General features: G+C 52.3%; 3 protein-coding genes and 2 non-coding genes across 10 annotated transcripts in view; 3 read left to right on the top strand and 2 right to left on the bottom strand.

Moving 5' to 3' along the window:
• The window catches only part of RPS3 (ribosomal protein S3), a 6,285-nt gene extending 735 nt beyond the window's left edge, over positions 1–5,550 (top strand). Inside the window, exons 2-7 of the mRNA XM_030794707.1 lie at positions 489–619; positions 1,437–1,530; positions 2,142–2,236; positions 3,824–4,011; positions 4,475–4,671; positions 5,475–5,550. Coding sequence (XP_030650567.1) covers positions 489–619; positions 1,437–1,530; positions 2,142–2,236; positions 3,824–4,011; positions 4,475–4,668 — 702 coding nt within the window. The 3' untranslated portion in view covers positions 4,669–4,671; positions 5,475–5,550. The remainder of the gene's footprint in view (positions 1–488; positions 620–1,436; positions 1,531–2,141; positions 2,237–3,823; positions 4,012–4,474; positions 4,672–5,474) is intronic.
• Positions 186–333, top strand: LOC115830532. Its single transcript, XR_004026082.1, has one exon. It is a non-coding gene; the product is annotated as a small nucleolar RNA SNORD15 (small nucleolar RNA).
• Positions 4,224–4,369, top strand: LOC115830531. The gene has a single exon (XR_004026081.1). It is a non-coding gene; the product is annotated as a small nucleolar RNA SNORD15 (small nucleolar RNA).
• Positions 5,551–20,280: 14,730 nt separating the features above from the next.
• KLHL35 (kelch like family member 35) lies at positions 20,281–28,556 on the bottom strand. Its single transcript, XM_030794706.1, has 6 exons — positions 27,676–28,556; positions 26,369–26,553; positions 24,743–24,861; positions 23,306–23,494; positions 21,605–21,793; positions 20,281–20,655 (listed from the first exon to the last, which is right to left on the bottom strand). Exons 1-6 carry the CDS (start codon positions 28,554–28,556, stop codon positions 20,467–20,469), a joined length of 1,752 nt encoding a protein of 583 aa, XP_030650566.1. The 3' UTR covers positions 20,281–20,466.
• Positions 28,557–32,567: 4,011 nt separating this feature from the next.
• Positions 32,568–123,666, bottom strand: GDPD5 (glycerophosphodiester phosphodiesterase domain containing 5). Of its 6 annotated transcripts, none has more exons than XM_030829411.1 (18): positions 122,978–123,666; positions 87,864–87,947; positions 75,256–75,432; positions 60,971–61,074; positions 55,574–55,667; positions 54,643–54,702; positions 47,798–47,896; positions 47,415–47,508; positions 46,877–47,022; positions 42,327–42,409; positions 41,038–41,188; positions 40,265–40,483; positions 39,562–39,719; positions 39,093–39,240; positions 37,803–37,885; positions 37,263–37,277; positions 34,862–34,974; positions 32,568–33,588 (listed from the first exon to the last, which is right to left on the bottom strand). In XM_030829411.1, the coding sequence occupies exons 3-18, from the start codon at positions 75,370–75,372 to the stop codon at positions 33,449–33,451; spliced, it is 1,824 nt and encodes a 607-aa protein (XP_030685271.1). In that variant the 5' UTR covers positions 75,373–75,432; positions 87,864–87,947; positions 122,978–123,666; the 3' UTR covers positions 32,568–33,448. The 6 variants fall into 6 exon arrangements, with proteins under 6 accessions (XP_030685271.1, XP_030685272.1, XP_030685273.1 ...); XM_030829412.1 differs by having other exon boundaries at positions 32,568–33,585; XM_030829413.1 differs by lacking the exon at positions 37,263–37,277.
• Between the last annotated feature and the right edge of the window lie 17,113 nt (positions 123,667–140,779).

The following is a 140,779-nucleotide window of genomic DNA, read 5'->3' as shown; positions in this document are numbered from 1 at the left end:
AGGCCAGATAACATGGCTGGGATTCTTTAGACGGTGTGGGTTGTGTCTACAAGTGAGAGAGCTTATATGTTAAGTCTACTGTCTGTTCCTTAAAGTGACAAGTACAGTGTCTTTGCTGTGCTGAGTGAAGTGTAAATAGGCCATTAGAGCAGTTTCTTGTTTTGTATGTGGAACTGTTTTAGACCCTTCGATGAAGAGATGATGACGAGTCTGACTTGGGGGTGTTCTCTTTGCCCAGGTGGCCTACTCTGTGCTGCGTTCTGTGGCACGGTTTAAAGGGCCCTGGTTGAAGTAATTTCCTAAAGATGACTTAGAGGCATTTGTCTGAGAAGGGTTGCTGCACTCCTGTTGGAACAAGGGTTTGGAACCATTGGTTGGAGGTATTTAGTTTTGGTGAGGGATGCATTGACAAATAAGACTCGACTGGCTCAGGCGAAAGTGAGCCTACACCCATGTCCTAATTCTGAACTTTGCTTTGTTTGGATTAGTTTGTCGCTGATGGCATCTTCAAAGCTGAACTGAATGAGTTTCTTACTCGGGAGCTGGCTGAAGATGGCTACTCTGGAGTTGAGGTGCGAGTTACACCAACCAGGACAGAAATCATTATCTTAGCCACCAGGTAAAACTCTGGCCATCACCTATAATTGTTGTAAATGCCAAGTTGGTTTATTTATTTATTTATTTATTTTTGAGGCGGAGTCTTGCTCTGTCCCCAAAGCTGGAGTGCAGTGGCGCGATCTCGGCTCACTGCAAGCTCCGCCTCCCGGGTTCATGCCATTCTCTTGCCTCAGCATCCCGAGTAGCTGGTACTACAGGCGCCGGCCAACACACCTTGCTAATTTTTTGTATTTTTAGTAGAGACGGGGTTTCACCGTGTTAGCCAGGACGGTCTGGATCTCCTGACCTCGTGATCCGCCTGCCTCGGCCTCCCAAAGTGCTGGGATTACAGGCGTGAGCCACCGCGCCCAGCCGGTTTATCCTACATGAACTTAAGGGGACAGACGGACCAGTGAATCTGGGCTTAGTGAATGTAATTGCTTCTTAAAAGCTAGATTTTAAGGCCAGGCGTAGGATCACTTGAGCTCAGGAGTTCAAGATCAGCCGGGGCAACATGGGGAAACCCCCTCTCTACAAAAAATAAAAAAGGGTGTGGTGGTGCATGCTTGTGGTCCCAGCTATTCCAGAGGCTGAGGCAGGCGATGGCTTGAGCTCAAGAGGTTCAGGCTGCAGTGAGCCATTGGTGTGATCCAGCCTGGTTGACAGAGTGAGACCCTGTCTCAGAAAAAAAGCTGCATTTTAAAAATCTTAGTTTTTGTCAATGAAAAATACATGCTTTGTGGCAGAGATTTTGCTACCACACATCCACACGTATATGCAAGATTTAAAGTTACATCTAGCATTTGTGAGAATCATGAATTGTCACTTTTTCCCCCCAGAACACAGAATGTTCTTGGTGAGAAGGGCCGGCGGATTCGGGAACTGACTGCTGTAGTTCAGAAGAGGTTTGGCTTTCCAGAGGGCAGTGTAGAGGTGAGTGATTCTGGCATATGCCAGAGATAATGGCTCTTCAGAATGATACTTCTAAAAACTCTCAACTTGGAGACTTTAATTGTTCATTACAAATGGACTGGTATAACTGTTGAAATTCTCTTAATGAATAATGGGCTTAACTTTGTAAGCCTGTTCTGCTAATCGCTGATGGTTAAAGGATTTTACATTCAACTTGGGTATAGAAATGATGCATATGATGGATTGACTATCCCCATTGGTATACTTGGTATGGCCAAAGGAGCCAGGGTGGGAGGGCAAGGAACCTGCATTGTGTGTAGGTGGTAGAAATGCTTTAGGAATTGAGGAATACTGAAATTATATGCTGTATGTGATGGTGGTGTCCAATGTTTTTGGCCTCCATAGGCTACATTGGAAGAAGAAATGTCTTGGGCCACACTACTGGTAGCGCAAAAAATCACGATGTTGAATTTCTGTTGGGCCACAATCAAAGCCATCTCCTGGGCAGCATGCGGCCCGTGGATTGGGCAAGCTTGGTGTAGAAAGTGATACTTGTGTGGCAAATGCCAGATTTCAACTTTCAGTTGAAAATAATGGTGATGGTAACAGGATATCCCTTGCTTCCTTTAAAGCTTTATGCTGAAAAGGTGGCCACTAGAGGTCTGTGTGCCATTGCCCAGGCAGAGTCTCTGCGTTACAAACTCCTAGGAGGGCTTGCTGTGCGGAGGTAAGTGTCCTGAGACCTAATGGTCATGACCTTTTGTGTGTATCAAAATATGTCTGCCATTTGTTAATTTAGCATATGAACTGTTATAAAGTTACAGGATCATCTGCTAGTCTCCCAGGATTATAAGATACTAAGCCATGCCCTCACTGAACTGGTAGGCTAACAAGACTACTAAAGCAGCAAGAACCATAAAGGGTGGTCAGTCCTGTAATGGAGAAGTGTTCTGGGTGCTTTGGGAGTTAAACACAAATAGAACTGTCCAAGGAGGGGACCAACTCCTGTTGGTCTTCTCAAGAAGGCTTTACAAAGAGCCCTGTTGGGGGCGGGGGCAGGGTGGTGGGCAATGAGGAATAATTAGGCCTGTTACTGGGTCTGTGTTACATATCCCTAGGTAGAAGTGCCTTAGTACTTGTAGGATACCATGAAACTTTAGTAGCAATCATTCAAATCTGCTTAATGTGTTCACTCTTAAAATGGTATTGTGAAGAGATAAGATAGACCTGATGCAAAATAGCTTAAAATCTAGACACTTAACCTCTGAGTTGCATGCAGATGGTAGTAATGTGAGGGTCTACTGGTAAGATTTCAACAGGAAGTTATTTGTGCAGTTTGACTGTATGTCAAGGCATTGAAATGCCTTGCCTAGAGGAATGACAGGAAAGCTGTGCTGTAGGAAGGTTGATTGGTAGGGATGGGTAGTGTAGGCAAGGCTCTAGGTAGGGAGCTAGAAAAGACTGCTTACCTGGTTTGAGTGCCAGCTAGGCTGCTTAGAACAATGGTTCTCAGATTAGTGCCAGTCCCAGACCCACCAAATGGGAAACTGGATGTGTGGCTCAGCAATCTGTCTTAATAACCCCTCCACATGCTGTTTGCACACATTGAAGCAAGTTAATGAACTTCTCAGCCTGGGATCTCCTATCTTCTAAGGTGGACCATTATACCACCTCTCAGTTGTGGGATATTAAGTAAGTTAAATGTGAAAGGGCCCTGGAGGTGGCTAGCTCTCCAGTTAGTATCTCGCAGAGTGTAAACTAATTTGAATGAGTTGTGGGGGTGGGGGTAGGTCATATTTTAAAATGTTTTATCAGCATTCTAATAGCAAGGTAGCCAGGATCCTAGGTGGGTTAGCTTTCCTAGTGAATGTGACTTCGGAGCTTGCAGAGTATTTCAAGGGACCACAGAGTGGGTAATTGTGGAATTTAAATGTGGTTCTCAGTTTTGATTATACATGAGAATCACCTGGGGAGCATTTTTAAATACATATTCCTGGACTTTGCCCATTTAATTGGCCTAGAGTAGGGCCTAGATGTTAGGGTTTCTTTTGTTTTTTATTGTAGCCTTCTGAGGTGATGCCAGTCTGCAGCCAGGGTTGGAAAGTACATATTTAGGAGCTTGACATACTTGATGAATATTACCCTAAGGTTCGGAATGATAGGTGTGGAAGAGAATTGGTATTCTTGGGACCAGACTCTGGTCAAATTTATTCTCCATTAAAGGAACATTGAAAACCAAGTCTTTGTTTTGTTTTTCAAACTTGGTGGAGGTCCTTGACAATAACACAAGTGGCTCTCTTCTGTTCTTTTAAAGGGCCTGCTATGGTGTGCTGCGGTTCATCATGGAGAGTGGGGCCAAAGGCTGCGAGGTCGTGGTGTCTGGGAAACTCCGAGGACAGAGGGCTAAATCCATGAAGTTTGTGGATGGCCTGATGATCCACAGCGGAGACCCTGTTAACTACTACGTTGATACTGCTGTGCGCCACGTGTTGCTCAGACAGGGTGAGCAGCTGAGAGTGCTTGGCAAAGGGCATTTGTGGACAGATTTGGTTTTTCGTAGACATCTAAGTATTTGGGGGAGTTTATCATGGAAGTAGCTGGGCATGATCATATTCCTTGGTGTATCGATTGCCACGTTGATCTGTAAGAATCGAATTGCTGAGATCTGTCAGATCCAAGAGTTGGTTTGTCCTTGTTTTAGCCATCTGTGTACCCTTCAGTGATGACACGATGACGAGTCAGAAAGGTCACATCCTGCTGTTGGTCCTTGTCAGTGCCATGTTCTGTGGTGCTGTGCACGAGTTCCTTTTGCAGAAGTGTCCTATTTATTGATCGATTTAGAGGCATTTGTCTGAGAAGGGTCCAGACCCAGGGGTGCTTGAGTAAACTGCTTGCTCTCTTTGGTCTTGTGTGATGGGGGCCAGTGAGACCCCAGCTGTGTGCTAACAACTGTGGTGTCCTCTAGGTGTGCTGGGCATCAAGGTGAAGATCATGCTGCCCTGGGACCCGACTGGTAAGATTGGCCCTAAGAAGCCCCTGCCTGACCACGTGAGCATCGTGGAACCCAAAGATGAGATACTGCCCACCACCCCCATCTCAGAACAGAAGGGTGGGAAGCCAGAGCCACCAGCCATGCCCCAGCCAGTCCCCACAGCATAACAGGTATGTCTGCAGGGGCAGGGGTCTCTTGGGGCAGAATAGGGTCCTTCCAAGTCTTTCTGTTAATACTTGTATCCCACATTCTGGTAAGCATTTGGTGAATAAGAATTTCATTTATTTGCTTTATGTGGGAGAATACAAGTTGAAACCTGGGGTCTATTTAACCCTCGGTTCCATTGGGACAGGTGTTTGCCTTTATTCTTTTCAGAAAGAAGTTCCTGCTTTTACTCATGTATATGAAATAGTTTTCCCTTATCCTCCCTTATTTGCTCAAAAAAAAAATTTTTTTTTTTTGAGACACAGCCTTGTTCTGTCGCCCAGGCTAGAGTGCAGTGGCACAATATTGGCTCACTGCAACCTCTGCCTCCCGTGTTCAAGCAATTCTCCTGTCTCAGCCTCCCGAGTAGCTGGGATTATAGGCACCTGCCACCAAGCCCAGCTAATTTTTGTATTTTTAATAGAGACAGGGTTTCACCTTGTTGGCCAGGCTGGTCTCAGACTCCTGACCTCAGGTGATCCACTGTGTTTGGCTGCTCAAGATTTTCTAGGCACTTTTGCTATTCTGTCCTTTAGCAGCCCCTGTAAAACACTAACAAGCCTCCTATGGTCAACACTTGGGGTTTTTGTTTATAGGTGTTGTGTCTCTAGGTGCCTTGTATTTTTTTTTTATATGAAAAAGGACAAACCCTTATGTATGTATTTTATTAATGTTGCTGCAAACCCTAAGTGGGAGTGTGTATCCATTTGGTAAATGAGGAACTTAACTCGGCTAAAGTTTCTTACTTTTGTGCTTTATTTGGTTTCAGGGTCTCCTTGGCAGCTGTTTTCTGGAGTCTGGATGTTGCTCTGTAAAGACCTTTAATAAAATCTTGTACAAAGACACAAGGTCTGACTAGACTGTTCAGTATTCAGACTGAGGGGCATGTTGGCCTCCGGAGCATTACATACCTTCTTGGTTTTAACCATACTTGTGGTATTTGCAAGGGCCAGAACAGTAAGACCCAAGCAGAGCCAAGCAGAGAAATATCTTTGTGTGATAGCGAAGGCTGATAGCAAGCAAGGCAGCACCTTGATTCGTTGTCCTGTAGTTAGGATTGTAGGTTTAGAAGAGGGATATATTTGAGTTTTTCCTATGTATAAGGTGATCCATGTTGCACATAGAAAGTGAATATAAATGGCCATTATATTTTGTGTCATGCTGTGCTCTAAGTGTTCTTTACATATGTACTCGTTAATCAACCTCTTTAAAGTGTAAAGGAGATTTGCTCGCACCACTGAAGGCACTTAAGGCTCAAGTAAATTTGCCTAAGCAGTATAAAGCTATCATTAGAATCCACATTCCTAAGTTGTGTTCTCTTAGGGTATCATGGAACCAGTCATTGGTACTACAGGCCATTATGTTCTGGAGAACTGTAAAGAACATTTAAATTGTCTCTGATTTTATCTATCAAAGTTTTGAAGCATTTTCTACTAGTGTCTGTACTTTACAAGAAATTCGGCACTATTTTTTCAGGCAAAACTAGTGAGGGACAGGTTGGCTTGAAAATCATATGAGACCGATGATAAATCAGATTCTGGTTGATCACAGAGGGGACTTCCAGGGACAGCTGTTACGGGCCTGGAAGGCCTAATCAGGTGGCTGCTTCCTGGTGATGTAGCCTGGCTGATGAGATAACCCTGGCTCCATAGACCACTTAGCAGGTGCTGTGATGATTTGGTTGTCTTCTCAATTAGACTGAGCTGCACATGGTGTTTGTATTGCTTGGCACGTGGTAAGGGCTTAATATTTGAGGTAGTTATGTAGGGCGCACACTGACAAGTATCTGTCCCCCCTTCCTCTTTGACTCATAAATTGGTCATCTTAACCATTTAAGTGTACACTTTATAGTGATAGAGTCAGCCCTCTGTCCAAGGGATTTACATCTGTGGATTGAACCAACTTTGGATAAAAAATAATCAAAAAGGATGGTTGTGTGTGTACTGAACATGTAGACTTATTTTTCTTATTTTCAAAATACTATATTTGTCACTTATTTTCTTGTACACTGCAGTGTAACAGCTATGTAGCATGTACATTAGGTACTAAAAGTAATCCAGTGAAGATTGAAAGTCTAAGGATGTGCTTAGGTTATCTTAGGTATAAATACTCTACCATTTTGTATAAGGAATTTAAGCATCTGGGGATTTTGGTATTTGAAGGGGGTCATAGAACCAATCATTGGTACTGCAGGAAGACTGCTGTATATTCTCATTGTGCATCAATCTCTAGAACTTAATCTTGCAGATGTGCTGCCCCTCCTTCACTTTTTTGAAAGAGCCTTTGATGATTATATGGATTCCTGTCTTTTTTTTTTTTTTTTTTTTTTTTGAGGTGGAGTTTCGCTCTTGTGTACCAGGCTGGAATGCAATGGTGCTATATCGGCTTATTGCGACCTCCGCCTCCCGGGTTCAAGCCATTCTCCAGCCTCAGCCTCCTGCTAGCTGGGATTACAGGCACCCGCCACCATGCCCAGCTAATTTTTGTATTTTTAGTAGAGATGGGGTTTCCCCATGTTGGCCAGGCTGGTCTCAAACTCTTGACTTCAAGTGATCCCCCCCACCTCGACCTTCCAGAGTGCTGGAATTACAGGCGTGAGCCACCACATCCAGCCAGTTGAACTTACTTGAACATCTGCAAATTTTTTTTTATTTTTTGAGACGGAGTCTCGCTCTGTCACCCAGGCTGGAGCGCAGTGGCGCGATCTCTGCTCACTGGTTCACGCCATTCTTACCTCAGCCTCCTGAGTAGCTAGGACTACGGGTGCCTGCCACCAAGCCCGGCTATTTTTTTTGTATTTTTAGTAGAGACGGGGTTTCACCGTGTTATCCAGGATGGTCTCGATCTGACCTCGTGATCTGCCTGCCTCGGCCTCCCGAAGTGCTGGGATTACAGGCGTAAACCACTGTGCCCGGCCAAACATCTGCAAATTATGTGCTGGGAATAGGTTAAGACTATACTGCGCTGTGTATTACTAGATTAGATGATCTTTTAAATTCCTCATGAGTTTTCTTCAGTTCACTTGGAAGTTCAGCTGGTAGGAGAAGTTAGTGCTGTTAATTCCCACTAGGTGTTGCTGTAACAAAGGAAATGTGCAGTAAGAGTAATAGCTTAAGGAGAAAGAAAGAAACTTAATGAATTGTGACAGAAAAGTATGCAGATTATTAGCATAATAGATTACTGAATTATTGGGAGAAAGTGCTGTTAATTGCCACTAGGTGGTGCTGTGACAAAGGCAGTGTGCAGTAAGAGTAACAGCTTAGGGAGGAAGAAATAATTGTGACAGAAAAATAAAGATTATTAGTGTATAGATTACTGAATTATCAAAGTAAACACCCCTGTGTAACCATTTAAAAATGCCAAAATGTGTACAGCTATGGTGGCTCACACCTGTAATCCCAGCACTTTGGGAGGCCAAGGCAGGTGGATCACTTGAGCCCAGAAGTTCCAGGCCAGCCTGGACAACATGGTGAAACCCTGTCTCTATGAAGAGATTTTAAAAATTTGCCAGATGTGGAGACTGAGGTGGGAGGATGGCTTGATCCTGGGAGGTGGAGATTGCAGTGAGCCATAATTGTGCCACCACTCTCCAGCCCAACCTGGGTGACAGACCCTGTCTCAAAAAAAAAAAAAAAGACCCCCAGATTTGCCCCCTCCCTTGTATCTAAGAAGATATGGGAGGCCAGGTGCAGTGGCTCATGTCTGTAATCTTGAGGAGGCTGAAGTGGGATATTTTTTTTCTTTTTGAGACAGTCTTGCTTTGTCACCCAGGCTGGAGTGCAGTGGCACAATCTCAGCTCACTGCAACCTCAGCCTCCTGAGTAGCCGTGATTACAGAAGACCACTCCTGGCCAGTTTTTGTATTTTTAGTAGAGATAGGGTTTCACCATGTTGGCCAGGCTGGTCTTGAACTCCTGACCTCAAGTGATCTGCCTTCCAAAGTGCTGGGATTACAGGCGTGAGCTACTGTACGCAGCCTAGTCTTCTACAGAAAACTATATAAGACAAATGTAGAGCTCAGGTGAGCACTCGGTAACCAGAGTTTGAGAAGTGTAAATTATGCTGGGACTCCCTCTATATCCCACTCTAAACACAGCCCCACCCTCCCAAGTTACTTTGATTTTCTTTTTTGAAAAGAACACTAATCTATGTGTTTGTATTTTTATTTTATTTATTTTTTCTTTTTTGAGAAGGTCTGGCTCTATTGCCCAGGCTGGAGTGCACTGGTAGTGACACAATTTCACTGCAAACTCCACCTCCTGAGCTCAAGCCATCCTCCCACTTCCACCTCCCGGGTAGCTGGGACTACAGGCATGTGCCACCATCTAACTAATTTTTATTTTTATTTTATTATTTTTTGAGACAGTCTCGCTCTGTCACCCAGGCTGGAGTGCAGTGGTGATATCTCGGCTCGCTGCAAGCTCCACCCCCCAGGTTCATGGCATTCTTCTGCCTCAGCCTCCCGAGTAGCTGGCACTACAGGTGCCCACCACCACGCGTGGCTAGTTTTTTGTATTTTTCGTACAGACGGGGTTTCACCGTGTTAGCCAGGATGGTCTCGATCTCCTGACCTCGTGATCAGCCCACCTCAGCCTCCCAAAGTGCTGGGATTACAGGCGTGAGCCACCGCGCCCGGCCTAATTTTTATGTTTTTAGTAGAGATGGGGTTTCACCATGTTGCCCAGTCTGGTCTCGAACTCTTGACCTGAAATGATCCTCCTGCCTCGGCCTCCCAAAGTGCTGGGAATACAGATGTGAGCCACTGTGCTTGGCATTTACCTTGATTTTCAGAGTAATTGCCTCCCTAGACAGTATAATAAAAAGTACTAGCAAGTATTTTTATTTATTTATTTTCTTTTTTGAGACGGAGTCTCGCTCTGTTGCCCAGGCTGGAGTGCAGTGGCGCGATCTCGGCTCACTGCAGGCTTCGCCTCCTGGGTTCACGCCATTCTCCTGCCTCAGCCTCCCGAGTAGCTGAGACTACAGGCGCCCGCTACCATGCCTGGCTAATTTTTTTGTCTTTTTAGTAGAGGCGGGGTTTCACCATGTTAGCCAGGATGGTCTCGATCTCCTGACCTCGTGATCCACCCACCTCGGCCTCCCAAAGTGCTGGGATTACAGGCGTGAGCCACTGCGCCCAGCCCTTAATATGTCTTAAATGGGGAGGGAGAGTTGAAAATGCTTGTTGCTTGACCAGATGGCGTTACTCTTCCAGCCAGGGCTGTGCCATAGGAGTGCTATTCAGTAGAGGAATTAAGTGGTTCCCTGAATTTAGCTGCTGTTAGAGAAGGTGGGAAGACCTCTAAGGTAATTCTTAAAGGCCTTGTGGCTCTTGGTGAAGCAGTCTGACATTGTCAGTGTCCTTTAGGGACAATCATTCAGCCTTATATGTGGTGCTGGACACAATCAGAGATCTTAGCTTGTAATCTGTGCAAGTAGATGGAATCCTGCTGCAGTAGTGGTCGTGGCCCTACCCTCAGGACTGCAAAAGGCTTCCAGTTAAATACCCAGGTAAAGCCCATCTACAGCACCCTTGAAGGAAAGGCCAAACAAGGACTCACCTTTCCCTCTTTGTGCTTTTGTACCTGGCTGTTTACACTGCTTGCACCCTTGTGACTGACTCCAGTAGAACTTAGTTGAAACTTGCCTTTGTGAAGCCTTTCCTGATCTGGCTCTTGCTGTTATGGACTGATTTATGTCCCCCCAAATTCTTATGTTGAAGCCCTAACCTCCAGCACGACTGTATTTGGAGCCTTTAAGGAGGTACTGTGGCACTGGCTTGGCTCTTGTCATGGACTCTATTGGCTTTCCTGGCTGGACCTCTCTGCAGCTTCATCTTTCGTACTTCCACAGTGGGGGCTTGATGAATGAGGAGAGACTTGCTTACTTGTAGCTCTCCTGAATGTTCTTCAAGCCAAGGCTATCACTACCTCTCTCTGTTCCTTTCCAATTCAAAATAGGGTTTGGGAGAAGGGGGCAAGAAGAGGCATTGAATATGTAGATGGGGGTACATACTGCCCTCAGGGACTCCTGCCACCACCCCACCACACTGCCAGCTCTCCCATCCTCCACCCCACCAGTGATCCCAAAGTAATTGGATGTTCTCTGCAGTAGAGTAGGAGGCTCAGGCCAAAGGAGCCAAGGCTGAGGGCCAGGGGTCACAGGAAAGCTCGACAGTCATTTTCTTTCTGTCAGGGCTTCAGATATAAAATCTGGTTACCAGTAAAATAAAGATGATATTAATCTATGTGTTTGTATTTTTATTTTATTTTTTCGGACACAGAGTCTTGCTCTATTGCCCAGGCTGGAGTGCAGTGGCGTGATCTCAGCTTACTGCAACCTCTGCCTCCCAGGCAAGTGATTCTTGTGCCTCAGCCTCAAGAGGTGGGACTGCAGGCACACGCCACCATACCCAGTTAGTTTTGTAATTTTTCGTAGAGATGGGGTTTCACCATGTTGGCCAGGCTGGTCTTGAACTCCTGGCCTCAAGTGATCTGCTTCACGCCATTCTTCTGCCTCAGCCTTCCGAGCAGCTGGGACTACAGGCGTCCACCACCACGCCTGGCTAATTTTTTGTATTTTTAGTAGAGACGGGGTTTCACCATGTTAGCCAGGATGGTCTCTATCTCCTGACCTTGTGATCCACCCTCAGCCTCCCAAAGTGCTGGGATTACAGGCATGAGCCACCGCGCCCGGCCCTTCTTGGATATTCTTAAAGAGATACAGTCCATGTATACACAACTGAGTGTGTGTGTATTTTTATCTTTTCCCAGACGCTATTACCTTAAGTATGACAATACTGGCTGCTTAATGCACGATTTGTTCAGAAGCCATTTTAGAAAGAGCAGGCCTGCCCTCTCAGGGTAACCTCACCACAACAGGATTTTAGGGAAGACTCCCACATTAGAGGCAAGAACCCTCTGAGCTGGATGCCGTCCACAGCAAATTAGGTATTGTATCTGTAAGCAAAAGAAGAAACTGGCTAACATAAGCAGCCTAGAACTTTATTGGAAGGATCTCAGGTAACTCGGAATCTATGAGAAGCCTGGAAAACTCAGCTCTGAAATGAGATCTAGGGAGGCTGGCATCAGGGAACGCAGCCAAGGTCATGGCTGAAAAGCAAGTCTGGTCTAGGATGTCATCACCAGACTCTCCCAGTGAATGATTTTTCAGCTGTCCCTTTTTCTTTGTGTCACTCTGAGGTTTAAAGCTGTGGGTGTGAGCATCTGATTGGCCAAGCCTGGTGTCTGACCCAGCTGCTGAAAAAGATAGCTTTGGCTTCTACAGTGGAAATGAGGCCCAGCCCAGTCCCATATTCAATGCCCGTCTCCCCCAACTAGGCAAGATGTTGATGCTGGGTGGCCAAAACCATGTTGTGAAATTGTCCTTGGAACCCACTGGTAGAAATATAGCTATTGGCAACATGGAGACAAGGGCTGAAGCCTTTCATGGACTTCTCATCAAAGGTTACTGTTGGCTGGGCGCCGTGGCTCACACGTGTAATCCCAGCCCTTTGGGAGGCCGAGGTAGGTGGATCACGAGGTCAGGAGATCGAGACCTTCCTGGCTAACACGGTGAAACCCCGTTTCTACTAAAAATACAAAAAATTAGCCGGGCATGGTGGGGGACACCTGTAGTCCCAGCTACTAGGGAGGCTGAGGCAGGAGAATGGCGTGAAGCCAGGAGGCGGAGCTTGCAGTGAGCTGAGATTGCGCCACTGCACTCCAGCCTGGGCAACAGAGCGAGACTCTGTCTCAAAAATAAATAAATAAAAATAAAAAATAAAAATGGTTACTCTCAGGCTCTGAAGAGTTAGGTTCTAGTCATTAGGTTTCCTGGCAGCTGGTGACAGACTGGGAGCTGGGAGCTGCTTAACTGATCAGCTTGCCCATCAGGCAAGGAGAGAACACCTGCTAGTAATGTGCGCTCTTGAGGATAGACCCAGAGGGTGAGCCAGTCAGGGATGAAAACACCACCATTAGCGTAGAGAACCAGGAGAAGCACAATGTGTGCTGAGAGGACAGTGGATAAAGGGTTTTTTGGGGGATCCACTCCCAGACAGAAGCTGGGCTGGCAAGGCTGCTGAAGCTCACAGCATAACGTAATAATCTGGAGTCTGCCACCCGCATCTGTGACCTCACACCACCAAGGGGAGGTCCAAGAAATTTCAGCCACAGACCCCACCCAGCCCACCACCTCCAGTCAGCCATGCTCTGCACTCTTACCTGGGAAATTAAGCAAAGGCTATGAGTATCTCAGTGCTGCTGTGGTGGTGAGGTGAGTGGGAACACCTTCCTCTGCAGTGCTTTACTAAGGAGACGAGATGCGGGGAGAAACTGAGCAATGCAATCAGAGACCTGGGATCAAATTCTGGCACCAGCACTGATTGAGTGAGTGGGTGACCTTGTACCTTTCTGATCCTTAGTTATCTCACAGGGCTGTTGTGGGAGTTAAAGGAGATGTAACTATTAATACGTGTTTCTGTGTTTCTTCTCTAGTGTTTATCATCTAGTATATTCCCTGTGTTTGGAGACATTATAACAGTTAAGAGCCCAGCTCTGGCAGGGTGTGGTGGCTCACACCAGCATTTTGGGAGGCCTAGGCTGGCGGATCAGTAGAGGCCAGAAGTTTGAGAACAGCCTGGCCAACATGGTGAAACCCTGTCTCTACTAAAAATACAAAATTTAGCCGGGCACGGTGGCTCACACCTGTAATCCCAGCACGCTGGGGGGCCAAGGTGGGTGGATCACGGGGTCAGGAGTTTAAGACCAGCCTGGCCAAGATGGTGAAACCCCCCCGCATCTCTACTAAAAATACAAAAATTAGCTGAGCGTGGTGGTGGGTGCCTGTAATCCCAGCTACTCAGGAGGCTGAGGCAGGAAAATCTCTTGAACCTGGGAGGCGGAGGTTGTGGTGAGCCGATATTGTGCCACTGCACTCCAGCCTGGGCGGCAAAGCGAGACTCCATCTCAAAAAAAAAAAAAAATTTAACCAGGTGTGGTGTGGTGGCACATGCCTGTAATCCGAGCTACTCAGGAGGCTAAGACATGAGAATTGCTTGAACCCAGGAGGCGGAGGTTGCAGTGAGCCGCGATCATGCCACTGCACTCCAGCCTGGGTGAGAGAGCGAGATACTCTGTCAAAAAAAAAAAAAAGACATCAACACTCACCGTAGAAAACTTGGACAATAAAGGAAAACATGGCTAAGAGAAAAATAAAAAAGACCCCAGCTTTTCAAGCCCGACAGTTTGGATTCAGCACCAGCTATACAACCTAGCAGTATGAGCGCAAGCACATCAGTTACCTCCCTGTTCCTCCCTTTGGTCATCTTCATGTAGAGTGCTTAGCACAATGCCTGACCTATCACAGCAAGTGCCCAATTAGTGCTAGCTGTTACTATTACCACTACTTAAGCATATCCTCTTGGATTTTAATACCTAAATTCATGATATTGGATTCTCCCCATCCCAACTGTACGTGCACTGACTACAGGTGCCATGCTTTCTGCTTCTATTCAAAAGGTGGGCATAGCTGGGCAGATAATCAATATCCCCATTTTACAATGGTGAATTTGGCCTTTTACTGTGCCTTGTTCCATTTTCCATCTTGATTATTTCTAATTTTTTTTTTTTTTTTTTGAGACAAAGTCTCACTCACCTAGGCTGGAGTACAGTGGCATGATCTCTGCTCACTGCAACCTCTGCCTCCTGGGTTCAAGTGATTCTCATGCCTCAGCCTCCTGAGTAGCTGGGGTTACAGGCATGCACTAGCACACCTGGCTAATTTTTAATTTTTAGTAGAGACGGGGTTTCACCATGTTGGCCAGGCTGGTCTCGAACTCCCAACCTGTGGTGATCCGCCAGCCTCAGCCTCCCAAAGTGCTGGGATTATAGGCATCCATCTAGTGATTATTTCTGAGATCTGATGTTGCTATGTATAAATGCAGCTGTTGTATTTCAAAGTAGGGTCTGCCAACATCAGAGCTGGAAAACATTGAAGTATCATAGAGAGTGAATATTTTCAACCTCAGAGATTGTTTTTCTTACTATTCTCCCCCTCAGGGACATTAGATTTTGATATTATTTATCAACCAAACCATTCTCTTTTTTCCCTTGTAACACCCAGATTGGTATGACTTTCTGTTATTAGCCAAAGCTACATTTATAGCATAAGCATGACCATGGTGAGAAGATAATTGTTATATGCCCTGAGCTTGCTGTAAACATTTAATCTTCCTGACATCCCTTATAATGGACAGATTTCATTACTAACCTCATTTTACAAGTTTAATCCATGCAGTACATCTTAGGGGGAACTGGTGATTTTTCTTAGGCTTTAAGAAATTTTGGCAGGCTATGGTGGCTCACATCTGTTATCCCAGCACTTTGGGAGGCCGAAACGGGAGAATCCTTTGAGCTTAGGGGTTTGAGATCAACCTGGGCAACATAGCCAGACTCCATTTCTTAAAAAATTTAGGCCAGGCGTGGTGGCTCACGCCTGTAATCCCAGCACTTTGGGAGGCCGAGCTGGGCGGATCACAAGGTCAGGAGATCGAGGCCATCCTGGCTAACACGGTAAAACCCCGTCACTACTAAAAATACAAAAAAAATTAGCTGGGCGTGGTAGCAGGCGCCTGTAGTCCCAGCTTCTCGGGAGGCTGAGGCAGGAGAATGGCGTGAACCCGGGAGGCGGAGGCTACAGTGAGCCGAGATTGCGCCACTGCATTCCAGCCTGGGCGACACAGCGAGACTCCGTGTCACACACTCACACAAATTTAAAGATAGTCGGGCGTGGTGGCACATGCCTGTAGTCTCAGCTACTGGGAGGCTGAGGTGGAAGGATCACTTGAGCCTGGGAGGTGAGAAACATTGGTCTCCTGGCCCCTCCTGGGCCCCTGCTGAGCCCTCCTCACCCCTTCCCAGAGCCACAGCCCCAGGCCCTTGCTTTCTGAGGTGCTGCTTGTCCCAGGGGACTCAACTGCTGGTGGTGTACCCCAGGTGCAGGATATTGCCACTGGAAAGTACACCTGTAAGGGGATGCTGGGGTCTTGGGAAGGAAGGTGACTGTTAACCTATGGAGATCAGCTTACTGTGTGAGCGTTGGCCAAAATGACCAGGCTGTCCAGCCTTGGTCCAGATCAAGATCTAGAGGCCAGGAAGGAAGTGGGCCTACCTCCCCACCGTGCCACATAACCGGTCAGATAAGAGGTGCAGATACGGGCTCCACCCCTCCAGGACCACCAGCAACCAGGGTGTTTGCAGCCTCACAGCCTGGTTTTCCACAAGTCTGCCCCATCCCTAAGGCCACACAGCTGAAGCTTTGGCTCCGCTTTCATTCCAGGGATGGGCAGGCTGGCATTGGGCCACCTGCTGCCCCTGGCCCCAGACTCTCTGGGTGGGTGGCCATGTGATCCATCTGGCTGGGGCAATGCCAGGACCACCCCACCCATTTCAGTGTCCTAATTCCTACTTTGTTCTGCCATTGTGGCAGTCTGGTGGTAAATATAACCTTTTGACAGAGTTTTTGAACTGCCTGGAACCCAAGATCCTAAACATTTTTTAACCGTATTTGGGTTATCTTTTATTTTGGTTTTTATCCCCAATGGAGAAAAATTAATATGGAAAAATTATTTTAAAATACACGATGGGTGGCAGCAGTGGTGGTAGGGGAAAAAAAAGGTAAAAAGAATTTTTTTTTTTTAATAAAAAAGTACAGGATGAAGTGAATTGAAAGATTTGTTTGATGCACTTTTCTTCAAGGATAGTATTTCTGTGTTCGTAAAATTTGAGAATAAATTGGTCTCGAATTAAAAAAAAAAAATTTAGAATGTCAAGATCCTAACTTCCAATTTGAGAACACGTAACATGAGTCTCTGGATTGGGAATGACTTATGTGATCCCAAACCCACATTTTCACAAAGAAGATGGAGCCCTAGTAGCTCTGAAATTCAAATGAAGCCATGCCTCTGCTGCCTGGCCCAGTGCTGTGCTAACCCCTCAGCCTGCCCAGGTACAGCTGGGTCTTTGTCCACCAAGCAGGGAGTTCCACTGTGATGTATGCATCCCGCCCTCACTAGCAGGCCATTGACTACACCTGCAACCAGCCTGTTCTCACAGCCCTTTGTGTTGGTGAGCAGGAGAGCTGGACTCTGAGCCATCAGTTGCCTAGAGAGAGGGTAGAGCTGGCCTTTAATTAAGGACTTTTTTGCTTTTTAGAGTGAGCTTCCAGGGAAGCATAGCACAGCAATAGGGCCACTTTCCTGCCAGAGGGGGTGGGTGCCAAAGGAGGTGGATCTTTTGCTCACTGGTTTACCCTCAGCATACCAGGAAAAACAGTCATCCTGATTCACCGTTTGGTCCAGGTTTTTATCACACAGTATTGTGTGATGAAATCCTTCCTGTAGAATGATTTAACTGGATGAAAATAACCATGTTTCTTTTTTGTCTTCAGAAATGTTACTCTGGCTGGGTGTGGTGGCTCATGCCTGTAATCCCAGCACTTTGGGAGGCTGAGGCGGGTGGATCACCTGAGGTCAGGAGTTTGAGACTAGACTGACCAACATGGTGAAACCCCGTCTCTACTAAAAATACAAAAATTAGCTGGGCATGGTGGCGTGCACCTGTAATCCCAGCTACTAGGGAGGCCGAGGCAGAAGAATCTCTTGAACCCAGGAGGTGGAGGTTGCGGTGAGCTGAAATTGTGCCACTGCACTTCAGCCTGGGCAACAGAGTGAGACTCCTTCTCAAAAAAAAAGAAAGAAAATCTGATATATCCATATGGTAATGAATGTTTCATTTTATTTTGTTTTTATTTTTATTTTTTGAGATGGAGTCTCCCTCTCTAGCCCAGGTTGGAGTATAGTGACACAACCTAGGCTCACTGCAACCTCCACCTCCCAGGTTCAAGCAATTCTCCTGCCTCAGCCTCCCCAGTAGCTGGGACTACAGGCATACGCCACCATGCCCAGCTAATTTCTGTATTTTTAGTAGAGATGAGGTTTCGCCTTGTTAGCCAGGCTGGTCTTGAACCCCTAATCTCAGGTGATCCACTCACCCGGGCCTCCCTAAGTGCTGGGTTTACAGTCATTTTTTTTAAAAATAAATCTTGTTCTTTGGAAGACCATTAAGAATAGTCATAAAATATCAATCCTTACAAATAGAACTGCTCAAAAAAGAAACTCAAAAACTAAATTTGGGTTCAGTGGCTTCTGAAGGTATACCATGAGTGAAGTCTCTATGTTCTCAACAAGGGAGCGAAAGGCAAACCCACACACCTGAGGGCTCAGTGCTCTCAGGACTCATAGCCTGGCTCCCTGCTGAGTGGTAGCAGGTCCCTCTCTTTCATTTGGACTGAGTGTCCAAAGTGCAGTGTATTAGGAGCTGGGGAGATCCTCCATTTTTGATCTTTTGGTTTAACCAATAGTCCTAGGAGCTTAGCACACCTGGGGTGTCACCTTTTGCTTGTGTTTGTGAACCTCTCTTATCAGGAACAAGAACCATGTCGCCATCTAGCTGCAGGCCTCTAGGGTGGGGACAGTATCCCATCAGACAGGGATTCCCCATGGTGCAAATGATGGTCTCTCCTCCTTTGACACATCTGTGCTGCACTCAAGCCATTTGTCAGGTTAGCAGACCCTGGGGGAGGCAGTGTGGAGAGAGCTGGCTTCGGAGATAGCTGGGCCCAGGTCTGAATCCTGGCTCTGCTGCCACTCCCCAGCCCACTGACTTTAGTCACTTCACCTCACAAGGCTGAGTCTCTGTTTCCTCATTTATGAGGGGGCAGGCAGGCAGCAATAGTGCCTGCCTTACACTATTACAAGATTTAGTGTAGTCAGTGGGAAGCCTTGTTCCAGGCACTGGAGGACACAGGTGAAACTGACACCTTTCCTGCCTCAAGGGGCATCCTATGGGTGTGTCAGGGGAGACTAGAGAGGTTACATAAAAGAAAGACCTGGCCATGTGCCTGGTGATAGAGGCAGGCAGCGGATAAGGAAGGGGCACAAGGAGAAGAGGCAACTCTGGGGTTGCGGTTATAAGGTGGGCCTGGGCAGACAAAGCAGGAGAGGGCACATGCACGAAAGCACACTGGAGGCACGAACAGTCAGCACAGGGGAAATGAGGCGCCCTGCCTGGCATGCGGGAAGGGTGCAGCCAGCTAAGATGCCCACGTGTTTGGGAGGAGCGTGCCCTGGATCTGCCCCTGCCTTTTCCCTGGGTAAGCCAGTGATACGGTGCCTTCTTTGCTTTGTCCTGAGCGTTCCCCATAGGGTGGGCGCAGGCAGGCTAAGTGTCCCCACTCTCCTCCCCCACTGCCATTATCAGCTGTGTCCAGATGGTCACAGGCTCCCTAATCTGGGATAATCGGCGGGTCGGAGCTCAGCTGGGACTCGGGCCTTTATGCCTGCTGTGATGGGCCGGCCCCAGCCGGAGAGACCCTGTAGACAGGGCCCTGGGGCTTTGGAAGATGGGTGGGATGTGGGGCTGGCTCTGTGCTGAAGGAGATGCAAGGAGCAGATGATCGCTCTTCTTCCAAAGGCAATCTGAGTACAAATGATGGGGAGCCTGCAGCTGGGGCCTGGCCAGCTCCTCCAGGCCTCACAGCGATATGCACAGAGCCTCGCAGAATCTGTCTATGGTGTCTTTTGTTCCCTTTCTCTCCCTCTCTGAGCTCACCCCTCCCTACCCAGCAGTTGGTTGCTGCCCGTAGAGCCCCAGGCTTATAATGACATCAGGGGCTTGTGCCCGCATTGATGTTGGACACCTGACAGGTTCAGGTGCAGAGCCAGGGTGACTGGCTTCTCACAGGCCCATGGCTACGGTGCCTCCACCCTGGGGCCTGTAGTTTGCTGTGAGCCTCCACTCCGTAGTTGTTCAGGGATCCATAACTGTTTTTGTTTTGTTTCAGCCTCTTCCATGAGTGGGGGAGCCCCCTGCTTGTCTCCAGCTCCTAGCAGTGAGTCCTGATAATCTCAAATTTAAGGATGGTAACTTCATCTGGGATGAGTGTGGGAAAGGATGTGTTTGGGAACAGACGCGGGCCTACAGAGGTGTTTGTAACCATCTCTTTCTAAGTGGTGGGAAATAGACATTTTATGCTTTAACTGTTAATATATATAGTGTGTGTTTTTTATGCATGAAATATTTTATAGTTTTTTAAAATGCCCACACTACTATTTTGAAAGTAAATGAGGTAATGTGTGTGTCAGAACCCAATACCCAAAGCGATCGTAGTAAGAGGTGGGGCCTTTGGGAAGGCATTCAATTGCTTAGGGAATGAGGGTGGAACCCTCATGAATGGGATTAGAGCCTTATAAGAGAGGTTGGAGGGAGTTGCCCGGCCTCCCTCTCCCATGTGAAGACTGAGCAAGAAAACATTATTTAGGAAGCAGAGAGCCCTCACCAAACACCAGATCTGCTGGCCACCTGATCTTGCACTTTCCAGCCTTGAGAACTGTGAGAAATAAATTTCTGTTTATTTCTATAAATCACCCAGTCTAAGGTGTTTTGTGATAGTAGCCCAAACAGACTGCAATGGCATAAAAGTGCTTCATCAAGAGTAAACACAGGGAGCAAATATTAGACATTCCATCTCCAGGCAGGGCAGACTGCAGCTGGAACACAGACCCAACAAGGTTTTATTTATACAAGAAAAGGGACCATTAAATTAAGGGCTGTTTGCGTGGAGGTGCCATGAGGGAGCAGAGTGTGCACCTGAGCTCCGCCTGCCTCTCCGCCTCCTGGCTCAGGCTGTCCAAATCTGAGTCACCTGCCCAAGCTCTGGATGATGGTGACACAGCCGTGGGAGCTGGTGCGGCGCTGCAGGGATGGCTGGGCCTCCACCTGCCCACTGCTGGGGTCAAAGGTGAAGACCTTATCGGTGCTTTCTCCACGATCATCCCGCCCGCCAAGGATGTGGACCTTCCCATCACACACAGTGACTCCACAGCTTTCCTGGGTGGACAAACAGAAAGACAACTATCAGGTCCAGCCTGGGGCTTCCTCTGTCCCTGCCTGGCCAGGCCAGATAATAGACCCTTGACCCAGACTGTGAACAGGCAGTCTGGACTGTAGAGAGGCAGGAAACTGGATGGACCTGAGTTCCAGCTCTAGCTTGAACTATGGTTCTTGAACTAGAATAAGGGTATTCAGTGAATGGCCTTAGGCAAGTTACTTAACCTCTCTGGACCTCAGTTTCCTCATCTGCAAAGGGAGAAGAACTAAAGTGCCTTCTTCACAGGGTTCCCTTAACAGTTAATGGAAGTTAAGCATGTAAAGCATTTTACATAGAGCCTGGAATGTGGTAAGCACACCAATAACAATAATCTCGACTGCCGCCATCTTAGAATCTCAGACTCAAGAGAAGCCATAAATCTCACCTCTAAGGTCACCAAAGGTCAGAACTGGCAGAGACCACCAGTCCAACCATACCTGTGTAGTCTCTGGAGTTTCAGGGGATGGAGAAGAAGGTAGGGGAGGCAGGGAACTGCAGGGGCCAGAGCTTCCAGGACTTGGGCCTCCCTGCTCTGATATCACTAGAGCAGAACTTAAACTCCCTTCCCCACATCTTACCTCATGATTGGTTACCAGCAGTAGCCTTCGGGGCAGGAGAGACCACAGGGTCATTGGGACCAAATCCCCACTCAGAGCTACAGCACTTGGGACTGCAGGGTTCTAGGCTCTGCCTTAACAGGGCCTAGTTGTTGGCCTGGGCCAGGTGCTGAACCTCTCTAAGGCCAGTCTCCTCATCTGTGAAATGCATGGTTCACTATCACTGTGAGGACGAGCTAGAGAGTGATGTATAATAAAACCACCTAGGATGGAGTCACACAAGATTCATAAGCTCCAAGATCCAGAGCCTTAGAAGTGGGTTCTGCTCTCCTGCCTTGAAGCCTCCACTTACCACAGGGCTGGGGAGGACAGCTGCCTCCCCCCACACATCTGTGCCTGGATCATAGGTGAAGATTTTGCTCATGAGACCCCCCAGGACATAGATGGTGTCCTCAAGGGAGATGGCCTCGAGACACCGCTGTGAGAAGGGTGCTGGTGACCGCAGGCTCCACCGGTCCTCCTTGGGGTCAAAGCACTGCACCTGAGGGGCAAGAGGAGCAGCGGTGATGAAGACTCACCACCCCCCCACAAATGCCCCACTGCCCACATGCTGCCACCTCTCTCCCCGGGGACATTCATTCAAAAGGACATTTGCCAGTGTCCACCAGGCCCGAGCCAGCATCTGGGAGGGAGGGGGAGATCCACCGTCCCTGCCCTCAAGGGCTCTTCATCTAGTTCCATGTTCTGTCCTCTGCCTCTGGACTCCCTTTGTCGAAAGCCTCCTCATCTTTCAAAGTCCTGCTCAAATGCCACCCCATCCTTAAAGGTCTCCCTGGTGTTCCCCCCTACCCCCACCCCCCAACACACACACACAAGAATAGTCTCTCTGATGGAGAACACAGTCGCCTCATGTAAGATTAATCATAGAGCACATCATACTGAGCTGGGAGAGGTACTGTCTACTTTAGGGTTATAGAGGGTCCTCAGAGCAGACCCCCGATGGGGATGTGTTCCTAGTTGCATACACTGTCAACTCCCTTCTCTTTTCCTGGTGCTCTCAGGTCATAAGATTCCAGCTGAGGTGTCTTTCAGCCCTATTTCTACAGCTGTCCACATGCCCATGGGTGTTTCTGATGCCCTTAACAGTTTCTGTATTTAGCTGCCTGCTCACCTCACTCTGTTTCCTCAACCGTTTCCTTGGAGACCCCCCTCCCCCCACAGCAGCCTATAACAAATCAGTGCTGCACAGATGGTGTTAAATGGGGCCTCCCACCATGAATGCCCATCACTCAGCTCCAGGAGGGTTTGCTGGAAGAATGTGGTCAGGGAATAAGGAAGGGTGGGCACCCTAATTTGGGAAAGAGTCAAGTCCTAGGACCACAGGCTTATGAGGCCATCAGGGGAGGGAAGGAACTGCTATGATAAATATTTTTATTTGCAAAAAGCCTAATTGTCCAACAATAAAAGATGAGTAGACTCTAGTTCATCCACCATGTGGAATAGTACAGACATTGAAATGATGGCTGTAAAGTTGCTAATCACGTGGAAAGTGCTCATACCTAAATTAGAATAAAATGCAGAATGCAAAATTCTAACAGTGAGAAAACAAAACTGTAAGAAAAACAAAAATCAATTCAGTGGAAGCCTGTAAGGCAATGCACCAAAATACGAATAGCAGCTCTGCCTAGACGGTGGGATTATGGGTTATTTTTTTCTATTTTTCTGTGTTTTCTAAATTTTCAGTAATAAGTGTATTATTTTTGGAATGGAACAAAAGCATTTTAACTATCTTGCCCTCAATTTTTAAAATGTATGAAACTTATATGGCACCAGCCCAAACATCTGAGTCCCAGTGTGCTGCTGACCCACTATGTGACCTTGGGGTCATTTTTCTGCTCATTTCCTTCCCTGAAACATGGAGGTGACTGGTCTGGGCTGTTGATGGGATTAAGTGAATAAATAGACAAGGGCATGGAAACGCCCAATTCTGCGCCTGGCACACAGTGGGCACCCCAGCCTTCAACGCCCTCTCACGCCCGAGGCCCGCGCCCACCTTGTCCGTGTTGACGCCACCCTGCCTGGCGCCCCCGATCACGAAGAGCTGGCCCGCGCAGGACGCCACCGCCGCCGAGCTCACAGCCTCCGGGAGGGGCGCGGCGGCCGCCCAGGTGTTGGAGAAGGGGTCGTAGCGCTCCACGCTGTGCAGGCACCTCAGGCCGTCGAAGCCACCCACCGCGAACAGCTGCAAGTGAGGACATGGGCCGGGGAGCCGGGTGCCTTAGGCCCCTCGGCCTCATCGCTTCAGTCTTACAGTCTTTGAGCTGGAAACTATCCCTGTCCCCAACCCAGCTTCAGGACCAAACTGACCCCGGAGACCACCTGGGCGGCCTCCGCGCAGTTGCTGTACCTCCCTGAGCCAGTTTCGTCTCATTTAGCGGGGATGAGACCTGTCTTTAGGATGGGTACTGAATGCGGGTTACAGCTGTAAAATACCTGGCACCAAGCTGATGCTTAATAATAATAGCTAGTATTGAGACTTTACCACCCCACTTAATTGAGTCTAAGAAGCATCTTTGTTTCTGAATTCGGGGTGTAGCTTTCAAAGATAATTGACAGATTTTTTTTTTTTTGAGACAAAGTCTTGCTCTGTCACCCAGGCTGGAGTGCAGTGGTGCGATCTCGGCTCACTGCAAGCTCCGCCTCCCGGGTTCACGCCATTCTGCCTCAGCCTCCTGAGTAGCTGGGACTACAGGCACCTGCCACCACGCCTAGCTAATTTTTTGTATTTTTAGTAGAGACGGGGTTTCACCGTGTTAGCCAGGATGGTCTCGATTTCCTGACCTCATGATCCGCCCGCCTTGGCCTCCCAAAGTGCTGGGATTACAGGGGTGAGCCACTGTGCCTGGCCGACAGATTCTTTTATTCTTGAGTGGCACAGTCAAGATTCAAACCTAGACTGTATGGCCCCAGAGCCCACACCCTTGACCATCAGGCTGTTACTATTTTTTTTTTTTTTTTTTTTTTTGAGACGGAGTCTTGCTCTGTCACCCAGGCTGGAGTGCAGTGGCGCGATCTCGGCTCACTGCAAACTCCGCCTCCTGGATTCACGCCATTCTCCTGCCTCAGCCTCTCCGAGTAGCTGGGACTACAGGCGCCCGCCACCACGCCCGGCTAATTTTTTTGTATTTTTAGTAGAGACGGGGTTTCACCGTGCTCTCGATCTCCTGACCTCGTGATCCGCCCGCCTCGGCCTCCCAAAGTGCTGGGATTACAAGCGTGAGCCACCGTGCCTGGCCCAGGCTGTTACTATTACAGTAATTGCTATTATTATTAGCATCAGCCATTATTATGTGATCTTGGACAAGTCTCTTTCTTTTTCGGGGGGCTTCAGACCCCTTCTTACAAAGAGAGGGTTTTAGAGAACCTCCCTCCAGCACATCCACAGATCTGTTCCTTGGGTCCCAGGGCAGCCGCTGCAGCTCGTGCCTACCTGCCCCTGCACAACTGCCATCTTGTGCCTCCACCTGCCCTTGTGCAGAGAGGCTACCTTGATCCAGGTGTGCAGATGGGAGCTAAACATCCACACATCTTGACTGTTGATGTGGCCTCCTAGGGAGAGAGAAGCAGCTGTTGCCCACAGGCTCTCTTGCTATCCCAAGCACCCCCAAAGAGCTAGAAGCTAGGGCCCCCAGATCCAAAGGAAGGGTTAAGGGAAGGCAGCAGGAGGACTTCTTGAGCTGGTGTAAGACTTTGGACCTGTGACCCAGCGTGCTTTGAATAAGTGGTGGGAATGTCTAAGTTACAACTCTCGAGGGGAGAAGCCTGACAGATTCAGGAAGAAGGGGCTGGTTTTCACCGGGCGCCTTGTAGTGGTGGTGGTGGTGTGCCAGGCTATGTGCTCAGGAAAGCAAAGAGGGGGCCGCTGTACTAAAGGTAAGAGTACAAAGGGTACCTAAGGCAAGCATCTGGAATGTACTGGGGACCCAGGAAAAGCAGAGCCAGCTGCACTGGGAGCCAGGAGAGGTAGAGGGTGATCCAATAACCCTCCCTCCCGTCTGCCTTCACCTGCACAATTTCATTTCTCATCTCATCCCTCCATGAGGTGTTGGGAATATTACACCCAGTTTACATATAAGAAACTCAGATGAGGCTTAGAGACCAACAGTGACCTGCGGAAGACTACATGGCCTTTTGTCAGAGCCAGAACCAGAGCTTCTGGCTCCAGGCCCAGCATTGGTGCTGCTGGAGGACATGGCATGCCCTATGGGGCCAGGCACTGGGGATGCAGGATGTGGACTCTTCCTTCCCATGTCTGGCCGCCCTGGGGATCTTGGCCGGGGATTCACCTCTCAGTGGGAGCCTCCCTGGGGACAACCCTAACTGCACCCTTCAGCCTGAGCCTGTGACCAGAGCCACATCTCTTTGGTAGCCCTCATCTTTGTGTATTCCTAGTGGCACCCAACAGACGCCCCACATGTTGCTCAGAGCCATCAAGGGCCTTAGATAAATTGTCCAGTGGTAATCTGTCGCCTGGATGGTCTGTGAGGCCTCCCTGGCTTATTCTCCTGCTGCTTACCCTTTGCAGGCACCCACAGTTCTTTACAACATTAAGGTCAATCCACCTAGCCCCAGACTCAAAAGTCTCCCTGATCTGACTCCCGCCTCCCCTGTGATACTCAACCTGCACTTCAGAGCCCTGAGTCCCCAGAGCTCCTTTCTGCATGTGCCTTTGCCCTTGTGCCTTTGCCCATACTGTTTCCTCCAACTTTCAAGGTCCAGCTGAAAAGTCATCTCTTCTATGAACCCTGGCTAGATTCCCTGAGTGGCATTCCAGATCATCTGGGGACTCTGAGAATTCTGATCACATTCTGCCTGGCAGTAAAAGTGAAGTGTCTCTCCTCTCCAGGACACTCCAGGGGAGCAAGGACTGTGTTTTATGCTTCTCTGAGTCTTTAGGGCCTGAACCTCAGGGAGGACACAGTTTGTTGGTATCAAACTGTAGGTTATCAGAAAACATCCCGCCCCTCTCTACCGATTGGAGGGAAATGCAAAGGGGGTGGAGTGCGGAGGCTACCAGTCAATCCCGAGTGAGCTCCCGTTGTGGCTCCACCCTCACCGGAGACGTAGACGTCATTGCGGAGAGCACAGGCGGCGAATTCTGAGCGAGTGTAGCCAGGCAGGCTGGGCAGTGGGGTCCACCGCTGGCTCTCTGGGTGGTAGGCATCGGCGAAGGGCAGCTTCAGGAGACCTTTGCGGTCGCAACCGCCGATGACCACGATCACTTCAGCTAGGTCCATGAATCTGGCGTGTGGATAAGCCCAGTGCCTGTTGGGCCGCACCCAAGTTCGGCCCTCTCTTACCCTCTCGACCACACTGCACGGTCCCGCTGCCTTTTCATGCGCTTCTGCCCTCACCCCCGCCCACCCGATCCCCCGGCCCCAATCCCGCTAGGCTCTGCCACTTCCAACTTTCCCTGTGGGTACTGGGAAGAGAATCGCTAATTCTTACCACATTCTGCTGACCTCTAAACTACAGAAAAAAACAATCTTTACAGAACCCTTGCCCTCACCTAGAAAAATCACCTCGTTTAATCCGTATGGCAGTTCTATTAGTAGGATTACCCCTTCCTCAGGGGAGGAAACTGAGGCTCACATACTATGGCGTGCCCAAAGTCATGCAGCCATTAAGCGTCAGAGCTGGAATTCAAGCCCAGATTTGTCTGTCGCTAACTCATCTTCAACACCCTTTTCTCACCTCCAATCGTTGATTCTGCTGCCTCCCTCCTCTTATGACATCCCCTCATCCCTAATTCCATTAAGCCGGATAACTCACCCTTTCAGCAAATCATTCTTCCCTCTAATTGACCCCTCAGGCATCTGACCCCACCAGAATTTCCATACCCTTTAAGCCACTGGTTTTCTAATTCCTTTGGCACATATTTGAGGATCTCTGTCCCAGGCTCTGTGCTTAGAGACAGTGTCGTCTCTGGGGGCATGATTAAGGGCTACTCTGCCCAGAGCCTCACAGTCTGGCTTTCCAAAGGTGGGGCAGGCTGCTTTCACTCCTTCCCCATGCCTCTGCCGATTTCTATCCCTCATTAGACTGCAAGCTCCCAGAGGGCAGAGTGTTTTCAAATCACTTCCGCATCCCGGCACCCTGCACAGAACTTGCGTAGAGTAGTAAGTACTCGGAATTACGGTTGCATGGGCCAAAGAGAGTGTGCGCAGGTGTGGGGTCTCTGCATCTCCCTCACTGGCTTGTTAACTCTTCAAGGGCAGAATTATGGGCACCGAGCCTCTAAAATGTTGAACGAATGACTGAATATCATCAGGAAGCAGTACTAAAGGATGATGAAAGAATGAATGAGCGGTGGAAGCAGGCAGGAAGAACGGAGGGCGGGAGGCTAGGGGATGGCGGCCGTACCTCCGCGGCCGGGTCCGCAGCGCACCGGCCTCGCGGCCCAGGATGAAGCAGGCGCGAGCCTCGAGCAGCAGCGGGCGGCACTCGCCGCAGGCCTGCAGCAGCTCGTCCGCCTCCACCTTTTCCAGGAAGTAGGCGGGCGCCAGTAGCGGCAGGCGCACGTGCTCCAGCAGGCGTCGCAGCTGCCCGCGGCGGGCCGGCGCGTCGTGGCGCACCCAGCGCATGGCCGCCTCAAACACGGCTTCCTCGCGCGCCACGCCCAGCGCGGGGTCAGCCAGCAGCGCCGCCACCTCGTCAGGCGCCAGCTCCAGGAAGTCGGAGTGGCGCGCCACCTCGGCGAAGGCCTGGCGCAGGACGCGGCCGCAGCGCTCGGCCAGTGGGGCCAGCGAGAAGGCGGCGGCCACGCGGCGCAGCGCTAGGCTGTTGGCGGCACGCAGGCGGCCCTCGAGGAAGCGCACGCAGGCCTCGCGCAGGCCCGCCACGCCCAGCCGCTCCGCCAGCGCCAGCACGGCCGCCGCCTCGTCCTCCGCGCGCAGCCGCACGCCCGCTCCGTACACGTAGTCGAGCACCACGGCCAGTGCCGCCGCCGCCCCGGTAGGGCTCGTGCCTGGCGCCTCGGGAGCCACCGGCACCACTGGCACCACGGCCGGGCCGCGCTCGGGCCGCCCGGCCGCGAACAAGCTGCGGAAGTAGGCGCTGCCCGCGCTGAGCGCCGCGCGGTGGCACGGAAAGTCGCTGCCGCCGGCGCGCAGCACCACGTCGGTGAGGGTGCCGCTCCGCCGGTAGGCGTTCAGGGTCTGCAGCACGCGCTGCGCGTGGCACGGACCCGCGCACGGCGCCTCGCAGCCCGGCTCCGACTCCTCCGGCCCATGGCTTTGCGGCATCCTGCCGGGGAGAGAACACAAACAGCGTAGGGGAAGCCACCTGACTGCGCCCGGGAGAGGCGACAGCCCTCATCCATTTATTTCCTCCCTTGTCCATTTGTTCAGCGACTCTCCCCTCCGTTCACCATCCAGGTTCTTTATGGCTACAGTGCCCCAGCCCCGCCTCACCAGCGCGACATTCTGCCCTGCCTACCCACTGAGACACAGTGCCCTTTTCGGTTCTTCAAACTCGCTAAGCGTTTTCCTATTGATATCTGCAGGTGACAGATGGCACGCTCTCAAATAGGGTAATCGGAGGAGGGTCTAATAAAGGAATTATTTTCAACAGCGGAGTAGGCGTTAGGGACTCCAGTAGGAGTAGGGCTGTGCCCCAGGATACTAACAGCAGGGCTCCTTGGCCGCCCCTTGGTCTGAAGCGGGGAGAGCAGGGAAGTTACTGGAACCTGGAAATATATCTGTGTAAGGAGGGTCCCGTGACAGGAGCTGAAGCCCTGGGTCAAGGGACTCAGGCTGCCCCACAGAGACCCGGTGTGTGCATGTGCAGGGGAGAGAGGGTACAATAACTCGACTGCCCTCTGCTCAATCCAGCCTGTCTCCTGCCCATCTCCGGTAGGTGCTGGACACTGACCACACCCTGAGCACTCCCCTGACAGCATCATACACACAGCATTCGCGCGAACGAATTCGACAAGTATTTATTGGGAACCCTTTCTGTGCCAGGCAGTGAGCGAGACAACCATAGTTTCAGTGTGCCCGGAGCTCCCAGCCTAGCAGGGGTGCCATGGGGAGGCACCGGGTGTTAGGGGAGTTCATAGAAGGGGCACTGGACCCAGGTGGAGGGGAGTCAGGAGGGCGTCCCCGAGGGGAACTTTCCAGCTGAGAAGGATGGGCGAATTCTGAAAGGGTGAAAGGTTAGAGCCCAGGCTGAGGGAAGCTGGCCCTCTCTGTAGTAAGTTCTCTTGGTGTTCTCCAGGTGGCACCGTCAGGAAGTGGAAAGAACTCTAGGGACAAATGGGGATTCTAACCCAGACCCTGCCACTGGCTCACAGTGTGGCCGGGGCAAGTCACTCCTCTCACCTGCCCGCCCTAGCCTCGGTTATCTCATCTGAAATGGGATCATAATCCCTACCTCACAGGGCTGTGGCTTCATGACTGTTACATGGGCTGTATGAGAAGTGCTAGTACACAGTACGAGCTACGTGGGTGTTTCCCTATATTGCTTTTACCCAAGAGGAAGGGAGGACACTGTGTGTGCCATTTGCTTTTATAGACGTAATTTAATTTCATCCTCACAACCTGAGAAGTTTCTTTAGCCCACCCCTGCCCCTTTAGTTTGTCATAAGGGAAACAAGCACACACAGGACACCTGCCCTTCAGAGGTGGTTTGCGGCGAGGCTCAGCAGAGGGGTGTTTGTGAAGGCGCTCTGCAGACTGAGGGGCTGGGCCATGCTGGTTATGATTTGGCCATTATGAACACAAAGCCTCTGCTTGCACACCTCCAGGGACAGGCAGCTCCCTCCTTTCCATCAGTTTACTCTAGGGGGCTCAGGTCCACCCTCTGCGCCTTGCCTCTCCTTCCATCCTCCTGCTCCCCGCTGCTCTGCTGCCTCTGGAGGTCAGATCCTGCCTAGTGTCAGCCTGGCTTTCATGCCCTGGTCATCCAGGGCAGCGGATCCCCTGGTCAGCATCATGAGTAATGAGCTCTCTGGTGGGCAAGAAAGTTAACTACTTTTGCCCAAGTGGAGCGACTGGATCCTGAATCCACCTGGCACCAGGGTTTGCATGCCACACTTTCCGGGGCGGGGGGGGTGTCCCAAGGAGCAGCCAGGACTGGTGGAAGGAAGTGAGACCGGTCATCACAGCACGCTGCAACCAGTCTGTCCTCCACTGGCCCAGAAAGCAACCACGCTGTGAGTTGAGACCCAAGAGGGCAGGTCTCATCAGCATAAGGATGGACTTCTTGCAAAGGTGCCCCACAGCACAAGCAGCTCCTTGGAGGAGAACGAGTCCCCTTCTAGGAAGTGTGTCAGTACTTTTTCATTTTACTGTCTACTGCGCTGGGCACTCTGGACACACAGAGTGACATCCGATCCAGCATTCACTCTGGGGACCCAACGACACCCAGTTGGAACATAGAAGGTAAAAATTCCTAGGTAGGGCTGGGTATCCTCCCTTCTCGGCTGAGTCTAGGCACTTCAAGCCAGGGGTCATGATGCAGATCGAAGGGCCCAGCCTATAGAAGCTGACTCGAACATGCCACCATCACTCTTTTACACACCCACATCCACTTGAAGCCATTACCCAAGCACCTCCTCCGCATCCTCCCCATCTCAGACTTGCGGACACCACGCAGCCACAGACGGGGCAGCCCTGCAGCCTAAGCCTTGCCCCATGCACCTGGCGCTTACCTGGCCACGCCCTCTCCCAAGTGCTCCGCAGCTGCTGCTCTCACAGGTATCACTCCCGTTTGTGCCTGCCGCCCGCACCCCTGGCAGCCCAAGCTCCAATGTTCATGCTGCTCTGCCCAGACTCCCGTTTGCTGTTCGCTCGGGCTCAGCTGCGGGAGGACAAAGGCGCTGGACGCCAGGAGGGAGGGGAAGGGAGGGGAAGGGAGAAGCGAGCAGGGAGGGGGATGCTGGGCTTTTGTTCCACTCTTGGACTAGCCCTGGGAGGAAGGGAAAGAAAGAGGGGGCATAATAGTGGGATTGACTGTGTGTGGAACTCCAGGATTTGGTGTGCCTGGGTTTGGGGGTGACCTGGTGCTGGCCTTGTCCCGGAATGACAATGGGTTTGAAGGTGTATGGTGCTGGAGTTGGGGTGTGGGAGGGGTGTCATGCAGTTGTGGGCATGTAGGTTCCAGGGTGACTATGTATGACTGTGGAAGTACATGGAATGAAGTGACTGTGTAGCATTGGGCTGCGTGTGGACATGTGGCTCTGTGACCATGTAGATGCCAATGTGACTGAGCATGTGGGGCGGGGCGCACAGTGGTTCTGAGTCTCACTCCCTTGAGCTCAGGGAGAGGCGGGAGCTGACCTCTGCCCCAGGAAGTGGAGCACTTGCCAGACATTCAGTAGCGGGGGCAGGAGGGCCGGTCCTCGAGGTTACTGTGGGGGCCTAGTGGAGCTTCCAACATTTGCAGGGGGCTCTTTTCTTTTTTACCTATAAGGTGCCAGAATCTCCTAGACCCCAAGAATTCTATCCAGAAGATCCCTGTTTGGAAGAGACACATCCCTTGGCTCCCAGGAAGCATGGAGTTAATTTGGTGCAGGCTGGAGCTGGGGCTCAGCTTCCCCCTTTTCCCTCAGGTCACACCCATGACCAGGCAGACTCTCAGGACAAAGAGGGGAGTTACAGGCCTGCTCTGACGCCACCACTGACCCCTGCCCACAGACAGCAGAGGTCCCAAGGACTGGAAGGAAAGGACATCTGTGGTCCCAGGGCTATACTTTGGCTTCCAGCCCAGGTGCCCCCAGTCCTGGGCATGGGCATGGGCCCTCAGGCAGGTCCAAAGCTCGGAGAAGTCAAAGCCCAAGGCAAAGCCAAACTCCTGGCATGGGGAAGAGGCCTCCCTGTGCTGAGGGCTTGTCCCAACATAGCCGGGAGGCTCAGAATGCCTTCGTGTGGCTGTGAGGGCACCTGCCAGTCCCACTCCCAGCCCTACATTGGACCCAGGAGCACTCCCCCTCTGCGTGTCATTCCTAGCTTATGGGAGGCACACATATGCACTGGGGCCAGAGTCTGGATGGGATTCTGGCTTGGCCTGTTCTAAGCTGTGTGGCTTTTGGAGGTCACTTTACCTCTCCAAGACTGTCTCCCCATCCACCATATGAGGATACCGGCTCCCAGCCACTGGCACCATGGCGGACCCAGGGAAGGGGAGGCACCATCCTGCCACTTTCCCATTCATTCCTGAGAATGGTTCCTCCTCAGATCATAGGGTCAGAACTGAAACCTAGACCCAGCGCGCTTGTCCCCACCCTCCTGCTGGCAATTCAGAGACAACACACATCAAGATGGCAGCTTTAATCACATTGGCCAAGGCCCTTGGGTTCAGACCTCTGTGCAGGCCTACTTAGCCACACACCCACCCTGACCATGTCCAGAACACTTCTATCAGGTGGGCCCTGCCCTGTGGCCACTGATGTGGGAACCTGAGGTCACATCAGTCTGTGGACTCCTGGATTACGTGACCCTTCTGCCCTGAGGTCTGCTGGACACCTGGGCATGGGATCCAGTAGTCCTGAGCTCACTCTTCTGGCCATCTCCAGCTGCTCCTAGGGGACGTGGCTCAGGCCCGCTCCTGGGGCAGGGGGTTGGTGGTGGCATGAGGTGGGTTGGGGAGGAGGACGTGTCTCCACATTGCAGCTGGCTTCCTCCTGGGTTGAACCTCCTTGTGCTTTGAGACTGACAGAAAGAGCAGAGTTGCTTCAGGTAGAGGCTCAGTCCAGGCCCTTGGGGCAGGATAACAGCAGAGAACTCAGGTGCCTCGTGGTAGACAGGAGGACAGATGGCACAGGTGAGCATCCGCACCCTCCATTGCCACAGGGGGCATGGCATGGCCCATGACCCATCAAAGCTTCCAGGTCGGGATACAGGAAAGGGCCTCAGAAGAGGGAGACCAAGCCCTAGGCCCCATACTTCCCAGAAGGAGCCCCAGGCCTGCAGGGGCATCTGAAAGGATGGAGTCCTGGCCCAGCTGGGCCTCAGGGGACAGGGAGTCCCCCTCGAGAGGCTGCGGCTGACAAGGGGCTGGAGCCCACAAGGAGGCTGTGGAGCCTGTTCCCAGAGCACTCCTCCGAGTTCAGACATGCTTCCACCAGCTCTCCTAGGTTCCCCAGCTTCTGTGTCAGGTACAGGTGGGACAGACATGTCTTCAGCTAATGCCCACTTCACTCTATGAGGGTCTTGGCACAGCTGCCACCCCCTCGGGGGCCCACGGGGGTGGCAATGCTGTTGGCATATGTGTCGTAACTGTTGTCTGAACATACGGAGAGCACATCGGAGACCTCTACACCATCGCTGATCTCTGCAGGGCCAGAAGGAGACAGAATGTGAGTCGGGGAGGAGGCAGTCGTGAGGATGGGTGACAGATGGGGCGGGAAGGCTGCACCACCCAGTGGGGCACTTGGAGGCTGATGAAACCACTGGGCTCAGGTCGACATTGAGCCTGGCACTCAAGGCCCCTTTGGTGTCTGCTGAGCACTCTAGCTTCGCCTTCATCTGCTGTCCCCTGGGACTCCACTTTGCAGCCACAGAAAACCACCTGTGCCCCTGAGCTTGGCACCCATGTGTCCACTCTCCTCAGGGCCTTTGCATGTGTCGGCTCCTCTCTTAGGAGTGACTGCCCCAACAACACCTCCTTTTCCTACAGTCTGGCTCAAGTCTTCTCATCTGTCACTCAGCCTCCTGGGAGCCTCATCAGAGCCCTGGGCCAGGTTGGGGCCTCCTCATGGCAACTCCAGCCCCTGCTTCCTTCTGCCCTGGCCACATTCTGTATGGTTGCTGCCTGGGCCCCCAAAATACCTCAAGGACCGGGGTGGGTTCTGGGCATCTATGTCCCTAGGGCCTGGTAGAGTGCTGGGCACAGAGCAGAGGCTCAAGAAAGCTCTGCTCAGTGGAGTTCGGCCCTATAGAGGGACACTTCTTTCTTGGTGCCCAGGCAAGCGGTGCTCCCTTGCCACCTCTGAGCACATGCCGTGCCCACCTGGAATGCCCTTCCTTCCCTTAGCTCACTCAGCCCTCATCTTGAAACCATTACCCAAGCACCTCCTCTGCATCCTCCCCATCTCAGCGTATCAGGCGCCCAAAGCCTTCCTCACTGCCCAGGCAGCTCTGACCACGCCCTCCCCCCAGCACTCCCATTGCAGGAACTCAACTTTCCATGCCTCTGTTTATATAAGTAGCTGCTGCTTCCATCAGACTGGAATGTTGACAGGGACTGGCAAAGAGCAAGGGTGAGGCCAATATTGTAGGATCCAAGTACGAACCAGGCAAAGGGGGATGGGCCTTCAAAACAGGCTCCTCTCCCTACCCCACCCCTGCCCACCAACCATGGCACTGACACCGAGCCATGGTGGATGACAGGGTGGATGACTGTGTGTGGGGGGGTGTGTGTTTTCACATGTGTACTTATGCCTTTGTCTGTATGTGGGTATAATCCCGGTGGGTTTATGTACGTCTGTGCCCTTGTCCCTACCCTTATGTGCCGCATGTGAATGTGTGTGCATACACATCTGTTTGCATGTGGGGGTGCAGAAAGCTGGGCCCAGGGCCTGCCTCCACCTGGCTGCAGGGCTGTGTACCTGAGAAAATGAGCTTCTCCTTCATGATGCTGACATCCCGGCTGGTCCGGCGCACCGCAGCACTCAGCATGATCTGCTCAGGGTTGTAGCTCCGTATGCCACCCAGGCGCCACCTGCAGAGACAGCCCCGTGGGCATCAGGTCCCTCCTCACCCCTCCCTTGGAGCAGGGACCCTGCCTACTTCCAGAGCCTCTCTGGATGTGGCCCGAGAGACCAGCAGGACTCTTGTCCCACTATACAATGGGGAAATAGGCCCAGAGAGGGCAGAGTTGGGGCTTGAATCAGAGCCTACTGACTCTCAGCCAGGGCTCCCTGGCCTCCCTCTTACCTCCAGAGCCGTCAGTCAGCAGCCCTGGCCCAGGACTAGGGTTGGTTAGTTCTGTCTCAGGTGTCCCCAGTAATGCACCTGGCTCTCTTTGAATGGGACAGATTTGGGAGCAGGAGGAGCTTAGTAGCACGACTCTGTTGACCTAAGCTGGGGCACACACCAATCTCAGGGAGTCCCAGCTGATGTCTCTTACAGCTCCACCATCATGACCAGACTAAGTGAAGCCATTGGGGAGACCCCCTGAGAGGGACGGAAGGAAAGCAGGGGGGTGGGGCCAGGTGGTAGGGGGCTTTGCCTAGAGCTGGTCTGCACAGGTTCCCAAGGCAAGGAGGTTAGAGTGACTTGGAGTGGGGCCAATTGCTGCTCTGTCCTGGCAGTCCTAATGGGGAGGGAGGTCAGAGCATGAATCCCTCTAATGGCTGAGACAGGTGCAAGGTGGGGGAAAATTACTCAAGAGTAGGCTGGGAGGTGGAGCATGCACAGGGCATGCAGGGACCAGGCACTAAGTGGAAAGGACTCAGGTTTCTGTGCCCAGCCCAGGCCACTGTCTTCACTATTGTCATTCCTCTGAACTAGCCCCAGTCCCTGGCCTCTGAACTTAGACCTTTCCTGGGATCTAGGCAGAAGGATCACTGGACTCTCACCCCTGTCCCCACCAAGAGGAGTGGGTGATCAGCTTGGGAACAAGAACCCAACTGCCTCAGGGACTGAACCCTGCTTGGGGGTGGAGAGAGCCAAGACTCCACAAGAAACCAATTGTGAGTTACTAGATGGGGTCAGCGCAGCAGAAGTGGACAGACAGACGGACAGGCGGATGGATGGATGAACAGAGCAGGCAGACAAGGGGAAAGCAGGAGGCTGGGGGTGGCACGGACACCCTGGCGAGGCTGGCTGCCCTATGAATCGTTGAGTGCAGTGAGCAAATCTCTCTCTGTTCATCGCTGTGCCCCAGCACCATCAGTGCCTGCTGTGTCCCGGGAGCTGACCTGTACTTGTTGAGTGAATGAATGGAAGAATAAGGCCCGCAGGGAAATGGTATCCTCCCCCGGCCTTGTCCCCCAGGGTCCCTTCCTCCATCAGGCCTCTCCTGATCCCCAGGAGACAATGACACTGCCCTGGCTGTGTCTGAGCAGACCCAGCATGTCTGTGCCAGCCACTGAATCACCATGGGGCAGCCTCCCCAGCACACTGGGGCTCCACGTGAGAAGGCTCAACTCCTGCTGCAGACACAGCATCAGCAGCCCTCGTATGTGGATGCTGGTTAACTGGGTGGACAGAGGAATGACTCAAGGAATGTCCCATAGCCAGGGACAGCATCTCCTCCTAGAACCTGGTTGGTGAAGCTGCCTGACCCAGGAGGGGCCAAGGCACTAGACAGAGGGAGACGTGAGTCCCTAAGCTCTAGGTCCCATCGTGGAAATTCATGTTGAAGCCCAGAAGGACAGTGTCAGGCCAGGGTCTCTCGGCCAGGCACATCCAGAACAGGAAGCTCAGCCACTGTGGGGTCCTCTGAGGGGAATGAGGAAAAGGCTGTGTGTTGCGGGGAGCAAAGCAGGGATGGGTGCTAGAGATAGAATGTAAATAAGAGAGAGAAAGAGATGGGAGAGGCAGAGAAAGGTAAACAGGAAGAGTGAACAGTGGGAGAGGCAGAGCCAGGAAGGGAGAAGACGGGAAGAGAAAGGCAGAAACTTGGTAGGGTCTGCCCTGGGCAAGTGGTGAAGGCCTCTGTGAGTGCCAGAGGCAGGGGGATGGGGGTGCCCAGGCAGGGTCCTCTCCCCCAGGGAGACACTTTGGTGCAGAGAGGCCAGGTCAGGAAGCTGTCAAGGAAACACTGGTCCCCACCTGCAGAAATGGCTGTGGGAACAGGGAGCAGAGGAACACACACGGCAGTGGGACAGGAGGAGCAGAAAAGAGGATCGCAGGGGTAAGGGAGGCTTCAGGCAAGGGCGCTGTCTGCTAGGTGACCCAGGCACAGGGCTTGGTGCACGGTGGATTTTTAGACAGAACTGGAGAAGGGGATGGCAAGAGGGAGAAAGAGGAACAGAAGGAGGAGGAAGACCACACCAGAATTACCTGATCAAGTGATAGCTGTGAGATGCCAGAGTGCAGCAGAGAGAGGGGGAGGGGGAGAGAGGAGGGACATGCGCCGATCAGAGCAGAATGGGACAGAGAGAGAACGTCAGTCAAGAATAAAATCCCAGCCCCTTAGTTCCTGGCTGGGTGGGGGCCCCAGGCTGGCCCTAGACCCTCCCTGGGACCAACCGCACCTCCCCACTGCGAGCACACCCCAGCTATCTTGCTGGGGGCTGGTGGGAACCCATGCCCTGGCTAACAGATAAGCAGGCCAGCCCGGAGAGGAGCTGAAATTCACTTAAGCCCACACAGCCACTCAAGGCAGAGCTTGGCTCTGGGCTCCCAGCTGCATGTTCATTCCAGAAGCCACCCAGCCTCTGTCTGAGGGAGGATGGGGCCACCGGAGTCCTTCCTTCTTCCCTGGTCAGGGCTGCTCCTGGCTGAGGGCCCAGGGCTCAGGAGTGAGTTCAACTGGCTGGGGTGGGGGCTGGGCCTGCTGCAGGGTAGGGACAGCCACGGAAGTGGTCAGATCCTACTCACTTCTGGAGCACGAAGATGCCCACGATGAGGGTGAAGGAGACCAGGTCGGCAGTGACCCACATGAGACAGTACTCGTCCGGGGGCTGTGGACAGACGGCCCGAGGCCAACTTCCAGTCATGGCCAGTCCAGACTGAGGTTCCAGACTGAGGGTCCGTGGACCAGAGGACCCCACATGGCCACTGGGGAAGGGCAAGGTAGGACCCTGAGAGGGTCTGGGGGCTGAAGATGACATTTTGCAGGTGTGGGCTCCGGGCGCTGTGGACCTGGGGGTTGGGGCGTGTGTGTGCACACGTGTGTACTCTCAGGGTAGGAGGGGACTGTATGGTGCTCAGGGCAGAGGGGGTGTGTGCTAGGCCTGCAGGGTCTGTGTGTCCAGGGACCTCAAAGCAGGAGCCAGATACTGAAAGACAGTGGCTCTGCTGCCCCCCACCCCGCTGACTCTCATCCATCAGTCTCGCCCCTTTCCCCAGCCTGCCTTCCCTTCACCCTCCTCTCCCATAGAACCATCCACAGCTTAGGTCTGATTCATTGGCACTGCATTCTCTCAGCCATAAGGATACCCTCCACCCCCCTTCCGCATGCTCAGGGTGACAGTGGAGCCACCACCTATCTGCAGGTGCCCAGTCAACCAGCTAAAATATTGCTTTATTTGCTGTTCTCTAAGCAGATTTTAATGTTTCCTATTTATTTTTATTTTTATTTTTTGAGACAGGATCTCACTTTGTCACCCAGGCTGGAGTGATCACAGCTCACTGCAGCCCTGACCTGCTGGGCTCAAGCAATCCTCCCACTTCAGCCTACCGAGTAGCTAGGACTATAGGCGTGTGCCACCATGGCCAGCAAATTAATTAATTTTTTTTTTTTTTTTTGTAGAGACAGGGTTGCCCAGGCTAGTCTTGTACCCCTGGGCTCCAGTGATCATCCTGCCTCTGCTTCCCAAAATGCTGGGATTATAGGCGTGAGCCCCGCACCTGGTCAGTGCTTCCTATTCCTGTCCTTGTTGTTACCCTCCAAAGCAAAGAAACCCAAGCAGCTCTTTACTTCTCTAGAGCCCTTAGTGATGCTTTTCTCCCTGTGGATCAGGCCCAGGGTCCTCCCAGCACCTTAGTGCAGATCCCAGATGCCATGAAACCCTCATGCCTCAAGCCTGCACTCCCACCATGGACTCCCCACCATGCCAGAGAACTCCCAGGGACAGCCCCAAGCACAGAGCTTGCCAGGGGCTTGTCAGGGCAGGCCATAGGCAGCTCCAGCACTGCCCCCCAGGTGCTCTCTGCCCCCCAACTCACCATGATCCAGAGGGGGGAGGGCACCTGGGACAGGGTGTGGGAGTTGTCAGAGGTGACGGATGGGACCCCCGCACACCACAGCAGGGAGAAGAGCCATGGCGCGTTGACTGTGTAGAGGTTCACACTCAGGTTCCAGGACGCGTAGTCCCTGTGGGGCAGGGGAGAGGCAGGTCAGCATGTGGACCCTGGCAGCTCCGGGCCCAGTGTGGGGGCTGGTAAAGTATGTCCTCTTCATGACCTCACAGCCATGCCCGGGGGAAGGAACATCGGCTCCAGAGGGCCAAGCTCCGGGACAAGCCCGGGTCTGCCCGACACACTCACCCTCTCATCTTTGAACCATGTGTGCCTGACTCCTCTGTGTGCCCATCCCTCTGCCCGACTGTGTGTGAGTGCTGGGGGGTGGTGGTGGCAGGACTGGGAGAGACTCAGTCCCACCCTTTCCTGGAGGAGCCCTGGGCAGGGCAGGCACCTGAGCTCCTGGCGGGACACCTGAGTGTAGCGCAGGTTCAGCCGCTGGATGTGGCCTCTCCGCAGGCTGGCAACTGCCTCCTTGGAGCCTGATGTCTGTTGGAAGCCGGGAGCCACCTTCCGCACCAGGGGCCTCTGCCTGCTAGGCAGCCACATGACCTGCAGGCAGGAGAGAGGCAGCCTCAGACTTTTCTGCACAATAGGTAAGAGTACCTACTCCTCCTAGAGCATCTGTGGGGTTAAGAGACGGGACCTGGCAGGCGGTGAAAGCTTAGATGCAGTCATTAGCAGGGCAGGACTCAGTCCCAGCTAAGGCTGCAAAGCACACTGGCAGCAACTCAGGAAGCTTCCCATCTGGCCTGCTGTCAGTATGGGAGGGAAAACCCAAACAGCCACTACTCTGCACATGGCCACTAGCACCTAGTGTGCCGTCCTAAACTGACGTCAGATTTCTCCGGTCCCAAATTATTACACCACACGACAGGGCAACACTTCGCTGAAATAACTTGATGACCTGGACCTATATACATTTTAAAGTGTTTTCTTGTCCCATGATGACCCTGCCAGGGAAGTGAGGGGTGTGTGATCCCCATTTTACAAATGGGAAAGCTGAAGTCCGGAGTGCAACAGGGAAAGGCTATGCAGCAGCAGGGCTCTAGCCAGGCCAGGGCTCCCAGGGGCAGAGCTGTGCTGCACAGCCTCACCTGGTGCTGGGGGAAGCCGGAGTGCAGCACGGCCTCCAGAGTCACGTTGAGAAAACTGCTGCGGTAGGGGTGCTCCCGGGGCGGGTCGCGCAGGTTGAGCAGCAGTGTGGCATTGCCCTTCGCCAGCTCCAGGAGCTCTGCCAGGCTGCAGATGGACTGGTTCTGGGCCTCTCTGTGGTCGGAGGGTGACAGGGAGCTGGCCGTCCAGAAGGGGTCAGTCTGGCAGGGACAGGGACACACACATGGCTGCATCATCAGCCCTTTGGGGGCCCCCACATACCCTTCTGGCAACCAAGCGTGGAGACCCCTGGGCTGCCAGAGTCTGCTGGGGTCAGGCAGATTGATGGCTATGGCCATGTGGAGACTGTAGGAGGCCCCAGCCGTAACTTTTCTACCCCACACCCTGCTTACCAAGAGGACGGCGGACAGCTTGCTTGGAATCGCTCCCAGACCCACAGCATTTCTCCTTCTAGAGCATTTCAGGCCACAGAGCCAACCCCTCTCTAGAGTTTTACAGAGTTAACAATTCTATTCACTGCTCTCCTCCCTGTCAACCTTTTCTAGTGAGGGAAATGGACCCAGAACAAGCAGTGACAACCACGAGTCTGGCAGCAGTGGCAGGAGCCTAGGAGGCCACTAAGCAGCTTGGGTGGAGGTCGGGAAAGCTCTGAGAGTGGGGGTCTCGAAACTGATGGCCACCCTTGCACCTCTCACTCCTTGCAGTCCCTGCTGGTGTTTTCCATGCCTAAGATTGGGATCAGGTGCAGCCAGACCTTCAGGAACCACTGGCCAGCGTTGAGTCTCTGCAGGGTGGTCCAGTTGAGCATGGAGGCAGGTCTGCGGGCCAGCTCCGGGAACTCCTCCTCCACGTTGGTGGTGCGCCGCAGGGTGGCGTCATGCATGAGGAAGGGCACGCCGTCCAGGCTGCAGGGAGGGTGGGGCCACCGAGTCACTGACCCCCCCAGATCCCTTACCTGCCCACCAATGATCACCCCACACAGTCACCCCACATAGTCCTCCCCACCCAGCACAGGATCCCAGCTGGCTCTGCCCCTCTCTGGGCCTCAGTCTCCCCATCTGCACAGGGAAGACAGTGGGCTGGTGGCTGACCCTGAAGGGCCAATGCCTTCTGGCTCTCTGTGAGGGTCAGATGGGGGTGGGGACTGCCAAGGAGGGAGGGCTGGGAAAAAGCTGGACCTACTCTCTTAGCGACCTTGGAAGGTAGGTGCTGCCTCATTTGATAATGGAGAAGCTGAGGCTAAGAGAGGGAAGTATCTAGCTCAAGGTCCACAGCCTGTAAGTGGTGGAATCCAGTTTGGAACCAAATCCCTGTGATGTTATGATGAGAACAGTGCAAATGTAGACCTCTTTGGCAAATTCCACCCAACCCCAATCCTTGTCTACTCTACCAGGGTTGCAAATAGCTCATATGGTGCCTTAGTGTGAAACAGTAAAAGGTACCCATGCCCTCTGTTCCTCAAGGCATTTTACCATCGTCTGCTAGAAAGTTGTGATAAACACACAATTCTATGTCTATACTGGGAACAATGTCCTCATATATGTGATGCCCTTGTTCAGTATGCAACCTGTACAACTATATATGACAGTCCTGCCCTTCTTCCCTTCTCAGATAACCTCTGTTATGAGATTAGTATGGATTCTTCCTGCCATTTATACTAATATCTACTTATATATGTACATGGAGAAAGTGTATATGTCACTTTTTTGTGGTATTTTAAAATGTAACTGGAGTCACAGTGAATGTATCACTCTGCAACTTGCTTTATTTCCCTCATGAGAGTGTTGGAGCTCTATCATCTATTTTTCCCTTCAAGTGGCTCTGTGGCAGGGCTCCTGCTTGCACCAAGAGCATTTGTTCTTTCCTCTATTTTACATTCTGGAGTCTGCAGGAACAGGGTGCCTTCCCTGCTGTGGATAATCTAAGCCTCCCTCCTCCCATCTCAGAGGCTCTGAGACCAGAGGTTCCCCCAGCAGAGACCCAGGTGGATGCCGAAGCGTGTGGGAGGGGTTAGAGGAACTATCTCCCCTCCGCTACACCTACCTGATGGTAATGTCAGCCTGGAGCCCATACAGCTTCTGCTCGAGGGCCTTCCGGAAGGACATGAGTGTGTGCTCTGGAGCCAGCTGGGGAAGAAGGGGTGGTGAAGGGAGAGCCAAGATTCAGCTGATGTACCCTCCCCAGCCAGTGGAAAGTCTTCCATGTTGGGAGGCTGGGCTAGGCCTGGTTCTAATTCTGGCTCCTCCACAGAGTAGCTGTGTGACCCTGGGCACCCACTCAGCTTCTCTGAAGTTCAGCTTCCTCATCTGCTAAATCATGCCTACCTCATTGGTTTTACTGGGGGCGGGGGAGGCAGGGCTGGTTAGTGTGATGCATATAAATGCCTGACATGTAGCTAGCACTTGACACATGGTAGCTATGGTCACTATGTTATCATTGCTGTATCCCAGGCACTGAGCTAGACACTGGGGCTGGAGGGCTTTTTTACAGTCCTCTGTGGCTCTCTGGCAGTCTTGGGCTGGGGCGGAATGTGAAATTCCCTCTTGGTTATACCCTGAGACAAGTCCAGGGGGAGATCTGGAAGAAGAGAGTGTAGATGGGATGGTAGAGTTTCAGTGGGGGACCAGTTTCCTCATCTATATAAACATGACAGCACTATTTCCCTCCCTGGACTGTTATGTGAACTAAAAGCCTCTAGCACACTGCCTGATATATACAGTAAGTGCTTAATAAATAGCAACTGTTTTCCCCTTACATGATCCTGGTTCTAGCATTTTTTTAAGAGACAGGGTCTTGCTGTCATCCAGGCTGTAGTGCAGTGACACAATCACAGCTCACAACAGCCTCAAACTCCTGGGCTCAAGCAATCTTCCCGCTTCAACTTCCCAAATAGCTGGGACTACAGGTGCATGCCACTACACCCAGCTCTGGTTCTAGCCTTGACTCTGCCATTAACTATTGTTCTGACTTTGGGTATATTTCTCTGTGGGTCTCAGTTTCCCCATGTGCCCCTTAGAGATGTGTACTCATGAGGGTCTTCATGCTTAGGACAGTTGGGGTTCTAAGCCTCCCTAGTTGGGTCTCATCTGAGGACTGTCATACCCATTTCTGCCACTGGGGGTCAGCACCAAACCAAGGATTGGGCTAAGACCAGTTCCATGAGGGATGGTTGGAGGGAAGGAGGGAAGGAGGACACCCCCCGCCCCCCACTGCCCCGCCTCTGTCAGTGAAGGGGTGAGGTGGGAAGGATTCCCATGGCTTATCTCATTCATTCCCACTGAAGACAATCCTGTTCCCACCTTCTCTCCCTCTGGCCACGATGTTCCCCAGCCACTCCCCTCTTTTGTGACACAGCCTAGCACTGGGGAGCCAGGGAGTGGTGAGGGCTTTGGAACGGACTGAAAAGGTGCAATTTCACTTCCCAGACACAGAGCTGGGGCCTCAGTTTCTTTAGCTATAAAATGGGCTAACATTATCAACCTCATAGGTGAGATAACAAAAGTCACAGACCCTAGCCCAGGACCCGGCACACAGCAGGGTCTCTGTAATCAGTTTCTTTCTTCCCCTGTCCCTGGCATACAGCACTCTTGGAGGACATGTTATCTGTCTCCCAGTCCAGTGGGTTGTGTGAGGCACTTCCAGGGGGAGCAGCAGGACTACAAAGGCATGGAGAGAGAGGCATAGACTCAGTGGAATCCCACCCATCTCTAAATACCCTGTGGCCAGGCCTTCCATCAGTGGCCACTTGACAGAGGCCCATGCTCCCTGCTGCATGGGCTGGGGCTGCAGAAGGCAGAAGCTTGGAAGGGGTTACGAAGACCCTCAGGGCAGAGGAAGTGTTTGGGAAGGGGAAAGTCTTTTTTGGAAGCTTTTAGACACAGTTAAGTTCTCTCTGGCTTAGGTGCTGGCCTCCTGGAGAAAAAGATGTGGAAACCTGGCCCTCCCTGGCCAGACTCAGGACTCCAGGAAGGCCCCAGAAGCATACACGTTGCTGGGGTGAATTCTTAGTCCCCATCTCAGAGCTCGCACCTGCCTCAGGCCAGTCCAAGTGGGGTTCTGTTGTCAGGAGGGTGTGCATAGGGGGGTGGTGGTTACTCAGGTGGGCGGGACACTATGGTTAAGAGACCCGGATTTAGAAAACAGCAACTCAAAGTACTATTAAAAAAGAGTCCTAGCTTCAGAGTTAGTGCAAATATTAAAGTACACATACACATATGCACAGAGGGACAGGCCACATCTGCATAGGAACAACACATCCAGGGACACACAGACAGTCTCCAAGACAGAGATGTGCACTTTCCTCACCACACACAGACATGTGGACCCAGAGTCAGAGCCCCCCAAGGCAATGCACAGGGACACACAGAGGGGACCCTTGCCAGCCCCTCAAAAACTACCACCAGGGCATGATCAGCCAGATGCAGAATGTGAAAAATCCCACAGGACAAATGACTCAATTTCTCAGGACAAATAAACAGCCTAAGGGAAAAAAGGGAGGGGGAATTTTTCTTTTTTTTTTTGAGACAGAGTTTCCCTCTTGTTGCCCAGGCTGGAGGGCAATGGCGCAATCTCGGCTCACTGCAACCTCCACCTCCCGGATTCAAGCAATTCTCCTGTCTCAGCCTCCTGAGTAGCTGGGATTACAGGCATGTACCACCACACCCGGCTAATGTTGTATTTTTAGTAGAGGTGGGGTTTCTCCATGTTGGTCAGGCTGGTCTCGAACTCCTGACCTCAGGTGATCTGCCCGTCTTGGCCTCCCAAAGTGCTGGGATTACAGGCATGAGCCACTGAGCCTGGCCGTGGGGTTGTTACAGACCAAAAGGCACTCAGGAGACACGCGAACCAGATGCATGCTATGGACTGCATTTGGATCCTGATTTTTAACAACTAAACTGTAAAAAGACATTTTCAAGACAATAAAGGGAAATTGAACATGGATTCCATTTCAGATAATATTAAGGAATCATTATCCTTAATATTGGCTGGGTGTAATAACAGCATTATGGTTATGTATCTTTCTAAAGTCCTCATGTGTTACAGATACATCCTGAAGTGCCTATGGGTAAGATGATGCGATGCCTAAGATTTGCTTTACTACTCCAGAAAAACAAGTAGGGAACAGATGAAGCAAGAATGGCCAAGCGTTGATAAGTATGGGATTGGATTCATTACATCCTTCTTCATGATGTGAGTCATTATATGCTTTTCTCCACTTCTGCATATATTTGACCTTTTTCTACTAAAGAAAACCATCCTCGCTGGGGCCACCTTCCTGCTTCAGCATACCACTTGTGTCCCCTGGCCGCTGGAGGGAGCCCAGGAGATGGTAATCTGAGTCACGGAGACAGGAGGAGCCATCATTTTGAGCCCCTCAGAAGAGTTCCCCTGCCCCCACTGGGAAGGCTGGGCTCCAATTGGTCCTCACAATAACCAGCAGCATGGGCATCTGTACCTTTGAGGCACAGAGGGGACTGGTGACCCCTCCAAGATGCACAGGCAGCATGTGGCCAAACTGGACACCAGATCCAGATCCCCACTGGCTGCCTCTGGGAGGGGCTGGGGTCAGCACTGGAGTTTGGCTCAGGGGCTGGAGTCTTATCAAGAAAATAACACCCACCACATGCAGGGGGCCAGACTTCCAGAGTGAGTGGCAGCCCGGCAGACCCAGCACCTCCTTCCAAAGCAGTTATGTGAGACCCCCTAACTACCCTGAGGTCCCACAACAGCCTGGAACACCAGGAAGCCAAGCCCTCAGGAAGTGCTCACACACCCCCCCACTTGGCAGGGTGGGGGTGGTACTGCTGTTGCTGAGGGCCTGGGTTCAAGGCTTTCATGGAGCAGGAGACCCTGATCCAGAGAGATGGCCCTGCCCAAGGTAACAGCAGTGTCTACCTCTTACTTTCTGTGCACCATGTGCATATTTGGGCACTGCACACATGCTAACTCCTGCTCCTCATAGCCCCATGGCAGGTGCTCTCACTAGTCCCATGGTACAAGATGGGGGAACCAGGCAAAGAGATGGAAACTGTTGGGCCTCCCACAGCTGGTAAGGGCTGTGCTGGGATGCTAACTCAGGCAACATGGCTCTGGAGCCTGCCCTCTCACCGAAATTCTCCTGCAGGGCTGTGGGGTGCCCTGGTGGCAGGATGCGGCGCTGACTTTGATCCCTTCCTCTCTCTCCAACTCAAGCCGGTTCAGCCGTATTCACTGTCACAGTGGGCTCTGAGCTGCCTCCCAGCTCTCCTGGAGGGTTCTCCTGATGCCTGGTGGCAGCCCCCAGGCCCCACACTCAGCATCCGTCTCCTGGGCCTTCCTAACTGGTACCTGGGTCTAGCCTGGGCCTAAAACCCTCCTGCATCTTTGCAGGGCACTTAGGACAAAAGTGAAATCTTTTTAGCAAGACGCCCTCAGGACGCTTCAAGATGTGCTTCCATCCCAGCACTCCCGGCCTTTTTACCAATCCTTCCCATGTACCTCCCCTCAAAAAGCTACAAATGGTTGCTACCATTACATATATCCATTTCCCAAGAAGGTCCCCCCCATTGCACCCCACCCCAATGGGGCTGTTACGACCCTGAGGTGGCACTCACCATGGGGGCCCCGCGGTGGCCAATGAGAGCAGGCTTGGGGCCGAGGTCCTTCTTCTCCATGATGCAGGGAGAGGAGATGGTGAGAGGGGCCAGGTAGAGGGCAAACACCACGGTGAAGAAGGTACAGAGAATGGTCACCTGGGAGGCTGCAGATAAGGGGCCGTGAGTGCTGCCTGGTGAGCCCTGGGCAGGTTGGGGTGCAATGCTGGACCCCTATACCCCCGACCTGTCAGGATCCAGGTGCTCTAGGGGGCAGCCCTTATTCTTGCTGGGAAGGTGAACCCTGCCTCTAACTCACACAGACACAGGTGCATGCATGCAGAGAGAGACGTGGAGGAGGAATACAGTGCGAGGCTGACTGAAGCTGTGACCCTCTGTGGACTCTGTGGGCCACTCTGAGCCAGAATCCCCCTCACTGAGTGCAGGGGTCCCACCCCATCTCCAGGCCACCCCCAAGGAAAGCCCAGGTCAGGGCAGCGCCAGCTGGTCTTGGCACCTGCAGGGATTGGAGGGGCAGGCCCTTCACAGTTCTACTCACAGGTCCGCTCTGCACGGGCAAACTGTCCTGCCACGATCCAGGAGAGCATGGTGACTGCTGCCAGGGCCCCCACATGCAGGAATGGCGCTGTGCCCTGTTTGCAGGGAGAGGGAAGGGAGACCAGTAACGCCCAGCTCTGCCCAGACCTTGTGTCACCAGCCTCCAACTTCTACCTATGAGCCAGGCAGCCCTGTCTCCATCTGCCAACTGAGGACACTGGGAGCCTCAGGACCCTGGTGTCCTCCCTAGTTCTGACCTGCTCTGTGACCCTGGGCCCCTCCCTGCCCTTCTTTGGGCCTTGGTCTGGAGAAAGGGAAGTGACAGAAAGGCTCTTGTTGTGAGGGTCCTGGGGGAGCAGCTGCCCAGGCCCCCTCCTCACTCACCTGCAGGGAGATCAGCAGCACCTCCCACTCATCCTCCCACAGCTGGGCCACGGCTGACATGGCCACCACCGTGGAAGCCAGGATGACCACCAGCCCGATCTGGAGGGGGAAGAGTCACCAGACAGAGGCTCAGAGCAGGTGGGTGGGTTCCCAGTGTGTCTGAGAGAGGAGCCAGAGGGAGAGACGGAGAGAACAGGAGAGGCTGATGGAGCAGGGCAGAGGGGAGGGAGGAAGGAGACAGGCATGGGCTGCCAGGAAACCAGAGACCGGCAGATGGACACGGCAGGGAGAGACTGAGGTAGGAGGAGGCCGGCAGACCCAGAGAGGAAGGGACAGTGAGAAATAGAAAGGAGGATGGGGACAGGAGGAGGAGGGAGCTGTGAGGAGGGAGGACATTCAGTAAGGGGGACCTCCCTGGGCCTGGCAGGTTAGTCACATCCAAGGTCCCGCCCAGCCTCCCTGCCAACTCAGCGTGGCACAGCAGAGGAGGAAATCCACTTGTCCAGGCCATGCCCAGGCCTCAGGGGAAGGAGGCTGAGGACCTGGGTCCGCTGCAGGAGCCTGGAGTGCAGCCCAGCCTGGCACCCTGGGCTGGGCTCACAGTGGCACTTCAGGCAGGGATGGGTGGTGAAACACATCTCCACCTGCCCCACCTCCACGGCCTGCCCTCTCCCAGACTCCCAGCATCCAGGTCCACCATGATGGGGGCCACCCTCCTTGCAGCCTCCAGAAGAAAGCAAAACACAGCTCTCATGGAGGATGAGGTGGCACCTCCAAGGGACAGAGATCTCTGGTGACAGGTAAGACCTGAAATCTTCAACCACGCGAAGCTCGGCAGAGGTTTTCAGCTCCTCGGCCCCCAGCCCCTCGCCCCTGGCTGTGGATCCCACTCCACCCACCCCCCTCCACACCCCCAGGCGTGCCTCCCTAAAGCCCAGGTTGTGGCTCTCCTCCAAAGCCTCCTGCAGCTCCCAGTCTCTGGAAGGGTCAGTCAAAGCCGCTACCTCCGTCCCCCTAGTTTCTCCAGACTCGTCTCCCACCTCCCTCCAAAGGCCTGTCCTTCTCCCACAGCACTGCCGGCCGCCCTGCCTGCCTGGAGCCGTTCTCGCTGCTGGCAGGGCCCTCACCCCCTTTCTCCTGAGGCAACCTTTCCCAGAGGCAGCAGCGGCCAAGGGCCCTCCGACGCCGAGCAGGGACAGTGGCATTTCTAGATGATGAGGGTGGGACGGTGGCCAGCATCTCCGCTCCCTACTCAGGGACCTTCACTCGCTGGCGGGGAATGCTGAGTCTGGGATGAAGTTTCCCTTGGGAGGCTTTTCATTCCAGCCCATCAGCCTGGAAACAAATGTTCCCCCAAGAGACCCGAGGGAGGCAGGTGAGGAGCTGGAAGGGCTGTGACATGCGGGCTTGGGGCGGAAAGAGGCACGGGCGTGCCTGGGCCTGTGGGGGCGCTTCGCGTGGTCCACAGGTTGGTTCCGCGGAGGCATGAGCATCCTCATCTCACACACGGAAACCGAGGTTCGGGGAGCGGAACAGCTGGCTGGGTCACGGAGCTTTGAAGGGGCAGAACCAGAAAGGAACACCTTCTGCCCATCTCAGGGGGTGAGGAGGTGTGCGCTTTCTTGGACAGACAGCACGCTGGTGTCAGAGAGGCTGCGCAGTCTCTGGGAGGCCCAGCTGCGCCTCCGAACCCCTGAGAACCCCGCCCTCGGCACTCAGGCCCCTCTTCCCGGCTGCCCCCGGCGCGCAGCTCCCCCTTGTGGCCATCGTGGGAAGAGGCTCTGCACACAGCGAGTTAAGGATGGTTTCTGGGAGCATCTCATCACAATACCTGTTAATGGAAATGGCTTGCAATAAAACTGATTCCCTAAACCCTAATACAATTAAAAATGTTATTATCTCTGAGTTCCACAGTTGCTTTGGTGGTAATCATCACGCTCAGCAGCATCACTGCATGTTCAGCGTCTGTGGGACTTTCCCTACCTTGCATCATTAAGTTACAGCAATAGCACTGACACCCAACAACGCAACCACCATCGCTCCTGAAATCTGACTGAGAAGGATGAATCCCACCCTAGAGGCCCAGAGACAGACCACCGTCCTTCTCTGAGAAAGTGGCCTTGGGTTCTCTGTCCTCATGGGACTGTGGCTTGTGATAGCAATGGTGGGAACAGGGGATACAACAGAGTCTTTCATTCACTCGGTGAGTCTGGCCTAGGTGCTGGGATCCGAGAGGAGGTGGAACCCCGCCTTGCAGAGGTGCAACAGCTGGCCTCTTAGGGGTATCTGACCTCTGGGTTTTGCAGTCCAAATGGCAGACAGTTTGGCCCAGGGTTAAGAGCCTCACTTGAATCACGATCTTCAGTCAAATCCTGGCTCTGCTACCTATTGGGGATCTTTCCACATCCTCTCCAGGGACCTTTCCAGAGCTGTGAAATAGGGATAGCGAGTACCTACCTGGAAGGGGGTTGGGGAAGATCAATGAAGAAATGCAAGTGAAATGCTTAGTACAACGGCTGGCCAGAAGAAAATGCTTACTAAATCTCAGTGATATCATTTTAAAAAGTGAGCATGTTATCATGGGAACAGGATTATTGTGAGGAGTGAAATGATTGTGAAATTCTGAGTGAAAGGTGCCTGACACATGTGGTCAGCACCCGATAAAGGATGGTTACTGCTGTTATGGTGAATGCAGTGCCTGGCACACACAGGAGGTGCTCAGTGAATGTGCCTTCCTTAAGCTGCTGCTGGAGGGACAGAGGCTGGACACCAGGAAAAACCATAAAGCTGGGGCCAGTGCATGGAGAGAAGTCTGAATTCACCAGGAGAGGTGATGAAGTAGACATAGCAGATGGCAGGTAGAGGCTGATGGAGCCTTGGTAGGAGGCAGAAGCCCCAGCCCCAGCCCAGCCAGTAACTTGCCTTGGGGCCGTGTGGTACCCAGTGCTCCTCTCTGGGGCTCAGGTTGGGTTGCTGACAGACGCCTCCTCTGTGCAGGTCCTGGGCTGGGGGCTGCTGCCACTCAGGCAGGGGAGTCAGGCGAGGACACAAGAGCAGTGCAGTGTGCTCAGGGCAGCCTGGGGAGGTGTGAGCTGTGACCAAAACACCTCACAGAGGGTGGTGGGTGGGACAGGAAGGGGGGCATCTCAGGGAAAGGGCCTCCTGTTTACTGTAAAGCTCCCGAGAACCCTTCAGCCTGCTCCCTCACCTCCTGGGTACCTCAATTTCTCCTGAACACTCACCTGGGAGAGATTTCTGGGAAACAGGAGATTTTGGCAGACTGGGGAGGAGGAGGAAGGTCCCCACATGAGCACCAGATCTACTCAGCACCCGGCCTGTTGTGAATGGCTCCCTCTCACCCTGTCCTGAGCATTTCTGTCCTCCCCTCCTCAGGACCCAGGGGAACCAGAGACTCTCAAAGTTCATGAATAAAACATACTATAGGCCAGGCGCGGCGGCTCACGCCTGTAATCCCAGCACTTTGGGAGGTCAAGGTGGGTGGATCACGAGGTCAAGAGATCAAGACCATCCTGGCTAACACGGTGAAACCTCGTCTCTACTAAAAATACAAAAAAATTAGCCGGGCTGGTGGTGGGCGCCTGTAGTCCCAGCTACTCGGGAGGCTGAGGCAGGAGAATGGCGTGAATCCAGGAGGCAGATCTTGCAGTAAGCCGAGATTACGCCACTGCACTCTAGCCTGGGCGACACAGCAAGACTGTCTCTAAAAAAAACCAAAAAACAAAAAACAAACATACTATAAAACTGTGGTCTTTAGAGTTTAGAATGCTATGTTGCTGATATAAGACCAGATAGATAAATGAAAATAAGCAAAAAATTCAGAAATAGATCCAAATACATAAAGAAAATTTAGTATATGATAAAAATAGCATCTCAAATGAATAAAGGACAAATTCTCAGTAGAGAGAGTTGGGAACATTGGGAAGCCATCTAAAAAGAACAGAGTAAGATCACACTATACCCCAAAATAGCTTCCAAAAAGAGAAAAAATTAAATGTTGGAAATATATAATTACCAAGTGACACCATAGAAAAATTTTTATAATCTTGGAGTGGGAAAGACCTTTCTGAGTCTGACACAAAACCAAGGAGTCATCAAGAGATGACATATTCAAGTACGTAAGAATAAAAAAATATATATCCCCATGGTAAAAAAGCAATGAGCAAAGTCAAAGGATGAATGACAAACTAGGAAGAATTATTTGCAGTTTGTTAGCCTAATGGCTAATTTCCCACATCTATAAAGAGTTCCTGCAAATGAATAAGCAAAAAGCAATGGCAAAAATGGCAAAAGATATGAAGAGACAGTTTTATGGAAAAGAAAACACAAGTTACTCAAACGTGAAAAATGCTGAATCTAACTCACCCAAAGGGAAATGCAAATGAAAACTAAAGCAAGGTACCACTTTTCACCCATCAGGCTGACAAAAGCCAATAAATCAGCTGATGGTTTATGGGCAAGGGTATTTTTATAGAACAACTATCCATTGCTAAGAGAGCATGAATCGGAGGCACTTGGCAAAGAGGCCATTTGGCAAGATCAAAATGATGAAAGTACACATTCTTCACCCAGAAATTCCTCTCCCAGGTCACCGCCACATCATCCTGGCAAAAGACAGAAAGCAGCTGGGATGTCGATCCGGTCTATCAACAGGGAACTGGCTAGATGCCTAGGGAATCAGGGAATATCCAGAACAGGGAGCAGAAGCAAGGGATGGATACCAACAGGGATGCTTTAACGCAGCGAAGGAGCTCCAAGAATTCTGTTAAGGTGCAGAACAGAGGGTGGAGTAGGCGACTGTTTGTGTTTAAAGAAAAAAGAAAAAGGAAATGCATATGTACATGTGCATGTGCTAAAAATCTGTCTGGAAAGAGAGTGAGGAGGACTTTCTTTGTATACTTTTTTGTGCTTTTTGTATTTTGAATCATGTTGATGTATTACATGGTCAAAAATTAATTAAAGCAAACAAAAAAGAATAAAGAGTCCTTAGAATTTTAGAATCAAATGACAGAATCTTGGAAACAGAAGAGAATTTCCAGGCCCTGCTGGAACACTCTGAGCTCTGGGGAACTCCCTCCTGGTAGGGCGGGTCCAGCTCTGGGTCAGCTCCACCTGGAAGGACCCTGCTCATGCTGCTATCTCACAGAGGGGGCAGAGGGCAGAGGAAGGCACCCTGGGAGCTGGCACCAGCATGGACAATGGGATCTGCTTCCTTGCATTGATCTGCCAGCTCCAGCTGGCTCAGCAGCTCTGTAGGCCTCTCCACTAGAATCAAGCAGGTGTGACCTTACCTGCTGAGAGCGAGGCATGGCCCCAGAAGGTGACCACAGCATGTGCCAGCCCCACCCAGGGTGCCAGCTGGTGCAGTTCTTTCAAATGCCAGCTTTGCGGCCAGGAGAAGAAAGTCCCTCGCAGAGGGGATGGTGGAAGCCCAGAGGAGGCCTGTGAGTAGAGTGAGGGGCAGGAGGAAGGTGGGGGGACCAGGGGCTGCCCACGGCTCCTGTCTCTGGGGTCTGACTCCCAAGCTCCAGGTCTGTGTAATGAACCGGCCTCGGTACCTCCCTGGATGCTCACAGGCACCTCCCACTCCACACAGCCCAACCCAGGCTCATGCTGTCCCCTCTTCCTTTCCTGTTCCACATCCGTCTTCTAGCTAGAAGTGAGCCCCTCCCCTTGGAGTCATTCTGGCCCCATCTCATGCGCTCATGGTAGTTTCTGAACATTTCTGCCCTTTCCTAAATGGCAGGCCCACGGGGAGCCAGGCTCTGGGGAAAGGCAGATGATCCAGATGTTCCTGGGAGGGAGGGGCTCTGCCTTGGTCAGCTCGGTACCACTCTGTGCCCACCAGGGCCCCAAGAAGACCGGGCATCAGAAACACACTTCAGCACTATGCCTGCAACGGACGTAAGGCAGAGAGTTAAGGCTCCGGAATGGGTGAAGCCTGTCTGCTTTGGGCCCAGCCCTGAGGGGGTCACTGGGAACAGGGAGACAGAGGTTAACTCTGGCCTGCAAGGGGCACCTCAACTGGGTGGGTCGGGGTCAGGGAGCCAGACAAATACTGAAAACACAAAAACACAGCTGTTCAGACATGTAGCAGGGGAGGCTGCAGGAGCTGAGGAAGTCCCGGGAGAGAATCCTGTGTATGTAGGGGAGGTACTGAGGAAGGGGTCCGAGAGAAAAAGGGAGGGCAAGAGCAAAGTGCTAAATGGGGGAAGGAGGCAGACATGCTGGGAGAGCATGAGATGTCTCATGTAGCAGAAGCTGAGGGTGACTGTCCCATGACGGGTTGGGAGATCAGCAGGGGCCAGATTATGCCAGGTAGGGAAGTTTGGGTCATCCTGGGAGTGGTGGGAGTGGTGGAAAGGCTTTAAGTTGGGGAATGAAATGGCCAGATCAGGGTTCTCAAAAGAGCTCACCAAAGAAGGAAGAGGCAGGTGAGACCCGAGGCAGGGCCCCCAGAGGGTGGGTGCCACAGTATGAGCTGTGAGCTCTGCTGGTTAATAGCATGACTACGGGACCCTGGATCTTCCATGTTTAAACTGGGAGACCTTAGGCAAGTCACTTAACCTCTTTGTACTTCAGTTTCCCCAACCACAAAATGGAATGATAACAGTACCTACATGACAACGTTGCTGTAAGGGTTAAGTGAATGAAGACGGGCGAGGTTGTGAGACAAGTGCTTGGCGCATAGTGAGTGCTCAGCCTTAGCTATGAGAACAATTCTAGTGGCAATCCAGGGGAGGGACACGGTGGCCAGGCCCTTCTTCTGCTGCTGTTGCCTCCAGCTTCCCTTGCCCTCTCCCAGGCCCGGCCGAGGCGGCCCTTACCTTGTGCAGCCAGTGCAGGTTCATCTGCTGCCCCACGGCAATGTGACATAGTGCCAGGACCTGAGGAGGGACCCACAGGGTGATTGTCAGGCCCGTGTGGGCGGGAAGGCTTTGCCAGTTTCTCAGACACCCTGCTCCCCACTGCGGCTCTGGGCCTGACCCTGGGTAGAGGCAGCAAACCTCCTTCCAGGCGATGGGAATGCCCTGCCCTCCCCAGCCCAGCCCAGACTAGCCAGCCTGAGCCTGGCCTCCTTCCAGATGATTCCAGGCCTCTAGGCTCTTCCTCTGTGGGATTCCCCGTCAAGAGGTCACTGGGTGCTGCTGTACTTGGACTACCCAACTTCATTCATCAAACATTTGGGAGTTCCAATCCCCAGGATTCTGAAACAGACTTGGGCCTGTCCCCAAGGAGCCCCCAGTCCAACATGAGGGATCCACCTGCATCTCAGTGAGTGGAATATCGGGAGCAAGAGCCTTGAAGCAGAGGCTCCTGGAAGAGGAAGCCTGCAGTGGGCCCTCTCAGCCAGGACAGCTCTCACTGGGTCCGGAGCAAACATTCCAGGAAGGGGCAGCCTAGAGAGACGGGCAAAAGCAAGAGGACCTCCTGCTCTGGGGGACCCAGGCCTCAGGTGCAGCAGCCCGAGAGGCCCTGGGCAAAATCTTAATGTGCCATATGTAGCCAACTTTCTACTAGTGGCATGAAATAGCTTCTGATTAGTCGCTATTATAAATTAAGATAAAAATGAAAATGTTATACATATCTTTCTGTATTTTGATTACTTCCTTAGGATAGATTCCTACAAATACAGTATTCCTACAAATACAGCTTTCCCCTTTATACCAGGGTGGGACCCTCCATCAGCCCGGCACAGGGCCAGTCTCCCTTCCCCTGGGAGCAGGGCCACCTGCCCTCCGAAACAGCCCCATGTACCAGGAGGCCAGCGATGTATGCGAAGGCAGCAGCTGTGGTCACAAGGATGGGCACGGGCCAGTCACTCCAGTAGCCCATGCGGTTGTAGAGGTACCTGCCAGGAGGAGAGGGGGCAGGGGTCAGACCTCCACCAGGCCACTGCCTGGTCCAGGAATCAGGATGGTCTGAGCCTCCACACAGACCACAGGCTGGGCTCAGTGACCAGGCCCTGCTTACCCAGCAGTAAGGCTCAGCGTCTGCCTGATGCTCTACTATGCCTGCTCATGGCAGCCACCTGGGGACCAAGAAATGTAAAGGAGAAAATAATGCCCCATAATCTTATTGGCCAGAAGTAGTCATTACCAAGGCTGTGCTGGATCTTCCTCCTGTGGGTTCCCCCGCCCCCATGCCTATATGTTTGTATCAACAGCAAAGCCAGGACCCCGCTGCACAAAGCAACATGGTCAGGAGCACAGGCTTTGGAGTGAGGCACACAGGCTGGATTCAAATCCCCTCTCTTCTCTGCTTTTCACTGTCTTGTAGGACCTTGTGAAGGACAGGCTTCAATGATTCTAAGATGCCATCAATTGTGACTGTCATCTCAACTTCAATGTTAAAATGTGAAAATTGGGGGTCTTAGAATGGATCGAATATAATACTTGACTTCTCTGAGCCTTAGTTTCCTCACCTATAGGATGGGGATAAGAAAGTGCCTTTCGAGGCCGGGCGCAGTGGCTCATGCCTGTAATCCCAGCACTTTGGGAGGCCGAGGCGGGCAGATCACGAGGTCAGGAGATCGAGAACATCCTAGCTAACACGGTGAAACCCTGTCTCTACTAAAAATACAAAAAAATTTAGCTGGGCATGGTGGCGGGCACCTGTAGTCCTAGCTACTCTGGAGGCTGAGGCAGGAGAATGGCCTGAACCTGGGAGGTGGAGCTTGCAGTGAGCCGAGATCATGCCACTGCCCTCCAGCCTGGGGGACAGAGCGAGACTCCATCTCAAAAAACAAACAAACAGACAAACAAAGAAAAAAAAAACAAAAAACAAAAAAAAAGGAAGTGCCTTTCGGCCAGGCGCGGTGGCTTACGCCTGTAATCCCAGCACTTTGGGAGGCCAAGGTGGGCGGATCACGAGGTCAGGAGATCAAGACCATCCTGGCTAACTCGGTGAAACCCTATCTCTACTAAAGATACAAAAAATTAGCCGGGCATTGTGGCGGGCGTCTGTAGTCCCAGCTACTTGGGAGGCTGAGGCAGAACGGCGTGAACCTGGGAGGCAGAGCTTGCAGTGAGCGGAGATCGCGGTACTGCACTCCAGCCTGGGCGACAGTGCGAGACTGTCTCAAAAAAAAAAAAAAAAAAAAAAAGAAGTGCCTTTCATGGGGTCTCATGAGGATGAAGTGAGGTGAGATGCATGGTAAGTACTCAATAAACTCACTTTGTTTTTGTTTGTTTGTTTGAGACAGGGTCTCTGTCACCGAGGCTGGAGTGCAGGGATGCGAACATGGCTCACTGAAGCTTTGACCTCCTGGGCTCAAGCGATCCTCCTACCTCAGCTGGGACCATCGGCAGCCGCCACCATATTTGGCTAATTTTTTTTGTATTTTTTGTTGAGGCAGGATCTTGCCATGTTGCCTAGGCTGATCTCAAACTCCTGAGCTCAAGTGGTCCTCCTACCTCAGCCTCCCAAAGTGCTGGAATTATAGGCGTGAGCCACCACGCCTGGCCAACTGTCTTCTCAACACAAGCATTTACTTATGCCAGTAAAAATCCTGAGAAAATGTGATTTTTAAAACAGCCACATGGTTTTCCACTGAATTAATGTACCATATGTAGCCAGCTTCCTACTAGTGGCATGAAATAGTTTCTAATTCTTCACTATTATAAATTAACATAAAAATGAAATTTTTATACGTATCTTTCTGTATTTTTGATTACTTCCTTAGGATAGATTCCTACAGATACAATTATAGGGTCAAAGAGAATGAACTTTTTTTTAAGATAGGGTCTTGCTATGTTGCCCAGGGTGAACTTGAATTCCTGGGCTCAAGCAATCCTCCCGTCTCAGCCTCCCCAGTACCTGGGACTATAGGCACATACCACTGTACCTGGTGGGATTGAAATTTTTAAGGGGCCTGATAGATACTGCTTAGATGCTCTCCAGAAAGAATGAACTACCCACATCCGGCCGGGCGTGGTGGCTCACGCCTGTAATCCCAGCACTTTGGGAGGCTGAGGTGGGCAGATCACAAGGTCAGGAGATCGAGACCACGGTGAAACCCTCTCTACTAAAAATACAAAAAATTAGCCAGGCGCAGTGACGGGCGCCTGTAGTCCCAGCTACTGGGGAGGCTGAGGCAGGAGAATGGCATGAACCCGGGAGGTGGAGCTTGCAGTGAGCTGAGATCGCACCACTGCACTCCAGCCTGGGTGACAGAGCAAGACTCCGTCTCAAAAAAAAAAAAAAAAAAAAAAAAGAATGAACTACCCACATCCTCCTTGTACAAAGGGGGAAACTGAGGCTCAAAAGAGGCAGCAACTTGTTCAAGGTCATTAGAAAATCCGAGTCAGCGCCAGGCAGCTTCAGCCTGCTGTCATCTGGGACCTTGCCAGACAGCTGGGAAGGGACACCAGGAGGACCCCATGGGGCATCTGCCCCCCCTGGCCCTCATCCTCAGAGTCCAGGGGAAAATCTACTGCCTGGCAGATCACTGAATGCACTCACCTTACCATACAGTTGGGAAACTGAGGCCTGAAGAGGGGCAAGGCTTGCTCCTGATAACTATTCCTGAAAGATGTTCTGGTCCCATTTGTCTCTCAAGTGTGACCACTTTTGGCAGGGAGTCCTTGAGGACAGCAACAGCCGAGATGGCCCTCCCTGGCCCTCCTTGTCCAGTGCTGATCCCCGGCTGTCGCTCACATCCTCTTACTGTATGAATTGAATTATTCCCAGAGATTCTTTTTTTTTTTTTTTGAGACAGAGTCTCACTCTGTTGCCCAGCCTGGAGTGCAGTGGTCTCCCAGGAAGCAGTCCTCATGTTTAGGTAGAGCTTTGAGCCCTCTCATGTTCATCATCTCATTGCATCCTCAGAAAGACCTGATGAGGTCAGAGTTACCCCATTTTACAGAATGGGGTAAAATGTGATCTCGGCTCACTGCACTGCAACCTCCACCTCCCAGGCTCAAGCAATCTTCCCACCTAAGCCTCCCAAGTAGCTAGGACCACAGGCATATGCCACCACACCTAGCTAATCTTTTGTAGTTTTTGTAGAGATGGGGTTTTTTCATGTTGTCCAGGCTGGTCTTGAACACCTGGACTCACGTGATCTGCCTGCCTCGGCCTCCCAACGTGCTAAGATTACAGGCATGTGTCATTGTGCCCGGTCCCCAGAGGCTCTTGAGACCATCAGGACTGGGCCAGGGCATCCTGAACCCCGGCACTGACTCCAAGAAACTAAGGTGACAGGCTAAAGGAGCTGCAGGTCTCCAGGCATCCCTAAGTGCCAGGCAGGCCTTCCCTTGCCACCTCCCTGACAGGACAGGAACCCATCCCCTGCTTGAAACTCCCAGTGACAGGGAGCTCACTCTCTGGGTAGAGTGGGTGACTCCATGGACATGATACAGTTAGGCAGGCTGAAGTCCCTGTCCCAGATCTGTCTGCTTCTTGCTGTGTGATGCTGGAAAGGCTACTTAACCTCTCTAAGCCTTGGTCTCTTCAGTCTGTCCTCAATTCATGCAGTAACTGGCTGTGTGATCATGAATGAGTCTTGTCCTTCTCTGGGCCTCCATTTCCCCATCTGTACATGATGGGGGTAGGCTTGATGATCTTCTAGGCAGCAGACTCCAGTTCGGAGGAACTGTCTGGGTCTGCGGTTGAGGGCCAGTAGGGAACGTTCCCATTTACTCATGACAGTGCCCATGCTTTGGACATCTGCAAAGATGAATAATTGATTTATGGCATTTAATAAAGGCCAGAGGCCACCTCTGGGACTCTGCCGGGGCTCCGGCTCATCTTGCTTGGCTGCCGCAGGGCAGGGGTGGGACCGCAGCATATTCTTGATTGTGCTCATTAATAAGAAAGGCACAGCCTGGTGCCATGTGGGGAAAAGTGGACACCCAGCTCCATGAGCAGAGTCCCAGGATCATCACAGAATCCTAGAACCACAGCCTGTCAGAAGTCCAGGGTCTTGAAAATCCCAAATGCTAACATCATGCTGCCTTCCGGCTAGAGACGTGGTCTCCCAGGAAGCAGCCCTCATGTTTAGGTAGAGCTTTGAGCCCTGTTGTGTCCATCATCTCAGTTCATCCTCAGAAAGACCTGATGAGGTCAGAGTTACCCCATTTTACAGAAGGAGAGGCTTAGAGAGCACCAGAGACTTGCTTACGGCCACGCTGACCTGAACATCTGATCAAAAGGAAGGAACAGCAATGGATGGGGAGTGAGGAGCCAGGCTTCCAAGCCCCAGCTGTCCCCAACTGGCTGCGTGACCTGGGCCTGTTTCCTTATCTGTCAATAGAACCCTGGGTCCTTGCCCTCCTCCCATGACCTCTCCACTGCTTAACAAAAGGCAGGCAATGGAATGGGGAAGAGGAAAAAACAGGTGCCCCTCCTGTACCCAGGTAAGTGGCTCAGACAGCCCTGCCTTTGGATCTGAGGTACCCACAAAGGACCTTGAGCCCAAACTCATCTGCCAGCCCTGCCCAGGGCCTAGCTAAGGGAGTTAGGAGGCCTAGGATCCAGGGCTATCTCCTCTGCAGAGACCTTGGTCTCTCTGAGCTGTAGATTTCTTGTCTACAAAGGGGGTGACCAGAGGCCCCAGCCCTGGCTGAGCCCTGGCCCAGTCTTATGTTCCTATTTTCCATGGTCACAGCACCGGGAAGGAATGTCCTGTGTCTCCCTAGTGGGCTTCGGCTCCTGTAAGCCTTTGTTCTTTGAGGCTCCCCTCCACCTCTTCAGGAAGCCAGGAATGCAGGCTGAATCATCAATGCAAGCACCAAGGGGTCTCCAAGACCAGCAGCTAAAGTTCCCCAGGTTTCAATCCCACCCATTCTTTAAGGCCCAGTTCCCATGCCTCCTCCTCCAGGAAGCCTTCCCTAAGTTCGCAATAGGAGTCCCCTCAGGGCATGGATCTCTTTTTGTTTCCTCTTCCTCTTTCTTGCCAGTCTGCGATACAATCCTCACCCATACCTCCAGCACTTCCCACTATAGTCCCACACCAGCCTCCTCACCAAAGCCCTGGAGGTGAGCAGGACAGAGGCTCCCAGGGAGTAGGCCCTGCCCAGGGCCGCACAGAGAGCTGGTGGCAGAGCTCAGAGGGCCAACCTGGGAGACAGGCTCTAACTCCAGCCCCCAGGTGCCAGCTACTGGATACCCGGCTCCGGGCCCCTTCCTCCCCCACCCACTGCCCCCACTCACCAGTTGAATTCATCATAGTCATTGTGGACTTCCCACCAGAAGTAGAGCCAGGTGAGCGTGAGGCCGAAGGTGAAGGTGAGGAGCAGGAACCAGAGGCGCTCCCACTGGAAGAGCAGAGGAGGAGGGGATTAAGCGGGTCTGGGGCCAGCCCCTTAGGCTGCCTCCCACCAGAATGTGTCCCCCTCCCTCCCACTTTGTAGCCAAACCTGCCAGGCAGGAACTCCTGCCCTCTTTACCCTGGGAGAAACTGAGGTTCAGAGAGGGGAAGTCACAGAAAGGTGGAGAGCCAGGGGCAGTCAGGGCCTCCCCCGTGGGGCTATGCTTGTTTCACGGTGGCCTGCAGCCTTTCCATCATGTACTGCTCTCCCTATTCTGGGGATGGCTCCCTTGGCGCTGGCACAGTGATCGGCAGTCTGTGAAGTCACATCCCTCACACACATGCCTACAAAGCAGGCACTGTTCTTCTCCACTTCTACCCCGTGCTACCGAGAAAAACACTGAGGTCCAGAGAGGCCAGGTGACTTGCCCAGGTCACACAGCAAGTTAGCAGAGGATTAAGGAAGAAGTACAGAAGTGCCATGTTCTGCTGCCTCCACTGGGCCAGATACCCCTGTCTCCAGCCAGGTGGAAGTGGGGTGGCGGGGGACACTGACACCACCACTGCTGTTTCCTGAGGGGCCAGCTCAGGCATCTGCAGGCACTTCCTCCTGGCCCTCCGGTTTCTCCCTGCTTTCATCCGTCCCCTTATCTTGGAAGCACAAAAAGCTTGGAATATCCTGCATCCCGGGAAACTGCTGAGATCATCAGAACAAGTCAACAGCCCTTGAGGGGAGGTCAGTGTGAGGAAGAACCAAGACTACATTTCCCTTGAGGTTGTGAAGTCACGGAGGCAGCCCTACCTCTGGGCTCCCTGCTATGTTTCTAAACCATCCCAGTTTAACCTCTTCATGGCTCCTTACTGATAGCCAAGCAGGAGTGTGGCCCCCTGACCTCGCCAGCTTCAACCTACACAACCAGTTCCTGCAACCTGGAAGGGCCACTGCCTCTGGGCTTGTTCCCTGAACATTCCCACTCACCTTTCAAGTCAGCTCAAATATCACTGCCTCTGTGAAGCCTCCCTGGATCCACCCTGCCACCCTCGTGCCCGCCGCAGTGCTCCCGCAGCATCGGCACCCCTCTGTGTAAACTCACACTCTGCACACCATGACCTGCTCACTGTGTCCCCCAGACAAGTGTGGGTTCTGCAAGGACGGAGATTGAGCCGGCTTCCACTCCACTAGTACTTTATGACCACATGCAGGATTGGGCAGGAAGGAGGGAAAGTCCTCTCACTGTCCAGAATCCCTTCATCCCACACCATGCAAAGATACCATCAGTCTGCCCGGGAACCTCAGATCCCTGTCACCACTTACAAGCTGTGTAACTCTGGGCAAAGTACTCATTCTTTCTGTGACTCAGTTTTCACCTCTGTGAAATGAGGGCAATACTAGTACTTATGCCATGGGGTTGATGGAGAATTAAATGAGATAATACAAGCCAGGTGGCTTGGCGAGCACTCAGCGCACTACCAGTGTATCTGTGACATCCTCTGCCTCTCCAGAACTTAGGAAAGGCCTTCACACCCTAATGGTCCATGACTCCATACCCACTAAGGGCCTGCTCCATGCCTCGCCCTGGGCAAGAGGGCTGGTGGCTGGGTGACTCTCCTGCCCAGGTGGGTCACTCCAGTTGGGCAACTCATGCTTGGGTGAGCAGCTGCCACCACTCCTTGTCATGTGCAGAGCCAGACTGCCTTGCTTAGCCTCACTTTGTACATAAACAGAGATGCAAAGGTGACGACACCCTGAGGCCCAGTATTTCTAGCAGGTTTAGGCTTGGGGAGGTGGTGGCTTCTCAGAGAGTAGGCCACTTGTGTCTGCCCCAGCTGGACACAGAATGGCAGAAGCTCCAGTTCCAGGCACAGCAAAGCCCAGCCTTGGTCAGGAATAGGGAAACTGTGGCTAGGAGCCGGGCAGGACATGTGCCCTTCTAGAGCAATCGAACCCTAGAAGCCACCACCCAGAGAATGGCCGAGTCCCTAGACTCAGTCCTGCCTCCCATGGAGGCAGTCTGGGTCTGCACATGACCGTCTCTCCACCACCCTCCAGCCAGCACCCCAGGACTAGTCCTTCTCAGAATCCCCAGTGCCCTGCAGAGGGCCTGGCACAGAACACAACTTCATCAGTATTGGATGAAGAATGAGTGAATGGAATAGCCTGGAGTGTCAGAACAGGAGGGGAGTTTGGAGATCTCTGAGTCTCTCCCATTCTTTGGGCTGATGTAAAGACAGAGGCTCAGACAGAACGGCTTTGCTTGAGGATTCAGGGGCACCTGAATAAGAACCTCAAGTTCTTATTTGCTCATAACAGCCTTCGTTTCCTGCAGAGTGCAGCTGGTGAGTCCCAGGCCAGCTTAAACATCTGAGTCTCCCAAAGGGTGAATCATGTCTTTAGACTGACACCCATCTGGTCATGTCATGCCCCAGCTTGAGAGTCCCACTGGCCAGAGCTTCTCAGTAGATGTCAGCACCCACTCTGTCTGGCCCAGGCCAGCTCTGTGCTTTATGCCCCATGCCCAGAATTACATACGGTTCCCCAAACAGGCTCTCCAGACCCCAGGGTCCTATGCTCCAAAGACCATTGTCCTCACGTGTCCAGACCTTACAGTGAAGCAAGGCAGGGCAGGAATGAGGGGCTGCACCTCCCACTCCTGGGAACCAGCCAAGACTAGAGCTGGCGGTGGTTGGGGGTGAGGCATCCAGGCATGGAAGGAATGCAGGCAGGGCCTAAGCAACAAGGAGCCAGGAACCCCATGATCAGAACTAGCACATGAGCTGGGGTTGGGGCAACCTAGGGATTAAAGCCCTGGGAGCTGAAGCCGGAGGCCACAGGGAGCCTGTAGATGGGGATGAAGAGGCCCCAGCACAGAGGGAGGCAGGCAGCGGGGGTCACTCTAAGAACAATCAGAGGAAAACACTGAATGGCAGAGGCTGGAAGGAAGGGAAGGGGAAGGTGAGGAATTAGCCAGAGGAAGTGGCCTGGGGAGCAGCTCCACTGATAAAGAGGCCCCAGTGGCACTAATGGTCCTTGTCAGGGCACATTCCAGCAGAAAGAGGCCTGCCCGCTCCACCCATTAGCAAGCCAATGTGGCCCTGCTCCCAGAGATGCGGAGCAGTGATCGCTGCCTCAATGCCCTGGCCACGGCCCTCCTTCATCTCTCACAGTCTGCATAACACTAGGGGTTGTTTATTTAGGGGTATCTACCCCCATTGCACAGAGGCTCAGAGAAGGGCCACCACATATGGCTGAGCAAGTTATGCACTGCCCCCTAAGAAGTGCCATTCACATCATGGTGACCATCGATGTGCATATTGTGATGATTTGCTGGCACATGGCGGTCGTGTCCTAGAAAAGGGGTGCTTTTTGCTAATTTGCCTAAAGGCTCAACGCAGATGAGTGGAGGGGAATCAGAGGGGTCAGCAGGTAGGGGAGGAGTGGGGATAAGATTTGAACCCAGGCATACTGACTAGACTCTGCAGGCCCCCTTGGGAGGCAGCCTGAACAGCTCCCCTCAAAACCCACCTTGCCCTCTGGGACCCAGTATGGCGAACCCAGGCCCAGCCTAGTTCCCTGGATTTCTCTCCTCCATCTCTCTGACCGCTAGGCCAGACCTGATGCTCCTTCAGGAAGCCTTTCCATCCCTCCAGGCCTCAAAGGTCTCCCCTCTCTGACCATCCTGCACAGACTCTTGGCACCCACCACTGTGACCCTCAATCAAATTGTAAATTGTGGAGATGGAAAGAGCACGGGCTCTAAAGAGCTGGCTCTGCCACTCAGCACGTCACGTGGCCCCTCTGAGCCTTGGTCTCCTTGCTGTAAATGGGAATAACAGCCCTTCCCTCGGAGGGAGGCTGTTAAATGAGCTGAAGGGCTTCAAGTGGCACATAGTAGGCGCATAATGAGGGCTGGTTCACTGGGCTGCGAGCTCCCTCAGGGCAGGGATGGCCTGAGCTGTCTCTATGTTTCCTAGGCCCAGCATCACGCCGGGCACAAGGTGGTGGTCATCTATGGCATGAGGGATAGAAGGAAGTATGGATGAGAGACAGGGCAACAGAGAGGTGCTCAGGGCCACCAGTGGGCAGGGCCATCGTGCAAGCCCCAGACTTACCCTCAGGGAGCAGGAGAAAAGCTGAATGGGCTGGGGCTGAGGGAGCAGCTGGCTTCTGGGGTAGGCACCAGGAGGAGTGTGCTGGAGACTGCCTAAGGAGGGACCAGACAGGGCCAGCAGCTGGGGCAGGAGTGGCCCCTGGCTGTGGATGGGGTAGAATGCTGATTCCTGCCCCAGGGGATGGAGGCTGAGGTCGGGGCTGCTGTGATGGAGAATCCTGGAGGCTCCAACCCAGAGGCCGCTGCATCTCCTTCCATTCTTACCCTAACCCTCCAGAAACAGGAGCCCCTCCGTAGCAATCTGGGCAATTGTGGGTCAATTTCCCTGAAGGCCAGTCCTTCTCCTCACTGTCTCCTGAGGATGGTTATGTCTTCTCTTCACCCTTCCTTGTCTCTGTCCTGTCCCTCCCACCCCAGAGCCCTCTGTGTTCAGAGAAGAACATAGAGAAAGACCTCATTAGCAGCGGGGGCTCATACAGTCACAGAGCACGACTGCAGCCACAATCCCGGCCCCACACAGGAAGCATGGGCATGGCCGCTGGGGTGGGGCAGCTCTGCTGCTGCCTTTTGCCACTGGCTATGGGCCCCTGCTACTGTAGACTACAGCCCCAGGCCAAAATGCACACAGCTGCCCCTCCCACTACTAGGGATCCTGAAGGTTATGGAGCACCTCCCCTGGGTCCCTTAACAGAACATGGGGTCTGAAGTCTGCACACATCACTCTGAATGTTACAGACTTTCGGAATCGCAGAGCTCCCCTGCCTGTCCCCTTGCCCTGAGGCAGAGAGTGTGTCTGTAGCCTCTAGAACAGGAGCTCACCCTGCTCTACTCCACTGGCTCCTGGGAAGGGGCCTCTCCTTCCAGATGCTGCCTAGTCCTTCTGTGGACTCAAAATTCTTCCTTCCAAGACATGGAGCCTGACAACGGGAGGCTGGGTTGAGGGAGTATAGCAATATTGGGTTTGAATCCCAGACTGGCCATGACTGAGTGACCTTGGGGAAGACATTTCCCTTCTCTGCGCCCCAGCTTCCTGCTCTGTAAAATGGGGACAGTATCAGCATGCTGCCCAGACCACTAAAACCTCCCGTGCACAGTGTCTGGTGAGGCTGACCTTCCGGGCAGGGGAGTTACTGCCCTCCCCCAATGCCCCCCAGGGAGGTGGAGCTGAAATCTGCCTCCTCCACTGCTCCCCTGCAGCTGGTTCTCTGATACCACACAGAACAAGGCCAGCCAAAGGGTAAGAAATACTGGGGTCAAATGACCACAGAGTGGAGAATACACAAAAGAGCTGGATTTTCACCCAGGCCCTTCTCCCCACTGGCTGCGTGGCTGTAGGCCAATCGCTCAGGACCTCTGACCTCAGCTTCCTCCTCTGTTCACAGAATGACATCACCACCACCTCACAGGAGGACTGCCAGGCCCCAGCACGATTACAGATGTAAGCTGTAAGTCGCCAAATCCAGGATCGTTCCTGTAATTATCATTTCGCGTCTGACAGCCCTTTAATTATGTGAAGACAGTGATCAAGCCTTTCCTCCCTGCTCTACACCACATTTCTCCAGCTGCTGAGGACAGCCAGGTCGATCGCCTTCCTCCAACCCAGGGTGGGTGCCATGGTCAGCCAGATGCAGAGGCCAGGCCTGGCTCTGTAGGCTATGGCCCTGGGAGCCAGCACCAACGGAGGAAGAAGACCCTGGCATGGTAGCTGCCCAATCTCACTCACAGGCTGCATCCCGGGCTGTGGGGAACAGAGCCCTGTGTGAGCTCACCATGGCACTGGGAGTGGGTGGGGATGGTACTCCTAAGAGCCCTTTACTTGCTCCATCTCATCATCCCCACAGTTCTGCAAAGCAGAGGAAACCAAGTCTCAGAGGAAGGAAGGGACTTGCCTAAGGTCACAAAGGGTACACATAATGGTGGAACAATTCACAACCAGGTCTGTGTACCTCCAGTGTCCCCAGCTGTCTCGGGGCAACAAGGAGCAGGACATGTAAATTATCCTTGTCTGACCAAGGTGGAAACAGGCTCAGAGAGACAGGGCCTTGCCCAAGGTCACACTTTGAGTCACAGGCAGCGCCAGAAGCGTCAGAGCAGGGACCCTGGGATTTCAGAGTTAACTAAGATGTCAGAGATTATCTTGCCTCATCTCCTAAAGATCCAACTAAGAAATGGAGAGACTGCGATCTAAAGAAGGAGAATGGCCTGGAAATGTGGGCAAGAGATTAGGACATTAGTATATTAGTGCAAAAATGATGGGGAATTCAACTTATGGTGTTGGGACATCTGGATATTTATTTGGCAACAACTATAATTAGACCCCTACCTCACACCCTGTACCAAACTAAATCTGTGTCTCTCCTCTACATCCTCACCACCCTTCTCTTCCAGTCGTCTACATACACGTGTTGAGCCCTTAGACATTCAGAGATAAATCAGGCCACCCTGAGCCAAGACTGGCAGCAAACAGCTCCACTCCTGGGAATTGGTGTGGTGAGCAGGGCAAACAGGTTGCTTAGGAGCTCAGAGCTCGGATCCTTAACAATGTCAGTTATAGGAGGAGGGGTGAGCTAGAAGCATTCCTGGAGGAGGAGACACCTGCAGCAAAGTGGAAAGAAAGGGCTTGTTGAGAGAACAAGGTTGGGAAACCTCAATCCAGACAGAGAAAAGGAGCAGAGGGCATGAAGGCACAGAGCAAAGCAAGCTTTGTTTTGGGGAACTGGCTTTTTATGGGCTTATAAAAGCTTTCCCTATGTAAGAGAATTAGCCTTCATACATGCTGTATATTTTTTCTTATATATCATTTGAATTAATTTTATTTATCATGCTGTGTAGAAATTTAAATTTTTATGTAGTCAAATCTAACCTTCTTTTCCTTTATACATTTTGCCTTTGGTATTGTATTTAAGAAGGGTGGCCCAATATAATATATTTAAGTAATATTTTACACTCACGATTTCTCGGCTTCATTGTTTACATTTCAATCTGCAATCCACCCATCCATCGACATCCATCTATATATAGTTCCATATGGATGTCACGTGTGCGGAGAGAGGTTTAAAAGCCTTATCTCTAAAGCATGAAGACTAGAATTTCTTTTACGTCTTTCCAAGTTGTTTAAATTTTTTCAACAAATGTATGCCTTCAAAATAGGAAAAAATTTTAAAAATAGAAAAAAATACATCTTAATCCATCTGGAATTTATTTTGGTGTGAAGTAAAAGGCAGGGATCTAATTTTACTTTCACCAAATGGATGCTTCAGCTGTCCCTACATCATCTGTGATACTGGTAGTAATTTCTACATTCGTTCACCACACAGTGAGTTCTCAGATGCCTGTGGTTGTGTTTCCAGGTTTTCCAACCTGGCCCAAGGCAGCCCTTTCCCCCTTGTGCAGGCTCTGCCTGGCATAGCTCCTTCCTGTTCAGCCAAGCCCTCTCCCCAGTGGTTCCAGCTCTTCTTTGAGGTCCCAGAGACCAGCTGCGCCCTCAGCACGTGGTCCTACAGATACCAAGAGGGAGAGATTGAGGAGTGCCTACCCCTGAATCTGCCACCTGCAAGCCAAATCTTGGGCACCTCAGCTCTTCCAATGGTCAGCCTGTTCCACCTTTACCAAGTTCCAAATGGGGGGACTGATGCATGGGAAAGCCTGGGAAATGTCAGCTGGAAAGGGTGCAGGGAGCTCCCAAAAGGGAGAGATGGGCAGGCTATGGCAGGATTACTCTGGCCTTGATCCGGGAGATTTGGGGGAGGTGGTGGCCTGGGGAGGTTGGAGCGATATTGCAGCATTAGGGCTGAGCAGGGAAAGGGATTAGAATCCCCACCCCCAGCTGGCTCCTGACAGCCTAAGAGGGTGGATTTATTTTTCTGGACTACAGAGAGCTGGGCAATCAGGCTTCTGTCCTTGCTTCTGCTGGGGTGCATTCAGAGCGGTTCATTAGGCAGGAGAATGCAATTAAGTCCTGCCTGGAGCACCCTGTCTCTCCAAGCCTATCCCTTGGCTGGCATCAGCCTCTTGGGGAGACATGAGCAGAAGGGCTGAGGGGCCCTTAGGAAGGACCATCCCAGATCCCTTCATAGGACCCTGACCACGTCACAGGGTGGGTGGCCATAGTCCCCTGGTAATGCCCCATCTCCTGCCCCACCCTTGCTCCATAACCCAACACTCAAGGTATTTACACAGTGTCATCAACAAGACTTAGCCACTTCCCCTGGAGTGTGGCATGGTCATGCCAGGTGCCCTTGGTGCTATTCCAAGAGGAGCTAGGCAGGGTGTGGGGGTTTCCTAAGGCAAGAGACGGCATGGCTTTATTGTAGCAATAAATCCCCACCTCCTTGTGCTGCAACAAACCAGCCCCTCCTCTCTCTCTCTCGTGGATGTAATAATATCATCTCCTAGTTTCTTATCCTTATAGGAATCCTGCAATTTTAGAAGTGGGAAAAATAAAGCTCAGAGGGCCTCTCTCTCACCCCTGCCGGGTCTCTTTTCCTCAAAGCACTAGAGGAGAGAAAGCCATCACTTTGAAAGTTTGTAGGAAGGGTACGTTTTCTGCAGGGTTGGAACAATGGTCTCTTTGGTACAAGACAGGAGGCACATTCCTATCCATGATCTAACTGTATCTGTAGGACATAGATTTGTACCTCCACTTAACCCACAAGCAAGCTCAGGCCCAGAGAGGGTCTGGGCCTGACCTGAGATCACACACTCAGTCACTGGGAGGCAGGGTCAAGTTCAGGCTGCAGCTCCCTTGCCAGGAATGCCCAGTGGCATCTGGCTCAATCCAGCCACACCCTGGAGCCCATCTCAAAGGCTGCTTCATCCCTGAAGCCTGCCCTGATTTCCTGAGTGGGATCCATTCTTTCCAGCTCCATATCCTGAACACAAATCCACATGGCTGACAGGACAAAAAGTGAGGGCCAGCAGGGAAACTCATCTCTTCCTCCCTCTTGTGCACTGGCAGAGCTCAATCCCAGCTCCAAGGGTGATCTGCGAGGTCCCTCTGGCTGAGGCAGCACCCTCCACTGCCAACATCCACCAGGAGCACAGGAGGCAGCACCAAGAACGCAGCATGCACCCATCCGCACATGTGCGCCTACATTCTCTGCCAGCTCATTAGGGGTCCGGCCGCCCCACTTGGTCAGCAAGATGGCAATCACATCCCCTAACCGCTTCCTCACTCACTCATGAACACATATGCTCAATCCTCCTTCCGGTCGTTCATTCAGTAAATCTTGTCCGAGGACCTCCTCTGAGTCAGGTCCCTGGAGTGTGCAGGCCCAGGCCCTGTCCTAAAAAGAGCCCAGTGGGAAACAAAAAATCACAATCCACATGGCCAGCGCAGGTCAACATGCTGTGGAACCCCAGGGGAGCAAGGAAGACGGAGAGAGAGCAGTGAGGAGAGAAAGGAAGGAGGAGGGCTATTTTTTGGCAGAAGTTGGAGGCATGGAGGGGGATTTGCAATGAGTCTTAAGGGGCAGAGAGGAGAAAGACAGGGCATTCCAAGCAGAGGGAATGGCAGGAGCAAAGGCCCAGTGCTGTGAAGGGTGAGGTTATCCTGGGGATGCAGAGAAGCTCAGGGTGGCTGGCGTGGACGAGCATGGAGGGGAAGGGGCAGAGGAGCTGGGGATGGATTTCCCTACAGCGAGTGTCTTCCTGCCCGGGTAGGGTGATGGGGGGCTCTCATCATATCCCATCATAGGAGGTGGGCAACTGGGGTTAGGGAGGCTTGTCTGTTCTGCCCATCCCTCCTGTGCTATTCCTGGACTCTGCTGAGACCGCTGTACTCTCACTGGCTCCTGGGGCACAGCATGGGTTCCCGTCTCCAGGACCGGCCTCCATCCACCCATGCTGGGCATCACGGGTGGATGGGATTCACTGTCAGACACTCCTTCCTCTGCACCTCAGTCCACAGTCAGTCCACTGATACCTTCTAGGTGTCTCTGGAATGCCTCCCCGGCCTGCATCCCTGTGTATACCTCCTCATTCCCCACATAGACACCTGAGGCCTCACTGGCCCTCCCACCTCCACCTGAGGGCCCTCAGCATCCTCCACAATTTGACCACAGTGTTCCTCACACAGCCCGAGCCTGGCTCAGGCCCCCACTGCCAAGGATGAAGCCTAGACTCCTCAATACAGCTTCAGGCTCAGGCCCACTGAGCAGCACCCTTCCCCGTCCCTGCACCTGAGCCGGTGGACTGAATTCCTTTCAGTTCCTGAACACAAGACACTCTCTTGTGCACACAGTTCCCCCTACCCTGAACACTTCCCTGGTCTGGTGAGATGAGGCCGATCCTCCCAGAGGCCAGCTCAGGCAAGCCTTCCCTGCCCCCAGGGTTTCCCCAGGCCTCCAAAATGATCAACCTGGGTGGTCCGGGTGTGTCTGATCTTGTCTGTTCCCCCACAAGCCTGGGGGCCCTTCAAGGGAGGGGAGAACCAGGTCTGATATACTTATGACCCCAGAGCAGGTAACAGGACAGGTTTGTTGATTGAATAAGTAATCAGGGCACCCCAGACAAGACTGTTTGATGTGGAACAGATGAGAAGGCACAGGCCTAGGGGTGTGAGCAGGGTTAGTGCAGGCTGTGCCCTCAGCCCCTTGGCCTGAATAACTCCCTTGCTCTTCCTGGAGGAAATCAATTAAGATTATAGCAGCCTTCAAAAGGTAAATGTACTACGGAAGTGCAAGAATTGGCTATCATAGTCTGTCTCTTTCAATGTCTCTGGCTGGGAAGTTCCTCCAGGCATCTGACCTATATCCCTCTCTACAGAGAAGCTGGTTTTGACACTGCCTTTTGCAGACACAGTCTTCAGGGGACCCTGTGGGGATGGCCTGAGAACAGTCTTCTGTCCTACCAAGTCCTTAATTGACAGTATTAGAGTAATGAGTCACAGACAACAACCAATTAATTATCCCCAGTTATAAAAAGCCCTGCTTCCCCTTCCTGGCTGTTGAGTGCGCCTGGCCTCCTGCTGCCAGGCTCCTCCACTCCTCAGAACTGGGGGCAAGAGAAGAGGCCATTTCACCTCTCTGCTCCTTGGTTTCCTGCTTCTTTATTTGTTAAGTGTGTGTCCTGGGGGGCTGGGGGGCAAAGGCTTGGAAGAGGTGGGAATGTGTCAGGCTGGGGGCCAGGAAGGAGGGAGACCAGCGTGGATGGAGAGGAAGGGGCCCTTCCCAGGCTCTCTCCACACACCCTCTCCACTCCCCAGGATCCACTTCAGGGCCCAGGGCTGGATCATAACCAGGGAAACACTGAGGATTCCAAGCCTGGCATTCAAGGCCACTCCCCATCTTGTCCCAAATGCTCCTGGTCCAGTGCTCTTTCTCCTCCATCAGGCAACTTCCCAAGTCCCCTTGCCTTTCTTCTTCCAGCAAACTGTCACTTAAACCCACATCTTCAACACACGCTATCTTCCCTAGTCTCCAGCAACTTAGGCTGCAAATCTATCATCAGCCTGTGTGACTGATTTCTCCATCTGTAAAATGGGCACACAATTAAACATGGCCCATGGAGATGTTACAACAATGACTAGGGCAATGCATGTAAACTGTTTGCTCCCTGCATACAGTAGGTACTCAATAAATGTTAACAGATACTATTACTTTCATACTTCATTTTCCAGCCTGAGAATGAGAATAAAATGCCTCGTGACTCTCCCACCTTTCAGCCCATTTCACAGATGAGACTCAGGGAGATCGGGTTTCACAGGAGTTGAACCCAGGCTTCTCTGAGTTGGGAGATACAGGGGGAGAATCCCCCCTGGGCGGGGGTGGTGAGAATAAGGAGACACACTAGGCTCACTGGAAGAGCCCTCTCCACCACCCCTCAGCTCAGGCAGCTCTCCTCTTCCTACCAGCCCCCGCAGAGCTCACGCAAGGCCTCTATTTGTTCAGCCAAATTTCTGGAGCCCCTACCCTGCACCACCCCTGTCTTTGAGACACCAGATCGCTATTCCTTCGTTGTGAGAGTCCAGCCCCACCGCTGCCCTCACTCAGCTGCCTCAGGGAGGAATAGGGAGAGAAAAGAGAAACGGAGAGAGAGAGAAAGGATGAGGGGCAGAGGCTGGGAACCAGGAAGTAGGAGGAGACAGGGGGCGGAGCGAAGTGAGCGACTGCAGGGAGAAAGGGGCGGGGGAGCAGAGGATGCTCATCTTCAGCTGTGAGTTTGGGGTCACCTGAGGTGAGCTCAGCCCTTTCTGCAGAGGCGCTGCCACCCAGAGCTGCTGTAAAGCCCTATACCCTCTCCTAGCCTAGCTCATGGTCCCCTGCTGCCCCTCCAGCCTTGGCCCCAGACCCCTGCCTCAGATTGGTGACCCAGATCCTAGCCTTGCAGGGCACATTGTATTCTGGTTCTCAGTCAGCTCAAAACCAGCCTCAGCCCACTTCCTCCACTCTGGGCCCTGTGCTGGCTGCAGCCAAGACCATCACTTCCTGACTCCATGCCTATGACTGGCTGGCCTTGGGCCCACCAAGGGGATGAGACTTCTGGGAGATACGCCTTCCCCAGCGTCTGCCCTGATGGCCAAGTGGCTTCCCGCCTGGGAGCTCAGCCATCCTTCTTCTCGCCTTAGCCTCAGCTGTCTCCCCACCCCATTCACACCAGTGGCTGCTGGACCTCCACTGCCCAGGTCCAGATCCAGAACAGAGTGTGGAGCACGGCAGAGTGGCCACGGGATTCTGAAGCCAAGATCACAACCTATCTCCCATTTCAGAGATGGAGAGGCTGAGGCTTGGGCATCTGGAATGACCTGTCTCAATGGCTAGTCATAGCTGGCACTGTGCCGGTCACGTTACAGCCCTCATCACATGTCATGGCCCAGCGGCTCCTTGAGAGGGGTGTGTCTCCCCTCCAGTTCACCGTTGAGGGAGCTCACAGGCAACTAGATTCAAGTAGAGGATGCACCACCAAAACCTGAATCCATCTGACTCCAGAGCCCACGGCCTGTGCCCCTCCACATAAGAGGGAAAGCTGTGACATGTGGTATCTCACAGGGCTTCCCAGCAGGGGCCTGCAGTGGAGAGACCGGGGCTCTAGTATTGGCGTTGCCAGGGGCCTGCTCTGTGGCCTTGGGCAGGCCCTTCCCTCTCCTTTGCCTCAGTTTGGCCACTTGGCTCCTCTGTGGCCGGGAGTGGGGAGATGGCAATGAATCAGGCCTGGTGCCCACCCTGGCAGTTCCTGCTTTTCACTATTTGGAGGTGATGAACCCAGGCTCCTCAGTCTAGGGCTCTATCCCTCATCAGCACAGGCAGAGGAGGGCAGACAGGTGGATAAGCTTCCCCGACCTCCCCAGACAGACAGCCAGGCCTACTGGGCCTCTGACATCAGTGGCAGCCACCGCTCCCCACCCCCCACCCCGGCCCACACCCTGCCACCCCCTGGCCACTCCAGCCTCTTCTGGGGCTGGCTGAATTTAGAGGCTGCCTTCTTTGTTCAGACAAGCAGGAAGGAGGAGGAAAGTTGTTCTCCAGACAGTAAAGCTTTTAGATAAACACCACACAGGAATTGGGTTCCTTCAGAGAAGAAACTAGATCCACCGGCTGACAGCGCCCCAGGGACGGGAGTGCAGCTTAGGTCTGGCCTGGGAAGCCCAGCACTGAAGGAGGCTTTCTTTATCCGGCTGTGCACCTGCTGCCAGCTCTGGCAAGCCTGTGGCTCAGGTGACTGAGCCCCGGTGCCAGACCGTGGCCCTGCCAGCTCCCAGGCTCCAGGATGGCCAGGCCCACCTCCTCACCCTCTCCTCCAGCACCCGCCTGTTTGCCTGCCTGCCTGCCTGTCAGGAGCTGCCAGGAAGCTGAGGACTTCTGCTCACCTTTGGGTGACCCTTCCCTTCTGGAGCAGCCCAACCTCACAATGTCAGAGGAGAGTTAACAACTTGTCAACAGGACGAACTCCCTCCCTGCCCTCCTGGTCAGTAGATTCAGGAATTACCATGAGCCCATTTTACAGAGGGAGAAACTGAAACCCAGAAAGGCCATTGGCCTGTCCAGAGCGAGTCAGCAGAGACAGAGCTAAGACCCCTCCCCCAGCCCCTCAGGCTTGCTGGGGCTCACTGGGTCCCTCTGACCCTGTTCCAGGGTGGCTCACCGGCGTGGTATCATCATGGGAGCGCTGGTAGCGCTTCCAACGGCAGCCGTAGATGCCCGTGAGGCAGGAGAGGCACAGCTGTGGCTCGTAGTACTGCAGTGGCTGGTGTCTCACCATACTCGTGCCCACGGCCCTGGCGCCTGGCCCTCAGGCGCCCATGGAGGCCCCCAGCTTGTCCTGCAGGAGGAAGCACAGGGCAGTGAGGCAGGGGAAGGGTGAGGAGTCAGGCACCACACAGCAAGTCATTGTAGCCTAGGTCAGGGAGGATCACCCCTGCTCAAAGCACTGCAGTGGGGCTCCGTCTCACTTGGAGTCACAGGCCCACCATTGCAGGTCCCCAAGGACCTGTCCTCTGCCTCCCACCCAGGCCTTCATCCTCCCTACTCCTTCCCCTCCAGCCACTCCTGACCTCTTCCATGTTCTTCACTGGCCTGGCATGCTGCTGTTCCCTCTGCCTGGAATGCTCTTCCCTTAGAAACCTGCATGGCTTCCTCCTCTTTCCCCTCCTCTCTTCAGGTCTTAGCTCAAATGTCCTTTTCTTTTCTTTTCGAGATAGAGTCTTGCTCTGTCACCCAGGCTGGAGTGCTGTGGCACGATCTCGGCTCACTGAAACCTCTGCCTCCTGGGTTCAAGCAATTCTCTTGCCTCAGCCTCCCAAGTAGCTGGGATTACAGGTGCCCACCACATCTGGCTAATTTTTATATTTATGTAGAGCTGGGGTTTTGCCATGTAGGCCAGGCTGGTCTTGAACTCCTGACCTCAGGTTATCCACGGCCTCGGCCTCCCAAAGTGCTGGGATGACAGGTGTGAGCCATGGCACCTGGCCACATGTCCTTTACTCAATGAGACTGTCCCAGATCACCTTCTGTAAAACTGTAGCCCCTTCCCACATTCCCTAAGCTCCTTCCCACGTTCTCAGCTTTGTTTTCTCAATCATGTCCTTAAATATAACTTGCTTATTTTTCCTGTCTGTCTACCCTACTATAATGCAGTTTTCATGAAGGCAAGGATTTTTGTCTGTTGTATTTTCTGCTGTATTCCCAGTAACTTGAACAGTGTCTAGCACATAACGGACTTTCAAAATAAACATTTTAGAAGAAATTATCATACCAGCTGAGATGTGTTGAGCACTGAAAATACACCAGGCACTGTGTAAATACTTTACATTCATTGTTCCATCTCATCAGCACAACCATCTGAAGTGGCAGGTTCTGTGTCCTAAACCCATTTGACAGTTCAACAAACTGAGGCTCAGAGAACAAGGAGCAATGCAATGCCTGGCTGCTGTCCCATAACTGGACTGTAGTCAATCTAGGAACTGCTCTAGTGCCCCAAAGTATTCATTCTTCAGACACAAGGAGCCCCCTAGTCGGGTGGGGCCTGTGGGAGGATGGTATAGCAGCAAGAGGTGTCTTGAGGGTTGAAGTGTGGCTGCCAGAAGCTACTGCCCCAGCCCTGCTTGGCACCCTGGAAATATCTGTGGGAGCCTCGGCCTCTGGGGGCCAGTGTTGGTCAAGTGTGACCAGGTGGCAATGGGCTTAGGGCACCTCAGACATCCTGAGTATCACGTGTCATCCAGTCCTCCACACCACTGTGAGTTATTCTTATTCCATTTTGCCGATGACAAACCTGGGGCTCAGAGAAACTATTTGCCCAGAGGTGCACAGCTATACTGAGGTGTCAGGACTCCAATGCTGGCCTGTGGGACTCCAGAAACTCAGTCATATATTCTGTACCAGGCCCTGTCCGAGGCCCTGGAGACAATGTGAGCAGGACACACAAAAGCTCCTAGGGCCCTGAGAAGGCCAAAGAGGGGAACAACCAGGCATTGTTCCAAGTGCTTTCTATGCAGAAACTATAACAGCAGCCCTAGGAAGGAAGGATTTGCATTTAAAAAATGGAGATATAATTCACATGCCATAAAATTTACCCTTTTAAAGTATACAATTCAGTATTTAATATACAGTATTCAATTTTTGGTATAGTCACAAGTTGTACAACCATCACCACTATCTAATCCCAAAACAGTTTCACCATTCCAACAACCCCCCACCCCCTTCTCATGCACTGTCACTCCCTATTTACCCTGGCCTCACCCCTCTGGCCCTGGCAACTGCTCATCCACTTTCTGTCTCTACGGACTTGCCTATTCTAGAGACTTCGTATAAATGGAATCATACAATATGTGGCCTTTTGTGTCTTGCTTCTTTCATGCAGCATAATGTTCTCAAGGCTCATCCATGTTGTAGCATGGATCAGCATTTCATTCCTTTTTATGTCTAACATTCCGTTGTATGGATCAATGTATCCATTCATCAGCTGATGGACATATGGGTTGTTATCACTTTTGGGTTGTTATACATAATGCTTCTGTGAATGAGTTTTTTGTGTGAACGTATGTTTTCATTTCTTTTGGATACACATTTCTTTTGGGATAGAATTGCTGGTCACAGCACTTTGGGAAGCCAAGGCAGGTGGATCACTTGAGGTCAGAAGTTCGAGACCAGCCTGATCAACATGGTGAAACTCCATCTCTACTAAAAATACAAAAATTAGCTGGGCATGGTGGTGGGCGCCTGTAATCCCAGCTACTCGGGAGGCTGAGGCAGGAAAATCACTTACACCTGGGAGGCAGAGGTTGTCAAGATTGCACCACTGCACTCCAGCCAGGGTGACAGGGCGAATCTCCATCTCAAAAGAAAAAAAAAAAAAGAATTGCTGTGTCATATGGTAACTTTTGTTTTTGAGATAAGGTCTTGCTCTGTTGCCCAAGCTGGTGTGCAGTAGTGCAATCATCACTTATGGCAACTTCAGACTCCAGGGCTCAAGTGATCCTCCTGCATTGCTGGGACTACAGGTATGTGCCGCCACACCTGGATCATATGGTAACTTTTATGTTTAACCTTTTGAGGAACTGCCAAACTATTTTCCAATGTGACTGCACCATGTTACATCCCCAAAGTATCATCATCATCATCCCCATTTTATAGATGAGAACTCTGAAGCACAGAAAGGTTGAGCCACTTACCAAAGGACACCTAGCAGAGCCAGGATTCATACCCACGCAGGCTGGCTCCAGGGACCTTGCTCTAACCCATGGGCCTGCCAAATCTGATCTGCCACCTATTTTTGTACAGCCCAAAAGCTAAGAATAGTCTTTATGTTTTTAAATGGTTGTGAAGAGTCAAAACAAAAATATCTTGTGACACATGAAAATTATATGAAAGTCAAATTTCAGTGTCCATAAATAACATTTCATTGGACATAGCCATGCTCATTCATTTATGTATTGTCTACGGCTGTTTTAACTATAACTGCAGTGTTGAGTAGTTGCCACAGAGACCATATGGCTTGCAAAGCCTAAAATACTGACTGTCTGGCCCTTTAGAGGGAAAGTTTGCAGACTCCTGCAGTCACTGGGCTCTAATGGCCCACGAACCTTATGGTAAGAGCAGCGTATGATGGAGGGAGGAAAGGGAGCCTGTGGGCACTGACCACAGTGCAGGGAGGGTCAGAGTATGCTCCCTGGAGTCAGCACTGAGCCAAGGCCTGGTAGATGAGCTCCTAAGATGCCACTCTCCAAAGCCCCACGGGCTGCACCGTAGGAGCACGCTGGGCTTCAGGCCCACTCACTACTTCCACCACCAGGCCTCACTCAGGGCCTCTGGCTGTCCCTCCAACACCACCACCCAATGCTGACTTCACCTCAGTGCGGAGGTTACAGCCTCCAGTCTGAGGGGGAAGATGCATTAAGGGCTTGCTGGGAATACTGAATGACCTGGAGTCTCCTGAATGCTGGGAATTGACTGCTGCAGCCTCTGTTCCGGGGAGCCCTGGGGAGGCATGTGGACTATGGTGCAGCTGCTGGGGCTTCCCTGAGCCAGGGCCTGGGGGACAGGCTGGGGTGGGGACACAGCTTGGCTCCCATGGGGCTAGAGAGACCATGGGTGGGGGTTGGTGTAGGGTGCTCTCAGCTTTACTATACTCCAGATTTGGGGAGCGTTGCGTGCCCACATAGGCACCCCCACATACCTAGCCTTCCCGCAGGGGTGGGAGGTCAGGGTCCACAGCCAGGGGAGCCAGATCTCACCCTGTGCACTCCCCAGACGGGGGTCTCTACTGTCATGTCAGCCACTACATCTGCCCCTGCCTCCCCAGGAAGGGAGGAGGCGGGTGCAATGTGGAAAGAAGCCTAGCTTCATGCTGCCTCGCATTGACTTGCTCTGTGGCTGGGGCCACTCAGGCTCTTCCCTGAGCCTTGGTTTCTGAATCTGTAAAAGCAGGTAACAGCTTCTGCCTTGACTTCTGTAGGACACACAATTGGGGGCAGGGAGGGGGAAAGGTGGTGCCAGGAGGTACTGCAATGCTGAGGTACAACAGGTGGACATCCTGAAATGCACGTGGGAGCCCGCCCCAGGTTCCCCTGCCTTCACACTCCTTTCCCGGGACTCCCCTGCCCCTAGGACTAATTCCCACATGTCCTCTGCCTGCCCCTCCCCTGTCCCCAGGACTGTACATTACAACCCACCCAGGAATGGAAATTCCACTTCAAACCTGGAAAAGAGGGAAGTAGAAGTGCGTGCGTCATGCCTCGGCCCAGAACTTCGCTGATTCTGGTTCTCAGAGTCTCCTCTCCCCCAGGTGCATTTTTGTCATGTTCATAACTGTAGCGGATTCTCTGGGAGGCAAACCTCTTCTCTTTCTTCTGTATGCTCTCCTGGCTGCGGCCATCTTGTCCACTCTCACGGCTTCAGTTACCAGGTGCTGCTAAGGCCACCCAGGCTCTGCCTCTGATCGAGATAGCCAGCAGCTCCTGGATGTCTCCAGCGGTGTCACCCAGGCCTTACAGACGCAGTTCAGCCACACTGCCCTCTACCACCCTTTTCTCAAGGCCCTTTTCTCGCCATCCCCACAGCCACTCCCCTGTTCAAGGCCTCATCTCCCCTGGCTGGGGACTCCTCCAGATTCCTTGCTGTCAGCCCCATCCCTCCAATCCAAACTCTTACCTGCAGCTGGCCTGAAATTCTTAACAGGCAGTGACCGGGATCTGACCCCTACTGCTTTTCCAGCCTTGCTTCCCTTCACCTGGTGAATACCTCCTGATCCTTCAAGTGTCAGATGTTCCCTCCTCCATGGAGGCCCGGTTTGGTTAGAGGTCTTCCCAGCCTCCCATATCCCTTGCATGTCCCTCCCTCTTACCTGGGCACACTGTGAGAGCACCATGGCCATGCCTCCCTCCCCCATGGGATGGTCTGCGTTAACCCCATGTCCCCAGGGAGCAACACAGGGCAGCAAGAGCAGGAAGCACTAGGGACTTCTTGGACCATACTTCAGAGAAGTGCCCAGAAGTTCTGCTAATGGAGGCATGCTGCTCACACCACATTCAGCAGCTGGGACAAGCTCTGAGACGGGACTCTCTCCACCATCCCTCACCAGCCCATCACCTCCCCTCCCCTTCCTGCCAGGGATAATGGCATTACTTAGGTCCAATCGATTTCTCCAAGCTACATCCCATGGCTGCTGATACAAGCCAAGTTCCCAAGAAATCCCCTGCCAAGAGCTACTGCTGGCTCTGGGACAAGAGAACGCTCTCACCTCTGAGCCTGATGTCCAAGGCCCCTCCCCAGCCCAAAGTCCTGTTTTCTGTCAGAATTCCTGGCCCCTACCCTGTACTTGCACAGCCTCCTGCTTGCCCAGGGAAAAGCAAGAGTCCATGACTGAGATGGAGTAAACATGCACTGTGGAGCAGAGGCAGGATGCTGGGGATGGGTGTGTACCTCCGGCGTCCTGCCCCATCCTCACATCCCAGGACGCACCTGCCTGCTCCCCTACCCTTTCTCCCTCCCATAACTGCCAGGCCCAGGCTGTGCCCCCCCAGACTGCACTGCACTGCTCTCAGCCCCTTTTCTGATCATGAAGTGCCTGGATTCTAGCCTGGTCACCCTCAACTGACTTGCTATGTGACCTTGGACAGGTCACTACCTCTTCCCTGAGCCTTACTTTACCCATCTGGGGAATGAGGACTAAATGGGGTAATACATGGAAGTGCTCAGGTCTGTAATAAAAAGGAATTGAGGCATGCAACAACATGAATCTTGAAGATGTCATGCCAAGTTCACAAAAGGCCACATGTTGTATGATTCCATGTATAAGAAATGACCAGAATGGGCAAATACTGAGACAGAAAGTAGCTCAGTGAATGCCAGGGGCTGGGAGGATTGGGGAGGAAAGGCGGAGTGACTGCTAATAGGTGTGGAGTTTCTTTCTGGGCTGGTGAAAATGTCCCTGGACAGGTGTGGTGGCCTGTAATCCCAGCACGTTGGGAGGCCGAGGAGAGTGGATCACTTGAGGTCAGGAGTTCGAGACCAGCCTAGCCAACATGGTGAAATCCTGTCTCTACTAAAAATATAAAAATTAGCCGGGCGGTAGTGGCAGGCGCCTGTAATCCCAGCTATTTGGGAGGCTGAGGCAGAAGAATCACTTGAACCCAGGAGGCAGAGGTTGCAGTGAGCTGAGATGGTGCCACTGCACTCCAGCCTGGGCAACAGAGTGAGACCCTGTGAGCCACCATCCAATCCCCCCACAAAAAAAGAAAATGTCCTGGAATTAGTGGTGATGGTTGTGAACTTTATCTCAATAAAAGTTTTTTAAAGTGCCCAGGTCTGGAAGTCACATGAATGTCTGCACTAGTTGTGAGGTGCTGCGAGGTCAGCGGCAGCTGCACCAGAGGGGACAACAGCCTGGAACCCCTGGCTGTACCTGGGCCCCCTCCACTCCTACCCAGGCGTGGGTCTCCAGACCCTTCAGATTCTGGAAACAACTCTAGTTCCTTCCAAGGAACTCTTCTGCCAAATCAACCTGAATTGTTTCTGTTGTTTGCAATCCCAAACCTTGATTGGTATGAGGATATTCACTGTGTTGCCAGCTTTTAACAGGTTTTAAGCCCTCAATAAATGTGTTCAAGAACTGATTGAAGTCAGGTGCCGTGGCTCATGCCTGTAATCCCAGCACTTTGAGGAAGCCGAGGCAGGAGGATCACTTGAGGCCAGGAGTTCAAGACCAGCCTGGGCAACATGGTGAGAACTCCATCTCTAAAAAAAGAAATAATAATAATAAAAAGAACTGGCTGAGCTAACATATGTACAGTGTGAGTACTACCAGCCACAATGGTTACTGTTTGTTGTGCTAGCACTTGCTGCTGGGTGGTGTGGGCACTCCAGGTCATTGCTGGGTACTGTGCTGAGCATTGCATAGGCATCCCCTCCCCTTGACAACCTTCCTGAGCAAAGGCCAATGGTCTTACTTAACAGATTGCAAACATGGGCCTGAACGAATGGGCAAACCAACTGCAGTGCATCCCACACAATGAGGAATATTATCTGGCAATAAAAAGGAGTCAGCTACCCAGCCACAAAAAGCAATGGAGAGATCTTGAAAGCATATTGCTAAGTGACAGAAGCCAATCTGGAAAGCTATATACTGTATGATCCCAACTAAGTGACATTCTAGAAAAGGCAAAACTATGGAGGTAGTAAAGAGATCAGTGGCTGTCAAGGACTCAGGGGGAGGGGAAAAATAAGTGGTGCTCAAGGAATTTTGAGGGCAGTGAAGCTCTTCTGTATGACACAGTTATTATGGACATGTGTCAAACCCCATAGAGTGTGCAACACGAGGAGGGAACCATAGCGCAAACATGGACTTTAGTCCATCATAATTAACCAATATTAGTTCATCAGTTGTAATAAATGTACCATATTAATATAAGATGTAAAGAATAAGCCAGACTGTGGGGAGGGGGAAGGCAGAGGAGGGTATATGGAAACTCTCTGTACTTTCCAATCAATTTTACTGTAAACCTAAAACTGCTTTTGAAAAAGTGTATTAAATACACACACACACACACACACACATGCGTGCACGCGCACCCCAGAGGTTAGGTAATTCACCCAAGGCCAAACAGCTAATCATGGAGGAGACAGGATTTGAACCCAGGGCTGTTGACTCTAAAGTCCAGACTCTCCATGGTTGCAGCCCCACAGGGCAGGCCTGTTCACGTTTCTATCACCTTCCACGTCAATGCCAGCTGCAGCATCTGTATAACTGCAAATTGTACCTCAAAGGGCCAAGCTCAATATTTTGGTTGGTATCAGGAAAGCATAGGCAGAATGAGTCTAGGAACATTGGGGAGGAAAGGAAAAACCCCAAACAGTGCCAGGGCTGGTGGGGATGGGAGGCCGACCTTTGGCATTGTGCTAGGGCCCTGGGGAAGGGGGGCAAGCATGCAGATGGAGAGACACCCCTCTTCTCCTTGGCCGTGGCTGCCCTCGCGGGGCCTCAACCCCAGCCCAGCCCTGGGATGATGGTCTGAGGCTGAGCTTGAACACCAGCAGGCTGAGTGACCACCCCAAGCCTCTGGCCTCAGTTTTCCCATCTGTATCATGGGAGGGTTTGAGCACCCTTGGCTGATCTCCAAGGGCCTTTCCAGCACTCAACTTCTAAAACCCTTTAGCTACCCGCTCTCTCCTCACCCCCAGTAGCAAAGCAGAGAGGGGGCTGTTCGAGGAAAAGGGAAGGCCAATCCCTGATCCCTCCTTGGTCTGACTGGGGAAGAGCCCCCTCTGCTCCCACGGCTAATCACTGGGCATCCTGACAGTCACCCTCCTGGGACACAGTTCAAAACTTGGATGAAAGTGGTAGGAAGGCCCATATCAAGGTTAGGCGCCTGGTCGTCCTGAGCACCAGGGCAGAGCTCTGGCCCTGCCCAAGGGCCTCCACCATCTTTGATAGGGATCAAGGTGTAGGTACATTGTGGCCTAGATGACTCACAAATAGTGATGACCCCAAACTTCCCTTACAGTAAAATGCCAGGCATGAAAGGTGCAGGGCCATGGTGACTTGTTTCCACAGGGCTCCGGGATCATGGCCTTGGAGCAGGACCAGGGCCTTTCTGTGGTCCTTCCTCACCACTTCATCTATCCCTGCTCCCAACCCAGCTGTGCCTGTGAAACCACCTTAGCCCTGGAGCCCCTCCACCTATCCTCAATGCCTGGCAAACTCCTGCTCATCTCAGCTCAGGTAGCCCCTCCTCCAGGAAGCCCTTCCTGACTGTGTCACAATCTCTTCTGGATCCCACAAATCTGTGTTTCCTGACCACTGTGTAGGGGCTTCCGGGAGATGGTGAGATCTATGCAGAATTCAGAAATGAGAAAAGATTTGCAGCACAAAGGGGAGAAGGAAGGGCATTTTAGGTAAGGAGACAGCACAGCGAAAGCCTAGGTGGCAGGGAGGGCAGTGATTGGGGCTTCTCCCAGGGCAGAGGGCACCCCAAACAGCTCATCAAGTGGACTGTTTCCCAAAACAAAACAAGCAAACCCAAACCTACAAAACAAATCTCTGGCCCCAGGGTGAGGGCTGGAGGTGGGGGAGACAGGAAAGATTCTGGAAAAAGCCCAGCCAGTGAAATGTGGAACCCACCCATCCCCGGCCCTGCCCTGTGCTCTCCAGCCCCAGCCTCCTGCAGGTAGCTTTTCTGGGGTGCTCACGACTCAGTCTATTTTCCATTGCATAGCCTCATTCGATGGCTTGAACGGAGAGATCCCGGCTGCCACCAACTCACTGTACAGCCTTGGGGAAGTCGCTCCACCTCTCTGGGCCTCAGAGAAAGCCCTAGATTCTAATGGAAGCTGCAGAGAAGGTAACCAGACCTAGGGGCAGGAAGGAATTCTAAGTCACAGGGGCAGCTGCCAGTGGGGAGAGGCTTGGGGTGGAGGTGCCTGGAAGGAGGCAGGGAGAGAGGCTTTGAGGTGAAGAGGCAGGTGGGGCCTGTGCCACCCAGGCCCTGCAAGCCTCCTCATTCTCTGGGGAAATGTTACTCAGTGGCCGAGGCTGGGGCTTGGCCAGGGCCTCCAAGAATCAATCATGCCATAATTAAGGTCACTATTAATCTCTTTCCACGGTGATGCCAGGGCCTCCTGTTTACCCGACACTTCTGTCCCAAGAGACCTCTGATTGCCATTCCTCTCGGGAGGAGGCTGGCAGGGCCCAGAGGTGAAGGTAGACTAGCTCTTCCCCAGCTCAGGAGCCTGCCCAGGGGCCTTGGGTTCTCTTGGTACAGAAAGGGCTTCTCTTTCCCAGGTCAGGGCTATGAGCTTGGGCTGAGTAGTCACCAAAAGTGACCTGGCCTTGCCCAGAGGGCACAGCTTAGCATCTCAGAACTCAAAATCTCAGGCTCCAAATGCCCCAAATTGGACCTCTAGAATCACTTCACCCAAGACTCACAGTGTCATGGAATCCTCATTGAATATTTCAACTGGTATCTTCAAATTATCCCTGGATTTCAGACTGCTAAGTCACAAAACATCAGCACTAAAGTCCTGGAGGCACTCCATCCAGCCTCTCCTTCCATTCAGAAATCCCCTGTGCTGCTCTTACTGGTGGTTCTCCAGCCTCTCCAGACTGGCCAGTGGCTTCCCTAGACTCGCATACTCCTAGTGACAGGCCCCTCCCTCCCTGGAGGGCTGAATAGTTTTCTCCAAGCCACCAGGACTGCAGGAAGGCCATCCTAAGAAGAGATCCTGCCCTCACCCCCTTCTCCCCCAGTGACACTGACAGGCTCCCCGGGGAGAAGGCAGAGCCAGTGAAGGGCCCCTGGACTACTACTCGGGGGTAGTAGAGACTTTCAGCATCCCCCACCCTCAGTTTGACTTGTGCAAGCCCCTTCCAGGAGCCCAGTGGTTCAGCCGCAGGGGCCAGGCTGGCTTTTTCTGATGGCTCTTCCTAAGTCCCAGGGAGAGGGGAGTGGGAAAGTGGGGCACACCAAGTAAATGAAAGGGGGAGGAGGAGGAGGAAAGTGAGTACAGTGGAGACTTGTACAGAGCAATCTTGCCTCTGTCCTCTCCTGCCCCTCCTTGTACCACTGTGCTCCAAAGACACCACCTACCCAGCTTTCCCACCTCCATGCCTTCACTCAGGTTGGGCCCTCTGCCAGGAAAGCCCTCCCCAAATCCCAATCCAAATCCCATCCATCTTAACAAACAGACCCTGTGCAAAGCTTGGGCTAATTCCCCCCAACAAAAGCCCACTGCCTCCTCCTTTTTGTGCTCACATCATCTGGCAGAGCTCCTGAGAATGATCACAGGCCTCAGTGTGCTGTAATTATCTGCTTCCGTGGCTGCCTCGCCCACCAGACTGAGAGCTTCCCCAGGTTCAGACTTCTGATCCACTTGGCCAAGCTCTTCTGAAGACCTACGGTGTCTGCAGCCCCACACCTGGTGATGGGGACACAAGATATGCCAGGCCCTGTCCTTGCTAGAAGAGTCACTGTATAGGAGACCTATGTCCCCTGCACTGGGCCTAGCACCAAGGAGGTACCTATTTAGTTGTCAGTCAAAAAGCTGGTTAAATGCGAGACGGAAGGAAAAAAAGAACCAATCAAAGCATCTTACACCACACAACTGCAGAGCCACTTCTGAAAGCCTGAATTCTGCCTCTGAATAATAATTAGCCTTTTCCCAATTTACAGAAAAAAAATTAAGTTACTAAAAAAAAAAAAGACTCAATTAGGTACTTTTCTCTCACAAATTTTTCTTAAACCTCTGATATCCATTTGCACATTTCTATACCACATCTAGTGTAAGGACCTCAGATCTAGCACAGGATACTAATTTCATCACTGTCATGAACATCACTACTCTTCACAGTCTTCTGCAAAGAGCAGCAGTCTCTCTGCTTCCAGGCAGGTCCGAGAACCTGGGGCCTAAACTTTTCCTCCCTTCCTTCAAATGTCCAGGTTTCGCCTTGGTGACCAATGAAAACCAAGCTTGCTCGAATGCTGAGGATGAAAGTCCTAGGAGCTGGCTGGCCCACCTTGAAGGTTCATGCCAATTCCATGATATAAGGCCTCCAAATCCACTGTTTGTCATTCATTCCTTTGGAGGAAGCATCACTTTCTCTAGGATTCTCTTTTAAAATATAAATCTTCTCTAGAGTTGGAAGCCCATTCAACCCTCAGATTGGAGGTTAAGGAAACTTAGTTTAATGCTGGCTCTTGAGAGGCAGTAAATCACACAGGGTTTGTGAAGAGGTCAGCCTGCCTGGGTTTTCATTTAATTTTTTTTTAGAGACGCAGTCTCACTCTGTCACCCAGGCTGGAGTGTAGTGGCACAATCATAGCTTACTGCAGCTCGAACTCCTGGGCTCAAGCAATCTTCCTGTCTCAGCCTCCCAAGTAGCTGGGACTACGGGTGCGTGCCACCGTGCCCGGTGACCTTTCTGGGTTTGAAACCCAGCTCTACCATGTATTTAATGGAGCAAGTTTCTAAATGCCTTTATACCTCAGCTTCCTTATCTATAAAGTGGGGATAACCATGGCATCAGCCTCATGGGCTCTCAGACAAGTATCTGGAAAGCTGTACTAAAGAAGAGACAAGTCTACTCAGAGCTTCAGTTTTTTCCTGTCCATAAAATGGGACAATAATCCCATTTATGCCTTTTTCATAAACTGTAGAGTGCTGCCCCCATGGGGGAGGTGGACATTGTGTAAGAACCCAGTCAGCTGCCCTCTGCAGCCTGTCTCAAACTCCTTTTTCCCTCCCTCCTTTTGTCTTTACCTGGAAGAAGGTACCAGTGGCTGTGAGCTGGGCTCCTGGAGGTATCTTGTCCACAGAGGCGGTGATATCACTTCACTGGGAGAGCTGAGAGGACAAGGGGATAAATCCAGTGAGTTCATTCATCAGTCCATCCTGCCTTCTACTGTCCCACTTGACCCTTAGTGAGCACCCATCCTGTTCCCTCCCTGTGCTGGGTGTGGGGCCCAGTGATGGGTGACACCGAGTCCCTGCCCTGGAGAAGCCACAAAGCTGGTGGATGGGCTGACAAGACATACGTGATCTAATCAATCCCCAGCCATGAAACCAGGCACATGCAATCCACCTCCACGCATGCTGCCCACAAACCAGTCCCAGGCCGAGACCCAGATAACCTGTTTCCCGAACCACTCCTGCCCCTCCAGGACCCACGGACCCAGGATCCAAAGCCCAGCCACCCTGGGGGCAGAGGGCCTTTCACGCTGCCCAGGGACCTGCTTCTCTGAGGTAGCTGCCAAACCAGCTGTTCTTCTAAAGCAGCAGCTAAGGGAAGGACGGTAGCCCGGAGGTGGGATCTGGGGCACCACAATTACATGCCTGAGCTCTGACTCATGCACCACCTCCCCCATTGCCAGCTCCTGCAGCTAGCAGGGCAACCCCCCACCCAGGAACTGGGAAAAGAGATGGTACCGACAGGCCACGGGAAGCAGAGGGGCCAGGAGAGGTGAGGAGGAGACTGCAGGCCAGCATTCAGGCTTCAAAGGATGCTAACACCTTGTCTACTAGGGACACTGAGGCTGCAAGGACGGAGGCCTACCTGCGTCACATAGAGGCAGAGCCAGGGCTGGGACCTGAGCCTCCTGGTGCCAATATAACAACTCTCCCCAACCCAACTGGATTCTAGAGCCACACGCCAGCAAGAAACATACAACCAAACACACACCTCTGTGTGTGAACCAGAGGTGGACAGAGCTGGACTCAGAGACAGCTCGGAAATGACAGCCACCGAGAGACCAGCACTTGAGACACTCCCAGGCCTGCCCCTCTGCACCTCCAGTCCCCAGGTTTCTCACAGTGCCCTGAATGTACAGCACTTTACAGTTTATAAAACATACTTATTTCCTCTACTCCCTACAATGATCCTAAGGCCTAAGTGGCAGAGGAAATATAAATAGACCAGTGGCTTCTCCTCTAAACTCCAATGTTTGAGAAGCCATGGTCTATTTATATTTCCTGGGGCCTTGGAACTTGGAAACCTAGGGAACTTGTTAAAATGCAGTCTGACTCAGTTAAATCTAGGCTGGGGCCTGAGATTCTGCATTTCTGATAAGCTCCCAGGTGATGCTGATGCTGCAGGTCCCTGGACCACAATTTGAGTAGCAAGGCCAGAATGAGTCAAGAGCATGGGACCTGGAATCGAACTACACAAGTTAGAATCTTGGCTCTTACTGTGTGACCTTGGGCAAATTACTTAACCTTTCTGTGCCTCAATCTCCTTAGGTATAAAGTACTACTACTAATAAAATCTACCCCTTAGGGTCAATGTGGGGATTTAATTAGTTACCATATGTAAAACACTTAAAGTGACTATTATTTCAGATTTTGAAATGGAGGTTCTGAGAAGTGAACACACTCAGCAAGGTGGCAGAGCCAGAATTCAAGCTCAAACCTACAAGCTGCACAAAATGTCACAGCCATCAAGCCCCTCCCCACATCAGACAGACATGGATATTGAGGCCCAGAGAGGGGCAGAAAACTGAAATGACCACCAGAAAGTTGGTGTGAGAAACACAAGTCCATGACTCCATCCCAGTGCTCCTTCCACCACACCTTACTGCCTGTCAGGAAGGAAAGTACCGCAGAGTCTCCCCAGGGCTCTCAGCTCTGCTGTTAGCCTTACCTGGGCCCATGGCTGCCCTGGAAACTACCTGTGGGGTTGGCTGGACGTGGAGTCCGCCCCCATCCCCACTCTGTCCTCTCTCCATCCTGCCCATCAGGCTAGGTGAGGCAGAATGGTCTCACATCCTCCTGCCATTCCCCTCCTCCTACCTCCAGCCTGTGCCCACTGCCCTGTGTCAGGTCACCCAGCTGGGGTCTCAGGTAGAGGGTGACATGCCCGGGTCTGGCTCCACACCCACCTTGCCTTCCCAGCACGGGGCCAATGGGAGCCTGTGAGTCACTTGAAGGAAGTGCTTGGCCCCAAACAGGAAGTGGCTCTTCAAGCAGAAACCTCCTGCAGGATCCCCCAGTGCCCTGGAGCAGATGGCTTAGTAGTGGAAGCTGGTGAAGGAAGGGAAGCTGATTGGGACACAGCAACATCTACTCAGATTCTACCTGACATTCAAACTTGGAACTCACCCTCCACTTTTTGCTGCCTGGCCTGAGGACTTTTCTGCTGTGGACTGGCTGTGTGTCTTAGGTACATCAGTACCCTCTCTGATCCTCATTCATAGGATCATGGACTGCACTAAAAGACTGCTATAACCTGGTAGTCTACATGAAATGAAGGGTTGGAGCAAGTGAATATAGGGTTTTATTTTATTTTTGAGACGGAGTTTTGCTCTTGTTGCCCAGGTTAGAATGCAATGGTGCAATCTCGGCTTGCTGCAACCTCCGCCTCTCAGGTTCAAGCGATTCTCTTGCCTCAGCCTCCCAAGTAGCTGCGATTACAGACACACACCACGCCCAGCTAATTTTTGTATTTTTAGTAGAGACAGGGTTTCACCATGTTGGCCAGGCTGGTCTTGAACTTCTGACCTCAGATGATCCACCCACCTTGGCCTCCCAAAGTGCTGGGATTACAGGTATAAGCCACTGCACCTTACAAATACAGGGTTTTAAATGAATGAACAAATGCACATGAGTGAAATGAATGAGTGAATTAAGATACCTAGATATAAAACTCTAGCTACAGCGTAATATCTATCATTTGTCTATTGTTCATTGTATGATAGAGAACCCTTTATTGGCAAGAAGACCCACCCCCCGAACACCCTTAGACAGGGAAAAGGGGCCCCCACACATCACACACACACACACACTCACAAATAAATTCATTAGAGTACACAGGAGCCTCTGTCACGTTACACTCATGTGACCTGTAATCCTAAACATTCGCTCCTAACACCTCTAAGGCCCTAGTTAAACTCTTCTCTGTTTTTTTTGTTTTTTTTTTAAGGCATGAGTTAGGGACTGGGTCTCACTATGCTGCCCAGGCTGGAGTGCAGTGGCTATTCTCAGGCAAATCATGGCATACTACAGGCTTGAACTCCTGGGCTCAAGCAACCCTCCCACCTCAGCCTCCCGAGTAGCTGGGACTACGGGCATGCTACCATGCCAGGCCTCTCCATTTCTTGAACTTGAAGAACAAAAGGTGATTCTGTTAAGATACTGTGAAGGCCTATGGGTCGTGTTGCTGCTGAGGAGGGAGATGGATGCTGCTTGGGGGAGGAGTGCAGCAAGGGGGGCCTGAGTGGCAAAAATATATAAGAGGGAGACAAGTTAGCTTGTCAAAGCCTTCCTCCCAGACAGCAGCGAGCACCAGTTTCTTGCATAAGCAAGCATCTCTATTCCGGTCTTGCTGTGCATCCCTTATTTTGGCATTTCTTCCTGCTCCAATTTGTGGTTCTAAAAGTACTCATGAATTAGTGTGATATGCACAAAAATGCACATGGTGGCTGAGGAACATCTTACAATATTCTGCAACTCACATTACTCACATTAATGTAACATGAAGTCTGGTATTAATTCTTTAAATTTGCAACTAGATGGACATTGAATACTAGAACTGTGAATAGTTTCATTTCTATAAAATTTTCAAAAATTGAATTAATATTTCATGTCTATTTAAAGATTTTATTTAAAAATCTGATCTTCATTAATTGTGATGGGTATTGTTTTAATTTTAATAGATGATTTTATGGAATAAAAACACTCTTGAAAACATAAAATAAATTTTCCTATGTTTATATTTACATTCGTTTACTATTTTTTTTTGAGACAGAGTCTCGCTCTGCCACCCAGGCTGAAAGGCTGGAGTGCAGTGGTAAGATCTTGATTCACTGCAACCTCCGCCTCCCAGGTTCAACTTATTTTCCTGCCTCAGCCTCCCAAGTAGCTGGGATGACAGGCATGTGCCACCACACCCAACTATTTTTATATTTTTAGAAGAGATGGGGTTTCACCATGTTGGCCAGGCTGGTCTCGAACTCCTGACCTCAAGTGATCTGCCTGCTTCAGCCTCAGTGCTGAGATTACAGGTGTAAGCCACTGCATGTGGCCACAGTTCATTTTTATTTATTCCATAAAATCTTTACTTTAGCAAGATCACTAATTAAATTGTTATAATCAAGATTTTCATCACTTGTGTTCTGTTGATGGCAATAATCTAAAAGACTAAAAGTAAAATGTGATTGTATTTAAAGTATATAAAATTTGATGGCCAGATACGGTGGCTCACGCTTGTAATCCCAGCACTTTGAGGGCCTAGGCAGGCAGATCACCTGAGGTCAGGAGTTCGAGACCAGCCTGGCCAACATGGTGAAACCCCATCTCTACTAAACATAAAAAAAAATAGCTGGGCGTGGTGGCATGTGCCTGTAATCCCAGCTATTCAGGAGGCTGAGGCAAGAGAATCGCTTGAATCAGGGAGGCAGAGGTTGCAGTGCACTACCATCATGCCACTGCACTCCAGCCTGGGCAACAGAGTGAGACTCCATCTCAACAACAACAAAAATATATATATACAGGCTGGACACGGTGGCTCACGTCTGTAATCCCAGCACTTTGGGAGACCGAGGCGGGCAGATCACAAGGTCAGGAGATCGAGACCATCCTGGCTAACATGATGAACCCCCGTCTCTACTAAAAATGCAAAAAATTAGCTGGGTGTGATGGCACGTGCCTGTAGTCTCAGCTACTTGGGAGGTTGAGCCAGGAGAGTCGCTTGAACCCGGAAGGCAGAGGTTGCAGTGAGCCAAGATCACACCCACTGCACTTCAGCCTGAGTGACAGAGATGTCACTCTGTCACACACACACACACACACACACACACACTATACATGTCTGAATTTAATTATATACATATATATATATATAATTTGAATATATATTCAATATAATCCTAGCTACTCAGGAGGCTGAGGAAGGAGAATCACTTGAACCTGGGAAGCGGAGGTTGCAGTGAGCTGAGATCGCGCCACACTGCACTCCAGCCTGGGTGACAGAGTGAGACTCTGTCTCAAAAAAAAAAAAAAAAAAAAGAATTGTTAAGTCTTACTATTTATATCTGAACATCATCAGCTTAACAACAATATACTCAGAGATGTGCAATAATTAAATTCAGGAATTCTTGATATTTTATCACTCGCAGTCAAATAAAACTAAACTTTACACTATGTAAATATGTACACAATGTACATATTTCAATGTACATTGTGAAGGTATATTTGTCAAGGAGGGAAGGAGGGAAAATCAAATCTATTTTATTTAACAGTCTCCTGGCTTGCTTTACAACCTTCAAATATCTGACAAAGATACATGGATCTCTATTTGTATTTTTGCTCTCAGTTCTCCAAATTTAGGAGAGGCCTGTCCACTCCCCACCCACCACCTCTCATGTTGTGGGGCCTAGGCCCCCTGTGCTGGTGACTTCACATCTGTGAGCAACTGCTTGTCTGCCAGCCAGCCCTGCCTTCCCCAGTTTGCCTTTTACAAGTGCTTTCCACATGGAAGGTCCTTATGCTTATGCCTTGTGCATGGGGCTGTATTTCCAGGGCAGTAAGCACTCAAATTTCCTCAGGGGCAGTGACCACAACTTGACTGGCCTCTCCCACAGAACCTGTACTCCTTAAAGTCCCTTCAGCTCCAACAGCACCTTGCAGGGGAGCCAGGGTGCCCAGGGTCTTCTATCCCCAGTTCTTGTTACGCCATCCCCTTGGAAAGGGAGCCGGCTAGGCTGGGAGGGCCCAGCAGCCTCTGCTGCACCAGGCTAGTAGCCCCCCGCCATCCAGCTGGGCAGTGGTCATGGTGACCTGTAGCCCACAGCTATTTTCCTCCTCCTCTGCACCCCCACTCAGTCCCCCTCCTGCACCTCTCCTCTTGCCCCCTTACTCTGGACCTACTAGCCACAGTAACCCACTTTGGGCTAAAGCCACCACAATGTACCCTCAGCCCCTGACACCTGGGCTGGCAAGTCTCCACATTCCTTGCCCACTGCCCTTCCTAGCATCATTCACAAAGAGCTTCCAGAGAGCAGGAAGCAAGTTCGGGAGGTGGGGGAGCAGAGGAGTGAGCAGGAGACCTGGCTTTTATTCCTGGTTTGGCCACTGTAAGGCAGGTCAACATCTTCCTATGTCATATGGGGATACTGGGACCTGCCCAGATCCCCTCTTGGAATGACAGCGAGAACCAGTGAGCAGCACATGATAGGACTGTGTAAACTGTACAGTGTGCAGTGGCTGTAACAGGGGCCAGACCCCATCTCCCTCATGTTTCCTGCTCAGCCTGGCACAGTGCCGAGGGCCCATCTATTGTAATACTGCCCAACATTTACAAGGGCTGGACATACTCTCTGTATGAGGACAAGGTTTCTATGTATGCTATCTTATGCCTCTTAGCCTCCCACTGCAGACTTTTTTTCTTTTTTTTCCTTTTTTTTTTTTTTTTTTGTGACGGAGTCTCACTCTGTTATTCAGGCTGGAGAGCAGTGGCACAATCACGGCTCACTGCAACCTCTGCCTCCCAGGCTCAAACCATCCTCCCGCCTCAGCCTCCTGAGTCTCTAGGACTATAGGTATGTGCCACCACACCCGGCAAATTTTTGTATTTTTTTTGTAGAGACGGGGTTTTGCCATGTTGCCCAGGCTGGTCTTGAACTCCTGAGCTTAAGTGATCTGCCCACCTTGGCCTCCCAAAGTGCTAGGATTACAGGCATGAGCCACCATGTCCAGCTGCAGTAGATATTTTTATAGATGGTAAACAGAGGCTCGAGAGAGTTTAGGGTCTCTTGGATTCACACTCTTACTACCAAGCCAGTCTAGATACCAAAAATCTAGTCACCAACGCACATTTCCTGAGCTCTCCTGTGTGGCCAGCAGACAGACGCAGTCCCTGCTGGAGGAGCCCATGAGCTAATGGTGTAGACAAACACACCAAGCGCATCACGTGAACAAAGGCGGCAGGACGCGTTAAGGGGTGGAGGCCTTGATGGTGGATCAAAGTTGTCTCCCGGCCTCACCCCTAGCTTGACACAGTGCTGGACCCACCACAGGCAGCAGTAATACCCAGGAGTGAACAAACTTGTTTTCCTGACATTCACCTCCCTAACCTAGCCACTCCCTGCCTGCCTCCTGGACAGTGAGGGGGCTCTGGACTTTTTAGACCACTTTCTCCTCTGGAACCACCACCCTAAGGGCACCCTCTCTCTTGGCGCCTGCAGGTGCCCCAGGCCTCTGCAGTGGATTGTACGTTAAACCTGGTGAAAGTAAAACTGTACTTATCTGAGCACAGAACCCCTTATACAAAGGTACTCAGTACATGTGTATCAGATGAGTTAATGAGTTTGCAGCAGTGACTGACCACTTCGGTGCCTGGCTCAGTTCATCCTGACCACTGGGGGCTTAATTCAAGTTCTGAATCAAAGAGGGGTTAGTGGGCCAGGGCAGAGCTGATAAAGAGTAAGATGCTCACTTAATCGGCCATGGGGCTGGGAGCAGGTCCTGGCCCTCTCTGCTCTTTTGCTGTGTGATCACCGGCAAATCACTTCACCTTTCTGGGCATCCACTGCGTCAAGCAGGGATTAACACCATGTTACAATCTCCTGATTTTAGGTGAGCACATACAAAACTGGTTACAAACATAGGGCACTGAGGCTCAGAGATGGGAGGTGACTTGGCCAAGGTCACACAGCAGGTGACAGAGTGTGGACTAGCACCCAGGCCTGTCATGGTCTGTTGAGGGGGTTGGTGGAGGGCGAGGTTGACTCCCAGAGGCCTGAGTGGGGAGGCCAGATCATGGGTAACATCTCTTGTGATGTCACAGGGGACAGGAGAGAGGTAAGGGTGGGTCCCAAGAGGGCTAACCCAGGCTGACATCACCAGTGAAAGTGAGAGTCACATAGTCGGAGTCTTAGGATTTAGTCAGTACGGCCAGGAAGGGCAACCTGTTTATTCATTCCTGGAATGTGTTGACCAACGAAAGTTCCCCCAAGTGATCCCTGAGCACCTTCTATGGAAACACAGAGTGGGTGGGCTGGGAAGAAAAGCCAAATTCAACTCAGGTGGGGATGGGCCACAATGGCTTTGATTTCCTCTGTGAGCATTTGGTGCCTCCATGGCCTTGAACTAACCTCTGCCCTTAAGCCTTGTCCCACCCCCTACTCGTCACTGATGCCCTCCGGGCTGGGGTGGGTGGGCTGGGAGGGAGAACTACAGCAGGGCACCAGGGCCTCTAGGGCTGGGAGGGACCTGGACTGGTTGGAGAGATTGCCCAAAGCCAAGTAATCTGGGAGAATAATGGGGGCGGGAGCTCTGTGGGATTTTGCCTCTAGAAGCTGACAGAGAAAGACCTGGGGCTAGAGGAGCAGTGGAGCACAGTGCGCATTTCAGAAGGCACTGCCCCTTGCTGACCACACAGCCTGGGATTCTGCCTTCTGCACACCCCTTTCTCACAGCTGTCACTTGCTGGTGCCAGGTCCTGGGCAATCAGCACCTCACATGCTTTATCTCATATAATCTGTTGACTCAGGAGAGAGAGGTATGAATTCTCCAGCATCTTTGCCCCTGGAGGGCCAGCCCTAGGGTATGACCTACAGTGTCCCTCTGGAAGACAAAGCCAAAGTTCCTTCTATGGAGCTTGGCTGGAAATAGCCTCTTGCTTCTCCTCCTTCTCTTTCTGCTTCTACATTTCCTATTCCCTTAGCAGGTTTCCCTTAGCAGGTTTCCCTTAGCAGGGAAGCTTCCTAATGAATCACTGTCACAAGAATCCTTGTCTCAGGGTCTGCTTCTAGGTCTGCTTCAGGTGTCTCAGGTGGGTGCCATCAATGTTTCCATTTCAGAGATGAGGAAACTGAAGCTCAGAGACATGAAGAGTGTCCTGTGAAAGATCCCCATCTTGCAAGCAGCAGAACATGCACTTGAATTGACGTCTGCCAGGTGCAAAGCCAAGCACTGACCCCTCCCCTCAGGCCCTACCCCTTTGTCCACAGCCAGCATCATCTGAGCCGGTTTATATCCCCAAATGCCACTGTCCCTTCCTGGTCATCTGGTCATCTAGGCTAACTTTCCTTCTTTCTTCTTCTTTTCCTTTTTTTTTTTTTAAACTGGAAAGAAAGGAGAAGAATGTGCAGATGATCCAAGGGGGATGACTAAGTCCTCAAATTCCTCTGGTTGGCTCAGACCCTGTTTTGGTCAATCCTTGTGAATCAGGGCGGGTCTGACATTCTGGGAATGCAAGGAGACTTCAAATCATCTTCATGAAAACAAGTTGTAAAAATACTGGCCACCACTCCAAGTGGCCAGCTGATAGGCTTGGCTCCATGGAGCAGGGTTGAACAAGTTCACCAGAAGGGAACACACAGCGGGAAAGACTTAGGCTAGACCCAAAGGAAGAACTTCCCTGTAATTGGGAGCTGGGCCCAGAGATGGGGTTGGGTGTGGCCTCTTTGGAAGCAGGCCATCCACGTCCTGACCTTTCCAGGCCTTTCTTGTTTGCAGTGTCTATTAAACAGCTTTGGTGAGCACTGAAGATGCAAAAACCACCAGAGACCAACCCCGCCCAGCCCTGAGCTTCAACTCCTGACCTGAACCTGATTTACAAGGATGCTCTGAGCTAGTGGGGCTTCTGCCTCTTGGGATCCTCCCCACACCCCAGGGTGGCTGCTACCACCCTACCCTGCAGATGTGAAGACTGGCAGAGGTCAGGGCAGGACTGAAGGCTACCTGCCCAGCACTGCACCTCCTCCGCCCTCAGCCCTCCACAGCCATTCCTCCAGAAAGCACCACCCCTTCCAGGCACCCTCCCTGCCCCTGGCAGAGGACTAGGCGTGTGTCTACAGATGACCACTTTACCCTCCCTCCTTCCTCTGGGCTCTCCTCTCTCCTCTTCTGGCTCCTTCCAGTCAGCAGTGAGCAGGCCTGGGGCTCATGCAGTTCATCCCCTGCACCCCTTCCCAGCTCTCCTCCCTTTCTCTCCTCCCTTCTCATCCAAACTTCTGAGGGTTGTCTGCACCCATATCTCCACTTCCTCCCACCCACTGCAAAACCCATTACCCTCTGCTGCCACCAAGTTCAACAATGGCTTCTGTGTGGGAAAATCCATGGGGCACTTCTCCATTCTCAGCCACTGATTATCTGGTTGTTTGTCCCCCTTTCTGGCCCCACCTCACCAGCCCCTTCACTGGCTCCTCTCCCTGCCCAGGCCTGAATGCTGCTGCTCTCAATCCTAAGCCCTCTTTCCCTCCCTTGCCCATCACATCCTTCTTGGCAGTATCATCCACCCCATGGCATCAACCACCCATCTCTGCCTGGACCAAGTTCAAGACTCAAGTATCCTGCAACCCTCTGGTCATCTGCACCTGGACACCCCACAGGAAGCTCACACCCACAGTGGCCAAATGGGAACTCCTCTTCCTTTCCACGCATTTCAAGGCACCTCCATTCCCTCCAACCTCCAGGCCTGGAAGATGAGAATCACCCTCCCCATCTCCCTTTTCTTCAAACCCTCCAGTGCCACCTGACGCCAAGCCCAGCTCTGTTCTCCATCTCCTTCCTCTCATCCCCCAAACAGCTCTGTAGTCACCACTCAAACTCCTCCTGTAGGAAGCCCTCCCTGACTCTCCAGCAGGCCCGGGCATGCCTTCACCTGTGTACAGCCATCCATTCAGCAGCCACGCTAGTGTCCAACTGCACAGCTGACTGTCTGGGCTGGCTCTGGAAGGTAGGGGCAGGGTCTGATCTGACCCTGGGTCCCCAACACCGAGGCCAAGTGCAGCATGAGAGGTCCCAAAGAGGTTTCTCAAATCTGGGAGCTTGTATTTCTGCTGAGTTTGCCACATTGGTGAGGTCTGGATCTTCCCTCAGACCACAGGCCCCCAGGGGCAAGGGCTATACCCTGGCTCGGCCTCTCCTTGCACTTAGCCCCTTTCAGAGCAACCTAACCTGCCTGCCATTTATGAGGAGATACCACGGGGGCCCTGAGAGAGCCTAAGAGGCCCACCTCATATTTGTGCAAACACACGCAAACACACAGAGACATCCAAAAAGACACAGGGCACATATTCACGGACAGACACAGGTGACACGAGTGGGCACACTGGCGCAAGCATACAGGCTCCCAGAAGTACATGGAGCCACGCAAAGACAGGTCCACAGGGACACAAACATCCTGGAAACAGGGACCCGGGCCACGGCCTTGCTCAGAGTCACCTGCTCCAGGCGTGAAGCCTTTGGCTCGGCCAGGTCTCCAGGCTGGCGCTCGGGGCTCCAGAGCAGGGGCTCAGGGAGACGTGGCAACAGCCACCTGTTGGCCTGTTCCATTTAGACTGTCTGGCCTGTTCCATTTGGACTCTGAGGCTGTGATCAGAGTCGGGAGGGGTGCTGGGAGAGAAGAGGGTGAGAGAGCAAGAGCTGCTCTCCACAGACAGGGCTGGGGGCAGAGGAGGAGGCCACGGGCCCTGCTAGGCTCCTCCAGACCCCTCTGCCAAGGGAGTTACACTTCCACCCTCCCCTACCAAAGAGCCAATCTGAGCAGAGAACAATCATGAAGTTTCTAATATACTGGAAGAGGAGGGAAAGCAAGCCAGGGTAGGTATGTGTACCACATTCAAAACTGATGTAAATGACCCGCGCCAAACACCTGGGTGTGAGCCCCTTCAGTCCTGACCTCTCCCTACACCCCCAAGTGTATCTCTAGTATCTCCCCAGATCCTGTCCAGTATCTCCCCAGATCCTGTTGATTTGGCCTCAGAAATGGCTTCCTCATGATGGTACTCAAGCCTCTCATATTGCTGCCTGAGAAACAGAAGGACATCCTGGAACCTACAGGATTAAGTACAAACCCTACATGCAAAACTTTTTTCAACCTGCCCACAACTCACTTTCCAGACACTTCCTTCCCTCCTCACCTCAGGGCAGCCCTGCCACCTGGAGCTAAGTCCCTGCTCCAGGGACTTCCTTCTCCAGCTCAACACTTTTGCAAAGTTAATTTCTTCTGTGTAGAATGCCTTTCCACTTGCCTCAGTTTGGTGAACTCCTATAGATTTCTCAATACCCAAATGGGAAATGCTGCTATTCAGTGGATTGGCTTCCATAGTGGCAGTCACATCCTAAGGTGAGCACATCACGAATAAGTTGCATACGGTCAAAACCACCCTTGGCCTTATCTAGCTACCATTTATATATGATGCCTAGACATTGTTCTAGGCATTCCCTGTGTTTACTCATCTAACTCTCACAACTGTAGCAGATGGTATTTCCAAAGACATCTGCAGCAATGTCTCCCACCCTACACCCTCTTCCTACAAATGATGCTGACACCAGTCCCATGGAGAGAGGTGGTGTCTCTGTCCCCCCACTTGAATCTGAGAGGGCTTGGGAGTAATGGCTGAGGTGACACTATGGCACTTTCAGGGACAGGTCATTGAGTGTGAAGCAGCTTCTGCCTCCTTCACCAGGACACTCCTACTAGAGCCCTGCACCACCGTGTAGACACTGTGATTGCTCTGAGACTGCCTTGCTGTGGGAAGGCTCAAACAAGCCTGCAGAGAGAGAAAGGAAGGCCTGAGACTACGCAAAGAGCAAGAGAAGCCAGGTAAACCTCCGGGTGCCCCAGCTCCTCCCCACTCTAGATGCCACCTGACAGAAACCAGGTGAGACCCTGAGCCAGAGCCACTGGGCTGAGCCCAAGGCTGAGCTCAACTTAAATTCCTGGCCTATAGAAACTGTGAGATAATGATTGTTCTGTTTTTTGTTTTTATTTTTTTTTTTGAGACTGAGTCTCGCTTTATCGCCCAGGCTGGAGTGCAGTGGGACATCTCAGCTCACTGCAACCTCTGCCTCCCGGGTTCAAGCGATTCTCCTGCCTCAGCCTCCTGTGCAGCTGGTATTACAGGTGCGCACCACCATGCCCAGCTAATTTTTGTAGTTTTAGTAGAGACAGGGTTTCACCATGTTGGTCAGGCTAGTCTCAAACTCCTGACCTCAGGTGATCCACCCGCCTCAGCCTCCCAAAGTGCTGGGATTACAGGCATGAGCCACCATGCCCAGCCATGATTGTTCTTATATAAAGCCACTAAATTTTGGGGTGATTTGTTATGTGACAACAGTAACTGGAACAAATATAAATTATGAACTATCATTCTCCCCACTTCAGAGAAGGATCTGAGGCAGAGAGGCTAAGCAACTTGTCCAAGGTCATAGAAGTAGTAACTGGCAGAACTGGGATTTGAACCCAAGCAGTTTAGCCTCAGAATCCACACTATTCACTGCTATGCCATACTGACTGCCTGCAAGGTCTAATTGGTCTCCCAGCCCACAGCAGGCCTCAGGGAGTGGTTGCTGAATAAATGAGCGAAGGAAGGAATAGGCAAATGAATGAACGAAGGTGAGCAAAAGCAGAGTGAGCTCCCAGGTGTGAGGCAAGGACCTTAGAGAGCCTGCACCATGCAAATGAGTCTGATGTGAGCTCCCTTGTTGCTGAAGCAGCTCCGCTGTCCACAGCCCTGGGGAAAGTCAGGTGATCAGACGAGACTAGCAGGTGCCATTGGCCTTCACCCACTACAGATGCTCATCTCTTGAGCCTCCTGAGATGTTTATCTCCCAGCCCCCTGCCTCCCCCAGCCCTGAATGCTGCAGGATTAGATATAGGCCCCTGGGGAGCTGATCCCTCCTAAAGACAAGGCTTGTGGATCTCAGGGACTGCAGGGGGAAGGTCCCCAGGCTGGAGAGCCAAGTTTAATCCTGGCATGGCCATTGACTGGCTGGGTGAACATGGATGAGTCCCTGCCCCTCTCTGTGCACAGGTGCTCTCCAGCTCCAATATTCTGAGACTCACCAGGTGCTCAGCTGCCCTCATGATGGGGTGCAGGTGAGCTGTGGGTCCTATAGCCATGGGCAAAAGGGACCTGTCCCTAGAGGGAAAGCGGAAAACGAGAATGAACCCCACCTACTACTCACTGCAAGTCTGCTGTATGCCAAGCGTTTCAACATGAACAATTTCTACGCCTTGCAGTTATCCCACTGGGCACAGTGGCAGGTGAGGAGGGCCTTAGATTCAGCTAAAGGAGGCTAAAAGCCAGGGTCCAACCCAGGCCCATCCAACTTCAAAACTCCCTACTCTTGTTACAAGAGCCAGGAAGTGGAAGCAACCCAAGGGTCCATCAACAGGTGAACGGACAGACAGAATGTGGTTTAGCCACACAACGGAGCAGCACTCCGCCTGAACAAAGAAGGGGATCTCGCCACATGCTGCAGCATGGATGAACCATGAGGACACTATGCTAAGTGAAATAAGCCAAATACTGTACACTTCCACTTATATACGGTATCTAAAATAGTCAAACTCAGAAACAGAAAGTGGAATGGTGGGTGCCAGGGGCCAGAGAAAGAGGGGGAAATGGGGAGTAGTTGTGTAATAGGTATAGAGTCTCAGTTTTGCAAGATGAAAAAGCTCTGGAGATCTGTTGCACAAGAATGTGAATATAGTTAACATATGGAACTGTATCTAACATGGTTATGATGGTGCATTTTATGTTTGTTAACTTAAATAATACAATTTTAAGAAATACTCTCACTCAGCCAGGCACAGTGGCTCACGCCTGTAATTCCAGCACTTTGGGAGGCCGAGGCAGGTGGATCATGAGGTCAGGAGTTCGAGACCAGCCCAACCAACTTGGTGAAACCCCATCTCTACTAAAAATACAAAAATTAGCCGGGTGTGCACGTGCCTGTAATCCCAGCTACTCAGGAAGCTGAGGCAGGAGAATTGCTTGAACCCGGGAGGCAGAGGTTGCAATGAGCCGAGATCGCGCCATTGCACTCCAGCTTGGGTGACAAAGCGAGACTCCGTCTCAAAACAAACAAACAAACAAACAAACAAACAAACAAACTCTCACTCTTGAGGTAGATAGGGAGATTAGAAAGGGTATTAGGAAGGGGAGTCCAGGAAGGCTTCACAGAAGAGGGGGCATTTGAACTGGACAGGATTTGGGCAAGCACAGATGGGCCTGGGGCACTACAGATAGAGGCTTGGACCTTTGGCCCCTGCCTTCCTCTCAGGATCCAGCTGCCTCTGCCCCCCAGCCCCACCCCCAGCCCTCCAGATCACCACCTAAAAGCAGTGCCCCAGAGGAGAGCAGGCACTGGCTTGGAAGGAAGAAGGGATTTCCTACTATGTGCTCCCAGGCCCACTCACTGCATGACCTTGGGCCAGTCCTTTTCCTTGTGGGGCCCCTGTTTTCCTGTCTGTACCATCAGAGAATGACCTGCAATTCCTAGGTGTCCTTCCAATTCTCACACTGGGAATAATCTCTGAGTGGGAGGCAGGAGGCACCAGAGAACTGCAGAGAGCAGGGACCAGGACACTCTCTGATCAAAAGACCAGGAATCTGGAGCCACAGCCTCATGATCCTGCCCCAGGCGGTCTCTACTCACTTCATAAAAGGGAAATCTGAGACCCACGTGGATTTGGTTTAATTCAAACTTAACCAACATGTGCCTGCATCTACTATATTTGTGATAGGGCCATAATTTCTCCCTCAGTCCAGAACTGTTTCTCCTATTCCATGCTGCCAAAAGTGGAAAAGACTCTAACATAAGGTAAAGCATGAATCATTGCAGTCAGAGAGACAAAATCCTCCATGCCTAGGGTTCTCTCCAAGAATTCTGACTCTTGCCTCTTTCCCCTAGCTCTCAGGAACCCCCAGTTTCTCCCTCAGAAGGAACGGGGTGGGGCAGTCCTTGGTCCCAATATCAGCGCTGCCAAGTACCAGCTGGGCTTCTGTGTCTTCATCTGCATCATGGGGATAAGGACCCTTCCCAGAGCCCCTTGGGAGGGTCAGATATGGCAAGAGCACAAAAGGCTGAGCCAAGGGCTTGGCACACAGTAGGCACTCAATAAAAGGTCGCCATCATCCGTTCTCTCCTTTCCAGACAAAGACATTTTCATCGATCTGTTTGTTCCTCTCAGGGACGCTTTGTTTGTTTGAGCTCTTCCCAGAAGACACTCCCCCCAGGAACACTGGGTGATGCTCCCCAGCCAGCCCCAGGGAGGAGGAAGGAGGGATGAACTTACTTGATGGGAAAAGGAAAATTCATCATCAGGTAAACACAAGAGAGCAACCCCGGGGAAGTCCAGTGGCTGCCCCTCCACCTAGGAGGACCCAGGGTAGCCCCAGATCCCACTTAATAAGCTCCCTAGGGCCTAGCTGGGAGGCCTGATATGATCCGGCTGCTACTTAAATCGCACAAAGCCTTCTATTCTTAGCTGAGCAGAGGCCTGGTTCCATCCCAGCTGTCCATTAGCACTAACCAGCCCCAGGCACACGATCACAGTGGCCAGTCAAGACCACAAGGAAGGGCGGGGGCAGCCCTGTGATCTGACCGAAGTCTGAGACCTACTTGAGGGGGCTACAGATGACTCCCCAGTTGCCAGAGTGTTCACGGAGCCTGCAGAGGGGCTGCCTGGGCTGGATGAAGGTTTGGATTGTGACCCCTAAGGCCACCTCCAAGTCTGGATTTCATATCACTGAGATTCTATGATTCCATGATCCAGTGCTTCCAAGATTTGGGAACTGAAAGAGTCCACGGTTCCAAGGACCAAGGTTCCAAGATGCCAACAAAGACAGAATGCTGGGTTCTAGAGTGTGCACCCTGCCCCTGACCCCCTCCCCTTCTCCGTCCAACCCTTAAGAGTCAGAGGATGGCCAGCTGTATCCCAATCCTGGGGTCCCCAGGCAGGGGAGTAGCACAGACAGCATGGTGGACTCGGCACTGAGGTCAGCAACACTTGTTTTATGCCACCCCTAATCCACTGGGGCAAGACTCCCTGGGGAACTTCCGGGCACTGCAGGACAAACAGGGAAAGAAAGAGGGGAAGGGCCAAAGCTGCCCTGGGGCTCACCAATGCCAGACACTGCTGGGCAGGATGTTCAGTGTCTGCTCTGTGCCAGCAGGGCCAGCATACCCCTGTCAGGTGGGCATGGGGAGGCTGGGCGGGCTACCCAAGGTCACAGGCCAGAAAGTGCAGCAGCTGGGCCGAGAACTCCAGGCCGGGCTGGCTTCAGAGATCACTGCTCCCCTCACCCTGCTTTGCTGTAGGCCACAGCTTCCTGGGACCACTTCTTCCAACATCCTCATTTAGAGGGGAAAACTGAGGGAGAAACGGCCTATGATCAAGGTCACATAGAGAATTGGTGGCAGAGCCAGGCAGAATCTTTCTCAGGCTGGGGGGCACTGGCTGCCTCCAAGCCCCACTGGGTCACAGCCACCAAGCCTTCTCTGCATTCCTCCTTTCCAGCCCAGACCGGGGTTCTTAAGGCAGGGCTGTCTCCTGTTCCCTTAGTCCCCAACACAGTGGTTGCCCCACGAGGCCATCTGAGTGACAAGCCAAGAATCAAAGGATGGGACAGTGGGTCAATGCCTCACACCCAAGGCTGGCCAGCTGAGCACACACATGGTCTGGAGAGAGCTGACCCTGTCAGATGCGGGGACACTCACAGGGACACTTGTCAGGAACACTCAGAGGCTAATTAAGCAGCTGTCCCATTAAGGAAAGCAAATCAGGCTCTACACACGCATTGACCATCACAGAGCCTGCCAGTCATCAGGACAGGACACCCAGCTTCAGCTGCGCAAGCCCTTGACCTGCACTCTGGGCCATCATCCCCCAACACCCACCCCCAGCACCCACTATCTATCAGTTGCTTTTTTTTCTTCCCCAATAGGATTTTATAGATTATTTCTCATCTGAAGCTCACAATAAGCCTGAGAATTAGGTACTTGTTCTCTCCATTTTATAGGACAGGGAGGACAAGGGACTCGCCCAGGTCACCTGGCTAATATGACAGAGTCAGGACTCGCACCCAGTGGCTTTACATGGTCCCAGGGGAAAGGTCAGCAAATACCTGGGTGATTTTGAAGTCCTTTTGGTGGAGTCACAAGGTACAAAAACGTGTCTAAGCTGCACTGACTATTTTGAGGAAGTTGACAAGAATTTCTTCTCTCCTGTTTACAGGGACCACAGATCAAGTATCTAAAAACATCCAATTTCTTTGCTCTGGCCTAGCATTAGATCTGCCCTGCAAATCGGTGGCCTGCCATGTATCCGGTGCCTTCCTGGGTGTGCCACCCACTGGGTTGATTTGATCTCACACCAGCCTTGTGACGTTGGCCTTATCATCAGCATCTTAAAATGAGGCCAGCTAAGGCTCAGAGAGCCCCAGGCACAAATTCAAGGTTGCACAGGCACAGGGATGGAGCCAGGACAGGACGCCAGGTGTGCTCCTGCCCGGTCTTTTTAAGACAGGGGGAGAGTTGGAGGAGGGGTAAATTGGCATTTGTTCACTGGGATCTTTTAAAAATAATCCGCTTAGGTTTACATCAATATCCCACTATATCTTTCTCCCTGCCTGCCACTCTGCCTCCCCCACTGTGGCCCCCATGCCAATCTAAGCAGAGGGAGGGTCTGTGATGCCTCTGGGTGCCAGCCTCACCAGCTATCTGCCCCTACTCCCCCCACATAGGGCCAGGACCATCTGGAGCTGCTCAGGAACAAGGGCACTGAGAGGGACCCCCAGAATTCCAGGAGAAGGGATGCTGGGCACAACCTAGCCTTGTCCCTCCAGCACCTACCCTGGGCAGGTGGCTTTGGCTCAGCATGCTGTGACAGGCTGCAGGCCTCCCAGAGGGGGTACCTGAGGCCCTGCTGAAATAAAGCAGTGTCCACATTGAAGATCTTGGTCATCCTGACTGACACCTCCTGGCATGAACAGGGAAGTGGAAGGGATGTGGAATGACCGTCTTGTTCTGCCTCTCAAGCCCTATGCCCACCAGCCACCCAGGGATGCAGGACACAGAGAGGCTCCTGTATGTGGGCAGGCCATGTTAGACCCAGACTGTAAACAGGACAGACAAGTTGGGTGTGGGGGGTGTTCTTGACATGTGCTCCCAGCCTTCCCCAGAGGCCAAGACCCCTGGGTTGCAGCCAGGGAAGGGGCAGTATCTGGTCCCTGGGCCCAGCAGATAGGAAGGACAGCACCATCTTTCTTTCTGTTCAAACACAGACAGGGCTGCAGACACACAGCTCTGGCCTGTGTGTGTGACTTGTACATAATTCAGAGGCTCCTATTGCTCTGGCCTGGATAAAATGTACCAGCAGGGGCAGCTTGCACAGAGAACAGTGAGCTGATGCCAGGGAGCACTTCCTGAAAAGAGGTGAGTGGCCCAGAGGCTTGGGGGATTAATATAAATTGGACAAATGAATATTGTTAATGACAAGAACTGTTTGTTTGTGGAGTAACTCAGTTTACAGTCCATGTTCATAAACTTTATCTCGTTGAACCTTCATAAAAGTCCAGTGTGGAAGTTACTATTAACAGACAAGAAGGCGGAGGCTCAGAGGCTGAGTCACTTGCCCATTTTCTTTTTCTTTTTTGAGATGGAGTCTCGCTCTGTTGCCCAGGCTGGAGTGCAGTGGTACGATCTCAGCTCACTGCAATCTCCGCCTCCCGGGTTCAAGCGATTATCCTGCCTCAGCCTCCCACATAGCTGGGATTACAGGCACGCACCTCCAAGCCCGGCTAATTTTTGTATTTTTAGTAGAGACAGGGTTTCACCATGTTGGCCAGGCTGGTCTCGAACTCCTGACCTCAAGTGATCTGCCCGCCTCGGCCTCCCAAAGTGTTGGGATTACAGGCATGAGCTACCACACCTGGCTGCCCATTTTCACATAGATGGAAGCAGAGCTCCCTCCCCGTGCTAAGCTGCAGCATGTGCTCAATGCCACTGCCACTCCTAGTCACGGGACACCAGGGAATGTCCTTTTGGGCTCGGGGGCCAACTGCTGAAGACAGAAAGCACGAAGGGCAAAGTTCCCTGGCAGCAGGAGGGCTGTCCCCCATTCAGGGCACCATGGCCCCTGCCCTGCTGGGGCAACCCAGAGAACCCTGAGGCAGGGGACAGGGAGAGTGGTCAGGCCTTCCCCTGCACAAGCATCCAGAACTCCTGAGAGCTCTTCAGAGTAGGAAGGGAGGTGCCAGGTGACCTCACTTCACCATGAATGTGAGGAACCCGAGTCCTACAGAGGAAGAGTCCAGCCAGTCCACAAACACCCACTGGGCACCAGCCAGGTGCTGGGGACACTGGGATGAATGTGACCAGCTCTGAAGAGGCTCCTCGTCAGGTGAGCACCCACTTGGCTGGAGCTCAGACCCTCACAATCCGCCCTAGAAACTTCTCCAGCCCCATCTGACCTCCTTTTCCTCCCTCTGCTCCCACAGCCACAGGCTCCTTACAGGGTCCTCATGACACAGTGTCATGTGCTGCCTCCTTTCACCTCTGCTCCAGCTGTTGGAAGAGTGCCCTTCCCAGCCACCTGGAGCCCATCCACCCCCACTCCCCCATCTCTTCTTTGCAGAGCCTCACTTAAGTGCCCCCCCAACCCCAAGCTGAGACTGAAGGACCCCAGGAGGAAGCTCGCTCCCTTCTCCCCCTCCCCCTCTCCTCCTCCTGCGGGCCTCCCCATGCTCTTGCCCTCCCTTGCAACATCTGTGCACTCTGCCCAGGGTAATGGGTCCTGGAATTGCCTCACTCTCTGTTCCTCAGGACCTGGGACTAAGAAGGTGCAGCTCCACTGAATTGAGTAAATGTGTCACCCACCCAAAGCAACGACCCAGAGCAATTAACAAATCACTTCTTCCTTTTAAGGCATGTATTTAAGGCTTGTCTTTCTTTGAAAACCCTCGGAGGAAAGAGACGCAGCACTCTGGAGGAAAAATGAAATGGAAGAGTCTTAGATTGTCTTGGCATTTCCAACTGCTGGCTCTGTTCCTGGCACACAGTAGATGTCTGAGATACGTTCGTTTGGTGGATGAAAGAATAAAAATATCTCCACGGCCACTTGCCCCTGCTGCCTGAAGTTCCACCATTATCACTGAATCTTTTCTGGGGCTAAAGAGTATTCCCTGTGATGCTCTCTCAAAATGCGGTCCTGGGCCAGGAAACTAGCTCTAGCTGGAGGTTTCCTTGCACAAAACAGCAAGGTCAGGGTTTGCCCATGAGATCTTCTCACAGTGCTTTCTCAAGACGATGTGTCCAGACCCTGCTCTTTGACCAAGGAGTTGCATGTTCAGATAAGCTTAGGAAAGGCTGGCTGCACACTGTGCCACCCATTGGGGTCCCTAATTCATATTAATACATTAAAGACCCTGAGAAGGCCTGTTTGGATTTATGTGACCTAGAGTTTCCCAAATCTGTATGCTCATGCATCCTTGAATCCATTCCCGTGCCACGGGACTAGGGCTCCTCAGGGGACAGTTTGGGAAGTGTGGACTAGATAGTGCGCCTGGGTCCAGGTGGGACAAGGTCTGCAGGTTGAAGGGTGTCTGTGGCTGCCACCCAGCCAGGGCCACGCTTCCCTGCACTGACCATTTGACAGAGGCAGAAAGTCCAACCTCAGCCACCACCACCAATAGCTCATGACAGAGACAGATAATGAACATGGCATCAGACAGCTTCCAAACGCAGCACAAAGGAGGGAGAAAGTAACAGCGTGGGCCAGAGACCTGAGTGAGTTCCAACTGTGATTTTGTGCTCACTGCTGGCCATTGGGCGGGGGACCCCATCCTGCTAAGCTTTGTTTTCATCATCTGCAAAATGGGGATAATGCTATTCTCAGGGCTATTTTGAAGACTGAGTGTGGTAATGCAAGCAGAGGCAGATTATAAACTGTCAAATCCTGTGCCAGCATTTGCTATGTGCATCATTATTTCACTGCATACATGGCCAGGAGGGTGTGGTAATGTCTTGATTGATCACAAGCCACTGCAGAGGTCCTCAATCAGGACAGATGGATGGATGGATACATGGATGCATGGAAGAATGGACAGACAGAATCCCCAGTGTGACCCAGGCTCACCAATGGCTGACTGGTTGAATAGGTATGAATGAATAGATGAGCCAATTCTAGTAAGGTCAATTGTTCCATTTCTTAGTCCCCAACTGGTAGAAGCAGCAAATTGGAAAGGACACACACACACACACACACACACACACACACACACACGAGGGGAGAGGAAAGAGATGCAGTGCTCTGGAGGCAAGTCTGTGGAAGGAACCAACAGGGTGGGAAGAGCCAGAAACCACAGTTGAACACGTGCAGCAGCCCAGGGTCATCTGGCACAGGGGTCAAGCTGCGTCGGCATTCTCAGCAAGGCAGGCGGGGTTCCTAAAGCCTGTCCCTCAAGCCATCCATGTTGCCATTGTTCAGGGGAAGAAAGCAATCAATCTCTTTTGCAAAGGTTTCCAACCAAAACTGTTAGAGTTGTTTTTAATGGGATAGAGAGCAGAAAGAAGTCTTTCGGGCTGGGTGTGGTGGCTCATGCCTGTAATCCCAGCACTTTGGGAGGCCAAGGCGGGTGGATCACCTGAGGTCAGGAGTTCGAGACCAGACTGATCAACATGGTGAAACCCTGTCTCTACTAAAAATACAAAGTTAGCTGGGCGTGGTGGCGGGCACCTGTAATCCCAGCTATGTGGGAGGCTGAGGCAGGAGAATCACTTGAACCTGGGAGGCAGAGGTTGCAGCCTGGGCAACAAGAGCGAAACTCTGTCTCAAAAAAGAAAGAAAGAAGTCTTTGGAGCAAGACACAGGCCTTAGCTGCTTCTTCTGGAAAAATGTTTCTTACAGTTTATATGAATTCATCAACACATCTATGCACAGGACATACTGTGTACCGGGCAAGTGCTGTTGGGCACTGGGGACACAATGCCACGTCTAGACAGCATCACACATGGAAGGTTCTGGATAAATGAGGTATTGGGTCACTTGAGGATGGAGAGGGAGGTTTTGTAGAAAAAAAATTCACAGACAAGAAGTCTGGAGGACCAATTTAAATCATTACATGACCTCAGACAAGTCACCTTCCTTCTCTCAGCTTCCATCTTCCCTTCTATAAAGTGGGTCTGATAAAAATCATGAAAACTATTACATGGCACCAGACACTGACCTAGCAGTTACAGATGTTCTCTTAAGGCACACAGCCAGCAAGGCAGGTGTTGCTAACAATTTGTTGCGGAGTAAATTGTCCCTTTCATGGACGAGCAAACTGAGACTTGGCTGGTTACCAACTTGCCTGAGGTCAGAGAGTTGGTGGGAGTCAGGGTGTAAGCTCCGGTGTGTCTGATTCCAGAGCGCACACTCTCCTGCCCTCCCAAACAAGTCCCACACTTCCTCCTCGCAGACTGCTATGAGGATGCAATGACATCAGAGATATCAGAGCGCTTCGTAAAGTTAAACTGTTACGTGTCCAAAGGTAACAAGAAATCAGTCTTGACTCTCTGTGAAACTAAACACTGAAGTTTACAGGGGCACTCAGAACTAGCCACAGCCTAGAACTCCTGGGTTCCTCGCTCTCAATCTCTGGCATTCCTCGGCTAACTTCCTCCCAGGGAAAGGGACCCAGCAATCCCAGGAGCCCCAGATGACCCCTCAAGGCCCACAGAGCAGGGTGCCCCTGGCACATATACGGCCTCCTCCTAGACCAGAAGACCACCTGGCTAGTAGCCTCCTGATTCTCCTGTGCTCCACTCCTGCTGAGGACCTAGAGGGCACGGCCTGGCCCAGGTGCCATGGGAGCTGCCGCAGGGACCCTCACCACTCCCCATCAACAGGCTGTGGGACCTCAAGCCAGTCACCTCACCTGTCTGAGCCCGAGGTTTCTCACCTGCAAAATGAGGGATGAAAGCGGATCTCATGTGGGAAAGGATCCATTCCAAGGAGAGACTCAAACATGATTGCCCTTGAGCTGGGTGAGTTCAGCTGAGTGGGTAGGAAGGGGAGCACCAGGCTCTGTTTTGAGGAGGGAGGCAAAACTCTACCTACCAGGAATCACCCATCTAACCTTGAATTCTCGGCCTGCCCTTGGCAGTCCTGGTCTGAGAGATGGACTCAGCTGCTACCACTGCCAGCCACCAGCAGGACCCTATCTGCTGTCTTCCCAGGTTGGCTAGGGTCCCAGTGGGGGAGGGGCAGGAGAAGGGTCTTCAGTCAGAACTATATATGTCTTCACTGGAGGGACCTGGGCCCTAGAGCACAGACATCCTTGCAGGCCCACGGTGGCCCGAAATTGTTGCTAACTGGCCTCGGGCCACACAGTGAGACAGAGGTGCCAGGACCCAGGCCTTTAGGCCCAGCCCAGGGCTCTCTGCACTGGCCCAAAGTCACCCCTTTTGGAGCATGGATTAAGCACAGAGAGGAAAAACAGCGTGAAGAGTTAGGATGATGCACCCCCTACCCTGCCGTGGTCAAGAGGCTCTGGCCATTGACGGCTGAACCCCCAAGCCCCAAGGTGAAAATCAACACCTGGTCACCCAGTTCTCTGCTTCACTCACTGCAGGCACTGACAGGGCACATCTGGACGGAGGAGGGGCTCAGTCTGCCTCTGCAGAGTCCCCAGCAAGAGGAAGAAGCTCCAATTGCAGCAGAGTGGACTTCAATTAGTCTCAAGAAAGAAATTCCTGCAGAGGCATTAAGCATGAACAGCACACAGAGAAGGGGGGCATGATGAGGGCAACTGTAGCATCTCCTCTGAAATACAGGATGCTGTCTCATTCATTATGTCATTTTACTTTCAAACCAGCTTGGAAGGTAAGTGTTGCTGCTCTAATTTTATAGGTGAGCAACTGAGGCTTAGAGAGGCTAAGTGACTTGCCCATGTCTTCTAAGTTCCACTCAAGAGAGGCAGAGCCAGGATGCAAAGCCAGAACTCTGACTCCAAGGCCCACATACCTCCCTTCTCAGGAAGTCTCTGAGGATCCAGGTGTTACCACACCTGCCATGGGCATCTCACTGTGTCACCTCAGATGCCTAGGTGTGAGCTGGTGGAGATGCCAGGGGCGTTCCTTTCAGGAAGGAGAGGGAGTGCTCGCTGGCGGCCAGCTGTAAAGGGCTCTGTGTCCTAGGCCTGCCGGCTGTCCCCCTGCAGACAACACCCCATGGGGGCCTCTCACATGGTTTCCATGCAAAATGCCATATCTTCTATCCTTTCCCTGACCATGCCTCCTCTTGGGCAAGGCTCAGTCTCTGGCACCATTATGCCTCCTGCTCCCTGCCTGGCAAGAACCCTACCCCCTACCCAACACCACACCCAGACTCCCCATCACAGGGCTCGGCAGCATTTGGTGGCACTTGCTGCACGGCCTGTCCCAGGCCTGCCCAGCCCCACACTCCTCTTACCTGACATTCATAGGCTCCTGGGAGACCCTCTGAACTCAGAGTGGCATGGCTCATGACATGCAGAACATGTTCTGGGTCCAGGACTATCCCCAGAACTGTGGCAATGACTGGCCCAGCTCTAAGGAAGGTGTGTAAAGTGGCCACATCAGGGCCAGCTCTGGGCTGGGCAAGTCGCAGCAGGGCCGGGGCCGCTGTTCTGTGCACCTGAACTCGCCTGACACTAGCCTACCTGTGACTTGACTTCTGCTCCACTCCAGAGGTTCCCCTGTCCCTGGCAGGGTCACCCCAGAAGCCATCTGTAGCTTGCTTTGGTGGAGGAGGCAGAGGGGGAGAGATGGGTACCTCCAAAACTCCTCTCGCCGAGGTGTCTGTGGCAGCTGGGCTGCTGATTCATCTTTGGGGTGAGGGCTGAGAGCCCCTTCATTAAGGGGTATGGTAAAAACAGATGATCTTTAAACTGTGTCCTAAGGACAGTGTATTCAGTGGACTCCCAGGCTTTCGATGGACAGAGTGAGGAAGCGTCTTTGGTTTGCTTCTCCAGAGCCACTCTCCATCTTGTCTGGGGCCCTGGGAACTGACCTCTGTGGAATGTAATGGGCTCCATGCTGCTGGCTTCCAGAGAGGTACACCCAACAGGAAGCACAAATGGGGGACTGAAGGAAAGAGGAAAGATAGTTGAGGTTTATCCCCTGTGAGGTCTCCTGGGTTGACTGGGTCCCTGTACTGATGGCCCACAGCCCCTATCCCTATAGCTGCCCACTTCCCTTGCTCCTTCAGCCCTGAGTGGTAACTGCTCCCAGCCACTGCTAGTCCCTCCGTGCTGCACTATCCCGTGTTGATTTGTCACACGCCTAATGCCTGAGCCAGTCACTCTGGGTTGATGCACCCTCTCTGGCTGTGCCAAGGCAAGGAGACCAAGCACTGCCACCAATGGCCCCTTTTGTAGTCTTCCTCTGTCCAGTCCTCAGAGCCTCCTCTGCTCTTAAAGAGAGCAGTTTGAAGGGATGCCCATGATTACATGTGCAGGCCTCCTCTGTCCTCTGTCTCAGCCTGGGCCTGGTGAGGCAAGGGGAGCAGACTGGGAGACAGGGAGCGTGGATCAGCCAGTGAAGGAAGGGGCAGGAGGCAGGGGTCAGGTCCCCAGCGAGTGCATGCACCAACAGCTTTTGAGTGCTTAGTTTACGGTAGGCACTCTGCTCCACATACCAAGAATTTTATTTGCTTCTCAGGTAATCCCAGGAAGCCCTTCCTACTAATGCATTTTACAGGAGAAACAACTTGTGCTCAAAGAGATAAAATGATTCTTCCAGGGTCATCCTGCCAGTAAGTGACAAAGCCAGGATCAACATAAGTTTTCTGTCTTCTGTATGGTAGACACGTTGGACAGTGATACCTGGACTTGAGCAAGCCCTGAGAATGACCTTGTATGGCAGACGCACCTTGAATGCAGTTTGGTTCTGAGCTAAGGAATCTGGGAGTAGCCAACCCGGAGATCCATTCCTTATCTATGAGGAACATCTGAGCTCTTGGCCCATCCTATGGAACTTGCGGGCCAAACAGGATTGAGGTCTGTTGTTTTGGGGTAAATGGAGGTTGCTAGGTGGAAGTTGTTGGGGGAGGTGCTAAGTGAAAATGCTATAGAAATTGCACGCTTTTAGGCCAGGGGGGCGGTGGCTCATGGCTGTAATTCCAGCACTTTGGGAGGCTGAGGCGGGCAGATCACCTGAAGTCAGGAGTTTGAGACCAGCCTAACCAACATAGTGAAACTCCATCTCTACTAAAAATACAAAATTAGCTGGGTGTGGTGGCACATGCCTGTAATCCCAGCTACTTGGGAGGCTGAGGCTTAAACCCGGGAGGCGGAGGCTGCAGTAAGTGAAGATCGCACCATTGGACTCCAGCCTGGGCAATAAGAGCGAAACTCTGTCTCAAAAAAAAAACAAAACCAAAACCAAAACCAAAAAAAACTGCACACTTCTTGCGAGTGGTTGTGGTTCTTCGGTCCAGCCAGCAGCCACTGGACTCTCTCCCCTGTGTGTGAGCCCCTAGTAAAACCCCATGGCTCATTCGCTGGCTCTGGGTCTCCTCTTTGGCCTCTTGAGCCTGATGCCATCCTCACTGGCACCGATAGGGGTTTGGCTCAACACCTAGTAACTACCTTGAAATAATTTTAGTGAACTGGCTCACAATCACAGCAGAGTTGGATGACTTAAGTGGGGTCAATTATCGGTGAGGATTTGCACAGAGGCCTCCAATGTTCCCTGGACACCCTCCCCTAGATTAAGAAAAAAAAATCCTCTGACATTCTTCAGCTCTCCCAGGTGGGACAGGGGCCCCAAGCAGGTGATGCAGTTGGGTGTCCGGGTTGGAAAAACAAGCAGATTCAGACAAGGCTTCATTGTTAAGGACAGTCTGACACTTTGACCATTAAAGCAAAACTGAGCAAAACAAAATGCTTACTGCCTTGTCTTATCTCTTAGAGAGAAAGGGGACAGTGGGAAGGGCCCCTGGGCTGGGTGTTGATCCCACCCTAACCAGCGCCAGTCTCAGAGACCTGGCTGGCCTCAGGTGGCTGGGGCAGGGAGTTCAGGGTCTCAGTCCAGCCCGGCATCAGGTATGGGGCAGGTGCTTGCCATGTGTGGCCTCGTCTGGCCTCTGTGGCCCTTTCAGAGAGATCGTTATTGTCATTTTTCAGATGAGGAAACTGAGGCTCCGAAAAGACACGCAGGGAGCAGCTGCATGCTGGAACCCAGGTTAACTGGATTACCAAGTCTTCCCACTCCGCTCATCTCTCCAGGCAGGGAGGTCCTGGGGGGAGGAAGTAGCCTCGGAAGGAATGAGCTCCTTGTCCTGGGGATGTGCAAGTATTGTCTTGGGACACTGTGGGAGGTAGGCTGCAGAAGGCAGCCAGGTGGCTCTCAAACTGAAATCACCAGGGGAGCTTCATCAACTACTGACGCCTGGGTCTTGCCCCAGAGATTGTGGGGCCTGCAGGACTTTTAAAAGTTTCCCAGATGATTCTAATGTGAAACAAAGTTTGAAAGCCATGGGCTTGGATGCCCACTGCTGCCCTTCCCACCTCTGAAACTCCCCTGCCCCACACCTCTCTAAGGAAAGAAGGGATTTATTACCCTGACCCCATTTTACAAAACAGGCAGAAGCTAAGCAAAATATAAGGGTGTCCTCAAGGCCCCACAGCCAGCAACAAATCGAGGCAGCATGAGGGGTCCCCTGATTTCAGACTGCCCCCGGGGTGAGCTTCTTTAAGACACTTGGGGGTCCCAGCTCCCTTGTCAGTGGGAGAGAAGTTTCTCTTTGAGCCTCCTGAGTGAGAGAGTGAGACACATTCTTCATGGCATTTTTTTTAAAGAGTCCACTCGTTCAAAAGCTAAACAGCTGCAGGATTAACGCTGGAAGACCCCCTCTGCTTGCTGGCGTGCCTTGGGAGCAAGAAGATAAAAGAACTCAAAGCAGGCCTGTTTATTCTTTTCTGTAGGAGATTTGGTCGCAAGCCTGGGAAGAGCTGGGCCTGTCAGACCAGCAGCCCACACTTCCTCCCCACCTGCCTTTCCGCCTTCCTTATGCCCTGAAAGCAGAATGTCACAGATGGAGAGACGGTGTGGGTTGGTGGGAAGTGAGAGGCCTGTGGAGTCCACTGGTCCTGGGGTCTGCCCAAGCTCTCCCCCTTGCCAGCTACCTTTGGAGAGGAGCTACTCCTCTCTCAGCTCATTCAGTGCTGACCTCACAGAGGTCCAAAGTCAGCAAAACGGGCACCACCTCCAGGAGGCCTTCCCTGACTCCCCTCCCCGCCCAGCGCCGGGCAACCCCAGGCCCCTGGCCTTCTCTGTCACATTCTGTGTTGTCACTGCTTCTGTGTCCTCCCATCCCTACCAGGCTGTTCATTCATTCATTTCACAGAGCAGCTGCCCTTTGCCTGGGATTCACTCCAAATGCCTTTCCCGAGCACCTGTTTTCTCTAAGATCCTCTGTGAGGTGCTGGAGATATAGATCATAACAGCTAACCTGCACTGAGTGCTCATTACGTGCTGGGCAATTTTTTGAGTGCTTTACATGTATAATTCATTTCACCCTCACAACTCTATGATGAAGATGCTGTAATTATCCCCATTTTACATATGGGGAAACTAAAGCCCAAAGAGGTTAAATCACTTGCCCAAGTCATTTAGCCCTACCCTGTGCCACCAGCCACAGATACTGATGGGACTGGCCCCTGCCTCAGGAGCCTGCTTCTCGCAATTTGGAAGTTTTGCATCTGTGTGTTTCCTTGTGTAATGTTGTTTCCCCCACAGACCAGAATCTCCAACCATGTTACATTTCGGTTGGATGTATGTGTGAGCAGCACCAAATAAATGCTGCTTCCCTTTAAGGAAGAACTCACACTCCCTGCCCAGCATCTGCTAGCTGGACGCCAGACGGCTTCTCACACCTGGGTCATTTCTTCTGCGTAGGCCTGAGAAGAAAACCCGAGTCCCCAGATATCCCAGTCCTGCTCCCTCCCCTGAACCTAGCTTGGGACCCTTCCAGGCCAACAGCACCTGCTTACACACCACTGTTCACAGGGAAGGTGGTGGGAACTGTGAATCTGCAAACCCCAGCTAAGTCCCCCTAAGGGAAGTCCTCCCTGCCACCTGGCACACCCTCCCTCCTGCCCTCACTCACTGGACTCTTCCACCAGCTTCTTACTGAGTTGCTCGTTCACGAAGCCATCGAGGGGATGGGCAAGAGGACTCATGCTGATGGAGTACCCACCTGTGTGCCAGGCCTGGACAGGCACCCCACTTCCTTCATCTCATTTAATAACAGTTATTATCAGCCCCAATTTACAGGGAAAAAACAGAGGTGCAAAAGTTGAGCAAGTTGTTCATGGGGCAGCTTGCACTGCCTCCCCTGGCCCGGAGGGTGTTGCTCTGTGCCAGGCACACTGCTAGGCACTCAGAGGGAGGGGAGGATTCGGTAGAGGCCCATAGAATCTAGTTTTGACAAGCCAGCAAGGGAAGGAGACCAAGCAGAACCCCAATCCACAGACCACAGTGAGTGTGCAGAGGGCCGTGAATCAGCAGCAGAGAAGGCTTGGATCCCACCTGCATGGGAGGAGTCCTGGAAGCTTATAGCAGGCAGCATCTTTGGGCCTGGTTGAACTCCTTACTGCTCTTTCCCATGGTCACAGCAGAAGAAAGGGTAAGCCTTGGCCTACAAAGCTCTGGTGCCTAGTGTGTGTTTGCTACCACCCCAAAGGGGGCAAAGGGAGGAGAAGCTGGCTGCCCTGCCAGTGACCCCGCTGTGGCCCGGCCAGCCTGCCTCCAGTCCCGCCAACTTGGCCTGGCCTGGCCCAGCCAGCTCCCAATCACAGGGTCTCCTCTGCCAGCTAATGACCATGCTGCCTGCAGCTCAGGCCACCACCCTCCTTTGGGCGAGGCAGCTACCCACACAGCCTGCTGGCCCAGACAGTGGCCAGGCCAAAAATCACAGCTGCCCGTCATACCACATCCTCTGGCCCTGGTGCTGTGGTCTCCTCCTCCTCCTCCTTCCAGGGTCATGAAAGATGAGGTAGAAAGCAGGAGCTACAGGGGAGCTCAGAACCTACCCTGCTCCCCATAGACATGGACACACGGGACCCCAGAGAGGGGCCGACTCACCCTAGGTCACACAGACAGACAGCCAGCCTGTGCACGGCCTAGGGCCCAGGTCCTTCCTGGGCCCCATGCTCAGTCCAACACTGCCCTTCCTTAGCCTTGAGAAAAAACCTTGTCCAGGCTTTTTACATACCAAGTATGCTTTCGAGGTACTTGGGTGGAGGTGAGGAGACAGGACATCTTCTAAGCACCGATTTACAATTCAAACAGATGCAGGTTGGCTCCCTGCTCCCTACCTTTGAGCTGTGTGACCTTGGGCAAGATCAGGTACCTCTCTGAGCCCCAGTTTCTAGGGGAAAACAGTAGCTACCTCAGGGAGTTTGTGTGAACAAGAGTGTCTATAAAGCATTTAGCACATTGTCTGGCTCATAGTAAGTACTCAAGATATCAGCTGTTGTTGATATCATCACTGTAATATTGTGTGGATACATTTTACAAACTGCAAAATGTTATGGATGGTAGGTATTATTTTTTACTATTACTGCTGAATGTTAAAGATTCAGAGGGGGCATGACCAGAGGGTTGGGTAATCCAGGAATGTTTCTGAGGGAATCTATGACTGAATTAGGTCTTGACAGGTGGGGAGGTAAGTGGAGAAGAGGAAGGGATGGCAGTTCTGATGGGAAGAACCACAAACAAAGGTGCTGCGATGGGGCCACATGTGGTGTGTTTAGGAGACAGTGCAGAGCAATGAGCCACAAGGCCGGGCAGAGGCTACAGTGACCAAGGACCTGAATGCCATAACTAGGGCCTGGTCTTCATCTTACAGGCTGTAAGGAGCCACAGAGGCTTCTAAATGGGGGCTCCATTAAGCTTTCTGAAATGTGAGTTCTGTCTAACATTCAAGGCCCTCTCCTATATGGGCATTCACCCATCACTAACCCCACCAAGCCAGCCTCCTCGCCCCAAGTTCTCCCTACCTCTCGGCTTACCACACTATCCCACCTGCCCCGCCACTAGCCCACTAGCTCACACTCATGATGAGGCACCCCCTTGTTGAGTGCCTATAGTGCCGTGTGTTTCACACATGGGACCTCAAGATCATCCGTAACAGCCTTGAGAAGTGGACATCACAACCATCATTTCACAAAGGGGGAAATGGAGGCTTGGTGGGATCATGTGTCTTGCCCATGCTCTCAGTGAGACGGTGGCACAGCCAGGATTCATTCTTGGAGGGATGTCAGGAACCCCCGTCTTTGCAGCAAGTTGCCTCTAGCTCCTGCCCAGACAGCCACCTCCCTGACAAAGCCTTCCTGGTTACTCCAGTCCTCAAGGGCCTCGCCTCCACCCCTTTCTGCCCTGTACCCTCCCCCTTACTCGCCCCCCCCGACCACCTCTCTGGAATCAGAGGCCCACTTGATCCTAGCTCAGCTAGCTTGGTTCCCAGTGTTGCCTGTGGGACTATCTGGCCCCCAACAGGAGACACAGGACATCATCAACCCCAGCTCTCTCCTGTTGGGGGCCAGATGACACTTTCTCCCTGTCCTGTCCTGCCTGTCCCCCCATATCCAAGACTGCTAACAGCACAGACAGGAGCCCCCACCTCCTCTGGTAGGGTTCAGAAGCTCACTGAGCATAGAGCTATTTCCCTGAGCCTGCCCCCAGCTGAGGGGAGTATTAATTATTCACTGCACCTTGGTGCCTAGGGAGGTCAGACAATGGGCCCGAGGGAATGGACACCAGCTCCAGGCACCACAGCCCTGCCAGCAGGAAGCCAAGGGAGGGGGTAAGAATCCAGAGCCCCTTGCCAGTGTCCCCAAGCAGACTGATTCTAGAGGCTATGAGACTGGGGGAGTGTGACCCCCACAACAGCCTGAGCTGAGCGAATTCAGGTCTCTGAGCCTGCAACCATATCCTGCATTCTAATTGAAGACAAGTCTGAGAATTTCCCCAGACTTCCTGGTCAAACTTCAAGCTTCCTTTTCTTCATAGGGATGGAAACGGATATTTGGCCAGGCACTGCATCTTTGTAGCTCATTTAATCCTCACAACAACCTGCTAAAGGAGGTATTCTAATTTTATAGGCTCAGAGGGATGAAGTGATTTGCTCAGTGCCACTCAGCTAGTGGGAGGCAGAGTAGACTCACGCCCACCTGGTCTGTCTGATTTACCACTATCTGGGATTCACCAGTTACTGTGGCTCGAGGCTGCCGCTCAGTCCATCTGGGTAACTTCCAGGGCACCTGGTATGCAGTTGGCACTCAAACAGTTCTACAAGCAAACTCAAAGGCCCTGGGGAAGTGGTTTTACCTCTCTGAGCTTCAGTTTCTCACACAAGACTGGGCCATTAATAACTACCCCAGTCTTGGCAAGTACAACATGCCCCTTAGCACTTGACAGCCAGATGTGATGGCCCCACTAACTGAGCAGGTAACACACAGCCTGCCATAACCTATTTTAAGGTGGCACTTGGAACCACGGATGCATCAAGAAGTCCCAAGTGACTCTGCAACCCTCCTCTGCTTCACTCTAGGTTCCACGCTCTCTCCACGTCATGAAAGGAGATCACAGGTGTGAAATTATATCATCAAAGAGCTTTGTTTAGACATAGAGATTATTGTGAGGATTTGAATCCCTAGACAGAGGTATGGGGTAGAGGGAATCCCAAGCCCCTCAGTCACCTTCTCTTTTGGGTTCCCCTAACCCTTCCACCCCCAGGGATTGAGCTTCAGACTTCCACTGACCTCTCACCACTCTCCTCCATCTTCCAGGGGCTTTCCAGCTTTCCAAGGTGGTTTCCCCTTGACTCCAGGGAGTTGGGCACATCTAGAGTTAACTAGTCCTAGCCAAGGCCACAGGGCCCAGACCAAGGCCATATCCCCTTCCTCTCCCCACACAGAACAAGAGCCCACAGAGTCCATGCCAAGGGCTCTTTCACAATACCCCTCTCCCTACATGCCTTGGGGGCAGCAGAAGCATCCTCTGCCTGGGAATAAAGACACCTGGGACTGTGCCCCAGCCCTGGGAGCCCCCAGCTTTGAGACCCTGAGCAGGTCCCTTCTTTCCTGGGCAGAGGTGTCCTGCAGGTTCCCCTGCACAGAAGAAAATGAGGTTGGACTTTCCATTTGGGCCAAAGGCTATGGGGTTGCAGGCATTCCTCAGGGCCCCAGCACCAACCACACTAATTCTCACCACAGCCTCATACATGGTCGCCCAGATCTCACATCAGGGATAGGGAAAGCCCCAGTCACCTATCCAGAAGATCCTAACTGGGGAGGAGTGTGGATACCTTGCAGGATGCTCAGGAAGGTTTTCTCAAGTCTACATCTGGCTCAAGGACTCACTGGCTTTAGGACCGGACAACTGGCACTCCCTTCGGGCGGGCCTCAGTGTCCCCATTAGTAATGTGAGGGAGGTGAGTCAAGTGAGCCACATCTCCAGCCACCCCAGAGGGGCCACATCTCCAGCTCTGACAGACCCTTACTTGGGGATCTCTGCAGTGAATTCACCAACAGATAAGCACATCTCAGGACCTCCAGAGTGTCTTAGAGACCCTGGAGTCTCACACATAAGGGCCAGGAGCTGCTGCTCTCACATCCTGGGCCCACAGGGAGAGAAGCTTTGGAACTGGGAAGCTTCCCACCTCTGCCCTCAACTCTGAGTCACCTTTCCTCGCGGGTGACATGGCCAGGGAGCGGGAGGCAAGAAGAAGCCACTTCCTCAGCTTTAGGATCAGCGCTCAAGTGCTCTGCCTCTTCCCCTTCTATCCTCTCCCGCTTCCCCAGTCTCCTCCCCGCAGTGAAAGGAGGTCACCCAGCCCCGTTAAGCCTCAGTTTCTCCATCTGCAAGCGCCGATAATAATACACAACACCTATTTCAGGAGTAGCAGTGAGGCTTAGGCGGGGCGGGGCAGGGCGCGGACCGGCACACAATGGGCGCTCAATAAGTACCCGTTTTCTTTCTTTCCCCTCCCCTTCCCGCGCCCCCTCCCAGCTAGTTCCAGCCTCTGCTTGTTCCCCCTGACACTCCCTCCGCTGGCCCCCGCGCTGCCGCGATGGGGTCGGGGACCGCTCCTGCCCCGCATCCGGGGCTCTCACCTGCAGCCTTGGCTCTCGCGGGCCGCCGGGACAGAAGGGGACCCCTGTGTTATCTTCGGGGCAGGCGCTGAACCCCTCGCCTGAGGCGGGACGAAGGTGACAGCCTGGGCTCGCGGCACCAGCCCGGCGGTTCGGTCCGACTGTCCTGCCCGCCTAGGACCCCTCACGGAGCGCACGACCCGACCAGGGCTTCCCGGGCGCTCGCTCTGTTCCAAGCTGTTCCAACTGAAGGTTGGGGTCTCGTGGAGCCAGAAGCTGGGGGCGTCCGGGGTCCCGTGTACCGGAGGCGAGGGCCTGGGGCCACACTGCGCTAGCCCTGGAGCTGGGGTTCCGACCCTCACTGATGGAAAGGCGCGGAGCGACCCTGCAACCACGGACCCGTCCGGCGGGGTTAGGAGCGTCCCGTCCCGGCGCAGCGGGTCAGGGCCGGGGCTCCGCGCGTCCCGGCCGCACGCCCCGGACCGCGGGGCTGGGACGGGCAGGGCAGTGCAGGCGCCGGCGGGGAGGCGCGGCGGCCAGAGCCCCGCGGGGAAGTCTTTCCAGGTCCCGACTCGGCTCGCTCTGCAAAACGGGGCGGACCTCGGCGCAGCGGCCGACTCCGGAGCTCCCGGCCGCGGCTCCACTTCCTCCTCTTCCCCCGCTCGCTCGCCGCTCGCTCAGCGCCGCGCCGCTGCCACCTCCGCTGTCATCCCCGCCACCCACCCCCACCGGAGCCGCAGCCCGAGCTCAGCCGAGGCAGGGCCGCCCAGCGCCCGAACGCCAGCCAGCGCGGCCCCGCCCGGACGGGGCGGAGTCAGCAGAGACCCCGCCCCCGGCCGGCTGCGGGCAGGGGCGGGGCGCGCGCCCTCTCCCCTTCCCGGGCCCCGCGCGTGGGGCCGCAGGAGCCAATCCGAGGGTGGGAGCGGAGCGGCGCCCTGCGGAAAGCATATTCTACCTCGGAGAGGGCGGGGCGGACAATGGAGAGGTGCGGCTGCAGGAGGACAATGGCGGGGCTGGGGGTTCGAAACGGGCCGAGTCGGAGAGGGGATTGGCCTCGGGACCCGGATGGAGGGAGAGGCGAGAGGGCTGGCTTGTCTGGGACGGGGGCATGGGGACTGCTGTGCGGGGATTGCGGGGGTCACGGGGAAGGAGCAGGGGCCAGGGTAGGAAAAGAAGCCGGGGCGAGGCAAGGTGGAGGATATCCGGGGTCAGGGGTCCCAGGGACGCTGGAGCGAGCCCTCCTGGGTTATGGGATGCCACCGACACCTTGCTTCTCCCTAGCTTCTAGTGCGCGGGGCTCAGAGGTGAGAGTTGGGCTGGGAAGTGTTCAGATTTCAGGAAACGGTGAAAAATAAGTTTTTGGAAATAAGGAGCGAATTTGTCTTCCACAAGCCTCCCTTCCCTGCGCCCATCCCCGAGGAGGAGCGTCGTGGTCAATTTTTAAAAATATGAACTCAAGAGCAGAGTTGTGTGAGGACACACACTTCGAATCGTGATGCATCTGCAGTCCGCTCCCGCCCCTTCCCACCCCGCGCATTGAGTGCAGGAGCCGTCTTTATTTTCTATTTCATTTTGTTTTGAGACAGGGTCCCGCTCTGTGACCCAGGCTGGAGTGCAGTGGCACTATCACGGCTCACTGCAGCCTCGAACTTCCAGGCTAAAGAGATCCTCCCACCTGTGCCTCCGGAGTAGCTGTGACTACAGGCGTGCACCACCACATCCGGCTAATTTTTAAATTTTTTGTAGAGACAGGGTCTCACTATGTTTTCCAGGCTGGTCTCGATTTCCCGGGTTCCAGCGATCCTCCTGCCTCGACCTCCCAAAGTGCTGAGATTACAGGCGTGAGCCCTGTGCTTGGCCAAGGAGCCGTCTTCAGTGTGTGCACAGGGCCGAGTGCAGAGAAGGTGTTGGAGGGAATTGATGTATGAATGACAGTTGAGTATGTGCCACGGGGGAGTAGGGTAGGGGCCATGTGAAAGCCGCTAACTGGCCTCAGGAGCTAAGGGGTGTTGGTGGCACAGTACAGCCTCTTTGTAAGCCTCACACCAACCTGATGTTGTTATAGGTACCCCATTTCACAGATGAGGACTCAGCACAGAGAGGCTAAGTGACGTTCCCGAGACCACACAGCTGGCACAGAGTTCTATCCACCCATTACTATCAAATTCTAGGGTAAAGCTGTGTGGCTTTAACAGGTTACTCTCCCTCTCTGAGCCTCTGTTTCCTCATCTATAAAAGAAGAATAAAAGTGCTACCTGGCAGGGAACCAGGTGAGGGACTGGGCAGGCAGCAGGCTTCAGAGGGTGAAGCATGGGCATTCCTTGCAAAAGAAATGGCATCAGACTATGGCTGAGAGACTGGTTGGAAGAAAAAGGAAGAGGGCGAGCTGGAGGCTGAAGTTCAGGCTGCGGACTTGAGGGTGCCCTCTCTTCTTCAGGCCCAGGGGTTGGGAGTAGGCAAGTTAGGCCCAGGAAGTTGGGACTGGTCTCTGGAGACTGAGGGCTGGGAGAAGGCAGTTTTGCCTTTACTTGTTGAACTTGACGCTAAGAAACCTTGTGGCCCCTCCCTCTGTCCAGAGCCTTCTCTGGCTCCCAGTTGCCAGCATGACCAAGCCCTATATCCCTAGCCTGGCGTTCCAGCCCGTTTGTTATTGCTGTCTGCCTGCTGACCCCACCAGCCTCATCTCCCCATTGCTTACTTCCCTCTCTGCTTGCGCCAACTTCTCTCAGCTCCATCAGCAAGCAGGATACATTCTGTCTCCATGCAGTTGTCTCCGCCATGTGTTGCCTTGCTGTTCCCCTTCTCTCTGGAGTTAATTCCCATTTCTCGGCTGGGCTGAATGGCAGAACCTCGAGGCCAAATGCCCATCTGTTCTCTTCACTGCTGTATTCCCAGAGCCTAGCACGGAGCCTGGCACATAGTAGGTGCCAAGTAAACAATTGTTGAATAAATGACCCATCTCTCATGAGATTTATCAAGACTTATCTCCACCAAGATTCATCACCACCTCTGAGAAGCCTTCCTGAACTCCCCCAGGCTGCTTGCCTTTGGTCTGGGCTCCCTCAGCTTGAAGGTTCTGTAATGATTGATTTCCATGTCTGGTTTCCCTCCCACCCACCGCCATTCAGCCTGGTACGTGGCCTGCCCTTGTGAGATCTCGGCACTGGGAGATGAATGAGGCTCTCAGAGAGTTCTCTGGCTGCCCCTGCTGCGAGAGCCTCCTTAGCCGGGTCAGATGAGCAGGATGTCGGAATAAAAGGAGCTTTTCAGAACAGACCCTCCATGACCCCTGAGGCGCTGGGGGTGTGTGGGGGAGAGGCATGCCCAAGGTCATCAGGAGGTGACTAGCAAACAGGTCTCAGACACCCACATTTGCCCTCTGGCCACTCTTCCAAAGGGGAGGGAGTCTTGTGAGCTGGGGAATCTGGCCTTTTGGTGGCCAAGGAGTTCCATGAAGCATGACAGAGGTGGTCATGGTGGCTGGTCTGGGCGGTGGTCGAGGGTGAGGCTACACAGAAACATTAGCCTTTTCTGCCTGATGCCCTACTTCTCCCAAGAACCTTCTACCTTCCTTACATTCTTCTCACCGGAGGCAGCAGCTTCAGCTTCGGGTCCCAGGGCTGTTAAACGCAGCTCCTCCCATTCTTATGGCAGATAGACATTCACTTTCACACCTACATTTATATTAGTAATTTTGCAGTTTTTCTTAAACAGGGCCACTGCATTGTATGAGGCTCCACACCCCTGGGGATCTACTTCCAACAAATCCTTCCACCGCGTCCATAAATGCAGGTCCTGTGTGAGGCGTTGGCAGGGACGCTCTGCCCTCCTGCAGTTCCCTGTCTGGTGGGGTGATTGGGCTCCACTGAGCTCATTGAGCCCTCAAAATGCTTCGTGCCTTCCTACCCCTCTACCTCCATCCCTGCCAGCCTGGAGTCCTTTCCCTGTCCCTCCTGCCTGCATGTGTCCCGCTTGCCTAGCAGGGATTTTCTCCATCCTTCAAGGCCCTTCTCACAAGCTGATGCCTCTGAGAACCCTGCCCACTTCTCCCAGTGGCAAGCACGGCCTCTTCCTTTGGAGCCTGTGGCACCGAAGACCCTTTGCCTCTTCTGATGCCTTTGGATCTGGGCTGCTGTTGATGGGTCAGTTTTCCCACCAGATTATGAGCTTTTGGAGGGCAAGGGGTGGAGTCTGATTTCTCACTGCCCCAGTCCCTCATTTACCAATGTTTCTTGAGTTGGACCAAGTCCTATACCAAACATGGGGTATCCAGGGATGGGACAATCAGATGAGAACCTGCCCTCATCATCGAGGAGCCCCCAGTCCCAGAGCTGTCTGCATGGAAATGTGTACCAAGTGCTTTCTGAACAGAGGAGGCTGCCTGATTCAGCTGGAGGAGGGCAAGCTGGGTCAAGGGCAACTTCACAGGGAGGGTGACGCTTGGGTATCTAAGAAGCAGAACTTGTCAAGATAAGGAGGGAAGCGTCTTCTGGGCAGACGGAACGCTGAGCGCAAAGGCATGAAAGTGGGAATGGGCAGAAGCAGAACTTGTCAAGATGAGGGAAGCGTCTTCTGGGCAGACGGAACATTGAGCGCAAAGGCATGAAAGTGGGAATGGGCAGGTGGAGGGTGGGAAGTTAGTGTATTTAGGGCAACAGAAATGACAGAAGGAGGGAGAAGTGGGTTGCACAACAGAGCAGTTAGAGCACAGACTCTGGAGCCACATGGCCTAGGTTTGAATCCTGACACTACCAAGTACTAGCTCTGTTGTTACTCAGTGCCTCAGTTTCCTTATCTGTAGAGTGGGGATAATCCCAGTACTTACTTTGTAGGATATTTATAAGGATTAAGTGAGTTAATTTTTGTAAGGCACCTAGGGTAGTGTTGATGACAAACGTAAGTTCCCAGTGAATGTTAGGTAAATGAGGGGGAGCTGGAGAGGCCATGATAGGTGGGGTTCGTGTTTGGAATTTATCCGGAGGACACTGGAGCATTAGCAAGGAGGGAGTGTGAAGGGAAGTGGGAGGCTTGGCTTGGACCCAGCCTGCTCTGCCCACTCACACACATCCAGAGGGCATCCCTGGGACCCCCACCTGCCTGCCCCTCCTCCTCTCTGGTCTTCCACTGCCCTCAGTGGCCCTGTGGCCTCAACTGACCTCAACTGATGTATAACAGGGCTGTAGGAGCTGGAGCCACACCTTCCCCAGTACACCTGGGGGAAACTTTATGTTCCAGTTTATTGCCAAAGGAGGTCAAGTAGGGGTCCCGAGGGGATCCGGGACACCTGTGCAGGGTGAGCATCTGAGCTGTAGCCTGGCTTAACGCATGGTGGGTTTGGTAAGAGTGTGTATGAGGAATGGGGAGTGGAGGGGGGCTGGAGGCACTTGCCTGGCCTGGAGAGCTGGTTGGATATAGGGCACTGTGGGCTGTGATGCTGTGGGCTTGGGAGCCAGATGCACATCCTGGCCCAGTCACCTTCCCTCTCTGTGCCTGAGATTCCTGTGGGTAAAAGGGAGATGAAAATAGTAGCTCCTTCAGGCCGGTTAGCTCAGTTGGGAAAAAAAAGAAAAAGAAAATAGTGGCTCCTTCAAAGGTGGTAAGGATGAAAAGATCAAATGTTCAGTCAGTGAGGCCTGAGGTACATGGTGTATATCTGGGAGACCAAAATCAATTCTGTAGTACCAAGGCCGAAAGGTCAAGAGAGCCCGTGGCTGGAGAGCGAGGCAGGGGGACATGCCACACAAGGTCTTAGTCAAGAGTTGGCCTCTGTGCTGAGGGTGGAGCGGAGCCGTGGGAGGGTTTCACAGGGACAACAAGGTCATATGTGCTTCTCAGACAGAGATCACTGAGGTAGAGACACAGACTGGGGCCTGTTTTAAGAGTCAAGGTGACAAGGAGAGGCGTACGTCTGAGCCTGGGCCCCGGCTGTGGCCCAAGTGGGTGGGAGGCATCCAAGAACATTTACAGGGAAAGAGGCTCGAGCTACTCATTTGTGTCCACATAGGGCAAGAGTGAGCTAGAAATGCCTGGGTGACTCCCAGGGCCCAGCTGGTGGTGCCGTTTCCTGGGGCGGGGAGCCTGGAGATGCAGGTATGGGGAAAGGTGATGATGTGGTTTGGGGACACAGTGAGTTTGAGGGACCATTGGGAGATACATGGGATATTCCGCAGTAGAGCTCTGGGGGGCGGGGCCGGGCTTGAGTCCACCTCTTGGGAGTGGACAGCCTTTGGGAGGAGAGGGTGAGTAGCCCCTGGGAGGGAAGTGTGGCTCACCACGGATGAAAACCAACAGGGAGGGGCTGGGCAGGGGCTGGGGCCTGAGGAGGAGCCCTCTGAGGGGAAGAAGAGGACAGTGGGGAGCAGACAGTGAGAGGAGAGTGTGCAGGGAGAGGTTAGCCAAGGCCAGGAGGGCCAGGACGGAGGTGTCCCCTGGGGTGGGCCATTGGGACTGGGGGTGACTTGGGAAGAGTGATGTGCATAGGGTGGGAGGCAGGAGCAGGGGCTCACTTGGTGACATGGTGGACAGCCCCTTCCAGGGCAGCTGACAGGGCAACATGGTTGGATGGCAGCTGGCGCAGAAGGCAGAGGCAGAGGAGGGTTTTGGTTTTGGTGTTGGTTTCTGGAGGAGGGCTTCAGTTAAAGCTCTGTGAATAAGGGAGGGGCAGGAAGCTGACCTGGGACTGAGGAGAGGATGTATTTGGGGGTTGGGGGTGAGGACCACAGTGGGGACAGGAGAGAAAGATCTGAAGTGGCCCCTTCTCACTTTGTAGAGGGGGCTTTGGGAAATGTCTGTGTCAAGTTAGTAAAAAATGATACCATGGCTGGGTGCGGTAGCTGACGTCTGTAATCCCAGCACTTTGGGAGGCCAAGGCGGATGGATCACTTGAGGCCAGGAGTTCGAGACCAGCCTGGCCAACATAGTGAAACCCCATCTCTACTAAAAATACAAAAATTAGCCATGTGTGGTGGCGCATGCCTGTAGTCCCAGCTACTCGGGAAGCATGAGGCATGAGGTGGAGGCTGCAGAGAGCCGAGATCGTGCCACTTCATTCCAGCCTGGGAGACCCTGTCTCAAAAAAAAAAAAAAAAAAAAAGATACCTGACCCCCTTTCTCATTCTCCTGGATCACTGCTCAGGCTCCAGTCTTGCAAGGCTGGGGAGCTTCACATTGCTTTCTGACCCCAGATCCTGGAAGCTTCCTCTCCTACCAGGTCTTGTCGCCAGCCAGTGGGAATAACCGAGGTCACTGTAAGGCCATGCTGACCCTTCCCCAGAGCCTTTGGATGCTCACTAGAGGAGCTATCTGCTTTGTCCCCACCATTGTCAGTTGCCAGGGTCTGCTTCCCTCCAACCCCCACCATGAACTTGCCAGATTGATTTCTGTGTCCCAGCACAGGGTGTGGCCACACCCAGTAGGCACTCAATACTTTTAACTGTAGAAATGCAGAGGGGATGCCTTCATTTGGCTGCCTCTGCTGCCCCCTGCTGTCTGAGACTAGTTGGTACAACATTAAAGGGCTGGTTCTGGAACGTAATGGTTTGGGGACACCTTTTCCTGCCTAAAAATTATTGAGGACCCCAAAGAACATCTGTTTATATGTTTTATGTCTATTGGTATTTACATTAATATAAATTTAAACTGATATCTTTTTAAAATATTCATATTATATGATTAAAATAATAAATGTAGTGTAACAACATATTTTTAGAAAAAATAACTATATTTCCCAAAATAAAAAATTAATGAGAAAAGTGGCATTATTTTATATGTTTACAAATTTCTTTAATGTCTTGATAGAAGACAGCTGGATTTTCAAACACACTTCTGCATTTAATCTGATGCAATATGTTGTTTTAAGTGAAGTTTATGAAGAAAATACAGGCTTACACAAATACATAGTTGGAAAAGGGATATGTTAACAGCCCTTTCAAATAATTGTGGCTATTCTTTTTTTTATTTTGTAGAGGCAGGATCTTGCTCTGTTGCCCAGGCTGGAGTGCAGTGGCATGATCATAGCTCACTGTAACCTCAAACTCTTGGGCTCAAGTGATCCTTTCACCTCAGCCTCCCAAGTAGCTGGACTACAGGTACTCACCACCACACTCAGCTAATTTTTCTTTTTTTGGTACAGATGGGGTCTCACTATGTTGCCCAGGGTGGTCTTTTCCTGGCCTCAAGCAATCCTCCTGCCTCAGCTTCCCTAAGTGCTGGGATTACAGGTGTGAACTACTGAGCCTGGCTATTCTTTTTTGATACTAGCGAAAACTTGACAAGTGCTATTTTTTTTGTTGAAGGTTAGTTGTAATTAGAATCTGAAATCTGGCCGGGCGCGGTGGCTCATGCCTGTAATCCCAGCACTTTGGGAGGCCGAGGTGGGTGGATCATGAGGTCAGGTGGTCGAGACCAGCTTGGCTAATATGGTGAAACCCTGTCTCTACTAAAAATACAAAAATTAGCTGGGCGTGGTGGCGCCCGCCTGTAGTCTCAGCTGCTCGGGAGGCTGAGGCAGGAGAATCTCTTGAACCCAGGAGGCAGAGGTTGCAGTAAGCTGATATTCCGCCACTGCACTCCGTCTCAAAAAAAAAAAAAAAAATCTGAAATCCTATCAATGAAATGTTTATGTTAAATTACATTAAAATACATTAGACTCTTTTGCATTTTGGATGTATCTTTTGCCCAAGCATGATGTTATAACTTAATGCACTGGCTGTTTGGAAAAAAATGGTTCACCAAGTTATGCAGGTCTTCCAAATATTGACAAATATTAGTATACTATGTTTTAAAAATCACATTAGTTAATATCAACACTGATCTCATCAGAGAAGTCTTTAAGTACTGGGAAGCTGCCAAGGTCACAGTGGTGAACACAAGATTTCTAAAATTCTAATTTTCACTTGAGCTTGGGTTTCATCATTAGCAATAAATACTGTCAGTTTGCTGTGAAATGACAGATTCATTTTATTCATTCTTGAGAAAATGTCTGCCAGAGACTGAAGTCTGCATAAGCATAATTTATCTGTCAGTATTTCTTTCAAGACAAAATGGTGTTCCATGAAAAAAAAAAGTGGCTAGTTAAGCTCACAGTTCAAACAAGTGCAAATGCCTTTCTGGAGACAACCATTGTGCTGCATCAGATATGGCAGAAGTGCTCTATGTTGCTTCCCAGAATATAAAAAAGATGTATATTCAAGGACCAATATATTGTGGATGGGATCAATTTTATTGCTGCATCAAAGACTTTCCTGGTCGATGTTGGCAGTGTTTTCCTACGAGGGCGTGGCAGTGAAAAATGCGGTGACTTCCTGTACATCGCATTGGAGGCCGCCGCCTTGGCTTTTGCACCGTCAGGGAAATGTCAACCCAGCAAAAAAGGCAAATGATGCCTTAGTCTCATTATGAAAAGAGTTTTGACCTTGCAGACTTCCCCAGCAGGGTCTGTACTCGGCATTCATTTTTTAATTTAACGTTCTCATACCAGAAGCAGGGCTCAGTCACCCTTGACACAGTTTCCAATACTATGCCCCACCCAAATGGCTCCAGCTGGTGGCTGGAGATAAAACTTAGAGACTTCTCTCCCACCTAGCAGGCTGGCTCCTGGCTTTCTCGCTCTCTCTTTTAAACGACCATTCAGACATGAGCTTGTCAACTGGAAGTGACCAGCTCTCAGTCACAGTGTGACCAACTGGAACTAGTGCCTGCTTGCTTTAAACCTACCAATTAAAGCTCCCTGAGGGAAAGCTGGACACCCTCGACCCAATATAGGCAGTGGCCCTTGGGTCTTGTCTCTTCCTGCCTGTACTCCCTGACCTCTGTGTGTGTGTGTGTGTGTGTGTGTGTGTGACAGAGACCTCTGCTGTGCCCTCCAAGGTGTGTAAGTACTAAACATTCTTACACTTTCACACTGTGGTTTTGTCCCCTGAAGGTGAGGCCACTGAAGGACCCATGCAGGTGGGTCCCCTCCCTACTGGCGCTCTTTTTTTCTGGGCCCCTCCACTGTTGGGAACAGCTACCAGTTGAGTTGATAGAGTTTCCTTCAAAACATAGCCCTATGACACCCTCTCAGAACAGAGGGGCCTCCTTATCTCCAGGAGCAGCAGGGGAGGGGGAAGGAAGAGGAGAGTTGAGAGAAGACACCTGCCCCTCTCATCATGTGCTTAAGAGGCACCCATGGGCATTGTTCAGGGCCGAAAATTAGAAATACCCCAACCAGCCAGTACCATGGGGGTGGTGATAGGAGCCCTGGCTTCCTAGAATAACTCAGTTCCAGGAACCTATGCTGAGGGCCCAGTCCATGCCAGACCTGAGGCTGGCACTAGAGATGCAAAATGCAATCAGACCCTGCCCCTCTGCCCTTGAGGAGTGTTCAGTTTAGTGGGGGAGAGAAGGGTGCCACATCAGTAATAAAAACAGACCCCTTTATTTTTGTTAACTTTACCAAATGAAATTTTATAAATTCAGAGTGCCATCTACTGCTTCCTCCTGGGTTCTCTTCTTTCCCCCAGCACTCCTGCCCCCCAACACCAGGTTCTCTTCTGATTCTGTTTGGTCAGTTCTCTTTGGTTGGTGGCAGAAACCCGAGTTGAATGAGTTTCAGCATAAAGCGGAAGTGACTGCAAGGATATGAGGGAGTATCCCAAGTTCCAAGGACAGGGATGAACAACCTTGAGATGAGAACAAAACAGGGTCATCAAACAGGACCAAGATGAATATTATTTATTTATTTATTTATTTATTTATTTATTTATGTATGTATGTATGTATTGAGACGGAGTCTCGCTGTCTCCCATGCTGGAGGGCAGTGGCATGATCTCGACCCACTGCAACCTTCACCTCCTGGGTTCAAGCAGTTCTCCCTGCCTCAGCCTCATGAGTAGCTGGGATTACAGGTGCCCGCCACCACACCTGGCTAATTTTTGTATTTTTAGTAGAGATGGGGTTTCGCCATGTTGGCCAGGCTGGTCTTGAACTCCTGACCTCAGGTGATCCACCCACCTCGGCCTCCCAAAGTGCCAGGATTACGGACGTAAGCCACCGCGTCCGGCCAAGATGAATATTATTATGGCTCACCTACCCCAAGAGAAACAGCTTCCCATCTCTGTCCTGGTTCCCAATTCGTAGGAAGAAGGTGGTCGGCCCAGGTTGGCTATGGTCCTCATCCACACTCACAGGGGCCAAGAAGGAAGTCCGTGCTACCTGTATCTGCAGACATAGGGAGGGAGGGGCAGAGGCGATCCCTCGGAGAGGGTGCTTGCAGACAGTCTACCCAGTGTCCTCCCCTCTGATAAATGCACACACATGCCTTCTGTATAGTCGTAATGAGGTTTGTTTGTAATATTGCAGACTTTCCTTATTTTACTCAACATTATTTCATATATATTTCCAAGCAATACACATTCACTCACTTATGACTTAAGGTGACCTGTGATTACGTCCCCTACCTTGGTGTATTGGTCAGCTGCAATGATAATGCTATCTAACAACTCAAAAATCTGGGTGGCTGATAAACAATACATACATTTTTTCTTGTCGCGGGCTTCAGACAGGCTGGAGTGGCAGGGGAAGCTGTGCTTCCGGCTGCTTCTCAGGTTCAGGGCTGCCCCACGTGTGTCTCATTCTGGGATCAGTGGCTCCCCAGAGCATGCTTTTCTCCTGGTGACAGCAGAAACTCAGGAACTGCAAGCAGAAACTCATGATGCCTCTTAAGGCCTGGGCTCAGCACAGTTATACTATCTCTTTTTGCCCATGTTCCATTGGCCAAAGCAAACCACAAACCCATTTCCAATCTCAGTACGGCAAGGAAGTACACTGCCCCCTCCCACCATGGACCATGGCAGTGGTGGAAGGAAGTGCTGAAAAATAATACGGCCCACCACACTTGGTCATGGTTTCCTCAACTTCAAACATCAAAAATTGTGAATAGTCATTAGGTCTCATGGGTGCCACCCTCAAATGCCATAACTTTAATTTCTCTCTTTCTCCAGCCCAGACCTCCTCGCTAAGGTCCAGACCCACATTTCCTGCTTCCTTCTGATGATCCACAGGCCTCTTAAACTTACTGTGTCTGTTCCGCAGTGAGCAGCCCCTGTGCAAACCTACCTCTACCTCCAGAGGCCGGGGACACTGAGAGGCCGAAGAAGGAAGCTGGCAAATCCAGTTTCTCAGAAAGCAACATTTAATAGGGACCCACGAACAGAGTGATGTCTCTGGCAGCTGCAGGATGGTGGATCCCTGCACCCACCCCCCTACAAACTATTCTTTTTTTGAGACGGAGTCTTGCTCTGTCGCCCAGGCTGGAGTGCAGTGGCGCGATCTTGGCTCACTGCAAGCTCTACCTCTCGGGTTCACGCCATTCTCCTGCCTCACCCTCCCGAGTAGCTGGAACTACAGGCGCCTGCCACCATGCCCGGCTAGTTTTCTGTATTTTTTGTAGAGACGGGGTTTCACCGTGTTAGCCAGGATGGTCTTAAACTCCTGACCTGGTGATCCGCCTGCCTCTGCCTCCCAAAGTGCTGGGATTACAGGCGTGAGCCACTGCGCCGGGCCAAACTATTCTTTATATAGCAAGCTTTTGGGGTAAAATGTGCAGCCGGTCCTGTCTCAGACCCTGAGGAACCCGTGGCCACGTGGCCACTGGGGAAGTTAGATAAGCATCTTTGTAAGGGGTTGTCTATGCTGCAGGCATGTTTCTTCACCTTGCTGCTGAATGCCTTGGTATAGGAACCCCTTGGCCTAAAGCATCTCTTTTTTTTTTTTTTTTTTTTTTTGAGACGGAGTCTCGGAGTCTCGCTGTTGCCCAGACTGGAGTGCAGTGGCAGGATCTCGGCTCACTGCAGGCTCCGCCCCCCGGGGTTCACGCCATTCTCCTGCCTCAGCCTCTAAAGCATCTCTTAAAGCAAAACATCGGTCATTATGGTAGTTTCACTTCAAGATGGCATCACTCTTATTATACAACAGGCTGTTTTCCTACGCTGTCCAAAACTGCATCATTGATTCCCCCCAAAGCCACTCTTTCGGTATTCTCCATCTCTGTGACAGATCCTAACATCCTAGACATCACCCCCTATAGCCCGTCAGTCACAGAGATGCAGGGAAGGGAATTCTAAAGCTACTGGAGGCCGGGCATGGTGGCTCACGCCTATAAGCCCAGCTCTTTGGGAGGCCGAGGCGGGCGGATCACTTGAGGTCAAGAGTTCAAGACCAGTCTGACCAACATGGTGAAACCCCGTCTCTACTAAAAATACAAAAATTAGCTGGGCCTGGTGGCATGTGCCAGTAATTCCAGCCACTTGGGAGGCTGAGGTATGAGAATCACTTGAATCCAGGAGGCAGAAGTTGAGGTGAGCTGAGATTGCACCACTGCACTCCAGTCTGTGTGATGGAGTGACAGAAAGGAAGGGAGGGAGGGAGGGAGGGAGGGAGGAAGGAAGGAAGGGAGGGAGGGAGGGAGGGAGGGAGGGAGGGACGAAGGAAGAGAAGGAAAGAAAAAAAGAGAAAGCAAGCTAGCTACTGGAGTGTCCAGGCTCCCAACTCTGGAGTTTCTATCTCCTGGACATCTAAACATTTTTCCATCCACTCCTTGACCCTGTGGCTCCCATGATCACCTCCAAAGCCAGTGCCCATCTTGTCAGCCTCTTCGGTGCTCTCCCTGCCTCCTCTCTTGCCCTCTCCTATCCACTTCCCACTATTTCAGATCTGAGCACAGCATTCTCTTGATGAAATCTCCTCAGTGGCTCCCCGCTGTTGGCTCCCAGCAGCACATGCTGGGCCCTCTACACCCAAGTCAACCTGGAAGGCACAGCTCCCGTGTCTCCTCCTCCAGGAAGCCTCCCTCTCATCATGAGGTGGGCCTGCCATCTGGGAAAGGAGAAAGGGAAGGAGGGATTAAGTAGAAAGAGCCTCAGACTGCACTGCAGCTCCGACAAAGCCTCAGCTAGCCCAGTGGGGAGGCCCAGAGCACAAATTAGCTGTTAGAGGCTGGGCATGGTGGCTCACACCTGTAGTCCCAGCTACTTGGGAGGCTGAGGCAGAAGGATCGCTTGAGCCTGGGAGGCGGAGGTTGCAGTGAGCTGAAATTGTGCCATTGTACTCCAGCCTGGGCGACAGAGTGATACTCTGGCTCAAAAACAAACAAACAAACAAACAAAACAAAAACAAACAAACAAAAACAGTTAGAGGAGACATCTGCTGGGCAGAAACAGCCAGGCCTCCTTCTCCCACTGAGCTGAGTCATTGGCTAGGGCTGCCCAAGGAGAAAGTGGCCTTGTCAGGAATGCAGCAGTAGATCCCAGGGTGTTGCTGCTGGGATCTGTTGCTAACGACACTCCTGCTCTACACTCTCTTAAAGGAAGATCTGAGTGGCAAACCTCTATGGCTTGATGGATGTTAAGGTTGGAAGGAATTTAAGAGATGCTCTAGGCCAGCCACTGTCACATTTTACAGATGGGAAAACTGAGGTTGGCCAGAGGAAGTGACTTGCCCAAAGCCACCCAGCATGTAAACCAATATTCAAACCCAGGTTCTGACTCCCAAGTCTGTGCTCTTCTGAATCATTGCTGACTCAGAGTCACAGTGGGGCTGGAGGGCAGTGGGAGGAGAGTGGCAAGGTATGACTTCAGGACGCGGCTCAGGTGTCACTTCCTCACAGAAGCCCTACCTGGACCCAAGCTCTTCTCTGGGCTCCCCGAGGCCTCTGTCCACTCATTTACCAGTCAGTTCTGTGAATGTCAGCTTGCGTGTCTGCTTTCATGAGGCCATGTCCCCAGCACCCAGCATGGGACCCGGAACATCGTGATACATGTGAAGGTACACGCCTCTGGTTTCTACTGCCCTCTCGGGCAGCTCAACCCTCCAGGATGGAAGAGCAATTCGTTCCACTATTCGTTGCTTCCTTCCTTTCTTCCTGCTTTAAATAAATGTATACTGAGTGATTACTTCATACAGTTCTGGGGACACAGCGGTGAAAAATTTTGCCTTCATGAAATTTACTTTCTAGTAGAGGGAGGTAGACAATAAGCAAAACAAATACAGGGAGTGGTGTATTAGATGGGGTACATGCTACGGGCAAAAGAAAGAGCCTCAGAGACAGAGGAGACAAGGAGGTGTCAGCGAGGACACTTGCCACTTAAATAGAGGAGTCAAGGAAGGCGACGTTTGAGTAAAAACCTGAAGCAGATGACAGGTGTGAAGGCTCCTGGTGTATTCACACTAGGAGGCCAATGTGGCTGGAATGGAGGGAGTGATTGATGGGGCTGGGAGAGGTAAAAGACGAGCCTACGAGGTCACAGAGATTAAATCACAGAGGGCCTAGAGCCTGCGGTAGGCATTTGACTTTTACTCCAGTTGAAATGGGAAGGCATTGTAGAGTTCTAAGTAAAGAGGTGTCATTGTTTGACTTCTAAGTTAGACCTGGGGGATATGGTAAAGGCAGGGGGAGAATGCCGCAATCTGAGGAGAGGTGATGGCGGCTCAGATCACAGTGACAGCAGGAGCCGTGTAACAGGTAGGCAGATTCTGGGGTGTCTTTTGGAGGTAGAGCCACAGGATTTTCTGATGAATTAAATGTAGGTTGTGAGACAAAGAGATGAGTCAAGGATGACCCCAATGTTTTGGCTTGATAACCTAGAAGGATGACATCGCCCTTGTCTGACATAAGGAAGACGAGAGGGGTAGGTTTTGGGGAGCAGATCAGAATTCAGGATTGGACACGTTCATTTTCAGATGTCTTACGCATCCAAGTAAAGATGTCAGGCACACAGTTGGATACACAAGTCTGGGGTCTGGGAGAGGTCCGGAAATGTGGGAGTTACAGGCATAGAGAAGATATCTGAAGCCTTGAACTTGGAGGACACTGTCAAGGAAATGGTGGTTGAGGGAGAAGAAAGAGGACCAAGGACTGAGCTCTGGAGCTCCCATATCACGGCAGGAGGATCCTCTAGGGAGGTGGGAGGAAGAGCACAGTTGTGTGGTGTCCTGGAAGGCAGGTGAGGAAAGTGAAACCAAGGAGGGGCCGTTGGCAGGTTCCCTGCTGCTGCTACTGGTAAGGGAGAGCAGGATTGAGGACTGGCTACTGGATTTAGCAATGTGGAGGTCTTGGTGACCTTGAAGAGCTTCAGTGGAGTGATAAACGTGGGATGCTGGTTCAAGTGAGCTTGAGAGAGAACAGGAGGAAGGAACTGGAGACAAAGATAAGGACCACTCTTTTTTTTTTTTTTTTTTTTTGAGACAAGGTCTTGCTGTCCCCCAGATTGGAGTGCAGCAGTGCAATCATGGCTCACTGCAGCCTCAACCTCCTGGGCTCAGGTGATTCTCCCACCTCAGGCCCCCGGGTAGTTGGGATCACAGGCACATGCCACCATGCCCAGCTAATTTTTTAAAAATTATTTTTAGAGATGGGGGTCTCAACATGTTGCCCAGGCTGGTCTCGAACTCCTGGGCTCAAGTGATCCTCCCACCTCACCCTCCCAAAGTGCTGGGATTACAAGCATGAGCTACCATGCCTGTCCTAGACCACCTTTTTTAGGAGTTCTGATGGAAAGGGAAGGAAGGAAAGGAGATGAAGAGAAAAATCAAGAATGTTTTTGTGAGATAGAATATGTGTATGCTGACGGGAAAGGTCTAGATGAGAGAACAGTGGAAGATACGGGGGAGATGGAGAGACTGCTGCAGCCATGGCCTTGAGTAGCCGAGGGGGTGGAATCCAGCCACATAAGCAGGGGCTGACCTTCTGAGGAGCGCGTGGCTTTATCTATCGAGAGAAGGCAGGTGCAGGGAGATTGGTCGGTGTAGTGGTGGAGCCTCTGGAGTTCATTGCTGATCGCATCCACTCTCTCCGTGAATCAGGAAGCAAGGCCATCAGCCACAGTGAGAGTGGGGAAGAGGCCTGGGAGATTGGAGGGTAGGGGACAGCAGGAGAGCAGATGATTAGGGGTGTCTGGGATGACTGTGTGGAGAAGTGCAGGCACCTGGGGTCCGTGCACGTGATTAAGCAGCAGGCAGCCTGGAGAGCCTCCAGCCCAGGTCCCTTCACAGACCGTGCGGGTTTCTTCCCTCTTGGGTAGCAGTGGGCCAGGCAAGGCAGTGTGGATCTTCAGCTGACCAGGGGCTCAGAGGAAGGAGCATGCCTAGGAAGTCTCAGATTTCCAGGACTGGTTTACATATTTATGCAAAGCCACCTCCTCCCTGTTCCATAATGGAACAAAGTGTGTTGTGGAGGGTGGCATTTAACAGGACCTCTTTGGACTGGTCTTACAATGCCCCCTATGTCAAGGACTGTACTATGCCCACAGGGGCAGGTCCTGTCACCATCCCATCATTAGAGAACTGGGAACCCATCTCCCTGACATGGGCAGGGTGGGACTGCCCTGTCTGTTTTTCATTGTCCTCCTGCTTTGGTTTCTGCTTTTTGGCAGAAGCTGCTTTTCCTAGATTACTTCCAACATCTGTTCACTTGCTTCTAGAATAAAACAGGATAAGTTTGATTCTGATATTTTCTTTTTCCCTGAGGCCATCTTCAGTGAAGGCCTGGACTCTCTCTAGGTGCCCCGCTAGTGCCTTCCCACTCTGGAGTCTGCTGCCTGTGGTGGGCTTTGGGCCCTGCCTGATGCCAGCCAAACCTTTTCCCCTCCCTGGATCCTCTCTTGCCTCCAGCTCCTGACTCCTAAGGACTCTTTATGCCCCAGAGCCTCCTTTGCTGAGCTGCCTGAGCTGAGGGCCCAGAACTACTGGCCTTCAGATTTGGAGTGGCACATGGTAAGTACTGGGGCACTGTGATGGGCTGGCCAGGCCCATCCAGGGACATCCCTGCCTCTTACCTCCCAGTCAGTC

The sequence above is a fragment of the Nomascus leucogenys genome, chromosome 15 (genome assembly GCF_006542625.1).
Source record: "Nomascus leucogenys isolate Asia chromosome 15, Asia_NLE_v1, whole genome shotgun sequence".
Lineage (NCBI taxonomy): Eukaryota > Metazoa > Chordata > Mammalia > Primates > Hylobatidae > Nomascus > Nomascus leucogenys.
The sequence above is the reverse complement of the archived record's forward strand: the minus strand, read 5'-3'. Positions and strand labels throughout refer to the sequence as shown.

Bases quoted from the DNA above. Each gene is read 5' to 3' on its own strand.
- KLHL35 (XM_030794706.1), bottom strand. From the start codon at position 28,556: ATGCCGCAAAGCCATGGGCCGGAGGAGTCGGAGCCGGGCTGCGAGGCG. The intron at 24,862-26,368 runs GTGAGGGTGGAG...CTCTCTCCCTAG, and splicing joins CAATGACGTCTACGTCTCCG to GAGGCCACATCAACAGTCAA. The intron at 21,794-23,305 runs GTGGGCGCGGGC...CTTGCCCCTCAG, and splicing joins GTGGCGTCAACACGGACAAG to GTGCAGTGCTTTGACCCCAA.
- GDPD5 (XM_030829411.1), bottom strand. From the start codon at position 75,372: ATGGTGAGACACCAGCCACTGCAGTACTACGAGCCACAGCTGTGCCTC. The intron at 47,023-47,414 runs GTGAGTAGAACT...CCTTATCTGCAG, and splicing joins TGCCCGTGCAGAGCGGACCT to CCTCCCAGGTGACCATTCTC. The intron at 39,241-39,561 runs GTGCCTGCCCTG...CCTGCCCCACAG, and splicing joins GTGTCCCGCCAGGAGCTCAG to GGACTACGCGTCCTGGAACC.